Raw genomic sequence first — 121,896 nt, 5'->3', positions numbered from 1 at the left:
ATTAGTTCACAATGATAGAGAGGCAGCAGTAGCTCACATAGCACTGATGGTTATGTGAGCCGATGGTCTGATGGCTAATTTCACCAGAATTAAGCACAATGTCACAAAGTTCAGATAATCTCAAACTAGTTTCTTGAACATGACAATGTCTCCGCAGTCACCAGATCTCAATCCAACAGAGCCCCTTTGGGATGTGGTGAAACTGGAGATTCCCATCATGGATGTGCAGCAGACAAACCTGCAGCAGCTGGGTGATGTTATCATGTCAGCCTGCACCAAAATATTTGAGGAATCTTTCTGGCACCTTGTTGAATGTATGCTAACAAACATTAAGGCAATTCTGAAGGAAAAGTGGGATCCAATCCACCAGTAGTAGGGTGTACCTAATAAAGTGAGCCTTTTGTCTGGGCTAAGTCATTGAAATACAGAGCTCCATCTTTAGAATCCACTTTATTACTAACAGTCAATAATACAGCTGCAAATTAAAATCAAGCAAGTCATTCTGATCAGAAATTATTTTTAAAAAGTGGAACGTAATATCATTTACATTCAGCAGAGGAACACAAATGCACAAAAGCCAAACTGTATGACAAACAAATGATCTACATACAGTACTCAAAGGTAGATCCAGCAGGCGACGGATTCTTTTTTGTCTCAAGCTTGGAGATACGTTATCAATACAAACTTATTTTTACTATCACATCTAGAATTTACCTATTTACTGATGAACTAAACACAGTCAAATTCCTGTTTGTATCACAGTTTCTTTTTCAAAAATTAAAAGAAAGTTGTAGCTGTTGAGCAGCTTTTTTTTTTTTTTTGCCATTTCCATCTTCTTTCTCTGACTGACTTTTTCCTGGCCTCCTGTTTTGTCACAGGATTTGCCCACACAGCATCCGTTTGGCACAGGTCGGAGATTAAGGATTAGGAAAAACAAAAGAGCACAAAGAAGTAATGCCCCATTAGACTAAAATCTAGAGTCCAAAAAGTTGACTGCAGATACTCTTTTATTGAAGTATCTACATAAAATTACCAACACAAGACACTCGTAAAAATGTCCACACCACTTCAAGTCTTGTAAATAAAGAAAAAAAAAACAATGCAGTATTTATCAAATAATGAGGACACAGTGAGAAAAAAAACTTGTACATTGAAGAGTATCTGTGTATTTTTATCATGCTAGTTCATCATTGTAAAAAGGAGGATTAGTATGCATTTTCATGGTCCTTCTCTTTTGGTTAAGAGAGTTAAATGGAATAAGGAGACAGACCAGAAACAACTCTTTGGATACGAATGTGAGGATTTTAGCTCAAAATTAGACCCAAAGAATAAAACATATGCATAGAAAAATGAAAAATTCAAGCTTCTATTAAATCTTCGCCTCTCCTCAAAAGGTTTTGAAATACTGACAAACAGGCGTTCTCGGAAAGCAGAAAATTTAAAGGGTAATTCAGGTTGATTTCAACCAGGCTCTGCTTGTCCCAAGAATCTCTAACAGAAACCAAAGATATTGATTTTTCTTTTTTTCTCAGTAAATCTATTTCTAATGGATTGACTAACATGTAATCCCCACAGATGTTGGTATCCACCAGAGCAATCCCCACATACTGTATTCAGAAATCCACACAAATTAAGTTACGTGTCATAAAGCGAAATGACAGTGAATAACAACTGAGCACGGGCGTCGTTGGTAGCAAAGTTGCCAGAAGGTCCTGGGTTCCAATCCCAACCTGGGGTCTTTCTGCATGGAGTTTGCTTGTTATCTCTGTGCATGCGTGTTCTCTCACCCACAGTCCAAAAACATGACTATCTTTGCTTTCATCGCATTATCGTTTCACTAAGTTTAGAAACATTTTTGTGGACCGGTTAGCTTCCACTATATTGGGTATCAATACTAATAAGTACACTAACATTTACAAGATAATCACCCGCCATTTATGTCACTGTCCTGGCTCTCACTACACATCCACGCAGACCTCTGCAGCAGTAGCAGTCACGGCTCCACAAAAAACATTGTTAACAGCTGTGCTGCTTCCTTGTTACCTTTCTTCTTCTTGTTATGATGTGGTCTTAATATCATCTGCTCCCATTGCTCAACAGCTTCATAACAACACGGTGGTATCTGCTGTTCTGTGACGTCTTCTTCTGTTATGTGTGCATGCAGGTCGCTTTGGGGTCTTGAAACGTTTGGACATAACTCTGATGGTGGTAGCATTTAATTTGTAGAATAACTGAGCTTTCTGGGTTAGTTACCGGCACTGCATGAGCCAAGCTGTTTGGTCGCTGCATGGCTCAGCGCAATTCTTATTTTTCCAAAAATTCCATAAAAAGCCCCGGCACTTCATTTTTACAGTTTACAAGCGGCCCCTGTATTACAGTGTGTGTGTGTGGGTGTGGGGTGGGGGCCTAATGGGCTTAACTGTTTTCATAGAGCCGATTGCTTGTTTGTCTTGCGGGAACTGGCAACACTAGCTTCCAGCCCACACTTGCATTGCTTTTGTAAATGAATATTGTTCTTAAATGCTTCCACTACCATATAAACATTACAATTTTAAATTAATTTATCCTGAACTAAAACAAGTATTCCCTCAAACATGCAGAGCTGTTTGAGGGAATACTTGTTTGTCATGTGTCGTGTGTGTGCAGCATGTTTTGTCTGAAGATGTGTGACACAGACTGACTGCCGTTGGTTTTTGGTTTAGCAGCCAGTGTTAGCTTCCTGAAATTTCCTTATTTATCATCTGTTTAACGGTAGTGAATTTAGTATTTCCGTTTGCTGAATATGAGTTTGTAAAGATTTTTAGTTAGCTGTGCGCCCACCACTGGGCGTTTGTGTGGACAGGGTGGTCCACTCCAATGCATTAGAGGAGCAAAATGTGTAGGTCTAAAATCCACAATAAGTTGAATATTGTCTGAAACACAACTGCAACTCTGAAGTCCATCATGGTTGTTGTCTGTGTAAGAGCATGCATGTTAAAAGGGCCTAGGCATATATTATTACTAGAAGAATCCCCCCAAAACAACAGATATCAGTCTTCCAATTAAACCATACACGGCAAGTGTTCATCCTGATGGTATGTACTTAGTCCTTTTTGAGCCTGAAAAGAACACCGGGCTCGCTCAAAGACATAAACATTGTTTTGCTAGATCTGCCGGGAGTACCGCAGAGCTATCAGAAAACAAGGTGGCAACAACTGATGCAGCTACTGTAAGAGCCAGTAGACCATCCTGCAATGCCTTGCAGTGAAGCGACAGCTCCGCGTGGTCTAAGACTAATCTGATCTATTCGCTCGGCTCTGTTGCTTCTCCTTGTTTACTCATTGCACACATGTGCAATATTGTAACGCTAGTCACATGGTGTATGGTAAATATACAATAAAGCGCTTTGTTTACTAAATAGGGAAAAAACAAAGTGTAAAACAGAAAAAAAATATAAGCCAACGTAGGCCTTTTCTACATGGAGACGAAGACAACTGAAAAGGCTGTAGTAGGTATGCTGGGTCCATTGGTGGCGCTGTGACACTTCCAAAGAAACATGCAGAAAAACACTGGGCATACACAGACAACTCCATCTATCCATTCATTTTCCGTCACGCTTATCCCTTGTTGGGGTCACAAGGGGTGCTGGTGCCTATCTCCAGTATTCAATGGGCGAGAGGCGGGGTACACCCTGGACAGGTCGCGAATCTGTCACAGGCACAGACAACTCATGTGAAGTAAACACAGCACCATGCCAGGGGATCAGACACAAACATTTCCACATGTTCAACTGTGCGTTGGCGGGGGACACGCTATGTAGAGCGGGCACATTAGAAAGAAAGAGTCCAACTAACAGCCATACCAAAGCTGCATCACTGGACAGAACCATCTTTGTTACCATTTGTGAGAATGAGGTGCATGTGGGTACCGAGAGAGGCAAAGCAACGTTTAAGAATCCTCGTTTGAAAATAGATGAGGCTTGCATACACATGGAAAAATGAAACTGGCATTTTGAAATGTATCCACTCTGGGACCCGGTTCAAAAACGTAAAACACCGGCATCCATGTGGAACCACAGCCTAAACGACAAAATACCTTTCTCATCTCCGTGTGCACGGGGCCATAATTCAGTTGGAAAGCCTTTGTATGCAACCAGAATGAACTACTGGCGTAGAAATTCGTAAAGTCATAGTATGTGGCTAGGTGGTGGTGTGGTCTACGTTGCTTGCATGCGCAAACATAAAAGTGTGTCGCCAGTTATGCGGGTAACGTTGTCCAGACGGAGCAGCCGTGGAGGGCGGCTTCAAATTTTCCCACTCTCAGATGTTGCTGGTTTCGTGGCCACTTTGTCTGGATTGGACCCCCTTTCCAACCAAGAAGTTTGTCGGATACAGCCAAAACCGTCTTCATGTGGATGAAGCCTTTGTCTTCACAGATGGCCTCAAGGAACAACCTACCAGGTCCAGTTATTTCTAGGAAAGCAATTCGTAACACGCTCAAACACCAAGGCTGCTATGCGCGCTTACTGCAGAAGACTCCACTGCTGAAGAAAAAGCTGATGGCAGCTCATTTTAAGTTTGCTGCATGCCATTCAGACAGGTCAATGTAATACTAGGGAACGTAGCCTGGTCAGATGGTCATTGCACACAAAATTGTTTGAGTGGCGCTGGAACTTTGTAAGAATACAGTACTGGTGAACTTGATGAAATTCTTGATATGAACCTAAAGATAAAATTACAGTGGATTTTTCAGCGAGACAAAGAACCCATACACAGAGCCAAAGAAACTCGCAGCTGGTATCAGAAGAGGAAAACTGAAGCAGCGAGGATGAATCACCTTGAGTCCTGAAAATCAAAGAGCATAAAGAAGGGCCCCCAAGACCTTCAGGATTTGAAGACACTTTTTGTACAAGACGTGTTTAAAATGACATCTGAATAATAAATGTCACAAGCTATTCTTGAAGCTGTCATTACAAAAGAAAGTGTTCCTGCTTTAACTGTTTTCAGGAAAGTGCCGCAACCCTTTTCCCTTTGTCATTCCACTTTATAACACATAACATAGTTTACTGATTAATTTGCTTTGGTTTCTTTGTGTGGGCTCACTGGGTCGTTCCAGGCATCTGGTGAAAATCTCCCGGCAACAGCCCAATAGAAATATATTCCCAGAGAAAAACATTGATGTTGTGTACCATGCATATTTTCCCCTGCTGCACTTCTAAATATCGCATCATTGGGAAATATGCTGGGTGAAAATAAACTGAATCCATCAACCTGGCTAAGTTAACGTCTGGTCTCAGGCAAATTTTATTTTAAATGTCAGTGGAAACAATCAAACCCGCCATCACTAATTGCAGCTGTAGGATCTTTACACCGACTCTACTTCTTGCTCTACCACCTGTGGACCCTGACGATAAAACACAGCGCCTCAGCATCAGCCTCCGCTCTGACTGCGCTCAGCTGACAGAGAAACGCCTCCCTGGCGGCAGAAGGCCGCTCTGTTTCTGGTTGGTGCTAAAGAGTTTGGTCCCTGTTCTGATGTCAAGTCTTTGAATCAAGAAAAACCTTCTGGTGTTGTCAGTCAGTCCTTGAATTATTAAATTGCTTTGTAAACCGAGTTATTTCTAGGATTTGCGTCTTGAAAACCCGTTTAAAGCTCGTAAGGGCTGTGAAACCTTCTCCTCTACCTGCTTCACGGGAAAATTAAACAGGACAGATTTTTCACAGTCTCAGGAATCGAGCAAAGAGCGGCTGAGAGAGAAAGGGGGGATGGATAATGGAGCGGATGAGGTGGCCGTTGGCTTGTCTTGTTACTGGGGATTGATAGGTTAGAACAGAGGCTTCAGCGCCTACTTTAAGCCCAAGGCTCGGATTTGGACGGGACCAGCACCAACCGGAGCTCATTTCTCTCTGTAGTACAACAGGTACATCTTCAGAGGCTCGGGCAACGGCAAGCCCAGGATCCTCTCTCTCAGGAGGTTTACAGCTGGCTGGGGTCGGAGCAGCTCACCGGTTTCCTTTTCCTCCTCTTCTTCGTCCCGTTCCTCCGCTTCCTCCTCCTCCTCCACCGTCTCCTCCTCCTCCACCAGCCTCCCTCTCCCAGCCCTTCTGCTCCCTCTCATCGGACGCCTCGCCGGCCGCTCCCCGGCCGCCTCCTCGTCCTCCACCCGTCCCTCTTGGTTGTTGTTGCTGTCCAGGGAGGCGGGGGCGATCCCGCTGCTGGCCACCACTTGTCGGGTGGCGAGCATGAGAGCGTTGCAGTGGCGCCGGTGAACCCGACGGCGCTTAAAACGAGGGCCGTACTTATGGAGGCCCGCTGCCGCCAGCCCTCGGCCCACGCTGAAGGAGGAGCCTCGGCCACGTGACTGGCTGTCCGCTCCGTCTGTGGTCACTCGCAGGGTGTGGCGGATGCAGATGCGGGACAGTTCCTGTAACGTCCGCACCTCGTACTTGGCTAAAAGGTTGGGAAACACAAAACAGAGGTGGGAGAATCAATGAACTGTAAAAGGAACTGAGGAGAGAAAGATGACCAGGGTTATACTGCTGCTGAATGGCACCAGAATATCTTTGTTCTGCACATTTGAAAGTCTGTATTTGAGTGAAACATCTATGAGAGCCTGTATAGAAAGCCACGCTTGGGTCTGGATCAGGACCACGGTCATAGTGGGGAATTTGGGTGAAATCTGACTTATAACTCGCGGAGCATCATAGAATTTGGTGATTGGCATTTGATAAAACAAAGCGTCCTGTAGGAGCACCCGTACATTGACGCTCACAGTGAACAGCAGTAAAGCAGAGCAGGATTTCTGCTGCTCTCTCTCTACCTCAGACCAACAGCCGTCCCATAGACCTGACTGCAGCATGACGCTGTTCATTACTCAAAACAACTAGCAAAGTGCTTAGGTTATGAAGCAGGAAAATAGCTCTATTGGGGAATTTTGTTTGCGCACCCTCAATCAGAACGGCAAAGAGAAGATGTTCGGATCCGAATGACCAACTAGAACATGTCAGAGAGAGGAAACAAGCCAGGGTTGGCCTGCCGTTTCTGTAAACTCCGCCCTCACACAGATCCTGAGCGGAGTGAGATGCACGTTTCCTGACTCTCTGTAGCCGGCTGGGCCCAGTTTGGTTGTCAAGTAGAAATAAGAGATAAAGCTACGCCTGTTTTAGGTGACATGTTGTTGGAACGTTTCAGCAACTTTGGAAAACCAAGGTAGACATGAGTTGGAGCAAAGAACGCTGTTCATCTCTCATTGCCCTATACATAGAATCACTGTATCATTAGTCATTAAACTTTGCAGTTCTTGGAGACATGATGAGGGAACTCTAAAAATGAAAGAGTTCTCCTGTCTGATGTTTTGACTGAATTGTCCTGGAATGCAAACACAAAGTTTATCTTGCTTTGTTACAAATGCTGCTGGAAGGAGGTGTGGTGTCATAGTGGCTGGGCAGGACGCTTGGATCCTGGGAACTCTTAAATTCCCTGGTTTGAATCCCACCCACTGGGTGGCAGCCCACTGCTCCATAATGGATGGGTTGAACGCAGAGGACACATCTCATTGGAATGTACAAGAAGTTGCAATGATAAATGAAGATGCTTAACAAGACACAGCGTCCACTTTAGATCCATCAGTGGAAACTGGAAAGTGGCATATTTTGTCTACAACCAGCTCACAGTACTGATTTCAGTGAAACTTTGTCTTGTGGTTCAAATCCTTAAGAAATCTGGGAGTTTGAGATTTTTATTGACGATGGTAATTCTGTGGAAGGTTTCCTTCTCTTGTAAGCAGTTAGCTTAATTATCTGGTAGGTTGACATCTTCATGGTCATTTCTTCGTGGTTCTCAGTCTGACTGCTGCAGGCAACACGGTGGCCTCTTTCAGAACAGCTCCACTCGAAACCGGCAAAGACGAGGTCCCTGTCGAGCTGCCGCTGTCCGTTCATGAACAAACGCCTGAAGAAGGTGTGGAGGGGGACCCAACAGTGTTGTGCATAAAGTAATTGAGAGACAAGTGTTTTTAACAACCACTGGCAGCTGTGAAGCACGTTCAGTGTTGCTCCAATTTCTGGCATAACAACTACTGAAGAACTGGCTAAAGTTCAGAGACGAGGTCCGTCTCACCACACTTCAGCGTGATCAGTCCAATCTGTCCTAGGAATGAGCGCTCTACTCATCCTGCCTGAGCTCCGCTCTACAGTACTGGTTTTAGTTTTCAACAGAACACCTCCGTTTTGTTCCCTGCTGTTAGTAAGCACTGTGAAGTAATATATCTGAAGAAATATAGCAAGAAACGGTAGGATAAAACATAGATCAGGCTCTGACGTGTGTGTGAGAGAGAGAGAGAAATGTAGGGCTTTTTATTTTTATAGGCTGGATATTGGGTATTTGTGTTGCGCTGCTCTGATTTGGTGAGGTCTTCTTTTGGTTAGATCCATAAAGAGAGAAGCGGGCTCCACACGCAGCGACTGCAGAGAGAGTAGCCGCGGCGCCGGGACTTCTATCACGCTGCCTCTTCAGCCTCCTCTCTCCCACAGAAGCCTTCTGCCGCACACAACACTAGGTAGATCAGCGGCCGTGAAGAACCACTTTTTGAACCACACAGTCTTCATTGACCAAACTTCACAGCTTTCAGTGAAGTGAATCCAGTGTTTCCTTCTCCGTAGTACTGAGTCGGCAAATCGTGGTTGACTTGCAGACTGTCAGCTGGCTGGCCACACCTACGGCCAATCAGTGACTAGCAGTCGACTCCCCTAAGAGCTCCAATCTACTTGATAACCATTGTACTATCTCTAGAGAAGGTGCGAAAAAAATCAGCCAGGTAGTGGAAAAAAAGCCTGTCGAAACCCCCCCGAAGCGCACGTTGTGGAGTAAAGGTGGAAATGGCCTATAATAAGTCAGCTGACACCGGGTGTGACTATCTGGCTCGGTGTCAGTCTTCTTCTAGAGAACGCACAATGATGAAGTCCTGTCTCACGTTCTCTGAAAGAGGCTGATGGCTACTCAACGGAAGTGTTTGGAGGGGCCGATTAAGGTACATTATGATGATCACCTTACTAACTTTGTAACTAACTTTTTGAAGTTGCGTGTGGACAGATGTGGACATACAGAGTGGAATACTACGGCCTTTAAGACTGAATGCCAAAGCCCTTCACAAGCAGGAGCAACATATGGGAAAACCAGAAAACATAAATACATAGTGGGAGGTATTACTGGGGGATATTTAGCCTTTAGCTGTTAAAATGATTGGCAGTTTTATGCGTGAGCAACTGAAGAGTCATAGCAATCGTGACACGGTGCATTATATCAATGTGTATTATTGTGGGGGCTTTACCAAATAGCGCCACAGACCTGAAGCCAGGTAAAGAGGGAAAAGCTTTAAATAAGACTTACGCAATGGGACCATTTTGGGTTTGCTCTTGGGGCTGTGTTTAGGCAGGACCAGAGGAGCAAAAGACACTGAGATGATCTTCTTTGTCTCCCAGCTGTTCACTCCAGTGCGGATAATCTTGGTCAACTGCAGAAACACAACAGAATGAAGTCATTTATTTCTCCTCTTCTTCACATCGCTTCCTACAGTCAAGACACATTTAAACTGTGCTGTAAGTATTCAGGCAGAACTTTTATTTAGACTTAAATTTTAGTGCAAACAGCAAGAATTAACTTCCATGCTTATCTTCCCACGTTCATTCAGTAATAAACATCAATGTTTGTAAATCAGGGCGCAACAGATGTTCAAATAAAGTTGGGACACATGTTATTTAGCGACAGCGTTGGAACAAGGCCTGTCCAGCAGAGGATTGCAAAAAGAAACCTGGTACCAAACTGTACGGGCAAAAAGGCTGAAGTATGGCGAGAAGCAAGGCTATACAGAGGTTTGTAGTTTGGCAACAAATGTAAGGGAACAATAATGAAACAAAAAGGGCAGAAATGCAGAAATATGTTTAGAAATTTGACACAATTTCAGTTTGTAAGGGAAAAGGGAGTAAGCCCAAACTGGACAGCCAAGATCTGCCCTGCTTTAAAGAACCATCAACGCTAAACAAACCTACAACAGATTAGTTTGGGGAAAAACGGCGTGACTTTTTGATCTTTCGACGTCAGTTCCTCCAACCATTTTGAAGCAGAATCCAACAAACGTTGAATTTTTCTCCCCATTCAAACTGGATTGTGTTACATTAACTTCGTCCAGACTTGGTATCGGCATCTCTGGGTTCAGAGGTATCTGGGGTGAACGACCGAGCAACCCAAATATGGATAGTCATTAAATGGCTATCCACATCCATATCAGCAATCAAGCGCCTTTTTGGAAGAAATGGATACCGTCTGCTCTGGACCGCAGGAACAGAAGACAATCCTCCAGACACATTGGTTAAAAGGGTTCCTACCTAGGGGAGCCCAGCAGTTTGCATCCAGTCATTGACATGCAGCATTGATTCCTCCTGGATGACCGTGGAGCTACAGTGGACAGTCGCTGACTTTGCAGCAATACCTCATAATGAGCATGCATGTAGCAACAGTGGAGAGGAAAACTCCGCATTATCAGGAACCTCCAGCAGAACCAGGCTCAGTTTGAACGGCCATCTGACTGGGGTTTAGAGAGGAGAGAGCAGAGACCCAAAGAACACAGAAGCACTGATCCAGGAGTCCTTTCTATGCAAGAGAAAAGTATAAAGGTAATATCAGCAGTAGCTTCTTTAGTGGCTTCATCTAGGAAAGGAACACAGCTAAGCAGATCAGATGCAGTTTTCACGTCTAGATGAAAGAGAGCACAGACAGTTAGGTGCTGTAAAAGCTCATCCAACAGCTATGTCTAGGAGACAAACAGGGTTAAACACTCAATGACTGGGCTAGCTGTACCATGAATTATTATTTTTTTGGCAGATATGTTCCTACTGGGAACACGTTTTGCAAGGCTGTCCGAATATTTTTCACCAACAACAAAGAAAAACTACATTCTGCACCAATTCCAACCACGTGGCATTACATCTCTGGTAGACTGCGTTTCTGAAAATATCCTCCCTTCTCTCCTTTTTTTTTTTAACTTCTCCTCATGTTCAGAACTCAGGCTGTTGCCAATTTGGAGTTTTGAGCTCTGATTGGATGGAGAAATTGTAAGGACCAACCAGGACTCAGGACTGTCGTATAAAGGAAGCCCACCTGTGTGTGCTTGGTCTCCTCCTCTTAAGTGGAGACTGTTTGGCACACCTATGTCACTGCTCTGGAGCTTTTTCTTTTGTTTAGAGGTTTGTGCTGGGAGTTAGAAGAAGAAGGATTCTGTTAACTTGTGATTGTCGTGTTACCATCACCGTAATGACCCCACTATTCTCCTTGAGCTTTAGCCTCTCTGTCAATTTAATCTATAACAGATTTAGGCATAATGGGATTTATGCCTTATGAATATGCGCCACACTATCTAGATTTGCTGAAAAAGTTCCACTTAACCAATGATGCATGTGTTAGTTTATTACATAAACACCCAGTAAACTAATGTAGGTTGAGGTTTGTGATGTAAAGTGACATAATTGACATGGAGCAATAGATGCTTCTTGCAAGGCATTGAATTTTGGTATTTACAGTTTCATGTTTGGGATTGTACTATGACAGATTAAGAATGAAAATGTGACTTTGGAGTCGGTCCCTTTGCTGGAATGTATTAGAGACTTTTAGCTCTGTGTGATTTAAAGGATGAGGACTAACCTTCTCCTCCAGAGGCATCACCAGGATCCCCCCGACCTTGAGCAGGTTCTTCATGTACTCCTCGTGCTCCTTCTGGACCCCGGCCCCACAGTAGACCCTGTCATAGTGCCGGCTCTCTGGAGGTATCTCCAGGCAGTTACCAACCACAAAAGATGGCTCGCAAAACTCAAATCTGAAGAAAAATGAACAAAAACCATAAAAAAAAAACCACACAACTATTTATTTCAGGAAAACAATTCCGACAACCTCTTTGAATTTGCAGGCTTTGGATTTCAGAGCCTAATTTTTCAAAGGAATGACTCCAATCCTTGCCTGTTCATATCATTAGGCAAATATGACTTGCAACGCAGCACCTGGCTACTCCGTTCCCAGTGAAGGCAGAAAGTAAGGATGTTTGTTCCTCAGGCACTGCCTCCTGTTAGGCAGGATATCAACACCGCACACCAACTGTCAAGCATTACAGTGAAGGATTCATGATTCTGGGCTGCTGTGCTGCCATGGCACCAGAGCAGCTTACATTGGTTGGGTTGACCACAAACTGTCTAGGCAAGTATCAGTCAGAATGTGAGGCCATCTGGCCGACGGCTGAAGCTTGACAGAAACTGGGTCCTCAGCGGAACAATGATCCCGAGCACAGCTAAAAACATCCTACGTTGTTCTGGGGTTAAACTTCCCCAGTTCTGAGACCCGTCCAACATCAACTGATCCCTTTAAAACCATCCCTCTCATAATTACACACAGTCAGCTTATTTTCTTCCACTTGATCACTAAGAGAGAAGGTGAAGGTCACACATCCGTCCGGACCTACTTGTCGAAACTGTCACTGGTTTTGATGAAGGAGTCCAACTTCTGGTAGGCATACTCGATCACATCCGCATGAAGCTCTATCCCATGATTGACTCCGAATGGTCCTGGAAGAGCCAGAAGAGAACAACCGGGAGATCAACAGCGCGAAGCTCGGGGCAAACGGGAACAGCACACGCTTTGCGGAGGCGTCCAAATGTAGACGCACATCTGCTCATTCATATTGACGGTGAGCTCACAACCCTGAAATTATTACATGGTTCGCTAAACAAAGGTGAAACGCAAACACTGAGAAATCACACAACAGGACTTATTAGGAAATAAGGTAGACTTGAGTCTGTGTTCACTCACCCAGGATGAGTCCCACCATGGTGCTCAGGTACCCGGTCCCACTTCCCAGGTTGAGGAAGGAGAGGCCCGGGTGAAGCTCCAACGCCTCCATCACCTCAGAGTAGATGCAGGGAGCCGACAGGTGGATGTTCCCATGGCGCCAAGCAAGGTCCTGCCCACAACAGAAGCAGACGCTGAGCCACCACATTTCTTTGGCGTGACGCCGGCTGATGGCAGGGTCTATGCTCACCTTGTAGGCATTGTCCCGGTATTCATCCAGGTAGTAGTCCGCCCGGTCGATGGCTCGGAAAGCTCGCTCCACCAGGTCTGTGCGGATGTAGTACGCCTCCTTCAGGTTGTCGATGAGGTCGTCGTTGTCCTCACCGGCGCTAACAGCTCCGCCCATTCTGACTGGAGGACAAACACCACCATAAAGCCAGCGTGTCTTCAGGAAGCTCTTAAATTAAATGAACATTCACGGTAGATTTGAATGAAAAAAAGACAAGGATTCCACCACTAACTAATAAGAGACGGGAATTTATAGAGACTATTGGGGCAGATTTTGGTTGGCATATGCTGAAGTTTAAATGCTTTCCGGGAAAGTAGAAAAAAACAAACATTATCCTGATAAGCAGATTCTAATAAGAGAGGCCCTTAGGGATAGACGTGAGAAGACTGCAGACTTCTAACAGGGACATCTAATCTGAGAATAAATGGATGCTTCCCCCGTTTCAGCCATCCACTTGGCTCATTGTTCAGGTCAAGAGAAATCCTCCATGTTTCTCATCTAATTCTACTCTGTTGTTTCTGGTCCTTTGTGTTCCCGTTTGTGTGCGTCATGGTTGGTTAGCGTTGTTTCAGATCTTTTGTGTCGTGTTCAAGTCAGTTTAATCTGACTCTCCAAGAGCATATCAATTCATCAACTCAAAGTTGTGTCGTTTGGGAGGAGCCCGTCCACTTAGCAAAACTTTTCCTTCCATTCTGGAAGATCCCAAGGTGTTCCCAGGCTGGATGCAACATACAGTCTCTCTGGCGTTTCCTCTGGTCTCCTTCTAATGACCATAACTGATGCCTAGAACATATACCAATAAATCAAGAGCTTTTTTTCCCCCTCCAGCTCAGTCCTGAGCTGGCCAACACAGAGACATCAAAGTCATCCACACTGTGCACCCCCTCGTTCCTGGAAGATCTAGTTAACCCAACGAGCATCTTTTCAAACTGTGGGAGGGGACCGGGTTACCTGGAGAAAACCATGGAATGCATGGAGAGAAAAGCTAAACCCACATCCCTTAAGATCTGAGCCCAGGAGTGAGCTGTGAGGCAACGGCACCATCCGCTGATCCACGGCGCCACCCATAGAAAATGGCAAAGATAAGGCGAAAAGGAATCAAATGCAACACAGCAAAACAACTACTAGAGGCCAGAGGATCACGGAAATCCAGTTATTTTCACTTAACTGGGCTAATTTTACATCCCATGTCCATAGTTCTGCATTTCTATTTAGATACATCTCAGCTGCACACTACAGCGCTTGCTCGCACTGTTGCAGCAAGAAGGTCCTGAGTTTGAATCCCAGCCTGCAGTCTTGCTGAAAAGACTTTCCTTGCTCTCCCTGTGCACCTTAAGTTCATTTTAAAAATCTCAAACCAGTGCTTCCTTACAGCTACAGTACCATGTAACTGGAGGACTGGATAACCCCTGATTGACAGCGTGATCAGGTCTAACACGAGGCTGGCTGGGCCACAGCTGCGACCCCGAAAGGCAGCGATCAGATGAGGCAGGGGCCAGGGGGCAAACGCGGAGCCCCACCAGGAGGCTGGGAAACAGCAGGGCAGCTGTAGTCTCCAGGTTACCACTGCTGCTGCGCGTCGGTCTCGTCACTTTGAGTGGACTTGAAAGGGAAGGGATGTCGTTAATCCAGAAACAAACAAGGGCTCCCCCATCACAAGCAGGAGGACCCGGCGCAAACTGGCCGGAGGACGGCGCTCTAAAGCGCTGCTTATTGTTTTATTACACATTCCCATGAATGCCACGCATCAGAGCTCGCCGATTCCCGGACAGACGAGCTGTTTTAGTGTAAAAAGGCATTAGGTGTTTTTTTTTTTTTTTATGTGGAGTTTCTCTGGCGGGGAGCCGCAGGTTAAACTCGCCCAAGCCGCTGCCGCTTCGGCCATTAGCGCCACCCTGATCCCCCAGTTCTAACAACACTCCTCTAGGAGTGCGTTTCTGTACGATTGTCATCACCGAGACGGCAACGAAACGGCGACAACACCTCTACATGGAGGCACTATTTCCTCTTAAGAAAAGAGGACGAATCGGAGAGGAAGCGCCGATGTTGGCTGGCCGCTGCGGGACCAGCGCCCTGCCCGCAGCTAGCCGCTACCTGCTGGGAAAGCCTGCCGCTCCCCGCCGCTCACCTTCTCTGCGGCCTTTTCTTCTGCTTCTTCTCGTTGTTGGTGGTGGTGGGGGATCCAGTCAACGCACCACTGCTGGATGTAAACATTCGGCCATCTGACGCGATGACGTCACACGCAGAGCACGTAAAAAAAAGATGGCCTAGTTTCACAGGGCAGCGCTGTATTGGTTCAAATCAGGTCGGAAAAGACGTTTGGCGATGAGTTCCGGCTTCTTGTTTTTTTTCTTTTAAGAGGAAGAGTTCTGTTTGGGAGCTCTGTCAGTTCCCACAGCCGGCTTTAGTAGGATGTTATTTATGATTAGCCTTTATTTTGACACACTTTACAAACATTTCCCCCCTAAAATCGACAGTGGAGTCTAGCAGAAGACATATTAGCGGACTTTGACCGGCTCTGTGCACCTTTGTGTTCAGCCATGACACAGCCAATCAGCTGCTGACCTGACCGGGGTAGAGCTTAGGATCTGGGCTCTGATTGGCGGGGAAAGTCATTTGATGGAATCAATTACATACCCGGATAACTAGCTGCTGTAATGTGGGTCAAAATCCATCTAACTGATTTTCTCCATTCAAGAATGGCTTTTTCTGACCATGACACATTCTCCCGCAAGGTTTTAGTAGATTAAAGCCATGCTTTATTCTACTAAAGCGCAAAGACGTTTTCTGGAAGAAAAGTATCACTCTTTGTCCAGAAATACAGAAAAGGACAGATTTGTCAAATGTTCAACACAACCTGTTTGCCAGAAATTCCTGCACCTACTTCAGTCTTTCTGTCAACTTACCAGTAGGCGACCCATTTCTGTTTTGTCTCCTCAACCATGTCTATGAAACCTCCAGTTTTTCTAATGCCATGGTTGTCCCATGTGTTGATAAATTATTGATAACAGTTTTTTTTTTTTACTGTGCCAAGGCATATTTAATTTCTCTTTTGGATTAATAAAAGTGTCTTCTAAGTGAATTGAAATGGATGTCTGCATAATGCTGTAGGCTTTGTTTTTTACTTTTTTCGGAATCATAATGCTGTAGGTATTTGTAACTTATCCTGACTGAAACTTTTGTACAACCAGATCCTTTGGAGACTTTTAAACTCTCTTCAAACTAGAGCTTTAGCTGAAAGGATGCAGAGAAGCAAAGGTAGGGAACTCAAAAAGACAGAATCCTGAAAAGAAATCAAAAGGTGATTTACAAAAAGTGCGCATTTCTGCAACCAGCTTATTGTCGCTCTTTGTTTCTTAATTTTTTCTTTTTTTTTGGCTAACAAACTTGCTTGCCTTATAATCTTATATCTATGTCACATTATAGTTGGAAAACCTTTGAAATCATTAATCATTGTCCTGCCCCCAAAATCCAATATGGCTGCCGCATATCTCAGTCAAGTGCAAGACGCATGAATAGTGTCTAGTGGAACTTTTTCTAGTTAGTTTATTTCTAAATGAGTCTTACACTTAGACGTGGCACATAGATATACCACGTCTGTAACATGTTTCTTTAGTATCTGAGAGCATTAAGTGTCCATAAATACATTGTTATCTTCCTGATAATTAATAGAACTTGAACTGTTTCCAGTTGTAAGTTGGATAATCAGCTGGATTTGGTAGATGCTGCACTCAGTGGGCAAACTAACTACTATTAGCAGTACAAGCAACAAACTGCATATTTCTCAGAATGTTATGCATTCAGTCCTAAAGAGCATGTTTCTGAGCACATGTTGTACAGTACATGCGTGACACATGATTTACAGACTGAAAATAAACATTTTATTGGTGTGACATTCACTGTATGTTGTACAGGTAGAACTCATTTTGGGTTTCAAGGTCAGAGTTACTTGGGGACCTCGGACTTTCCAAGCAGGAATTTCAAATTTAAAATAAAATTTATAAATAAACCCAGGGTGGCCAGAAGTAGAGCAACGTACTTTCTGATTGGGACATTCTTTACTTCAAAAGTCTTCCGCTCTGGGAGAGAGAACGCATTTTTCCGCTCTAGTGGAGGTTGTATGGGCCTTAGGAAGGCCTTCCAGTTGATATTTGAAACTTGGAAACGTTGACTTCTTCGAACAAATGGGACAAACGATGCACAAATCCCACTGTTTTCATGACTTACAACTGTGTTAAGTTGGCTGTGAAGTCATTACCAGATCTGAGGTCTGACTTTAATAGTAAATCTAAAGCAGCACAATTTTTTGTAAAAATATCAAGGATGAAATATGCAATCCCCTAAGGGGGAAAATAATGAAAATACGATAATTCTATGCAAAAAGGAGTTGACCTAGATCAGGATGAAATACATTAAACAACATGAAAATAGAATAGAAATATGCCCTTAAAATATCATAATAAAGTCTAGTTCAGTTTGTTGCCTTATTTTGGTAGTTTTTCTTTTGATGCCGTGAATTTTGCTCATGTGTCATTCATGACATTGTCGCATTTGTCTCAGTTCTTTGTGTTTTTAATGAGTTCGATATAGTTATGTAGTGATTTAAAATTCTTGGCCTTTTAAAAGAGGAAGGACAATATAACACCTAGGTCATATATTTAGTCAGTATTTGTAATTTTTTAAACAGCAGTCCCCAGGTGATTCAGTTTAAAGCTAAATAACCTAGTACAGCTAAATAATATTGAAACGTTAAACTGTACATTATAATGGTATTTAGCCCTTTCCCCAGAGCACGATCAGTTCATGAGCATCCAAATCTTTTATTTAGTTAAACACAACCATTTCTTACTCGCCAACAGGTGGGTGTTGTCCTGTTGTCCCTAAAAGCTGGTTCCAGGTGAATAAATTAGAAGTTATATAAATAAATTGATCAAACTTATCAAAGCCTAATTAAGCTTACAAATGTTAAAAAGTGCTTTTAATGTTAAAAAACTATGTTAAATCTTATCCTACTTTCCTGTTTATTTCTCGCTTGTGTTGAATTGAAGATGCACAGAAACTCACGTAACAGGAATAACTGTAAGGTTTTATAAAGGTTTTAACAAAAATGAACCAAGAACATAGATACATAGGTTACAAAAACTTATATTTGATTAGCGCTTTAGAGAGAATGAAAGTGCACAGTTTGTCCAGCAGATGTCAGTAGTGATCAACATTGCTGCTGCATACGATTTGAAAAAAGTAAGGTTTTCCATTTTGTTTGTACTTCGGAAAGCCATAGTGTGTATTATGCCAAAACAGAGGCAACACAAGAAAAGTGAGCATACCCCTCACGTGGAACAATACTGCATATATGACAGATACAATGTACATTCATCAGTATAAACTTAGATAACTGTAAGTTTGCTGTCCCCTCAAAATAACAACACACTTTTTAATGTCTTGACCTCCAACAACAAAGTGGGTACTAGCACCTATGTTGGGATGCTTTTTGTAGACTTCAGCTCAGCTTTCAACACTGTCCTTCCAGACATGCTGGCCCTGAAACACCATAACTGGGGTTTTCTGCTTCGCTTTGCTCCTGGACCAGTGACTTCCTCACCGACAGGCTCCTGGTGGTGAGGATAGGGAAACTTAAATCTGCTCCACTGATCCTCAACACTAACACACCACAGGGTTGTGTCCTCAGTCCTGCTCTCTTCACCCTCTTCATACATGACTGCTCTGCTATCCACACAACAAACATGGTTTTGAAGTTTGCAGACAACACCACTGTGGTGGGTCTCATATCTAACAATGATGAGACCCACTACAGAGATGAGGTCTGTAATCTGACACTGTGGTGCTCCAGGAACAACCTCACTCTGAACAACAGCAAGACCAAGGAAGTCATAGTGGACTACAGGAGGTCCAGGAAGACTGAACACGCTCTTTTCTGCATACAGGGGTAGTACTTAGCCTGGGTGGTGAGGACAGCACAGGGGATGCCGTCCATCAGATCTGGACTTGTGCAACACGAGTTAGCAAAAGGACCAGACACGTTGCCACAGTTCCCACCCACCCATACAACACAGTGTACGTCACAATCCATCATTAAAATAATGCAGGAACGTTCAATCCAATATTTTCTAAAGCTGTGAAGGCAATCGTCTGTAATTAGAAACTCACATCCCGACTCACCTTCTCACTTGTCAACAAATGGCCCATCTCATTCCGCGCAAGCTGCACTTTATGTAAATACTAAACTCTACACTTCCATGTACGTATATACTTTTCTCCCAAGGATGTTGATGTCTTCTACAAATGTTTCTTTTTCTTTAGCCTAAAGAGTGTTTAGTATTTAATATTTTCTGTTTTTCACTGAGAAAAACAAAATATGAAAAAAAGACAACCTCGGGATATGATGCAGAACACATTTACTAAACTTCTTTGGCCAACCACGGCGAAGTCTGTGCTGAGAGGCATTTGTCGTGTTAAACTGCTGTATGGTCTGGGCCACCATGCTTGGGGGAGTGCAGGAACAGCATTACCGTTTGTTTGTTTTTTGTCCAAAAAATGCAAGTGTTATACTTAAAAAGGTTAGTGGGGACATTATAGATAAATCCTGCTAGATGTGACAACAGCACCATCTGTTCTTTGGTCTGTACCTGTACTCAGTAACATGAGAATGAAGAGATTCTCTGTAATCCTCAGAGCAACGACTTCACTGCGTTGAGATATAACATAGCTACAAATGTCTGTGAACAAATAATATTCATAAACTCCTGAAAGAAAATAAAACCTTTTGTAATGGTAGTTTGTCTTTATTATTAATGGATATTGTTTTTGCCATGTTTTCACCATCTAGTCGATTTTAGGTTTCTGTATTTTATTGATGAGGAGGTTCATGGAAGTAAGGTGCTGTCTTTCCAGAGAGAATGTGCTGTTTCTAGTTTCATCTCTTTTTTTGACTGTAGGGATGTGTTAGGCTAAAAACCTTTTAGACTGTGCTATAACAGTCGTTATAGAATGTATTTAATTGTTATATGTAAAAAGGATTCTGGGTAATCTTCAAAGCAACAGCTTCAATGCATTAGGAGAGAAAACAACAAAAGTTATTTTTTTTTCATCCTTTAAAGCAACAGTTCTCTTTTTTCAGCTCCTCAGAGAGTTCTTTGCCATGAGTTGCCATGTTAAACCTTTAGTGAGCAGTTTGAGAGCGTGTGAGAGCAATAACACCAAATGTAACACTCCAGCTCTCCATTCACTGCTGAGACCTTGTAACACCAACGAGTCACATGACACCGGGGAGGGAAGCTGGGTTTAGACATTAATGGCTGCGTGTCGAGTTCTTTAGAGAGGGCAGCAGATTTACACTGTTACACAAGCTGTACACTGGTTATTTCACATTGAGTTGAAGTGTCATAGCTTCAGTGTTGGCCTGTGAAAAGATCTAAATTTTTTTATATATCCATTACCAGTCAAACGTTTGGACTCACCTTCTCATTCAGTAGTTTGACTTTATTTTTATTAGTACCTCTGGCAAGTCCTTCAAGACAGTTGGAGAACCGTTTCAGCTGACTAACCTCATGAAGCTCCCATTTATCCATGCAGGGTCATGGAGGTAAACCCTGGACAGATCTATCTATGTTAATATTTCTTTCAAATAGTTATTATCATTATTACCTCCAACAACCAGAGGAAGGTTTTCAGTCCACGGTAGAAGCTCAGCTTAGCTGTTGCATTTGACATGGGTGTCATCTTTGATGCACAAACTGGTATAATAATAATAATAATAATAATAATAATAATAATAATAATAATAATAATAATAATAATAATAATAATAATAATAAGAATAATAATAAGAATAATAATAAGAATAATAATAAGAATAATAATAAAACAGCAGTGATTTCATTGTAATTTTCCTATGTAAATCTGATTTGTCAACTGTAATATGTGCTTTTTAAACTCACAAATGTAGAAATAAAATAAAAGCTCTGCTGTTTGGTCGTGATGTAGTTGAACAGTTATCGCAAAACTGTTGCTGACATACATTTTTTCCCCCTTTAATGTTAATAATAGTTACTAATAATGTCTTTAATGAAGGAAAAAATTAAATAGCAGAAGTTCTGTTTATTAAAAACAGTTTTGTGGGTCCTGGGCGTCTGGAGAGATAATGTGTTGGTTGTTTCTGACTGGCTCGCATTCAGGAACTGACACGTTGCTCACAAAGTCATCTTTCTTTGACAGCAGCTCCCAAACTGCCAGTAGAACACACAATTTATTCCTTTAAATAGGGTGAACCATACTGGTTTTGCACGTCTTATCCGTTGCTGACGCAGTCTTTGAAAATAACCTGGAACCAATGGATGTCCTTAAAGCTAATTTGACCTCATTCCAAGTTCCTGAAAGCAAAACCCTGGTTCCTCAAGTACACATTCACACTGAACCATGAGCTCACCGCATCATTTTATTGGTCATTGGTTTCAGTTTTGTTATCTCTTCCTTTGTTTCGTAGCTCATGCATTTACACAAGTCATACAGAAACACAAACGCTCTGGTCTATGAGTCTTTATTTGGATTTTTTTAATAGAGAACATTTAAAATGGTTCATACCCTCACAATAACTGACGTCACTTCTCTGCTTTATAACACTGACACAGAAACAGGGAACATGTTTACAAGTACACAAACACACATCCACAAACTTGGCCGATCTACCGTGTTATACACCCCCACCCTCCAAAAAAAAAAAGGTTAAACATAAACAAGATTCCCTAAGAACGCACAGCCAAGGCCTGTCCCACTTTAGAAAACGGTGCAGTAGCAAAGGAACGACCACATCTACAAAAGTAACTAAACTGATCACACATTCTATAGTAATGGAAGTGCTTGTACTTCTGGAAGTTTTGTACTATTTTTTTTTCAAAAGGATTTCAACATGTCTAGAAAATCACCAGTAAAAATAGCTCATCTCTGTAAAAATGTGCTAGCAGGACAACCCTTGGCTGTGGACTTTTTTTTTTTTTTTCCTCGCTGTCACAAACTATTCTTTATTTTTTTTTATCATCGTTATTATTTCTGAAACAATTTTCAACTTCATTACAACAACAATAACACTGTTTCCTCAGAATACAAATATGTACAGAGACTTTCCACTTTTGTCAAAATAATGCCCTGCCCTCTGGTGCAGTATCTAGAGACGACTGCCGATCTTGGGATCCCTTCACAGAAACTGTCCGTGCAGTTTTGGTACCTGAATCGACAGAATGAGATCACAGTTTCTTTAGACGGACAAAAGCTTTGAGTTCCCCTCTGTTGAACAGTATGCTCTCTGTCTGCAGAGGACAGAAGGAGACACGCTTGCTCCGCAGAGAACCCCCCCCCCCCCCCCCCCCCCCCGCCCCACCCATTTCCCCTGAAAGTCAGACATCTGGATCAGGACCGAGTATTTTCAGCAGTATTTGAACGGGTGTAAACATACCATATGTTGACATGAGTGGAGGGAGAAAGGCACACATGATAAGACCACACATATCTGAGAACTACGGCAGGGAGGTGGGAAAAGATAGGGTTTCTTTTGGTTCTGTTATATTTTGGACAGCCTGATGAAAAAGTGCCACTCAGTTATTATTATCTTTTTTCTCTCTTTATATCAACCCTTCACGCTCACGTTTGGATTTTGGTGCGGACTGAATTCCCTGAAAAGCGTTGTCACATCAAATAACATTGATTCCCGGGCGCTTTGTGGGGGGTAACAAACTGAGCCCCGTCCAGTTAAATGTTCCTCTTCGGATCAGAATAATAAAACCGACTCCATCACTCGGTACTTTTATGTAAATAGGAAAACATACAGTGCGTGGGTGGAGGACCGACCGTGGGCTGAGGTTGCTTTCTTAGCAGAAACGTTCTTTTCTTTTCCTTAAAACGCTCTGCTTTCATGGCCTCAGTGTTATTCATTTACATACCTCGGTAGACAATTTCATCAAGCAGTTTAAAAGGGGTCATGCCATATCAAATAGGTTAGGAGAATATTCACAGTCTTAACACTCCCGGGGTAGTATTCTTGTGCATTTCAAGAGGGGGAGTACACTACTTTGTTAACCAAATGCATCCAAACCCTCTTTCCTAAGGAAAGGCTGCACAAGCCGTGAAGAAGACGGATGGAGGAATGGAGCGACCGGGATTTGGGAGGAGGGCCAAAAAGTCAGAAAAAGCTTTGACATCCTTTTGAGTGACGTCCACATATTTATGCAACAAACGCCTCCTCCGACAACAAAGGGGAGGTTGTGCAGCCCGGCGAATCAATTTTCCACTCCCACACACTCGTCTCATTTCACACGAGGCCTTGATCCAGCCGCTGCTACCGCCTCTGGCCTCAGCTGACTGCTCAACCTGTGGCCATGCTCTGCTCTGCCCCAGGTCACCTGAGAACCAAACACTTCTTCCCATCAATCTCTTTTGGTCTCCCGGTTTGGAAAAGAATTAGAAACTCCTTTGACTTCATGAAACTCTCAGAGAACGTGGTCAAGGAAACAGGAGCACACAGGAGGGGGGGGGGGAGATCCGTCCTCCTCTCCGACTCCAATGCTGGCATCCTCAACAGCTATTCAGAAAGTGCACATTCTACGCTGGCTAAGAGCACATTTACAACATGCCGTGGACATCAGAGTTACACACGGGAATGGTTTCAGCCAAAGGCAGCTCACACAAACACCTGCTGCTTTGCTTCAACGTGAAGGAGCACAGCGCGAGCAGGCCTTTTACCGTGGACAACACACACCAAGAATCAGATTAAGAAACTGCACGACGTCGCTGAACACAAGGTGCAGAACATTATTCAGAGGCATCTTTTTTTTTTTTTTTTTCTCAATATACACGAACTCACATGACACTCGGGGACGACGAGCCTTCCAGCTAGTCTCAGAGTCAGCCGTGAACACGCGGCCGACTTTCAGGCTAAAGACAGACAGGTGGACGGAAAAGAAGAACCGGGGAGGACGACGGGATCCAAAGTACTGTCACACTACCACCAACGACTTCAGCTAGACTGAATGTTTAAAGCCACAGTAGAGCAGGTCTAAGTGATATTAAAGAAGGAGCAACCGCCTCCTCACAATGACGCGCCCTCACGTCTCGCCTGAACAGCTTCTGATAAGACAAGAGAAGACGAAGTCAACAATTACACTGGAAAAATATATGTATGTTTATATTCATATATATAGCATCTTTAAAATCTATTTGTACAGAATGTATATATAGTGTACTTATGGCCATCTTGGCAGAGAAATAAAGGCATTTGAAACAATCCGCACTCTCTCGATGCCGTGGTCGTCCCGGGACCAGGCATCCTTACATTGCAGAGATGCAAAGAATCAGGAAAAAAGTAAACTCTCCTTTTTGCTCTTATCCTATTTTTTCTTCTTCTTCTTTTTTTTTTGTTAAATCAGTGGCACTTTGTGCATCAAAAAATTAAAATCTAGAGTAAGGCTACAAGGGTGTGTATGTTAGAAGTTAGTCAAAGATAGAAAGGACCTCATCGTATTCTCAAGGGTTTTTGGATATGTCACTGTGTATTTTCAACTCATGCATCCAGGCTAAAACGCGGCTGGAAAAGCTCTCCATGTGGAACATTTTACAGATGATCAGAGAATACTCCCCAAGCAGCCGCGGTGCATCGTAGAGGTTCTGGGTGAGCCAGTGCTGGCCGCTACAAAGAGCTTGGGAGAGGTACAAAACGTCTTTTTTTTTTTTTTTTTACTCTTTTAAAATCGTTTTCTTCGGCTGACAAAAAGCAAAAGAGCACACAGAGATGTGACAGTAACAGAGAAGTGAGTGCTTCTGTTGGGTTTACAATCAGCTGCTGGCTGGTCTAAGTACACGCCTAAGCAGTCAAACAGTACTGGTATCCATGGTGTTTATTTAAATATTAGCAGTGGATTTTCTTTTACTACTCAGACTCAACCGTCACATCAAGCACATAAATAAAAGCAAAATAAATACACATCAGTCCACATCTTTCTTATTAAATAAATAATAAATACATCATTTTTCATGTTTCCTCTCACCTGCGGGGTTTGTAGCAGTAACAGAAAAAGCACAAACAAAACAAAAGAAAGCAAGAAAAACATAAAAAACAAAAATTTTCTTGTAAAATTATCAAAAGAATTTAGATTTCTGTTGTGTTGTTTCTTTTTATAAAACATCTGCACGTAAAAAGGTTTTTAAAAACCAAAAGCACGCCTCGTCTGGCGTTGTAGCCAGGTTCCTAAGACATCTGCAGATGGGTTAACAGTAAAGTTGCATTTTTTTTTTGTTTGTTTTACAAAACAAAGTTAATAATAAATAGATTGCTTCAAATAAATAAACCTCAATAACATAAAAGGCAATAAGTTACAATTTAAAAGTTCACAAGTTTAAATAATTCATATATAACAATAATTATTGTACCACAAAACTATTCATTGAAATGAAGTGCAATTCCTATGTAGATAAATACTATTGATATGACTAACTGAATCTGAGATGTGTGCCCACTACTATCATCCTTTCAGTTAAAAACAAAGAGGGTTGGTCTGCTGAGCATTCAGAATGTTCTGAGATCTGCCTCACCGCCCGGGCTGCAGAGCGCTTCCGTTTCAAACACCCACATTCAGGTGAGCGCAGGTCTCATATTGCTGGGATGGGTGTGTGTGTGTGTGTGTGTGTGTGTGTGTGTGTGTGTGTGTGTGTGTGTGTGTGTGTGTGTGGGGACGTGGATCAGACAGCTGGTGAGCGCATGTCAGCGCCCCAGGCAAATGCTACAGGACAGCGGTGAAAGTCCGATCATCCGGCTCGTCCTTCCCAGGAGCGGATCCCGCCTCCGCGCCTCCTTCCAGATCAGCAGAAGCACGGGAGCCGGTCGGGTCGGCCTCTAGAAGCAGACTCAGCAGGTAAACATTCAGCGTATCAAAGCCCCTCAGGTGTAGTTCTTAGAAACGTTATTCCTCCTTCCCGTCCACTCTGACTGAAGGTTTCCTCCGCTGACTCCCAGCGGCAGCATGGGGTGGATTTTGGTCGCTTTTCTTCAACAGAGTGCTCCCTGGGTTGACTTTATTTGAAATTTGCCATTTATTTAAGTAACCTGAATTCCCTTTTTGTTTCTGAAACATATTTAAATACATTGTTGAGCATTTCAGCATCCCTCCTTCATCGCTCCAATTCCTCCTGCATCCAGCTCTCCAGCTTCAGTAGCCGGCTCAGATTTCTCGCTGCGCCGCCAGTCGGACCTCACACTTTGATGCCCTTCACAGCCTTGTTGATGCTCTCCAGCAAGGCCTTGTTCTCCGGGCTCTGGAAGCACTCCTTGTTGGTGTACATGTCGGTCAGGGTGCTGACGTAGTTGTCAAAGTTCTGCTCCGTGATTGGCTCCTGCTGCAGGGGGAAAAGAAAAGGAGATGAGCGGGACAAACACGGGGGGCAGCTAACACCCAGAAGCAGAACGAGTGAAATCAGTGAAACGGGGGAAGCGGCGGCCTCACCATGTGCGGCAGGTGGATGTTGGCCAGGCTGCGGATGAGGGCCCGGCTCAGACCGGACAGCTCCATGAAGAGAGCCTCGTTCTGCTCTTCGATCATCTTGTTCTCGTGCTCGATGCTCTTCAGGTTTTTTTCCATGGAGGAGATCTGCAGCACAACGTTCTCAGATTACAAAAACGATCAGTGAGCGTTTAAACAGAACAAGGCCGGTTTTATCAGAGACCGTGTTCACTCCAGTCTAATGCCCACGCCATCCAGTCCGGACTCCCGCTGTGCCGGGGAGACGCTGAGGGATCACCCAGTCCCCTGATGGGCCTGCCCTCCAGCTGCACTCTCATTACCTGGATGTCTCCAACAGTCAATGACCTAGCAGCTACTTAAGGGAACGTTAATAATCAGGGAGAGGATTTCTGGTTAAAAGTCTTGTTCCCTGCTAGCTGGAATCCTACTGAACGGAACAGACATGCTGTGACAACTCTGGATTAATAGATGCATCCTGAAATAACCTGTCAGTAACATAACAAGAATAGGAGCTGTGGGTTAAACCTGTGTGGGTTGTTCTCCATTCCTTCGCTCGTAGCGCTTCTTAAGCCACACGATTATGCTCTTTAAAACTTTTGTAGCAAATATCTCCACAAGAAACACCTCATGGGGCTAGGAACCATGTTAACGTCTGCATAAGGTAGTTTAACTAAATATAACCGATGTTACAGAAACATCAGCAGAACTGTTGGTGTTTCTGTCCGTTGCTCAGCATTAAACAACGAAAAAAGAGTGAGAAAACATTTTTTATATTTCTGGTCTAAAAGGCATTACAGATTCATTTTCAACAACAACTACAAAATGACTGCTTTGTTTCTTTAAATAAACTATTACATGATTTATTTATTGTGGAACAAGACAAAAATTTATAAAAATTGTAGTAAAACGAGTTATGGTATTTTTATATATATATATATATATATTATTATTTTTATATATGCTCCAGAAATAATTTCAAAATGGCAATTTGTCAAGTGGTGAAAAGTTTTGACACCAGGTTATTAGGGATTGGTGATAAGTAGCTATCCGTTATATTCTTTTGGTATTTATTGTCCTAACGATAAAGGGCATAAAAAATAATTCAAAATGCATCAGCCAACGCCTTGAAAAACAGATACAACACAGAAAACTCAAGCCTTCCCAGTACTGAATAGGTTATTCCAGTACACCATGTACATTAAGCAGTACACTTATATCACTAAACAGCTCAAAATAAGTGCATTCAGTCATTTATTGACATATATTGATATCTATTGATGACCTCATGAAAGCAAATAGTTCTAATAACAAAAGTACCAATCTCAATCATACTGAGGGTTTTCTTGGGTTTGCAAACATAACCAATTAGGGTTTATTATTATCACAATAAGTCACTGAGAATGCATGGCAATCTGCACACCCCAGACAGATGATACTACCACATGGCCTCACGTCAACCCATGATGCCATATAATCATAAACTGGTCAGGATTTGTACACAGACTAATACACTACCGGTAAGAAGAGAAGTTTTCATTTTCTTTAAATATAGAACTTGGTATGTTTCAATATGTGCATGAGTTTACCTGAAAAAGGAACAGTAAAACAATGTAGTATGTGAATTTGCTCCCAGACAGACTGCTTGAAGGACTGATGAATTAATCACTTACTGTAAATGTAATATATAACACTCACCTGTAAACAACTGTATTAACGTAACAAAAACAGCAACACCCACCTGAGTTTGCAGGTTGACCATGTCTGCCTCCATTTCGTTGTTGGATTCGTTGAGGTCGTTTATCTCTCTGTTGAGCTGCTTGATCTCCTCATCGTTGTCCAGAACTAAAACAGAAGCACAGACACGTCAGAGAAGTGGAAAACCTGAAGCCTGTAAGCAGGAAGACAGCGTACACCCATTCATTTTAGCCTGCTACTAAAGCACCAATCATTCACCATAACCTATTCTAGTGGGTAATATTTTCCTTATAACAGTGAAATGTGGGCGTTAAGGCCAACCATCATACCGTCAGTGGCTCTGAACTTGGTGCTCATGTAGTCCTCTGAGGGGAACTTGGCCTTCTTCTTTGCGAACAAGGCTCTTGGGCATCCTGAGAGGCTGGGGACACAGACAGACAGCGTCTTTACTGTTGTCTCAACTGAGCTATCCAATATTAAACGTAGGATGGACGCTTTGTGTATGAAATACAGTGACAGGCAGTGTCATGCATGACATCGAATAGATACGCAAACAACCCAAACTATAGCATTTAGTCTGGTTATAGTCCAGATGTGTATAGGCAGGGCAGATGTTCGTAGCGCTGGCCACAGTAATTGGTACCATTGGTTAGGATGTGTAAAATGACTTAATAAAAATTTATTTTTCCCTCCATTAACATAAACCTAGACTAGAATATTTAGAAAAATGCTGTCTTAATTTAAGTAAAAGTAAAAACCTCATGTTCAGATATAATTGTTCTCAACTAAGTGATGCAAGAGTTATCGGTTCCCATAGCAACCCCCTCAAAATAGATGTAACTGAAGCATTTGTTAGTTTCTATTTAACTTTTTTTTTATATTGATCAGAGTTTCTATAAACCTCAAATCAATAAATAACCTACTGCTTAATGTTTCACAGGGGTGTATCAATGCCATGAGAGAGAAGCCCATTTCTTTTGCCTCTTTTTCAAAATGGGGAAGACAAGATAACATGTCGTTCGACTTTGTTGATCTCTCTGTCCCTCTGTCTGTCTGTATGCTCTAACCAGAGGAAATTCTGTGTGCTGTTCAATCAGTAAAAGACCTGCAATGAATAACTGTGGCACCAGCATATTCGTTTAATAACAATTATTTCAGAACATTTTTTCTGATATAAGTGCTCAGACTCAAGTTTGGATTATTCTGTTTTTTTTTTCTCCTCCTGAGGTTATGCTGTTTTAACAAAAGCCGGATCTCATAGTTAGGTAATGCCTCTGGGTCATGATTTTCACATCTAGCATTTTTTAATAAAAGGCTGCATCTTCAAAATCAAATGTTGGGTTTTTGCTGTAGGGACAGAACTATATATATATATATATATATATATAAAAAAAAAGTGTGACCCAGTTTGTTTGGTTCTAGAAGAAACAAGAAGAAGCCTGACCAGTCTTCAGAGGCAGCCATTTTAATGCAGACTTCACCAAATATCTACAGGATAAAATTAGAAACATTAAGATAGCACAATTATGCTCTAAAATAATGTTAGGAGCTCCTTTAAATGATTGGTCTATAGTTGACACTAAAGAACTCATTTAAGATAACAGCCTTCTACCTGCTAAGTAGACAGTGTGAGCTAGTGTTAACTATGCTTCACAACAAACTTTGGCCAAAGAATATGTCAAAATATCAGCATTTTCTCATTCAGATTGAAGTTTTTGTCAAAGAGGGTATTTTTTAAGAATTAAGGATTCTTTTGTTTTTATTCCACTTATTGTGTCTGTTTAACTGCTAAGTAAACTAAAAGTATCATTGATTTTAACCCTGACATTATCTATTTAGTAATGTAGCAATTTTGAAAAATTGGGTTATTTTCTGGCCACTCCTCGATCGTTTTAACATTATTAGTCACTTTAGCCCAATTTTGTCTTTAAACCTGACTCAGTACACTTGGTGGAACCCATAGCCAAACTCTGTAGGGTTTAAATCCATCCAGGCCTGGGTCAGTCCACATTTCATCCAGGATGGTGAGCAATCGGGTCGGTTTTTGGAACTCTGCGGGTTGAAGATTGCTCAGACAGAGACAGAAAGCTAAGCTCAATCTGTGCTGCAAACCAACGCGGCTCCGCTGTGCGGCTCACCTTCGGTGCGTGAGGAAGCTCCCGTTGGCGTGTCCGGAGCCGTCACACCCGGGGGTGGGGCAGGTGGGCCCCTCTGTCTTGAAGGCCTTCCAGTTGAAGGGCATCCCGTTCAGGAGACCCTCCTTCTGCCTGCGGGCTGCCAGGGGACACCCGTAGGCGCTGCGGTGCGTGGCGTACTTGCCGCTGATGTGGCCGAGGCTGTCGCAGCCCGGCACGGGGCATCTGCTGGGAGTGATGGAAACAAGGGCATGAGGGGCGTCCAGGAGGGCAGAAAGAAGATGAAGGAGTGTTTAGGCAAGTAATGAGGAGGACTCACAAATACAAAGTGTAGAGAAAGTTATTACTCAGATTGTGTAAAAGATAATCATTTTTTTCTGTTTTTGGGTCTTATATATTTTTCATGTGTTCTTGCTGTAGTTTTATTACTGGTACATGTTATCGACATGCTTGTAGGTTTAAGGTTTTAGGTGGAAATACACCTTGTATTTCCCATGCACTGCTCTACATTAGTCTAACATGAGCTCAACTAGGAGTCAGTATTTGCAGTTGGAGTGTTTTCCCATCAGTGGGGGGGGGCTTATTGTTCGATTCATTTAAAGGGCAAGGTCTGTACCTCCACATATGATTCACAGTGACTGTCCTCTCTGTGCTTCTCTATCTCTGTCCTTTATTGCATTTTACTCTTTACCGTCAGTCATGCTAAAAGCAGACATTATGGCTTTCTGAGCGGTACGAACTTTAAAAGCTCCGAGTCCTCCTGGTTGTCCTTGGTAGGAGTTTTAATTCCACTTTTCTTGGCACGCGGGCACCCAGAGAGACTGAAAACAGAAAGTATGGAGTTGATAACAGAGGGTTGAAAAACGTTACGGTAAGGTGACTGCTTCATAAAGGGAGAGCACATGAGAAGGAAGAATTTTTTTTTTTTAAATAAAAAGAGGTTCTCCAACCAAATGAAAAAGCAAATCAAATCAAAAACGCCTAAAATGTGGGAAAATGTGTATGTGGTCCCTTTCTAACTCTACCATGAGCTGTCTCTAGGCCTCTCTGTCTGACTGACTGTGTGTTTTGTTGAAGGAGCACTTTGCTCGGTGCATTTGTTACCTTCGGTGAGAGGCGTAGTTTCCTGTGATGTGACCTGAGCCATCGCATCCTGGCGTGGGGCATCTGAGAAAAGGAAGAGCTTCTTTAGTGTCATGAATGCAGAAATAAACCCTAAATATTAATAATAAACCCGCTTGAACAACCAGGGAAGATGGTTTATTACTGAGCCTTGCAAATGTTGTTGTATCCCTTTTTCATATTTTATTAAATAACAAATTTCTATGTATTTTCTAGCATTTATTTGCTAGACAGGCACAGAGTGGTGAATATTTTTGAAGTGGAAGAAGACAAAGATGCATGTTTTCAAACTTTTCTACATAAAAATCAAAAAAATTGTGCCATATTTATGTTTTTAACCCACTTTTAGAACCACCCTTCACTCTAATTATTGGGGCAGGTCTTTTGGTCTCTGCCAGCTTTATACATCTAGAGACAGAAATCTTTGCCCATTCTTCTCAGGAACAAGAAGAAGTGCAAGTTCAGTGGGATTGAATGCAGACTATCTATAAACAGCAGTTTTTAAGTCTTGCCAACGATTCTCAACTGGATTTAGGTCTGGACATTCTAAAGGTGTGTTCACACACCGAACACGAACAAGGCGAATTTTTCACGTTAATCGCCTGCCATTGGTCACGTAACATTTCGCCTCTATCACAGCATCACACAAGTTTTAGCCAACTCGTCTTTAAATTGGAGGAGCGTCTATCCACTTCCCTGTTCATCTCACCTTGGCGGAGCTCATATTCACCAAGTGATTCACGGTGCTGTATGTAATGTGGAAAGCCGAACAACGGTGTCAGCATTGGTGTCCCTCCCTACAGGCGTCTTCGGCCAGCCTAATTATTGTCTAAATATGCAACACATAAAACATTTTCACGCTTTAATAAATGGGCAAGGAGGACCGTTAATGAGACGTGAATTGACTTCAGACTCTTGAAATTTCACTTTGTCAAAGTTATGCCTCCACCACGTTTATTCGCAGTTTCACTTCGCTCTAGTTTCACATCCACCATGCTGTTTCTGGCCTAGTGGGTAGAGCATTGTGCTTGTGTCCCGGAGGTTCTGAGTTCAACTCCCACAGACTGCCACTCTGGTTCCCTGAGCAAGACCCTTAAGCCCACATTGCTCCCTGAGTGCCGCACGGTGGCAGCCCACTGCTTCCCAAGGGGATGGGTTATATGCAGAGAACAAATTTCACTGTCATCTTTGATGCAATAACAATAGAGATGATGATTATTCGCTCTAGCCACGCCCACCATGCTTTGGCAGTTGCATTTTGCTCTAGTCGCACGCCCAACATGATATTTGTAGTTGCACTTTGCTCTCTAGTCGTTCATCTCCAATGCTGTTTGGAGTTTCGCTTCGCTCCAGTCGCCCAATTTGTGCATTTTGTATCACTCAAAACGTGTTATTCGTGTCGCCGATGGTTAATACGCTCCTTTACATCGTGATAACGTAAAACACTCACTTCATTCGCCTTGTCCGTGTCGGGTGTGAACCCACCTTTACACATGAGAATACTTGATCTAAACCATTCCATTGCAGCTCTGCTTCTATGTTCAGTGTCCTTGTTGTTCTGGAGAATTAACCTCCTTGTTCACTAATGTTCTCCACCAAACCTCTGAGTCCAGAAACAGAACAGATTTATACTTCTGAACTGGGTTAGTTGATCATAGGTATCAACGTAAATGGACTGGAATACAAATGCCAGCTTTACTTCTCCGAGTTTTACCCAAACAATTTATAAAACCATGAATCATTTTCTTTCAACCTCACAATTATGCAATCAAATAAAATCCCAACAAAATACATTGAAGTGTGTGACAACATGTCATGTTACATATCAAAATGTGAAAAGGTCAAGGGTTATTAATACATTTCCAAGGCACTGTACGTGTATGGATTTAAGTCCTGTACTAAATGTTTAATTTATATATTTTTATAATTGACACATTTCTGACTTGACTTTTGTTTTGATTTACTTGAATTGACAGATGTTAAAGCAAGCAGAAACCAATCTATCTGCAGAGAGAAACACGATGACAGATGCAGCAGCAGCAGCAGCAGCAGCAGCAGAGACAGCAGCCAGTAACAACAGCTGAGTTAACGTCAGCAGAGTGACACACTGGGCAGTGTCAGTAGCAGTGTGCTGAAATGGCAGTGAAAAGGCAAACCAAGGTGCAGAGCAGACATACTTGAGTTCAGGGGTGTGGGCCGCCATGAGGGACCGGAGGCTCTTATCAGCGAGAGGACACCCAGACAGACTGAGAGGAAAAAGGAGAAAGAGCGAAGGAGAGGACGAGGAAAGCGAGAGGGGAGAAAGACGTGAGTAAAGAGAAATCGAGGATGCAAGGCATACCAAGGTCATTTAGGAGGAGAGCAGACAGAAAGGAGTAAATTACTGATGGATATCAAAGTCAATGACTGTCTTTGCTTTTAGGCTCACACTACGTTAATGCCTCTGGCATGTCAGGATCAAATCAAATGTTTGATTTATTCTTTAGCTGGACTCAGGCTCAGAGTGGGCAGCAGAGTCTCAGCAGTGCTAGCACGTCACTTTAGAGCTTTTAAACTGTCGGCTAATAAGCATCAGACTGGGCATACCTGCGGTGGGATGCGTAGTTTCCAGTGATGTGGCCACTGCCATCACAGCCAGGTGTGGGGCACCTGCAGAGAGGAAGGAGGTGCAAGGAGGAGCAAAGGGAGGCAGGGACCGAGGTTAGAACAGCCAAGCACAAGAAGAACGTCCCTTATGAAAACTGAGATCTAGGTTCCAGGAGGGAAATAAAAAGCCGTCCTCACACAGCTGATAACGAAAATATACAATTTAACTGGAGGTTTGTCCAACAAAACCCCTGCAAGGTTAAAGGAAATCTGGAGGGTGGTCAAAACTATCCATTCAAATTCTTTACATTTTAATTTAGCATATTAGTTTCTAAATGTAATGTCCAATAATGCTTGAATTCTACCAGCATTAACTATCAAATCATTTTAATTAGAATTTAATTGAAGGTCTTGGATATGTCAGCTGTTACACTCAGTCATCGTATGGAGTTTCCAGCAAGGCTGATGTGTTTATATAGGCTGTATCAGGAAATAAAAATGAAGAATTTAAAATCTGAGCTTGGGATAATGTGAGCTTGTACCTAGTAAGAACAAGCATAGCTACAGCTTTAGCAGGCCCAGCTTCTCTGAGGCAGTCAATTACAGGCACGTCTTAGCTGTAGCTGTCAGAAAAATGTTTACAGGCGGCTTCATAACATGTTAAATTTGATCACAATTTATGGTTCATTTTCTCATAACAAAACAAGTCTTAGTTTTTTTTTTTTTTAACAGAGAGCAAAAACCAGATGAAACAAAGAGTGAAGGTGCTTGTTTGGCAGGATTCTGCTGTACTCAGCAGAGGTGTCTGCTTCGATAGAGCAAATCCTCTGCATCCATGAAAATTGTTGGTGCTCATTACCGAGTACAGCTATGAGTAAGTTGAGTTAATTTGGTATCAATCAATCTGAGCTCGTGCGTTTTAAATGTATGCTATTACGGACTGAGAATTACGTGAAACTGCAGTCGAGTTCTTAGATTGAAATCATTTTCACTCAGAAAGCATTGATCAAAATCGACTCAAATAAAATCTTAAATTAAAAATTAAATTGCGTTAATGATTAAAACGTGTCATAAGTGTAAATCTTGTAAGCTGCAATTTCATTTGGCATCTGAAAGTTACTTTTAGTTGGATTGTGCACAAGTGTTTGAATCACACTCAAAGTCAAAGTTGCCTAAAAGGCAAGTTTGAGTTGCTCTACTCTTATCTTTAGAATGGCCTAGCAGTAATGAGTAGTTACCACAGTTAACTGGCTCCACATCCATTCTACCATTTGCCTGGCCGTTACTTACGAGAGCAGTTCTTTCTTGCTGTCCTTGGGCTGAAACTTGACTTTAAAGCTGGGGGTTGTGACCTCTCCGGGGTACTTCCTGTCCTCCAGGCAGTCCTGCATCATGTCACAGTCCTCCTGGTCAGATGAGACATACGACTGGCCTGTGTGTTCCATCTAAAAATACCACACCAACAGATACATTGTTTTTTAACAATTGTTTCCGTACATCACTGCGTACCGCTGTAAACAAGCAGTAATGAAGTGCCAAAAAAAAAGCAAACACAAAACTTTGCAAAACTCCACGCTCGCTCGGCACTATTTTATTCTTTTGTAGACTGGTTGTTTCCAAATGCAAAGTGTCCTCATAAAAAATTAACATCCAAGGCCCTTTATATTTCTTTTGAAAAAGTTCAAAGCAGTGAAAATTAGCATATGCCAAATCCTGGATGGTGCAATGCACCTGACACACCACCTCTGTTACACCGTGCAATGTTTTAACCTCGTGGTAACTCTTGCATTTCGCTGAAATAAATGAATAATAGAAAGAGGAAAAGCGGCACAGGATATAAGAAAAGGCGATTAGACAAAGAAAGTGATGTAAACAAGAACTTTTCATTCAAAAGGCTTGAGGGAAGTTTCGTCTATTGTTATTTATGCTGCAATAGTTCCTCTGTGACTAATGGAGCAGGAAATACAGTGTGTTTGAAAGCTCCTGACTAATTGTACTGACCTCGTCTGTTTCCTCCTCCCTTTGGCGGTTGGGTTTGGTGAAATCCAGAGGTCCCTCCCAGTCTTCCTGCTTGTACGTATGAAGGTTTGGGGATGTCATCCCACTGTTTCCACTAGGATGAAACGAAGAGGAGGAGGACGAAGAAGGATCAGGAGACCGAACCCCAGGGCTGGTGCCAGACACACTGCCCTCTCGTTTAATAGGCTTCTTCATGCTCAGGTCCAAAGTGCCATTCTCATCCACCTCAATGTCCATTTCCTGAGTGGAAAGCAAAGAAACGCCGCTAAATAAGAAAAAAAAACAAGTCACTTCTGAATTGTTTTGTTCTACACTGTAAATTATGGTAGACAGGACCATGCAAAACACTTCAGCTGAATTTTAATAGTTTGCTTTCAAACAGTCAGACTTTTTGATTTATGTACAGCGGTCTAGGGTAATATTTATCATGTCTAATCTTTGGGCTTAAACATCTGTAATAACTAGAGATGCAACCAGAAAGTGGCTGGTGACCAAATGAATTCAATTTTAAGCTTGACCGGCCAAAGTAAAATCTTCTAGAAAGAGACTGTTTATTTTTTAATAGAAGCTAAGTTAAAGTTGCAGCAAATTGATTAATATAAATATCAAATTCATATTACACATTCAGAGCTTTTTCCTATCATAATTTAGGATTTTTTTTTTCCGGAAGAAACAAGAAACCAATATCTAGTGATATGATGCAGTTCTATTTCATTTGGGTAAAAAGAGATGTAGCCATTATCTGTCTCATAAAATATTAAATGAGATATGCTGTAATTCTTTTACTTGGCCTTTATCTACATACACTTCTGTTTGATAGCCTGGAGGATTTCAGTGTATTTATAGATTTTCTGTGATGCAGGGAGAGACGACTCTGTAGATTTCAGCTGTTTTTGAGAAATGCTTGTAATCCTTAACTATAATCATTTTATTACTAAGACCACTGACTTTTAAATGTACCCAGAAAGTGGGGAATAATATTCTATATGTTGTTGTTAATCATAATTCTTAAGGAGAAATGAGAAGATAATCACTGTTGACAGGTATACTTAAAAAACAACAACTGTAAAAGATGGTAAATCACTCTAATCTCTAATCTAAATTCCTTTGGTCCGTTTGTTTGGTCCGGACCAAAAGCCGGCTTTATTTCTTTGGTTTGGTAAGGTTTGCTTTCACAATGCACTTCTTGCCAGTGATCTGTAACTTTTACGCGTGACTTTGTCGTGCCGTGTGAGGACCGTTGTTCTCATTGGGAAGAAAAGAAAGGGGTGGGATGTAGCACAGACCCAGAAATGGAGGAACGCCACCATCGGCATCCTGCCCGCAGCACCTCTGTTTGGCATATTTCTGCTGGTATTACAGCTGATAAATTATTATGAGTGGCAAGAGAGGCTCATTCATATTTTATTTCTAAGTTTTGTTTTTATTTATCTGGGCGTTCACAAATACCGTGAGAATTGAGCTTGCAGACTAGGTTATGGTCCATACGTTCTAGAGATAAACTGTTGTTTCATCACACATAATGGCTAGCTAAAGAACCAAATAGCTTTTTTATTACGCTAACCCCCTGCTAGCTAATTAGCTATTTTGGAGCAAAAATAATGTTATATCTTTATTTCTCAGCACTGCGTCTAGAGTGAATGAATATTTTAATGACAGTTACAACAACAACAAAAATTTGCTTCAATGTTGTTTTAATATTGTTTTTTTTTTTTTTACTTCATACGCAATCCAACCTCAGCATGTTCGCAGGATACATAATTAGCACGTATTATGCTGCTTTGCTCAGCTCTGTGACTTAATTTCCTTATGCTAACATGTAACAGTTTATGTAGTATCACCAGGTTAGATTTTCTGATAATTAAAAAGGATTAGGATTGTTTAAATTCCCAAATTACGTTTGGCTACAAAAGGCCTTACAGAGACATATTTTTATTACCCTAGATAAAATAATCCTTCTAGGTCTTACTGGATAAACATGATAGCAGCTTCTGAAAACTATTTGAAATTAGTAAGGAAAAAAAAAATGTTAGATTTGGTAAATTCATAAATTGTTCAGAATTTACGAATCCAGATTTGTTCATGTTTTCTAAAGCTTGTCTTTTAACCTGCTACCAAAGAAGCACTAAGTTCTACAGCAATGTTTGGTTCAACTGCTTAGGAATGGCAGCTCTGATGTCTGAGACACTTTGGAGCTAGTAGCGCTGACATGGTGCTTGAAAACTCCACATTTCATTTTGATGCTGGCAGGTGAACAGAAACAGAGGGTTGAACTGAGCTGTGTTTTCAGTAGGCATGCTCAGAGAGCCCGGTCAAGATCTAAAAATATCAAAGCATTGTAAGAGGAAGAAAGCGAGCTGGAACGGTTCCCAGACTCGTCCCAGGTTGATGAGCACAGTGTTCCGGTGTTTTAGTATTGGATTTCAACTGACTCCAACTCTGATTCCAGATCAGTTCCCAGCTGATTTGTGTAGCTAGGTCTGAAACAGTGCCTTGCTGAATAATGCCTTGGTTTGCTTAGGAACATAGATTTTTATTGTATCACCCTAAAACCATAAAACACAGGTTAGAAAATAGGAACAAAATGATGAAGCAGTCTCTTTCTCTCCTCAGAAAAGCAAAAAGACTATCAAAAATCACAATATGGGGGAAAGTGATATTGAAATAAGAATGTCCCCTGTGCAAAGTGAGGGAAATGAGTGAGTGGAAAAATAAAGACATATAGGCACACATGAAAAATATAAACCTTGGATAGGGAGAAAATGATGAAGATAAAATAGCAAAAAGGGATGCTAAGAGAAAATTAAAGGAAGAGTGTTGGGGGTGGAGAAGCAGAGTGGGAGATCCGTCCAGCAGATAATGAAAAAAAGGCTACCTGGTGGAAAAGTAATCCAGGGAACTGGCAGTCAGCCAAATTCAATAACAACATGAAAAGTGTGTGGGATGGAGGGATGAAACGATGAAAGAGGATAAGAGAGGTGATGCAACTGAATCTCAACACAGTCCTGTTGCTGTAAGCCAATGTCTCCTGATGACATATTCATGCGGAGATGATGGAGAAAGAAAAAAAATGATGGAGATGGAAGGCACACCCACTGCTATCCCTTCCAATCTCACCAGCTGTGGCCTGAAATGTTTTATCTGAACTAGTCAGCTAATGATCCTTCTGCAAATGCACTAGAAAGAAGACCAGGGCAGCGCTTCAAATGTTTAAATAAGCTTAGAGTGCTCATAGGTACATATGTGGTTTTCATTATCTACTTTGCTTGATAACTGTTTTAAAACGTGGTGTACCTTGTTTTGTGGTTTAATGCTGAGGTTCTCAGGCTTCTCCCAGCAACGAGTGGACAGGTTAAGGATGGCGGTGGCAGCCATGTGAGCAGCTTCGGCATCATGGGAGTAGTCGTATGGGAGGGTGGAGTTCTTCCCGTAAGCTTGGAGGCTCAGGCTTGGAGAGGGTGACTTGGGGAATGAGGGCTTGGCTGCAGGAGGAGAGACAGGTAACTGACAATGAACCTCAAATAAAGTGACATTTAACTCATGAGACCAATCTTAGTGAAAATAAAAGAATTAAAATGATTTTATAAAATAAAATAACTTTGTACACTTTTTTAAAACACAAACTAAATTATAGTAGTAATATTTTTGTAATAGCTGATTCTAAGAAATGTTTTAGACCCATATTTTAGCTAATATGCGCTCACTAGCCACTTTAGGAGTTAAATTTAGTTGTATAGTTTACACGATTTGTTAGGAGCCATTGTGTCCGCGTTGCCATGTGGTGGACTGGCTACCTGTGCTTGATGAGCCCCGCCTTGTACCCAGTGACTGCTGGAGACAGGAACAACACCCCCTGCCTGCCCCTGTGACATCTAGATGTGAGGGTTTGAACAGTGGATGGAAGGAGTGGATGGATGGATAGTATCCGATTAGACCCACCTTTTCCTTCTGAGCTGCATTAATTCTTGTCACAGATTTAACAAATCAACGCATATATGTTCATCCATAATGTGAATCTCCCATTCCACCACACCCCACAGATGCTCTGTTGGATTGAGGTCTGCTGACCGTGGAGTCAGATATCCCTCACACCATTACAGCAGCAGCAGCAGCAGCAAAGCAGGACTTTCATGTTGTTTGCACCACATATGACCCTATCATGTTGATGTCGTAGCTGAAATCAGGACTCACAGGACCAAGCAACGTTTAAGCCTGTGTGAAACATCCTCCGTTTTCAGTTCCTAGGTGACAGGAGTGGCACCTGGGGTTGTCTTCTGCGGCTCCACATGGGGTGTAAAGGGTGGTTATTTGAGCTGTTGTTGGCTTTCTATTATCTTGAACGAGTGTAGCCATTTTCCTTTGACCTCAGCAAGATATTTTTGCTCAAATAACCGCTGTTGACTGGATATTTTCTCTTTTTCAGACCATTCTCAATAACCCTGAAAGAAGGCTGTGTGTGAAAATCAGAGGAGATCAACTGTGTATGATACACTGAATTCCTGAATGCACTGAGGTTCTGGCGCGCGCTTGGACAATTCACTATGTTTGGTAACAAGCACCTAAAAAGGTGTACCAAATAAAGTGGCCAGAGGAGAAAATTACACATCTAAAATGAGACTCATTTGGAGGATTTATATCATCGGATAATATACATGTTGATAAAAAAGGACAAAAATATGAAACAGCAGAAGGAGAATGAAGAGGAAAAGAAAGAAAATATGAATTCATTAAAAAAAACTTTGTAAGAGTTTAAATTCATTTTTACTGGATCTGTTGAATGAGAATGTAAAACGTACTAATTTAAAGAAAAAAATATTTTCCATCAAAACAACACCTTTAACTGCCAAATGTTTTTTAGCAGGAATAGAAGGGGAAAAAACAATCTCAGTAAAGATTTAGCTATTGGCAGTAAATGGGTTTTAGTCTCTGCTCTAACCAGCTGTGATGGACAATTTTTTTCCCCCAAAACTTTCTAATCAAAGATACTTATAGCTGCAATAGGTATGAATGAAAGCCTTTTTACATATTTGTTAAAACTATCCTGACAGTGAAATATGACAAGAAAAATCTGTGGGGAAAAAATCAAGCTCCTACACCGCTCCTGGTCAGCAGCAACCAACCAGAACCAGGAGGAATGTCTGGCTCTGATTGGTTGCTACCAGTGTCAGTCACTCTTGTGTACGTGCTGTTCATACCCCTCCCCCACACAGTGCTACCGTCATTCCAATTAAAGATTACCAGTAGGTTGCTGCTGTAAAACTGCCTAAACAGGAAAACTGCTCATTTCTGGAGTGGCAGCTGCTCAGAAAACAAAGACAGTTAAACATTGGGGCAACGCGGCAGGCTCCATTGTGGGGAAGGAGCTGTGGCAGGAGGGCTGTAGCACAGCAGAAAGCCAGGGGGAAGGACCTAGAAGGTGTGCTTGTTCACAGTTTTTTTAGAACTCCCTCGTACAGCTTTAAACTTCTTTTGAAAAAAAATGGCAAACAAGCATTACCACCTAATTGGTGTAGTTATGCCACCTTTGTTTTCTTCCTGCTTCTAGGCGAAGGCGGACACTTTTCTTTTCTCTCCTCTCCTTTTCTCTCTCCCTTCCGTTTCCCTGCCTGCTTCTATCAATCTTTTTTGATGTCTCTATTTACATATCTTGCGAACTATAAATTATGGATCTGGTCAGCTAGCTCTCAACGCAATTGATCAAATTTTCCCAACAAGAAGACTGGGAGAAGGAGTGCCCCCCTGTACCCGACCGGAAATGTGCATCTGGACACACGGTGGGAGGAGGATCATGTGTTTGTCCAGTCGAGGATGTTGAAAATGTGTTCAAAATTGGATTTATGATAAATGGATCTCTGCTTTTTGGAGCTGGCGGTTACCTGGAGTATCAAGAAATTGTGATAACGTCGGCAGCTGTTTCGGCCCATGTCAAGGCTCCCTAAACTATGTAAGGAATATGTCCGCTACCAGCATTCGGACTGAAATGCTGTGTAAGCAGAACTGCAGGCCAGCTGCGATTTCTGAACTTGCTGGCAGGATGGGAACGATCTTGGAGAAAACTGGTAGCTGGACCCTGGCAGAATGACCAGCATTTTGGCTTTTTTGAAATCACCATTGAGAAGTACCAGTGAGACTTTAAGGCAGACAGAAAAACAAGAGTCTGCCTGCCCAAACCAAATGCTACTATCCAAACTGGATCCCCTGCAGTCTTAATTTATCGTGGATGCTATGTAAACAAGAAGATCTCTTTGACCTAGAACAAGAGCGCACTAAACTGCCTGATAATGTCATCACTATCAGACTGCAAGAGCTATCTGCGACCTATCAGAGACCTCAAGCTGCAGCTTTATTTATAAACAATTAATCATTGAATTTTTAGCGAAGCTCATTCCAGTGAAACAATTAAACAGAAGTTATTCTTTTTGTAACTTTGGAAAGGTTGGACAAAATTACTTTGGTTCAGAAATCCCCAAGGATATACTTAGCTAATTTCTTATTAATAATAGAAACAATTAAGTCTTTCTGTATGTTTCATGCAGTACTTTGAATTGTCTTGTTTTATAAATATATATATATATATATATATATATATATATATATATATATATATATATATATATATATATATATATATATATATATTTTTTTTTTTTTTTTTATTTATTTATTTTTTTTTTTTATTTACATAATTAACTTAAATAATAATCGTAAAATAAAAAGAACAAAGAACAGAAGCCAGCAGTCCACTCTTACTTTTGAAGGCTTTGGGTGAAGTTTCGCTGGTGGTCATCTTTGGAGCAAGCGTGCGCTTCCCGAACACTTGGGCGTCGAAGCTTGCATAATCGAAGGAGACCTTGGAGTACTTCTCCAGCTCCTTGGCCAGGTTGGCGCGAGGTGTGGAGGGTGCCATATTGGCCCTGTAGTTGCCATACTGGGGCACCTCGAGCTGCTTCACAAAGCACATAGGCCTGCAGAGTGAAGGTTGAAAAAGGACATCAGACCACAGAGGCTCGGAAAAAGGGAATAAACGTGGCACAAAGTAGAAGGAAGACAAAAATAAAAAAGTATTGATGTTAAAAGGAGACAGAAAAATCTAATGATTGTATAAAAAAGAACAAGAATGAGTGAAGAGAAGTAGAATGAAATAGAATGAGTAAAGATAGGAGCACCGGTGTACTTAGCAGGAGTGCTGCAGGATTAAAAGCTCTCTTATCAGCAGAGGGCACATTTGCATGTTGTATAGCATGGAATTTATGAGCCTTAAGCCCTCTCGTTTTCCTGGAGAGCCTGGGCTATTGTCAAACCTGTTGGCGTAAATCCACTGATAGACCAGGGAGAGGAGGAGATGGAAAAAAGGAAAAAAAAGGATTGCTCCTCTTTTCTTCTTTTCTTGTGATTCTTCTCTGCAACTGCGATATGGCCACAGAATGCCCCGCCTCTGGCCTCTAACCATATGCTCATTAATAAGCTCCATGACCTGGCCTACAGCGTGATGGAGGACCCTCATAACAGGGGGAAAAAAACTTTATACCAGTGATCACAGAGGATTTTCTTTTGTCTTTGTGTCAAATCAACATGAATGCCATTAGAACGAGGACTACACTAGGAATTCAGCGTACATATAACAGACAAGCACGCTCATTTACATAACAATCTGAAGACAGAAAACAAAGGCAGCCTTATTATGTTTTAATCCGTTGCTTTGTCCATCTAGTGAGGTTTTCCTCTAGGAAAGCAATTATTTTTTCCCATCCTCCTGCAATGCCCCTATAACTTTCATAATTAGCATATCAGCTGCATTATTAATTAAAATACCAGTGAGGGAGTGCGTGGACTTAGCATAATACCAGTGTCTGGTTTGTGTTAATTATCATTCTTTCTGCTGTGATCATGGTGCCTAGCTGGTTTGAGGAGATGGGTGAAGATATAGAGATCTTAACATTTAAAGTGACAGGATTGATTCGCCTGTTAGGACTTTGTTAATACTGTGCTATTCACGCCCTTCTTCTCTGCATGTGGTTACTAAGGTCAGCAGAGGAGCAGCGAACCTTGAAAAAGGCTCAGTAGACAAGCCTCACCTAGCCTATCCTCAGCTATTTTACCTTAGAGTTAAAGCTATTTGCCAAGATAATGGCAAAAAGGTACAGAAAGCTTTAAAAGGTGACTCGATAACTAAGTTACTAATGTAGTTAAATAGAGAAAACAAACAAGACAAAGATTGTTAAATTTGCTTGATTATTTATTTAAATTTACCATTTACCATTTGAATCTGATTAGGACAGGAACTTTAGTTAGTAAATGTCTTTGCTTAATAAAACAAATAAAAACAATGTAATTGTTTTTTTTTACAGCGAATTTAACAATACACCTACATCAATGATTAGTAAGTAGCTCAGTTTTGGAGTCATGGTTTTGTACGTGTTTAATATAGGAGAAAAGAAAAAAGGCCAAAATGTAGGTTACCTTTCTGTCATTTAGGCAGAAAGTAACCCAGATAAAAACAGAGGCAGCCAAAAAACATAAAATTTCTTCACTTTCCAAGTGAAGCAACTATACAACATTAGCAGCCACATTGTAAAGAATAATTTGAAGGTCAAGACTGAAGTGTATCTTCTTAGAAAATAGCATGAAATAAATAAAGAACATTTGTTTTAACTGTTTTAGTTCTATTTTATATTCTTGCAAAATAAATAGTTGTGAGAAGTAAACTTATTCTGATAGGAAATTGAATGACAACCTGACAGGTTGTGACAGAGTTTGAGCACCAGGTGGCGCTTGTCTCAGCTCCTGCTGGTGTGTTCTTAGCATTTCTATGGGCCACCATTAAATACAATGTGGCATATTTACCAGAATTCATTAGATGTCCTTAAGCTTTTGAAATGTTGGTATTTATACTTCACATATATATCAACCACATTGTGTCTGCAGTAGATCACTAGGGAACTTTGTTAGGCTGTATGCTCATGCATTACCCCCATACTTGCAGTGCTTTGGTGTGGAGTGCTTTAGATAAACTAGTCAAGTTCTTATTTTTGTCATTTAGGAAAATGCTTGAACAAAAAAAAAAAAAAAACATAAATCATTTGTCTGACTATATGACTATTGTCTGCAGCATTACGTTTCAGTATGAATACAAGCTCACTTTCTACTTTGCATTTTCTTTGAATAACAAGATTATTCGAAAATGCAACCTGTTTTGTAACCCCACCTCCCGCTGTTGAAGAAACATTTTGCATTACAAATCACGGAACAGCTCATATTTCAGAATCCATACAATGTGCTTGGAAGTTCTACCTGCCTGCTCGCGCCTTAAAGTCTACACTCTGGATGACCCACCTCAGGACTCTGTCGTTGGGGCTTCCTTTAAGGTGCTCGCTGCCCAGCTGAGGGAGATGCTGCTTATCGTGGGTCTTGGAAAGCTTCTCTGCTGCAGCGATCGGGCATCCGGAAAGACTGGAAGGATGAAGTCAGTGAATTTTAAAGCAACACCAAGCTGCTGACAGCATAAATCGACATCACACTGATGCTGGCTGACACATTTGCTGTCCTGCATGCAAGTGCTTGCAAATACTCAAAGGGAAATGCAAAAGCCTGTCCTGCAGAAATTCTCACAAACAACACAGATTATCAGCGGCACAGATGGGATACCTGCGGTGTGTGTTGCGGTTGCTGTTTACGTGGCCCTGGCCAGTGCAGCCAGGAGTTGGACACTTCAGCACATTTTCATGCATGGCCAGAACTGAGCAGAAAAATCACAGATTCAGGAAAAAAAAACAACACACAATCTAAACAACTGCAAGCCCTCAACCTACGCACGGGTTCATCGTCAGACCAATACTTGTAAACTGCCTTTCTTTATCTTAAAAACCTTATTTCCCAAGTCCAGCTCTTTTAAAGCAGCTTGGTTCTAGCCACAGAGGTGCCCTCCTTCACTGTTCACAATGTTTAATGCTGCAAGTGTGAAGTCAAATTCTAATAAAAGGCTCTTGTGCACATACGTGAGATCAAAATCAAAATGTGACAGCCAGACAACCTTTTAAAACAACAAAAAGGCTGCTATTATGCTTCTGTCATTGTGAAATTTCCTCTCCTCAGAAATGGCTTTGTATTCAGAGCAAAGACAAAATCCAAACCCACTCTCTGGAGGGATCCTGTCCTTGTGCGGACAACCTGACAGGCTACGGTGGTGGGGGTAAAGACCAGTCACATGGCCTGTCCCGTCACACCCCGGTGTGGGACACTTGTTCTCTCTCTTCTCTGGCCTCTCTGGAAAAAGGACCCAAAGAAAGAGATAGAGGGGCGAGAAGGAGGTAGGGGGAGTGGAAAGTGGGATGAGAAAGGAGGACAAGAGTGAGTGGTTAAGGCCATCAGACCGTCTGCTTGGCTGAGCATGAAATCTAGACATATTTCAGACAACCGTACCACAGCAACACCATCTGTATTCCTTCGTGTCTAGTACGTCTGTCTAAACCTACAAGGTGTCTTCTGGATTAGCCTAAATGTAATGGATTATTGGGTCCTTCTAAAAGAGGAGGCTTATATCCCAGCAGTTCATGTCCATGGCTAAAATTGGACTACATTTGAAAGGTAAATATCCGTATGTACTGTAGCTGAAACTTGGATGAGTAATTAAATATTGACAGGACGAGGGGCTGAACTTGCCAGCTTTCAAGACCGGTATTTTTATCTCAGTGAGTTGGCTACGCAACACATTGATCTATTACTGCGTAAGTCTATGAACAGTCAATTACGTCTGTTTAAAAATAAAATTATTGAAACTAATGTTAATGCTGCTGAGAATGGTCCCTTAAATTTTAAAGGGACCATTCTCAGGCCACTTTTATTCAAGATATAAATGCTCTCCCCAGCAAATGATTACAGAGAATTGCAACATCCACGTTACCTAGGCTGATGATACACACTTTCTGTGTTTCTGTCAACACAGAACCACAGTCTGTTACAGCCTCTGAGTGAGTGTTTCCAAAATAGTAGTCCAGGGATAGGACAGAATTTTTAAAAGTTTAATACATAAGTCATTATTCTTGGTCCCAAAAATATAAAAACACTTGAAAGTGAGCGGAGCGGTGCCATGCGTGGCCAATAAGAACCGGTGCAACGGCGCCTTTAGAGATCAGTACCCAGCTAGACTAAATGAACTTAAAAACCACAGCGTATCCCTAATACATATGTGGAGCTAGAAGTTTTAACAACCACTTAAAGTCTAATATTAGATCAGCCTACTGCCACCCTAAACTTGCTCTGGAACTGTATGCCTTCTTATTATCAAAAGTAGTAACAATAGAAAGTAAAAAGTGACAAATGTAGCATTCCAGTAAAGGCCAAGCACAGTTTTTAAACTGAATTGTTTCTTTCTACTTATGTAATGCCAAAACATTACTATTATCCTTTCAAAGTACTATCTCCCTAATGTAATTTGCCTCTAACTATTACCTGTTTTTGCTTCTCGTTTAAAGCACTTTAAAAACTGTATATTTCACAAATAAACTTTTTTTGCCGAACATTGTAATCTTTCTTTAACTGACACCTTTTGATTGATAGGTACTCAATTAGCTTCAATGAGTTATATATTTATTGATGTTGTGATCAGGTACAAAAAGGAGAAAAGACTTGATTTCTAAAGCTTTTCATAGCACTTTATTACTGATGCTTAATAGTAATGTTTGACCTCTTGTTTCATATTTCTATTGTTTGTATAATTAATAAATATATATAAATAAAAAATCTGTGGATCTCCCAACTGATTTTGGAGGTAGGCCAGCAGTATTTGTACCACAAGAGAGAGGAAATAGGAGCAAGAGGATGGCGTGATGCTCTGTTGGCCTTCAAATTGAATGTTAACGAGACATGCATCTCCTAATTAGCAACGAGGAGAACATGAACGCCACCACAGGAGGGAGCTGGGGCCAAGGAGAGGGCAGCACTACCAGGCATGTAATCACACACTGCTGCTTCACCGTGAGCATGACAAGCGGGCAGCGTGCCAGCAGTAAAACACGAGGCCCGAGCACACGTAAACAAACACTCCACACGCGCTAACAGCGGAGCAACCCGCACCACGCCGCTCCTTCTCCATTCCCTCTCTTGACATGCCGTCTCCTCGGACTCTCTTCTTCTTCACACTTGGATGTTGTCTGTTCAGCTGCAGCCTCTTAATCCAGGGAGATGGAGATGGGCGGATCCAGAGAGCACTCTGTGACTCATCGCTGTTTTTTACTGCGTTTATCTGTGCACTTTGCTTTCATCATTAAGGTTTGGATGTGGATCTTCACGCTGATTTACTGCAGAGTTTCCCCGTACTTTCAAGGGGTTGTTTGCTTTCACCATAAATATTTCAATTTATGACAAATATAGCACATGATATTGTTCTATTAGAACCCCTTAAATCCAGAAGGGTTTAGGAGCGATTTCCGCCTAAAATCACATACCTGATATAAATCAAGTACAGCTCCACTGCTATAAAGTGTAAATGCAACCGTTTGGTATCTGAGTGAAGGTAAGGCATTAAACAATATTTTTTTCGGGGGGAACCACTATTGTAAATGTTGCCATGTGATTAAACAAAGAATTTCCAATTTCCATGAACAATCCATAAAAAAATCTTTCTCTAACAATCTACAAGTTTTCTGATTTACAAGGACATTGGCGGTGAGTGAGAGAATGCACTAGCTGCTACAGACCGCAGCTGAAACAACAGACGTGAAATTTTAGAATTTAAGAAATGTACAAAGTTTATGAAGCAGTCTTTTCTGTATATTTAGTCCCTATACAATTTACTGGAACTGCATTGAAATATGTAACAAGATGAATTATTAAGAAGTCACATGAAATATACTTCCATCCAACGAATAAAAAAAATAGATAATGATGATTGTTTAAATTATTTCAAGCTTCACTTAATACAAAATAGAAGGCAATGCAGAAGTAGAAAACCTCATCCTTAATTCTGAAACTTTTAACACTAGGCATAAGATTCTTAAGGTATAATAACTTTGGGTAGAAAGACCACGATCTTCAGCGTACCTGCACAAATTCATAAAATTGTCTTTTTGCTTTTGTTTAAATCACAAAACAGCATTTATTGAAATTGCTGTGAAAATCGTAATCAACATGTTTATTATTACTGTTTTAATATTTTTTGCAGCATTCTTGTAATTTTGGTTTTGATACATAGACTTAAGCAAAAACATGGAGAAAAAAAAAAGAAAACACAAATTTGATGTGTTTATTGCAACCACAGCTTATGGCAAGTGATTTGCAGACTTGCTTGCAGCTTGCCAACTCTAGCTTTAAAACAGAGCAAAGCAAAAGCTGAGCCACAATGCGCAGAAACAGGTGGAGGAGGGGCAGCACTGCATTGCTCTGTGACATATGACCAAAAAGTTTTAACAAAACATGGCGGAACATTTTAGTGGTTTTAAAACCGTAGGCTTTTTTAACATCAACATGTGGCCTTTAATGCAGCGCCTGCTTCCGAGGATTATTAAATCCCTGGTGGCATCAGGCATCACAAGGGCAAAAATATATGACCCAATGCATTGCCATATCCAACCCACATGCTATTATTTTATATTAATTCCAGTAGTGTTTTTATGTGGACATTATAAAGTATCTTAGTCCACCCAACACAATAACGATAACAGCAGAGATTGCCTGTGGCTGATGTATTCTCATCTGACCATATCTGTGTGTGATGTCTGCAACATGAAGGGTTGGTATTAGTTGACTGGAGTCCTGATTGTCTACACACCTAAGCAGAAGATGGCAAAACAACATTTTTGTTGTCGAGCTAAAATATTTTGGTGATAAATACATGAGAGGATGAGCCAACCTTTGCTGAAGTAGGTCTTCCGGATGATGTCCAGGTGCTTGGGTCTGTCCTCTATGGTGAAGTATCTCTGGTGGTGGAGATCTGGAGCACGGAGCAGCTCTCTGGGCCCAGCCGGCTTCACCTGCTCGGCCTTCAGAGCGATGGCCTGCTCCAGGAGACCCAGGTTCCCTCTGGTCATGTCAAACATCTCCGACTCGTCTGTCACCGTGGAGCGCTGCGACAGGCTGTCTTCATCATCTCGCTCATCGTCTCCGTCTAGGTCATCGAAGTCTTTCTCCTCCGACTTATCAGATCGCACTTCAATGATGTCGGGAGAGGCTGAGGACGGGGCCTTGTGAATTTTGTAGCTCTCCACTCTGGGAATGGAGAAGAAGTCCTCCAGGGGACTGGCCGTGTGGGAGCCGTAGCTTAAAGGAGGGCTGGCTTTGAAGTTCTGAAGGGAGTCGTATTTGCTGCTGCTGTAGTCCTCCTGAAGTATGTGGTTTTCCGTCTTGATGTGTGTTCCCTGAGCTGCTGCTGTGCTGGTGATGGTTCGGACGGCAGTTGGCACATCAGATATGGAGAGGAACGGGCTCCTTGGCTCCTCTTCATCTTTCTCATCATCATCATCATCATCATCATCATCCTCCTCATCTTCTGCTAGAGTCTCCTGCGTCTGCTGCACTGATACCACCATCTCCTCCTCCTCTTCACCTTTGATCTGTTGGTTGTGGCTCACATGGTTGCTCATGTTAACCCGCTCCCCTTGTTCTTCCTCCACCTCGCTCCCCTCATTCTGCAGAACAGATGACTCCTCCAGAGCTCTTTGTGCCTCCTCCTCTTCCTCTTCGCCCTCGCGCATGGCCCCCTCCTGCTCATACTTTACTTCTTCACCCCTCTCAGCTGCCACGCTGACATCCTCAATCTGCTGCACGATCACAGCGTGGCCGTTAGAGACTCGGCCCAGGTGGAGCAGCGAGTCGGCCACCTCCTCGGCGCTCTGAGAAGGAGGCCGGCACACCTTGGCTGCAGGTGACGTGGCTCGTGGCTCCGGCTCCGGCTCCGGCTCCACGATCACACACTCCTGCTCTGTGGAGGCAAAGATGAAGAGGTTACAGCAGTGACACGGAGGAAAGTCTGAGTCATGCAGAGAGCTCAAGCTGTTGTCAGCAACGTCTCTGTCATCGCTTGCATCAACTCGCTGCCTGTGAAGTGACAGTGCAGCAAAACAACCTGCTGTGACAAATCTCCACATGTTAACGCAGCCTGTAGACGCAGAAAGAGAATTGATCCAGTTGTAATCAAGAGGTATTGCAACATGTTTCGTTTTACTTTATGTATGCGCTTTGTAAAAGATGGAGAAACAGAACACTCGCACAGCTTGCTTATTATGTGTTTGCTTTAAACCATCCAAACTTTCCGCTAACTTTTTAAAGGGTTCTCAACCAATGCCTTTGTGGATTTTATAAGGACTATGGTTGCTTCTTCCCATAGTTTTTTTTTTTTTTGGTTGTTCAGTTACTAATCAACACCGCCTGATTAAGTCTGCAGCCTTCAGGCCACAAGTATAAATTAGAAGTATATATTTTTTTGAAACTTAAAGTGTAACTCACCCTACAATCAAAAAAAAATTTTTTTTTTGCAGATAAACTGTATAAATTGGGCCCAAGGGTGCTACTTTAATGTTAGGGTGCAATTTTTTTTTACATTTTGTACAACTCGTTTAGTTCTGCGATATTTTTCTTAAAACCATCTTAGTGCTGCCCTCTTATGGTTGAATGGTGGCTATTGCAGCTGAATTTTCCTATTGGTTCAAATGTTCCATGCATTCCTAACCATATCAATGCGTTCGGGGGGTTGAAAATCCTCCAGCTAAAAACCCCCACGCTTAAGACCCCCATACTTGCCGTGTCTCTTAGAACCGACCACTTTGGTGGCATTTTTTAAAATGTGTCTGTGGGCGGGGTTACGCTTTTACATCGGGGTGAGTTATACTTTAAGTGTGACTCCAGTCCCCATCTCTGGTTTGTGGTGTGCATGTTATCCTGTTAACAGATTTTTCCATCACTCACATATCTGCAGACCAACCGCCTGTCAATTTAAGTACATGGGCACGTTTTGATGAATTTACAATTGTGTTATACTTTTTCCTTTTTCTTCACAGAACAGCAGGATTTTTGCTGAGATTGGGCACTATTCACCCATTACATGACTTCTGAAGGCAATTGCTTGCAGTTTTATTTAGGGTTGTCAGACTGAAAGGGGGCTAAGTACAAATACATGCCACACTTCTCAGAATTAATCTTTTTCTTTCCTCTTGACTGTTATGCACTGGTTTGTGCTGATCTATCACATACAATACAGTGATAAAGATGTTGATTTGTGGGGATAACCTGACAAAATGTGAAATGCTTAAGGGGTATCAATACTTTTGCAATGCAGTTAAAAAACTGTTTCAGGAAAGGTCCTTAATGCACCAGTGATTAAGAATCAGCCAATCAATGCACTCGATCAGTTCTGACAAGGGACCGGCAAGTTAAAGAGAGAAAATCTGATCTATTTCTCTGTTGAATAAATTCATCAATACAAATAACTCCTTTTGTTTTTAGCTCGTAAGCATGCTAACAAACAGCTTGTATGTTGTTGCACTTTAAGTTCTGTAAGGAGCCGATGCAGGTTGGAAACACATGGGAAAGATGCTGAGATGCTTCATACCAGGGAACCTGCAGTAACATTTGTGTGCAGTGATTGTTACGTTCAACTGCTGGACAAAAACCTTTACGCAAATCAATTACTACATGTTACAGTTCTGAAAAAGGAAATCAGAAGCCGTAGACCTCAACAGAAACAGCAAATTAGCCAAAAAAAGAGTCTCAACACAGTGCTACGATGATTTTGGGAGGTTCAGTTTATGTTGCTATTATCCAACACTGTTACCAGAAACCCGTCAATGAACGTCCAGTGCTTTATTTGCAGGGACAGTCTGAGGTATAAGTGAACTCTGCATGTGTTTAGGGTCCCATGTTGACCCGGTGGGGGGGGGGGGGGTCATTTCCCAAGAGAACAGGCCAAGTTAACAAATAGTTAGTTAGGTTTACTCCACATGCAGTTTGCTTTATAAGAAATGCAAAGTGTGGGTCATGCAAAACACCTTTGGTCATAAAGAAAATGTATTTCACCGTTGGCTCTCTAGTTAATTGTAAAACAAGTTGTGTTGAGTGCAGAGCACAAAACGACAATATAAAAGGAGGAGAATGGTGCTGTGGCACCTGGTGGCTTCAATGGAGGTGGGCCCCGAAATAAAATTCTGCTTAAGGTTACATACAGTCATATTCAATAAATTAGAATATCATAAAAAAATTTCAGTAAATCAATTAACTAAGGTAAAGACATTATATAGATTAAATACTCACAGACTGCTGTCTTAAAGAAGCAAAAAATACTTTTTTGTGATGAATTCAGATTTCTGTTAATTAACTCTTCCAACATATTTTAAAAGACATGTTAATCTTAACTCACACACTCTCACATGTGATATGTTCTGTTGGACCTTCAGTTTGAGAAGCCTTACCTTCATCACTTGCTGATGTCTTCTCCTCCTCCTCCTCCTCCTCCTCCTGCTGTCCGTTCATCACTCCATCGGTGTCCTGCTTGGGGGGCTCGGTTGCTATCTCCTCCACACCTGCATCCATCTCTTCCTCCCCTCTTGCCTCCATGGCCTCCTTTTCCACCCTCCCTCCATCCCTCTCGGCCTCGTCCTCTGCCTCGCTGCTGGCGTCACTCTCGGCGCTGAAGCCCTCATCCAGGGCAAGTTTCAGGGGGTGGGACTTTCTTTTGGAGGCGGGCCTCCCTGCTTCCTGTTCCTGTTCCTGCTCCTGCTCAGCTTCCTCTAGACGGCGCTTTCTGGCAATGGGGCAAGCCAGAAGGCTTATGGGAGGGAAGGGGATGAAGAACAATCAGAACCATGAGGACCAGCATCAACGGAACCTTTAATATAGTCGGTGAAAGCTCATGCAGCATCAGCAGAAAAAAGGGAAAAGTTTAGAGACAAAAAAAGCATGGTGCTGCTCTTGCAGTATGATATGTGGCCTGAGGGGGGCGCCCTGCTCGCTCCCTTAGACGTCTAAACCAATCTCAGCCAATTGAGTGGAACGTTTAATGAACAACTTGTATGGAGAGGCGGGCTGGCGGGCGAGGCAGCAGAGGGTGAAATCCAATAAACTCCCTCTTATTCGCACCTGGAAGATGCTGAGGGACGATCTATAAACAAAGTGCATCTGAAATTGCCTGCTGAACGAATACACATGTAAACAGATAGCTAATATCTTCCCTTCAATAAAGAGGAGTCACAAACCGGCGAACCGCCACCCTCCCACCCCTCTGTGTCACAGGGTCTCTGAGGGCGACAACACGTGTGGAATGGAAGGAAGGAAAATGAGGCTGGAGTGAAAAAGCTGGGCAAAATCACATCTCACTGCTGTTTGGCTTCAGATTCCAAAGACCTGGGAAACATTGGCAAAAAATGGCCTCTTCTGATCAGTTATTAAGTTCTTCAGATCCCCCCGATCTTAAGAGACTTCTTACAGCAGGTGTGATGTATGCAGATTTATTGAAGCTAGAAGCTTAACTCAGCATATCTGAGTAATGTTGAGACTTGCTCTAAACAATTTACTGAGTAAACGCTCAATTTCGGGGTTTTTTTTAAGCAGACACAATTTTGCCTCCACATACTCTTAGTTTAACAAGTACAGCGATTTCATGTCCTTTTGAACATTAGTTTGTCAAATGATATCCCCACTGTTCATAGCTCAGTCTAACCACAGCCAAATGGCTCAATTCAAATTTGAAACTCATTGCACCTAAAATTAAACCTTTTTTTTTACAGTGCCTTTGTTCCCATTTTGAAATATTTTGTCACATTATTGCGATTTTATGTTAAAGTCCACCACACAGTAGTGTCTATGTGTGTGGCGTGGGAGGGAAATGATACGGTTTTTCAAATTTGTTACAAATCTAAATCTAAAAAGTGTAGAGTACATTTGAGTTCAACGCTGTCTAGTTTAATACCACACAAAAAATGTCCAGCCAACTAATTTAAGAAGTCTCCTGTTTGACAAATATTACATTCTTAGTACCTTCAACGAATGGTATAATTCAAGTTCACGCTATGTTTAACAGAATCTAGAGAAGGTAATGGTTGTAACAGGAAAGAAATTGCTCAGTTACGTTTAATTTTTTTCATGTTTTCCTATCGCTGGCATTGATTATTCCCGCTGAGATCACTGCATTGTCTAGTTTGTCACATCAAACCAGACTGCAAGAGTCTTAGCTTTTCCCTGCTATGTCCCCTTTTAGGAAGAGGAGCTCTGTGCATGTGTTTTCACTTTTACACAGGGCCTGTGCACACAGCCCACTGGCTGCCCATCAGGTTTGAAGCTGTTTAATTAAAATGTTATGGATCATTTGTTTTTCATCTGTAATCCACATTGGGACTAAAGTGTTTCTTAGCTTTGAGCAGAAACCCAGTCTTTGGTCTGTTCTTGCATGCCTGGTATATCAATCTGAAGAAACACTGGAGTTACTTTAAAAAAATAAAAAAATGTTTTTTCGCAGTGAAAAGTTTTTCATTAATTAATTAATAATAAATTCCTAAAATAACACAAGCAGTTTCAGAGGAAAAGAGAAAGAAAGGACCAAGACATTGAGAATTAAGAGGTTGAAAAAGCCACCCCCACAAAAAAACCTCATAGGACAACTTTCTTAGATTTGGGTCTAGAGTTTAGAAATGCTGGCATATTTCTTCCGGGTTTTTACGTGTTTCATCTGTATAAATATGCTTTAGGCCATTTTTACCCGACAATGATCTATTAAAAACGAGATTTTGTTCCATTTCTGTTAACACATTTACATGACGTTTATTTTACAATCTCCGTTTGCACAACAGCAGAGACCTGATAAGTGTGTAATTCCCTCAACACGCCACTAGTTTGCTCAAAGTGCACAAGCGTCCAAAAACTTTCTGCCTAAAAACCGCCACAACTAATAAACGTTTGAGATGACAGAGAATGAGGTTTTACTATAGACAGATGACGAGGTTCAACTATTGCTTAAGTGGAATTTGAATTACAAAACCACCAAATTTGGTTATCTTCAGAAGAGTCAGCTGCACAAACACTACTCCGCTATCCACCTTTTTTGATATGTTCTTCTTTATAGGTTTTTAAAATTATAGACAGTCATTAACTTGTGCATCATATGACATATGAGCCAGGGATTCCCTATAGAATATGTCAGTTTTTCCTGTTTACATGTCAACCGACACCTGGATGTTTTCGAACCATTCCAGTCTGGAATCCGTTTTCAAATTGTGTCATTGTCAGAGAAAACATGTGCCGTTAAACATTTCACACCCAACCAAACTTTTTCATCAGAAAATGTCATGAAAACAGGGCCTAAATTTTCTAGTTCAGAATCAGAAATGTTGTAATGTTGACTTGAATATTCAAAAGTAAAAAAAAAAAAAGAAGGGAAAATTGCAAAAATAAACTTATTCTTTGTACTCCTAATGTATTGTTTCTCCTTAAATTGGACATATTACTTTTGTTATGTAAAATGTATCTTTAGAGTTTGAAAGACTAATATTATTTATATTTAGGACAATAATTTGCAAAGACAATTAGATACTGGGTTGATTACCATTCTCAATAAAAAACATTAAGGAGATCTGAAAACCTATGGTTTGTTAAACTATTAATATTTTCTGTATAACTTTTCCAGTTTACAGTGTTTTTTAATAAATACCAGTTGAATGTTTTGAAGAGAACAAATTACAATAGCACCACTTTCATAATTCAGGCCTATCGGCTGTTTATAAGCTAAAAAAAAGGCACTAAAGGAGTGTCACTCATTTCTCAGACTAAGGAAATTATTTTTAGAAGTAACTTTGGCAAGCTAACAGACTAAATTGGCCTGTGTGCTAAACATGCTTGCTAGCTAACCAAGCCAATAGCCGGGCTAGTTAGAAAGGTAAATTTAGCTTCTTAAACTCTCACTTTCTCTAGCAGAATGACTAAAAGAGATCATATTCTGCATAATGAATATGTTTACTGAAAGAAATACTAATCATTTCAGTGGGTGACTTTGTGATAATTTGCTTTGATCTTTTACTACTGCGTTCATCTGCTATTTTTTAAATAATGTACTAGCTGACAATGACCTAAATTTGATTCACAAATTTTGTCTGAAGTGAAATGAAAATCTTGATTTTTCCAAATATCTTTAGATGAAAAAAACATATTGGTAAATCATTGTCATGAGTACAAAGAAAGAAAAATCATTTTTTAGAATTTACTTTGGAATTAAAGTCACTGTTCAGTATCTCTTTCATACACTGCAGTCAAGAGAATAAAATAAAAACGTAATAATTATTTTGTGTCTTATTTAACAATAAATGTAAAAATGTGTATCAATATGTTCTAGCAATTCAAAATTTGTCAAGTAGAGAACTTATTGGAGATTCAGTTTTATGTTGTAAGTTAATAAAGTTCTAGATAACAAGGTATTAACAGTATATGGATGAATTACACAATAAAACTAGTTGAAAATGACCAATGTCTTTGAACATTTGAATAAGACAATGCAGACAACAGGTCTCAAAAAAAGTTGTTTGGATACAGACAATCCAGTGTACGAGTTGTACTTGAATGCATCATAGAAGCAGAGCTGGTGAGAAAGCTCTCTTTGGATGGACAAAGTAGGTGTGTGTGGTCCCATGTCTACTGCTATAAAGCCTCCCATGGTGAGAGTAATGTTTACATTCACTAGACCTTGTGTTGGGTGAGTAATTAAGTTAAGTGACTTTCGTGATAGCTGACTCATTCCCTGCTTTGTTTTGGTCTCCCTTTTCAACGTTGCGAAGACTAACGTAGAATTCCACATTTTAGTTTGCGCACATAAATCTTCTTCATGTGTTCAGGTTTAAAACAATGCTATAATACAAGTATCTTTTCACTGCGAGTAATTATCAAAGTTTTAGAAGCAGCCGTGTTATAATTGTTGCTTTTCAGTTTCACATAAAAGCAATCAACTCATGTTATTATTATTATTTTATTATTATATATTTTTTTTTTTGTTAATACCAAAAAAACTGGGGGATTCTTAGTCATTTTAACATACCCTGAAGAGGGTAATTAAAATATGATATTCAATATTTAGAAATGGTGACAATATTCCAAAATCTGTGTTTCTGACTCCTGAGGCAAATAGAAAGCAGTCTTACATCTTTCCAAAAGTAAGATTCCAGCAATATTCAGTGTGAATTACAAAGTTTTTGTGACCTTTTACTGTGGAGAAAAAATACCATCAACATGAAATTAAATGTTGATTTTAATTTCTTGCTCCATGAAATCAGATATTTTAATTTAAAGAAGCAAGCTTTTGCTTTGACAAATTAATTCAGCTTATAATGTTTTTAATCTTTCAAAACTGAAATTTACTATAAAAAGGACTGCAAACATAGTTTCCCTTCCAACACCGGGCATCCATAAATATGGTTTTAAGGCAGTATGCACAGTCCTAATTTAAATCCATAAAAACCAAATGAACATTTTCAGCCAGGCTGTCTTGTCTAAATGTTGCTTTAATAAAAAGGTTGAAAGCCAGGCTTTGTTAACCCGTTTCATGATCCCAAACCAGTTTACAGCTAGATTTGCATGTTGTTAACATAAATTGCATTTATTTAGCCGTTTTAATAAATTTTCTTTCAAAACTCTTGCCCTTTTCAAACTTTGATAACAATGATTTTTAATTAGCCATACAACCTCTATTGTCAAAATACTACTATCTAATCTAAACCATACCACTGGTTCTTGAAGCATTCTAATTCACTGTTTGGGGCTCTGATCTTCTCATCTAATTCTCAGCAGAAATGTGTTTCCCCTGATTGTCTCCAAAGGCAAACAGCAGGTGGAGGAGGACAGACAAAGGAAGGGGACAGACAGAGGGTGGGTTTAATCTGCCCTACCTTCTGTGTCGTGAGTATCTCCCACTGATATGGCCGGAGCCATTGCATCCGGGGGTGGGGCAGCTGGATGGGATGGATGGAGGTTAGAGATATGTTTAAGACACAAGTGCATTTTAGTCCTTGTGCAGTAGCAGCAGTAGCAGTGATAAACACAGGCAGTAAAAAGAAAATTAAGATAAAGGAAACAAAGCAAAGAGATGCAAACAGGGCAAACGTGTCACACAAATGCACATGTACAAAGGGAGATATGCAGCCCGGCCCATCCAGCCAACACACATGATGCATGAATGCAGGTGGCATCCAGCCAGGGGAAGCAGAATATTATGTGTCGTACATCAACCCTGGCCTATATCCTGTTACTACGAGCGATAAAGATCAGCCGAGACCTGCTGTAATTTCCCCTGTTCGCCTCTCTTCACCAGTCATCATCATCATCATCACCATCATCATCACCATCTTCTTCGGTGCTCACTCTTTCTATTCTCTCTGCTTTTGATTCAGGTTGCCATGACCCCTCAGGATGGCTCATTTTAATTCTCATTAACTTCCCCCAGCAATTGCCCTTTATTACTCCAATTATCCCTATTATTAATTTTACTTATTAAAAATTGCAGCATTAGCATTTTAAATGAGACACTCGCTGGCCTTCCCTACTGTTTTCTTTTTTTCTCTCTCCGTTAATCCCAAAAAGTGAACCTTTTTTTTTTTTTGAAGCGCTGAATACAGATCAATGCTCTGAGGTGAAGTGTGACAAAATGAAGAAGGGGGATGAGGAGAATCATTTAGAACAGGGGAGGACAATTATTTTTCCCAAAGAGCCACATAAGCAAATGTGACTGTTGTTGAGAACCAAAACCACTGGAAACCAATATTTTCCAAGCATATATCTTATAATAAACTGAACATAAAATTTGTCCTCCTACAGAAACAGTACAAATTGCAACTGACTGAGACTTTAGATCTGTAACATAAATCGTATTGGTCCCCTTAATTTATGCTCCTTATTGATCCCTTGGACAGAGAACATTATTTTCAAGACTTTCATAAAAATATTTTAATATTAAAATATTAAGATGCATAGCAAATAGTCATTTCATTTTTCTATCTTAACTTTTAACCCCAACATTTATAAAAAAAAAAAAAAAAAAAACAACACAAAAAGTATCATTTTTTTCCCCCTTGTCCCATTAATGTAAATTTTCAGTTTCATTTTTTTTGGGGGGGATCATGTTAGCTGAGTTCAAAAAAAAAAAAAAAAAAAAACTGGCAGCAATGTTGATTCTAAATATCGCTTTTTTGCAATAATAAAAAGTTGTCCAAAACGTGATTTTTTTTTTCTGTCCCATACATGGAAATTTGCCAGCTTCAGCCAATGAAAAAAACATCTTCTACAAGTGGAAACAAAATAAAACTTGATGTTTTTAAATCGGGAATTTAAAACAGATGAAAAATGACAAAGACATTGCATTGAAAAATGTATCCTGAATGGGTGCACGGGTCGCTCTATTTCATTTAAAAAGGCCTTAAAGGCCAACTGTTGTTTTTCTGAAACAATTGTGAAAAATGAGTAAGGTCTCATACAGAAAAAGAAAAACAATGTTGGAAAACATTATGTTTTATTGTGTCTGTGTGTTGTGTGTAAACTGTGTGCATTGTGAGCTGGTGTCTCAGCAAAATGTCATTATGGTAACACATAATGAGAATAAAGACTCTTCATTCCAGATGTTTAATCTGATAATTTAATTCCCTGAAAACAGTTTGAACTTAACCCGAGAACATCACTTTAACTTCTCTAAATTATAACTCATCTCCATGTAGTATTAAAACTGTACGCGTGGTGTCAGTTTTTCTTTTTTTAGCTTTAACTGAAAGCTCTTTAAGTAATTTCCTTCTCTCTCTGTTGGTCGGTACGGAGCCTGCCTACAGTGCTGCACTGCTGGAGGACTTGGAGAAGGACAGGTGCATCCCTGGTCTCAAAAGGTATTGGCTTGGTTAGGAATCTACAGGAAGGTGAGGCCAAAAGACAAAACTACATAATCAGCCCTCACTATCTTCTCTGCTGGAGCTTCGATCTGAGAGCCAAATGATCACACAGCTCTTTCATCGCATCTACTGTATGTGCTCATAGCAGGAAACAGTAAAAGGCTGCGAGAAATCAATAGCAGCATGTTGGAGGCACTGACCACGAGCTGAAAAGTGCTGATAATAAGGAATAAAAAACTAGCATTATGCAGCATTGTCTAAAGGAGCACCGCTGGTCTATGAGTGCTGAGGGGCTGCTGCACGGCGGCGCACATAAAAGAACTTTATGAAAGGCTTCAGTACAAAGATGAAGGTGTTTCCTTACCTCAGCTCTTGTCCTACGAGCTCAATAGGAACTGAAGGAGAAAAAAAGGAAGGAGAGAAGGGGGAGGGGGGATACAGGGAGGGAGAACAAAGGTGAATGACTGCTCAGAACGCAGCGCTGCTAAAAGAAACTCAGATCAATAAATCACAAATGCATACGAACCCCATGAGGATTTTCTCATAGAGGCTTACACGCTGCTGACAGTGTGATCAGTAAAAAAAAACACACCTCCCGAGTTTACTCAAACACACACACACACACACACACACACACACACACACACACACACACACACACACACATCAGCATACATGCAAAACCAAGCACAGAGCAAACAATGCAAAATCTGGCAGTTGGTAACATACTGAATGAATAACACATCCAGCCAAGGCCTAAACGACCCAACTGTATGCTGCTGCTAAGAAAAAGGGCAAATTATGTGCAGACTTCAGCAAGAAAACAAGATTAATTGTTGCACTTTAGTTATCATAATTGAGAAAATGAAATTAAAAGCCCAAACTGCCTTCATCAGTAGAAAACAGCACTTCTTTCAGGGACAACTTATAGTAATTGCCTTGAAAACATAAATCAAGCTCTGCTCACGCACAGCAGCTCGCTCTCAGCTGGCCGTGGGCATCGATTGGCGAGTTGAGCGATAGAATGAGTTGGCAGAAATATCCTATTTTCATTTGGAGCAAAATAAGAAAACAATAGCATCCTGGAGAGCTCGGTTTGGGCTCTGATATCGCATGCATCAATCACACATCAGAAACAGCCTGCGTTTCTGGATACTCCAAGAGCATAGAAAATAAACACTCACGCACAGAAGCATCTTAGTGTGCGTGCATGTGTGTGTGTGTGTGTGTGTGTGTGTGTGTGTGTGTGTGTGTGTGTGTGTGTGTGTGTGTGTGTGTGTGTGTGTGAGTGTGCACGACATTTCAGTTTCTCAGTCTTTCATCATGCGGGTGGAATGACTGGACGCCTTCTTGCGCTCTGAATGCTTCATGAACTGACGCTCTGCTGTCTCTCTTTGAAGCATGAAACACACACACACACACACACACACACACACACACACACACACACACTTGTGCACCAACACACTGAGAAAGAAAGTTTTATGAATATGGTCATATCAGAGACTCATTCAAGGATACGCCACACATAAAGTCCCACAGCCACATATTGTGTTCAAAGTAAGCGCAGGACTTTTTCCAAACATCTGAACTGTAGCAGAGCTGATTAGAAGACAGCTTGTTTTTCTATGGCAGTTGTTTTCCTACATCATTTCCCATCATCCTTAAAGAAAGATGAAATGTTTGCGTTAAGCCGCAAAGTTAAGGCGCAGACAAAAATTTAGATCTAGTTTCCATGTCCTCAATTTTTTTTTTTTACATTTACAAATTTATTTTAGCACTTGTTTGTAAAAAGCAAAAATTATACTTTTAATTTACAGAGAAACTAGGTCTATTAAATCCAGCTTTGTTCAACTAAAGTCAGTCAGATTAGTTATGCCATACAGTATTTATATTTGCAATATAAATGTATAAAAATTTGCTTTTTATGTCCATATTATACTTTTAAAGCTCTGTTTTATTCAAAGAGGCTTAAAAATAACCTCTTCTTGCAGCTTTTTAGCTCTTTTGAACTCTGGACATGTCCAATGCTGAGCTAATCTAATTAGGTTTAGCTGGATGATTTAGCTTTTTTAACCAACTGTTTTTTCCACATGCTTTAACGTGCTTTTACTGCAGTACTTTACAGTACATGAAAGGTATTTTTGAGTGTATTATTCACTAAGGTGTCAAGTCACAAAGTACAAGCTTTGTTACCTTACTCTGGTAGAAATGTTGGGTATCTAAACCAACTTTTTACTTCTACTCCTTACATTATTATGCAATTATCTGTACTTTCCACTCTTTACATTTTGAAAATAGCCTTGTTACATCTATTTTATTTCAGCTCGTTTTCATTCTGGTTTATCATTGTTAAAAAACAACAAAAACAACAACATCCAGACAAATTGTGCCTCCCGTGCAGAATCAATTTAATCGTGGTTGGAGGTGGTACTGCACAAACTTGTTCCCAACTTAAGAAGAAGAAAGCGAATAGGAAGATTGCAGCTGTATGCAGCTTTATTCAATATTATTCAAGGCTTGAGTGAAACATACCAACTATGCCCCAGTGAGGAGGTTGGTAGCCAAGAAGGACAGACTCCTGTACCTCCCTGCCCAGATGTGGAAGAACTTTCCAAAATGGTTTATAGTTGGATGCAAAGTTAATTTTGACAGTGCTGCCATTAGCTATAGAATTGAGCAAAATACATATCTGGAAGGTATTGGTCAGGATAATTAGCTACTTCTTATTTTTTGATTAATCAAAAGGGCAATTGTTGCTAAGCCTGCTCTGGACCCTGACCAGTTTATTTTCTTGTTTAGCTATCCAACATCTGCTGCCCTCATAGATTCCTGCAGCCGAGCTTGGATGTAAATTTACATTCCAACAAAGGTTATTGATAACATGCCTCTGCAGTTTGACGTTTTGCACCATTACAATACTTCTAGGCAACCAGTCATCATATCTTCTGCTCCGTGAAACCCATGGTGATGCACAGTAGTTTTAAAGAACAATATTGTTCTTTAAAACACTTGCATTGTACTAAAGTGCCTTATTTTCACTGGACATAAATGTGGGTGAAACAGGTAGCAAAGAGTTTTTGGAGTGCATTGCAAAGTTTTCAACATTAACATCTTAATATAACGTTATGGTCATTATGGCCTGTAGAACAATGTCCTTTGTGGGGCTGGGGGTAGTGCACTACAGGCCCCCTTGGTGCCACCTAACCTTTTGTCCTAAATGGTATTTTTTGTCTTACATTATTTTTACTTTCACACTTTAATTTGTTTTGAAACCAGTACTTGTATATTTCTACTTGAAAAATAAGGTCAGTAGAGTTGATACTTCAGCTTCTACAGAAATGTTTTTAAACCGCAGTATCTCTACTTCCACCTGAGTAATAACAGTATATTTTTGAAACTTTATTAAGTGAATAATCAATGGCTTTTTTAAGGTTGAAAAATAAAATAAGAAATGATAACTCTTTAATATATCGTGATGATGCTTGCTGTCAGATGAGCTTTGGTATGCTAACACACTTTAGGTTTGAAAACAGGAACCATTGCTTGTAGAAGACTGAGCAGACTGGAACAAATTATTTTCAATCGGTTATCAGCGGCGGTACCAAATGTCCCCCTGATAGGAAGGAATGGGCCCATGGCTAGTGTGGAATATCCACAGCACACAGCTCCATTTAATAATTGAAAAAGCCTGCTACAAAATGAGCAACACAACAAATATGAAATGGCAATGGAGTAAAATGGCCGGCCACCTTGTTGCTCACTGGGTCTTAATTTAAAAAACTGACATTGCAACAGGCAAAATAATTTAAACCAAAAATCTCTAGGCCAAGCCAATGGTGATTTTGTCTTTAACTGGAAATTAGACTAAACTTTTTCTTCTATGGGTTATCATACATAATCCAACTTTGGGTTATGGCTATAGTATGAGGAAGGAAAGGAAGGAAGGAAGGAAGGAAGGAAGGAAGGAAGGAAGGAAGGAAGGAAGGAAGGAAGGAAGGAAGGAAGGAAGGAAGGAAGGAAGGAAGGAAGGAAGGAAGGAAGGAAGGAAGGAAGGAAGGAAGGAAGTAATATTTAGGCAGTGGAACAGGGAATATTATTTGGAAAAAAACAACGTTTCTATATGCTCTTATTATCTTGTTTAATCCCTTATTCTGACCTGGAAAATACAGAAATCCAATTCAAAACAATCTAACCTGATTCTGGCACATTTTAGGATGTCAACTGGAAGGAGATCATAAATGCTTGTTAACGTAGCTTGAGATCAACAGTTTTGCTTGAAAATATGCCACAAAGAAAACAATAAGATTAGGCATGTATTAGAACATGACCTAGAAATAGACATTTTCTAGACATCTATACATATTCCTAGAATTAACACTTCTGCATAATACAATGCACACAAACATAAGCCAAGCAATGATGTTTGCAGGTGAATAAGGATGTCTGAATGTGTATTTAACAACTGCAAAAGCCTGACAAGGTGGAGATATGTTTCCAACACTCACCTCTGATTCCCTTTGACCGAGTGCGAGTCCGCTTGTCGTCACCCTCCACACTCATCTGGGATGAAAGGAATAGGAAAGGAAAGAGTAAAGCGAACAAGGGAAGAAACAGGGGAAAACAAAGAGAGAAAGACGCAGTCAGTGGTTATTTCTCGAAACAAGCGGAAAGAGTGCATTGTCTTTGTGTGCTTCAAAACAGCTGCTATAAAAAGATTTGTTCAAAATGTTCCCATTCAAACACTCTCGAAGTGTGGCGCTGACGCACAGAGACGACCACATCTAGACATCTCTGTTCACACACACACACACACACACAGCAACGCTGCTCTGTCACCGCAGAAAAACAAAAACACACTTAAAACATACTAACATCATGTTCACTTCATCACAAATGAGGGTTACATGGAAAACAAACTATGTTCCCCACCCCACCCACCCAGCCCCATCACTCCCCCTGTAATTTCCTGCATCTGAGTGCTACTCATGATTGTGGTCTGCACAGAGGCAACAGGCGGCGCCGGCGCAGGGGGCCGCGGCCCTTGCAAGCGGAGGGGCCGACAATCATAACTACGCTGAATATAATAATAAAGCGAAAATACACAGGCCGCAGTAATAACCCTTTTAAGAAGAGGAGTGTGTGTGTGTGTGTGTGTGTGTGTGTGCGTGCGCGCGCGTCGGCTTTTAAAGCCACAAAGGAGCAGGTGTTAACCCTCGCATGCACACACACACACACACACACACACACACACACACACACACACACACACATTTGCCTGCGCACTGACCATGGACCACACCTCCTCATTGCTACCTCTCCACGCTTAGAGCTCCTCTATAAAGCTATCAGATGCTTTCTAGACACAATGGAGCCATTAGCTTTGATTACTGGACTCTGTGTTTTTAGATTTCTGCTCTCCCTTCTTTCTGTCCCACACTTCCTTCTGTACGCTCCCCGTCTACAGCCCTTTTATCCCCCTACAGTCACCCTGGCTTGCCCATCCACTTAGCTGCTTTGTAGCTTCTCTTTAGTCAAGTTGGCACAACCACAGTTGGATTCAAATATAGGGTCTTGGTTTCTCTGAGTCTTTTTTTTCCCTCTTTTTCACCCTATTTGGCAGAACCCCTTTCCTGCTAATAGACTACTTATGAAAAGAAGGAGCGAACGAAGGATGCGAGGACGATGAAACACACTGTTGTTCTTGTCGAGGGCTTTTCTTCGCCCCTTACTCCCATCGAGGGTACATTCATTAGCAGTTGGCTGGAGGTACAGGTGCAACGCCGAGCCCCTCCTTTCAGTCCACAGCCTCAGCCCGCTCCTCACGGGCCTCGACACTTTTGATGACGCTCTGTTAACGTAGAAGTCCTACTACAAGCAACAGCTTTCTGTCCAGCCTGTATTGAGTGGTTAATATTTGTCAGTTCTTCCTGATGTTTATTCTTGCGCACAGCCAATATTTCTCCTAGTCTAAATGTGCAAAGATTGCAAAGAGACACAAATTGAGGTGGTTATGATTCAATTAAGAGTTTTACTTTGTATGCAATCTTCTATTACATACAGACTCATACTCAATTTTCCACATATGACAAGTAGTTGCCTGCCTCTGGATGTTTCCTAGTAAATCTAAGATCATTTTCAACAATCTATTTATAGTCTAAAGAGTGACCCAGCAGGAGCCCACTGTGACCGGGGTTCATGATCTGTCATATTTCACAGGACTGGGATGCCCCAACCAGGATCAGGATTGTTATCAATTACAGCAGGGTGAAATACAAAATCTTTAACTGAATAAAAGTTAAATTCAATTTTCAATTCTAATTCATCTATAAAGCGCCAATTCACAACACATGTCATCTCAAAGCACTTTACAAAGTCAAATTCAATCAAATCATTCAGATTGGTCAAAAAGTTTCCTACCTAAGGAAACCTACCAGGTTGCATCAAGTCTTGACAAGCAGCATTCACTCCTTGTTAAAGAGCGTAGAGCCACAGTGACAGTTGATGGCTGTGCAGCAATCCCTCATGCATATAGCACCAGTGGTTTACAAGTAAATTACAAGGGAGATTAAAGCATATAACATAATTCCAGTACAGCTATTTTAACAGGTACAAAGTAAGATTGAGAAGACACGAAATGACAAAGGGTCTGTACAAAATGGGAACATAGTGACCCAAAGTTGTTCCCACCGGGTGAGCTTTCTTCTGATGAAAAAGAGATCTAGATTGTCCATTTATTGGGCAAATGTTTGAAAAACCAACAGTTTTTTTTAAACTCAGCCAATGGAAGAAGTTACCTTTCATATCAGAGGTAAGCATTCACACTGAGATTATTTGGGGACCTTTAATTAGCTGTGTAGAGAGAGTCGATATCACCCAAATGTTGGGAATTTATGATGATTAAACCATGCGATGAACTATAAAGAACCTACTGCCTGTGAATTTAATGGGGTGCATCAAATATCTTGAGTGGCTTTATATGGAATGATCCTCAGTTACCCTTATGCTTCATTTATTATGTTTGTGTGTCTTTTGTTTTTGCTGTTTTGAACTTGCTATAACTCTAGGGCAATCACTTGCACTTAATGTATGTTTTCCTTTTCTTCAAAAAAGACATTTGTAGCAAAAAAAGCTTCTAATGGGTTAATTCACAACACCTGAGCTAAATACATAAATGCTTATTTTAAAATTAGCCACGTGGCTCAGTGGAGGTTTTAGTCTTCAACATAACTGATAGTGCAGCAGATCTGTCACTTGGTGATAGAAGCACTAAATTTCATACACATGCACTCCTGGACCTCCAAGAAAAGTAAGATGGCTGCCATCTGAAGTGCTTTAATTTATTAGGATCTGATTTCTGAACTGATTCCTAAAATCCATTTGCTGCATGTCTTTCTCTCTGTGAGAGTGTCATTACCCACAGTGGAATGAGTCTTGTACACACACTGAAAGGCCACTCAGCAAGATGGACGCCATTAAAACAAAAGCAACGTAATAAGACAGATTACAGTTTGCAAATACAGTCAAGAACAAGACGTTGATCTCTGGAGACATGTCTGGTCTGATAAAACTGAAATTTCAAGTCAATGTTTTGGAAAGTCATCCTAAAGCCCTGGCCTCAATCTCATAGAAAACCTGTTACGAAACTGTTTAAACACTGGAAAGGGTGAAATAATTTTGTTTGTGAATTTTTTTAAACTTTTTAAAAAAATGTATAATGCTACACACTTTGCACTCAGTTGCTGACCTTTTTAAGCTCCAAGTTGGAAAAATGAACTGAAGATGAAATTCTGAGTGTGGAAGTTTGTAATAGTTACATAATTCACATTTCTGTCTGCATGCTGTTTAGTCTACACTATGCAGTTTCTGTTAACTATACTATTATTCGTTATTCCCTCATGCTCCTTAGAGTTGGTTACCCGCTCATTTGAGGGTTAAAACAGGAGCATGGCTTCTAACTAAAAAATGGCTAAAAACCACCCCACCCACATTAGAAGACTGGATGGACGTGATTTATAATATATATGTAATGGAGAAAATTACTTTTATTTTAAGTAGTGGACAAGAAGTGGACAATTTTTTTCTCCTTTGGAAACCCTGGACCCAATGCATTGCACCTTCTAGATCTGATTTCCTTTAGGCCTATGCTCTCCAGTATGTACATTATTGTTAAGCAAACTGGTTAATATACTGCTACTCCATGTTCTTATTGTTTAATATTATTGTTGACATCTCTCTTTTTCTTTTCTTCTCTCACTGCAAACTGGCAAGAAAACTGTGAATATTCCTTTTTCCATTGTATTTCTGTTGTATTGTATTGTATTGGGTTATACAATAGATAGTAGAGAATTTAGTTATGAACTCTCCATTTTGATATTTTCTTTTTTATGCAGGATCAGACAGGAGGCCCGAAATTCAGGCGCAACACAGTATTCCGTTTAAAATGTTTATTAATAAAGACACAAATCCTCTGTAGGAGCGAGCTAGAATCTGCCGATGCTGAGAGGTGGCTACTCACTGCAGAGGTGCCAGGCAGGACGGCTGAGGCTAGATCAGAGTCCAGAGAACAGGCTTGGGTCATGCAACGGTGGTCAGAAACAGGGGCTGCCAAGGCTAGTGGTTTGTGGTACAAATCCAGGGCAAAGACCAGAGCAAGAAGCTTAGTAGAAGTCAGACAAGGGCAAGGCAAAGCAGGGAAATCCAAGAAATTTTAAACGTGATTTTGACGAGGCAATCAGGCGTGAAGGAACACTGGACATCTACTGAATCGAAGCTTTCAATAATCTGGCACTGTCTTGCTGTCTGTGGAGAGCTTATGAAGAGCAGGAAACAGATGTGTGGCAATAGCTTGATTGCAGAACAGTAGAGAGGCAGGCTCTCCGTTCTATTTCTATTTCTTTGTGTGGATTTAAATCATAAAAGCTAAAACGCATGAAAAAACACTCGGCTTCATGCTCCTTGAGTTAAATAAAACTGAATGGAGTTAATTTCTAGTGTATTTGGGTGAGTTTTTGAGATTTGTGGTTTATTGTTGATGAAAAAATTTGCTTTGCTGCTGCACATTTTCAAGGCAGGTCAAATGCTTGGGTGGATAACCACACTCTTTCACATGATTTTTGAACATGCTGAGTTGTGGGCATAAAATTATTGTTTTGTACGTATGCATTCGTCATACATGAGGCCACAGATCATAACATTCTTGAGCTAAAGCTCATCATATTTAAGCTGTAGACTGACAATTGATACCTTATTTGTCAAGAGGTGGATCTGATTTTGGATGTTACAAACTACAAGAGGAATACTTAATGTATTGATGAGAATATAATGAAAAACACAATTTCTAATCAGATATGGACAGAGAACATGGCTGGGACCATGTTTAGAGCTTGATCCAAACCACCAGGTCACAATAACAGTCTTCAGTGTTACTAAGGGAAGAAGAGTCAAGCTGCCTAGTTTCAGTGACGTTTTTAAAAGGAGGTCAGAAATGTACACCCGGTGTAAGATGATATTAAAAAAGACACCACACTTTCTAAAGAGGCAAATCTGCTGTACATTCAGGCTACTTTTAAACAGTTAGGGCGACTTCAGCAGGTAACAGTAAGGCTGAGTATTCTTTCAAAGCTCTTTGTCTAACATTAAACATGCTGGATTTGGAAATGTTGGCAGCCTTTGGCAATCTCAAAGCTAAGATAAGGGCCTGTTGTAACAAAAGTTTCTAATGTTAACCTCTAACATAAAATGCTAAAGGTTGTGTAACGTTCAACTCTGTAATCATTTTCTCTTTGTTTTAAAATAACACTAAAACCCTGTTTAATACTGATGGCTGTCAAACACATGTTGGTGATTTTGTTTCTAATACACAAAATTAAGACTCAATCATGTCAGGAAAGCTAAAAAAAACTATTTTGAATGTTGTCTTTGAATCATTTTAAATACGATCTGAAATGGCTACATTCTATTTTACAAGTTTGGTCCATCCATCCATCCATCCATCCATCCATCCATCCATCCATCCATCCATCCATCCATCCATCCATCCATCCATCCATCCATCCATCCATCCATCCATCCATCCATCCATTTTCTCCCGCTTATCCGGGGTCGGGTCGCGGGGGTAGCAGCTTCAGTAGGGAGGCCCAGACGTCCCTCTCTCCAGCCACTTGGGCCAGCTCCTCAGGAGGAATCCCAAGGCGTTCCCAGGCCAGCCGGGAGACATAGTCCCTCCAGGGTGTCCTGGGTCTTCCCCTGGGCCTCCTCCCGGTGGGTCGTGCCTGGAACACCTCACCAGGGAGGCGTCCAGGAGGCATCCTGACCAGATGCCCGAGCCACCTCAACTGGCTCCTCTAGATGTGGAGGAGCAGGTTGGTGTGGCTTCAGAGTTTGGTACGTGATTTAAATCACGTACCAAACTCTGAGCGGTGTATCTCCATTTTCAACTTGGTATTTTACAGAGCAAGTTTTTTCTTACTCTTTTACTACTGGAAGTGTTTTTAAGAGCCTCTAGTGGCCCAGAAAGACATAATATTTAGTTTTATTAAGCTCAGAATAAGTTTTTGTAGCAAAGTTTTAATTACAGCATTTGTGCTTTGAAAACCTTTCCATACTGATAGTTCTGCCTATTTTTTCACAGGTTGATAATGTTGACATTATGTTATGTTAACATTTCCAAAACTAGCCACCCCCCTTAAACGTTTCTTAAAAAAAGTCTCAACATGTCCAACAAAATGATTTTTTGTGTAGAATAATCGGCTTTCGTGTCATCCATTCTATAAAACCTCTTTAATTAATTTGTACGCATCATATATCTGTGTGGCTAGCAGCACTGCTGACGGTAACACAGTTCAGTTGTATTCAATTTATTCATACAGCACCAGTTCCCAACAAAAAAAAAAAGTCTTACACAGGTTAACTAGAAGGACCAAATATGCTTCTAAACCATTCAAACTGGCTGAATGGAACCACGGGCTAAAAAGAGCACGTGTTTATGAGAGAGAGAAATTCCTGTTTCATAATAAAATATATTGTACTGTTGAGCTTCTTTTCCCTTCCTTTGCATCCTCCTTACATTGAGAGTCAGCGGGTGAATCAAAACCTGGTCTGAAAAGGGCTCCTGTTGCTTTCATGTTTGTGTAACCATAGTTACGTACATTCAAATAGGTAAGCATATCAGAGTTCTCTTCTTTTTCCTGTCCTTTTTCCGAGTTCCAGCTCATTAAATTTGCATCAACACAAATTCACAGCAAATAAATCCCAACGCAGACAGGCGGGCATTCACCGGATCCCTTTCAAAGGGCTCTGTATGTTCAGAACTTGTCCTTTACAGTCGTTTAATTAGAGCACGTCAACAATGTCTGCATATGGAAGCACAGCCGGCGTGGTCAGTACAGAAAGGGAGAGAAAAGGAGTTTGTGTGCAGAACCTGCTGTAGGTCCATGCATGTCATGTGCTTTAACGAGTGTGAAATGTGCGGAGCAGCTGCCGGGAAGGAGAAAAAGAAATAGGAGGAGGAAGAAGACGCAGCTCATCCCTTCAGGCTGCGTTGTACGTTATCAATTACGTCCTTCTTTGTGTGCAGCGGCCGGAGCAGGAGGGCCTCAGCTCTGCTCGGAATTCTGACAGCCCCATGTAAATGTCTGGCTGGGGGCAACGACTTCACAGAGAAGGTCACCCTTCGTCCCCTGGTGCACATAAATGACTCTTTTATCCATTTTCAGGTTTACAACAGCTGATGAGGAGAGGAGGGGGGTTAAGGTGGAGTGGCGACACAGAGAGAGGAGTCGGAGGAGGAGGCTGACATCTTCAAAAATGAGCCGTGGACAGCAGCTGCCAATTAGAGCATTGCTTCCCCTGACAGGCAGGCCGAGCTGCGCAGCCTCCATGTTTGCGAGCCTCTCTGCACTTTCACCTTAACAATTCATACAAGGCACAGCAGACAGGGCGGAGGGGAGGGCGGAGGGGAGGGCGGTGGGGGGGCAGATGTCATGTTTCCCGACTTGTATGTGAAAAAGACTGAGCATGTGTGATCACATAATGGGTCATATGTGTGTCTGCCGTCAGAGCTTTGCCATTTACAGCCTGAGTCATCCTGATGTGATTCAGGCATCTTTCAGCTCTGGTCCAGAGTTAGTTTCTTCTGCTCCTATTGTAAAATTAGGTGGAAGGACGAGCAGTGGGGATTGTGTGTTGATCTTTAACTGCATCTCATTCAGGATGGCTAATTATAAAACCTAGTAACAGCAAGGTGAGCAGGTCAGACTACAGTTTACACTTCCCCTGTTGGATCCTGTTTATATAATGTTCTGCTTTCCAGCTATCTTTTCCTGTGCTAACAGGCCCTGCTAATGAAGCAGTTTAAACATCGCTAGAACATAAGCACAAAAACCTAAACATTTTTGTTGCAGGTTCTTCACTCACGTACATTATAACATCAGATGTATGTTTATGTACATTTACAGGGCATTGTATTTAGACACTGCCTGGGATTCAGGCTTAGAAAACCGAAGGTTTAATAAAGCCTGCACACCTTGAATGTAAACTATATTCTACAGGATTGGTGGTTTAGCAGATCACTCAAAAAAAGCCAAATTGTGTCAAGCCAAACGTTCTTTAATGGAGTTGAAAGCCTGGGACATAAAAGCATAAGGACTCTATGACCATGCTGAGGTGTTACTGTCATATGTTATCTCTGACGGCACATGACTGACCACACAGACTGAGGTTGAAAATATGGTTTGGTTTAAGGTAGAAAGCTCTAAAATAATTTATAACAAACCATAAATCTAAATATTGATTCTTGCAATCCGAAAGTTGTGGGATTAATTCCAGCTTCCTCCTGCAGCATGCTGGTGTGCTGGTGGTCAAGGCACTTAACCCCGAGTTGCCTATAAATCTGCGTATCCGGGTAGGAATTTGTGTACATTAGTGAGCGCCATTGGGTGGATGTAGCTAAGGTGTTAAACGCTTTAAGTGGTCAGTGAGACTAGAAATAGCGCAATACAAATTCAGTACATTTACCATTGGGTCAAACTTTCAGTGTGAAAAGTATGTGAAATTTTTTCTGCTGGTCCACATCTGGGTTTAGTTGATTTTGATTAAGTTTTTTTTTTCTGAAATTATTCTGAGATTAAATCTTTTTTTCCCCATCCATCATGGAGGCCGCTCAAAACGGTTCATTTAAGTCACGTTCCCTGGCATATTATTATTGCTAATGACTATTTGCACACTTAAACTTCTCTGGGAATGTATGTCTAATACGTTCATGCAATTGCACAGCGTTTCCTACATCATCCTGTAAACTGACTGCTACCTGTCTTTTTGACTTGAACATTAATTAACGTGAACATTTGCATTTTTGCTGATGACTATTTGCACACTTTTAGCTCTTCAGGAAGTGGTGTCAGTGAATTCAACAATTCAGCACAGAAGAAATCGAAGCAGTAAGGCCCTCTATTCATTTTCCTGTGGTAGCTGTCTGGTGCCACCCACATTAGCTAATCACAAATTCCCCTTTCCTTTCTCATCTCAGATCAGAGAGAGGAAGCAGAAGTCATGATAGGTCCGTAAACTCCTTTTCATTTCAGCTTCTGAGAGGCTCCTAGAAATCATAACATTTCAAATCAGTTTTAGTTGTAACTTCAGTTCTTTGCTTTAATAAGTAGAAGTCTCTGAGTTGTTTATGTTAACTAATTTTTCTAGTTATTCAGCAGTGCATGGACATAGGTTGACTGTAAATAAACGCGTTTTTACAAGTCTTACAATTGTAATTTAAATGTTAAACTTGGTGATGATTTAAATAAACTCAGCATTCTGAGGAATATACTGCACATAGATACTTATAACAGGAGGTCACAAAAGAAGCCAAAACAACATCTCAAGGAACTGCACGCCTCACTTGCCTTATTTAAGGTCATAGTAAGAAAGAAACTGGACACAAACAACGTCCAGTGGCAGAGTTTTTAGGCCGTTGTTGGACGAAAATATAAAAAAGGAACACCTAACAGGCCTAAGAGTTTTAGGGAAAATATGGGAGTGGAATGACAAACGAAAATCTAACTTCTTGAGGATGTGCTTCCCAGTACATCAGGTGTAAAACTAACAAAGCATTTCAGAAGAAGAACTTCACAGCTACAGTTAAACATGATGGTGGTAGCATGATGGTCTGGGGCTGTTTGGCTTCTTCAGGATTGTGGTGTAATTGATAGCGACATTTATCCTGTTTTCTAGCAGGTAACAGTGATGGGGACAATTTAGCCAGCAGTTTCTGAACTTCTGGTTATGTGCCAGGAAATTGATGTGAAGCACTCCGGCATATCCACCTCTGAATGACTCAAAAGAAAAAACAGAAACTTAAATTCAGTTCAGATGCCGTGGCGTGACCTTCAACATGCCTTTCATGCTTGATGACCGTCTAATGTGATGGAGCTAAAACAATTCCTCAAAGAAAGAGTGGTCCAGATTTAACCACAGTGATGCAAAAGCCCCATTGCTGGTTATCAACCACACTCGACGGCTGTCAAGGGGGACACCGCTGATTATTAGGTTTACTTTGTGACATATAGGGGCCAAACCGGACTGCATTTGATCATCTATTATCATCAAATTGAAATGGATCAACAGATCCAATTGGACCAGACAATTATACACTACACAACAGTGATTTTGCAAAATATTCCACAGAAAAATTTAGTGAATTTTGCAGATTATTCTGTTATTTTTCACAGATATGCACATCTCTGCAGAGAATCAAGACAAGCCCTACGATGAAAGTCTTCGCTGCCTTTGGTTCCACGTTTATCAAATATCACAAACGTCTATTGTGCTAAAGTTTAACACTAGACACACAGTAAATGCTGTTTATGTTTGACAACACAAGTTAAAAACTAAAAAAGAACACACACACTTTGAGGCCAAGGTAAGCGGAAACAGCACTACTCCAAAGGCTGGCCCCTGCTCTCTCTGACTCTTTAGCTAATTTTTTTTGTGTGACCCCTGATGAAGCGTTTAAAAGCAGCACCTCTCACTCCTGAGTTGTGGCAGAAATCAAACCCAATCAATAAAAGTCATCTCTTCAGATGAACCCGAGCCGTCGGGAGGAAGCAAAACTACTTTTACTGAGCCCAGGGGAAAACAGCCCCCACTCCCCTCCTTCAATCCCCCTCTGCCTCCACCCCACCCCAGTCCCTCCATCTCTTTGTTGGATGCCTCTCTCAGTTGCACGGATCTGGGAAAAAAGGGGGATCAGGTGTTTTGAGAATCCTTGAAATGGTGGCAGCAGGGGTCAGAAGTTTCTCTGCTCTGCTGATAACATGGAATATCATTGACAGTAAAAAAAAAAAAAAAAAAAGTATGAGCAGCTCAAGGACATCCTTTTGAGTTTCTTTTTTTATTGTGAATGCTGTGAAGTGAACTCAGCAGCGGGAAAAAGCTGAGCTGTGCTGTGCTGAGCTTAACTAAACTGAGGCGAGGAATGGGCAGGGCCGGGAGCCGGCTGAGAGATTTGATGTGCTGCTTGATTCATGTTTTTCCCCCTCATGCTGCCCCAACCCCCACGCTGCAAAATAACAACGCACACAAACACACAGCCTCCCTCCCTCCCTCCCCTCCGACCACCCCTTCCCCCTTATTTCTCCATCCCATCCAACTTTCCCTGCTGAGTTAGGGATCAGGGAAATGCCCAGGAAGCAGAATCAGCTCTGGAAAAGAGGGTGTTGAGGGGCATGGTGAGTGAGGAAAACAGGGGAGGGGGGGGTGTCACTCACCATGATTGGTCGACGGCTCTGCGGTCTCTGGGAGGCCTGACAGCGGCTGCTATTCCTCTCGCCTCGTGTCCACCGCTGGTTCACCAGCTCACCCCGAAACTCATTTTCTAAAAGAGGGGACAAGGAAGGAGGCGGGACAGGAGGGTGAGGAGGGTGGGGGGGTGGGGGAGAGAAGGAGAAAGGGGAAAAAATATGTGAAATCATCAGCATCAGCACCGGTGGACGGGGTTTGGGTGATGGTAGAGTGGGGGGAGGTTAGACCACTCAAGCGTGGTGCAGACACTGGTTTATTAACTGAAAAGAAGAAGACGTATGCCGCTCACATCGCACACAAAGCCATACCTAAGTGCCACAGCTGGAGTCCCTGTCACTTTGCTATTAGAATCAATCAAATCTGTGCATTTTTATCGAGCTTTTTGGGGCTCATGTATGATTAGAGGGGGTGAGGAGTAGGGAGTAAATAATGAATCATACATAAATCAAACCTCCACTTTTCCTTTTCCCCCCCACATCCCCTGTTTTTTTTTTTTTTTCCATCAAGGTAATAGCATATGATCGCATCTTTCTGACGATGTCCCAGGAGAAACAGACTCTTACGGATCCCTCTGTAGTTTTAAAGATGCCACAGACGGAGGTGACAAATCTAACAGCCAAGCTGCGGTTTCAAGTTCAGCCAGAGTGCAGTACGTTACAGTACGAACGCCCAAGGCTGAACTTTTCAACTAATGCAGCTTTAAGACACCTCACACTCTCTCTCTTGCTGTTGTCAGGCCCAGCTGGTGCCGTGAAATCCGACTCCTTTTGGGATACGGATACATCCCCACCCTTAGATTTCACCTTTCTGGGGCTAATGCACCTCTGCAGGAAGGTGTGCGCCATTGTGAAAGAGGAAGTGCCCTTGAGTTTCCAGTGACTCCTCTGACTGCACAAGGCTGCCTTTTTGTCTGTCCACGAGAACATCTCAGAGCCGACAAAAAATCGAGCAGAGCAAGGTTTGGGTCACTTTATTGAAGAAGTTAATTAAAGCGGCTCAGTGTTTATGGCGCATTATTCTAGATGCAGACATTCTTCCACGTTTTAACTTTAAAAGGAATGCAGAGATGTTGCTTTTTGAAATGCTTTGCAGGAGTAATAAGAAGGTAGGGTGCAAATCCCTGACCTGTCCCCTCATCGCTGTCGCTTTTCTCTTTTATTCTCACGCGCCTGTCCTGTGCGTGAACCCAAACTGAAAGAAGATAAAAAAAAAAGAAGTGGAATGTGATTCTGTGGGCACTCTTCTCCCTGCTTCACCTCACCAAAGCTCAGCCAGCACTCTTCAGAAAATGCTTGTTTATCAACTTTCATCTGCCAGCAGAAAAAAGTGATTACAGCAGCAATACTGTTGGTCTGCATCTCTATCTCAGCTATCTCTGTCTCCGCAGACACACAAACCGCTTTATTACAGAGGAAAGTGAGCATCCATCCGGCCGCTCTGTGTTAGCTCAGAGGCCGGGAAGGTGAAAGCTGATTTTCAGGGCAAGTAGCCCCCGGCTGTGTCCCAGCGTCCTGATCCGCCCCTCCTCAGGTCGCACAAACATGTGGACATCTTAGAACTCTTAAAAGCACAGAAACGGGGGATCAAAAATGATCAAACTGACCCTCTGTTGTTTTTATCTCTTGTTTTATGCCACCTCTGTGCAGAAAGGGAGACTAATCAGAGCTCCTGCTTCCTCTTTGATCACACACTGCTTATCCTCACCTAAAAACGTACAAAGCTCATTATTTTGCAGAGAAAATTGGAGGACCACGAGACAATTAGCCATTCACTGGGGAGGCCCTGCGCGGGAGGTGGGAACAGTTGGGAACGCATACCAAATGAAGGAATAGTCACTGCCAGGAGTTTTTTAATCAAATTCAATTTTCTGAAATGACATAACGTATAAAAAGAATACATTTAGGCTTTATTGTTGATCCAACAACAACAACAACAACAAAAAAGCTTTGTGAACTTCAGGATCAAGTAATACTATTACAGGAGAGGGGCTTACTCTGCTGGGACAATGGAGCAAAGAGGCCTAAATCCAGAGTTAGATTAAACACCGGGGTGTTCCATCAGTAACAGTATTACTGCGGGCCCAGATGTACAGCCCTGCTCCTGTAAAGTAGGATTTAGAGACAACTTAGTGTGATTACAGCGATCCCCGCAGCAGAGATGGAGGAGGCAGAAGTTGGCCAGTGGGATGGCCTCATCTCCATCAAAAAGATTGAAAGGAAATAAAAGAGGTGTTCGTCAAGAGGTCAGAAATGAGTTTGTGAAACTGAGATGAGGCCCCGAGGATGAGTCACCTGAGCTTTAGACATCGTTGTCTGAAGGTGGAATAAGACAAACCGTAGCAGATGTCTGTTTTTATCAGTTTTAGGATGATGGGCATGGGAGGGGGTGGGGGGGGGGGCATTTAAGAAGCTTTTGGAGGGACTCCCCTGCTCCCCTGGGGGCCATCATGACCTCTGCTTCAAATGTGTCACCAGACCACAAACTGCAGGGATGAGTTGCACAACTCAAACACCACACATTTTCTATAAGACTAAAATTAATCTCATTTGGCCTTTTTTTCCATCAACTTGAGCAATTTGAAATCAAGGCATGAATTTCACTCTTCCAGTTCCCTAGATGTGGATGCCTCCTCTGCATTGAGAGTACCCGGGACGACCCTGACCTCTGCTCGTGTTGCTTAGATTCCTGATACAGGCTCTGTGAGGGAGGGTGCAATTTAGCCCCAGCTGCTCTTTCAACATGTTTACGGCCCTCCCTCCTCCGACACCTGGTGTCCTCACCATCGGCTGCTTTTCAGGCCCCTTACAAATACGAGAGGTCTCCTCTTATCACGCACAAAAATAAAATGAAAAAAGGATGCAGAGGGAGACAGAGGAGCACCTTCTTGTCTGTACTCCACTGTTTTGGCCTCATCTGGCAGCACAAGGCACCAATAACCTAATTCTGTAATCCCTCCAAAAGAGGCTACGCTATAAAAAGCAAATTTGGAGGATATTAAATATTGGCTGCTAAAATTATTTCTATTTTTGTGATGCAAAAATAGAACAACAAGTATGTATTTAAGGAAAAGATTCCAACAAAAACATTTTTAATAGAATTTAACTGAATTTGCTGGTTCAGTCAGCCATTATGCTCATTTATTTCGTGAAGTCCAGCAGAGATCGCTAAGGCTGATATGTGTGTATCACTGAATATGAACTAATATATCATTTCTATAAAGTTAAGTCAGTCGTCAGAATTGTGGTGGGAAACGTTTTTATGGTGCAGTAATAATTTAAATTTCACTGAGCTTGAAATAGTTTTTTTAAGTGTGAATTTTAAAGTCAAACATGCTCAGCTTCTTCATCTCTCTGGACTTGGGAGTGAGGTTGCTGAGCAGCCCTCAGCTTTCTATCCAGCTTTGTGGCTCCTGTATACATAGAATGCAATGAAAGTTGCGGCTATAAACTATTTATTTGCACTTGTGGCCATTTGTCTCTAGTTAAAACCGATTCTCACGCAGGACTCTGCGACTTCTATGGGTGAACATGCTTCTTTGGAGCTGGAACAAATAGAAAAGCATCGTGAGCTGGGCTGATATCGCTAGTAGCACCACAACAACTTGGGTGTGACGTCATTCCCAGATTGCAGTTTTTACCAGTTTATTACTATAGTTGTACCGTTTTATGATCTAATGACAAATTTAAAAAAAAAAACATTTTAATTTAGTTGAGTAAGCATATTTTATCTACGTTAATATGAATATTGTATTAAATGTACTTCACCTTCTAAAGTTAAACAAGTTCTACTCTATGCCAATAAAATGTATGCACACCTTTGTATGTATTTTTTTTATCAGTCAGGACTTACAGGAAAAGTAAAGAAAAGGTGCCAACTCAGCACACCTAAAGCTGAGGAGGTTTATTTTAAACTCATTTTTTAAACTTTGTAACATTTTGAAGCGAGCGAAAGGGAGAAATCTGCCTGACATGTTGTCCATTAGTAGAAAACACATCACAGCACAAAATAAATAAACAAATACATAAACAAAAAAACTACTAAATATTCCCCAAAACTGTTCTGTCTCTGGAAACTTTTTAAAACGCAAAAGTTCAGATTTTTTTTTTGTTGTTGTTTTTTTTTACCTGGTCGGGATTTCTAAGACACGCAGCTGAAGTTTCTCTGTCGGGATGGACGGGAAAGTTACAGAGCACGGTGACATAACGCGCCGCGCATCCTCCTCATCCTCATCCTTCATCTCCTTCCTCCATCTTAGGACGCAGGTGCTTTGACAAACCGCGAGGCGCGCACGGAGCACATTAAGCGGTCATGTAAGCAAAGCAAGAAGGTGGGAGGAGGAGGAGGGGATATAAATTAAAAATAAAAGATCCCAATCTGCACCGAGCCGCTGAATCACTTCGAGAATTGCGCTGAAACGAGGCTGCGCTTATTTCTGAGGACTTTCTATTTTCTCTTTGAATCTGCGCACTATGAAAGGCGGCTGACATTTGAAGAGAGCATCTGTTTTTTTTTTCCTGCTGCAGAGGATCAAATGGCAGACCCCTCCCTCCATCCTTCCTTCATTCCATCCTTCCCTCCATCCATCTATCCATCCCTCTGGCCGTGCATCTTAACGCTCAGTATCCTCACATCTCCTATAATCGGACGCGTCTCACTGCAAACAGCGGAGAGGTCAGTCGGTCGGGGGAGAAAAGAGAGGGTGATCTATTCCCGGAGATCCGGAAGGTGAAACTAGAGGACGGGTCGCACTTCAGTTGCGACCCGGTCTGATAAGTTGGCGTTCAGTAGAGCGAAAATACGCTCCGTTTATTAGAGGACGCTTCAGCTGGCAAACTGTGCGGAATAAGCAGGCAGTATCGCCGAGCATCTGGAAAAGCAGCGCCATGCTTCCTCTGATTACTAAACATTTGAAGCGCAAATCTGTTTCCAGCTTAAGGGAGCACAACCAACGCACAGTTAAAAAAATGAAGAAAAATAAAAAAAAAAGATCAAGTTTGTTTTCCTGTAAGTTTTAATCCTCAAACAGAAATGTGAAAAAAACAACAACAAAACAATCAATCAAACATTAATCGGGAGAAAAACCAACGTTCACAGAAAACGATGCGGACAAACGTCAAACTTGTGCAAAAAGAGCCTTTTTAACACTTAATCATTAAACAGACATTTATTTCTGGTTACCTGCATCCAATCAGATCTGTTATGTTTAGGTCCTCGTTGGGCTCTGAGAGTTACGGCGCGGCTCAAGTTGTTCGCTTTAAAACATATCCCAAGTAAAAAATTAAAAACCATCTATCCCGTTTCCAAAGATGTGAGGAATCAGGGGGGAGCGGGCGGAAGGTCGCAGCGGCCTCTCCTTATGCAGCGCATCGGCGCATGGCTCCGCATCCACGCGTTAAGATGTTTGTAAGCAAAAACATGGCTTCATTTGCCTTTGTCAGCGAGGAGGAAGGAAAAAAAACGTAATATTGACTTACCTTTCCCTCATGAGCCATTGTACCACCCCCCACCTCCCTCCCTCCATCCCGGCCCCTCTCCACCCCTCCGTACCCCCCTTCAACTCCTCCCTCCGCCCTTTGCCATGACATCACGGAAGCTGTAGTAAAACCTCCAGCATCACATGGGCAGGGCTTAGGACCCCCTCCCCTTTTACTACACACACTCACCCCCTCACCCACCTCTTTAGACTTTCTCCCTCGCTCTCTCTCTCTGACTTCAAACCAGATTTCCACCCCACATCATTTCCCAGACATGAAAATAAGTCGCCCCTCCACCTGCTTCCAACCAATTCAAACAGCATCCTGCCAACACACTATTCACACCAGACTGAGCTCAGATTTTACACATTTCAAGTTCTGCAACTGAAGGGACCAGCTGAGCTATAAACAGATTTTGCCGTTTCACTAATACACGAGAAAGTTATTTAAAATGCAGAACAAAATGGGCCTAAGCTCCTCTTTTGGGTCTGCAGATTTAACGCCTATTGTTTTGGTTTCGTTTGGCCGAGAAAAAAACTATTTGCATACATTTTACAAGAAAGTTTTAAAAATTATGTAAGTGTGACCAAAACACAATTAAAGAAATTAGTAAAATTTCAACTATTTCTTAAAAAGCACTTACTCAAATTAATTAGTTAAATTCTAACAAAGGATTAAGATCATTTTGCACATCTGGTAAACCTTTTTCCTGACAACCACAGCTAACATCTGCCCTTCATTGGCAGTGACCACCTTGGAAGCTGCAAAATTTTTTTTATTTTAACATCAGTTTTGTTACACTACACCAGTAGGATACATACTTAAGCTTTCGCTCCGTCGCTGAATCTTTCTCCACCATATGACTTATAATGGTCCTTAACGTGCTCCAGGTCGATATATTTTATGTCTATTCCTAACACAACTGATGTAAACATAATAACCTTAGCAATCTCTGAAGGACACTATACCAACAAATGAGAGTGGCGTCTGAATGAGCTGAGCTTTCCACATTTGAAGGGCAGGGCCAGGTTTGGGAAAATGGCAATTTTGAAACTGCTCTGGGCCCCCAAGAAAACTTGAATCTAAACATGACCGGCTAACCGATACACCAGTTTTAACACACACTGAGGAAAACTTTCATAATTTTAGCATGATGTCAACAGAGGCCATTTCTGACACTTCATCCCATGTGCTATGTTTTGTAATGAATGAATGTGAAATGCTTGAAACACATTTATCATTTAGACAATTTTAGTTATTTTTGGATCGCGAGGTAATTATAAAGCAATGAGCTGGTGAATTCAGAATAAAAAAATAAAATAGCAGGTCATGGGCATTGTGGTGAAATTCTGATTAGGGCCCCATGAATCCCTGAATAAGCTCAGATTTTTTTTTTTTTTGTTTGTTTTTTGTTTTTTACAAAGCTTTAAACTCACATGTCTTCCCTTACTCATCAGTTGTGGTGGTACTATCCAATACTTCATTCAGAGGGGATTTTTTTTTTTTTTGCCCCACATGGAAAATGAATGTGGTAGTTGTGTGGAGAGTTTGTATATGACAGCATCTGATAACTCCTCTGAATTGAAAGTGGGGGGTTTAACGACTTATATGCAAAGAAGCAGGTCTCTGAAGGAACTCTGGTGGAAATTATTTATGCAATGTGGAAGCAGAGGATATCAGTTGGAATTATCAGAGTAGGAAAGCTGCTAAAAGACTGATCAGAGTGGGAAACTGACTTTTTTGATCATCTTTGTATGCAACAAACACAAAATCTTAACGGTGCAACTTGAACACAGTCCCAAAATGTTGCTCAAACCATGGTTTTGAGACCATTAGAGGAAATGACAACCATTCATTACAAGCCATTTGAGAATAGTCACCACAAATGCCATCCTTTATCTGCTGTCTCCACGCCACGCACACAGGGAATATTCAAAAAGCCCAACCTTCAGCTTTCTGAAATTCTATTAAATTCTTATCTCTTTGCAGCAGGCTCTTTTTGTGCAATCCCATTGTTATGCATTGGAGCTGAAATCAATCACCGGGCCGTGCACGCCGCCATCAGTATGATTTCAGACTGTGGCTGCAGAGAGAGGGAGAAAGGATTCACAACTGCAGCAACAACAGCATCGACAATCAAATAAACAAAGGAGGTGGGGATGAGAGGGAAAATATCCCTGAACCAAAAGGAGGGAGGAAATTTGATCCCAGACAGGTTAGTTTGCAAAGTTTGCTCGTATCACCAAGGAGAGAGGACAAAAAGCTGTGGAATAAACTCCACCGGATGCTGCTCTTGCAGCTTGTGGAGATTTCAGGACTGTGGACAGCTCTAGCATGCTCAGCTGAGGTGAGGGTCTGATTTCAGAACTCCGGAGAGCTCATGAGCACAATAACTCCTGAAAGTCATTGTAGAGGAAACAAAGAGCTTTGTTTGAGGGCTCCTCCAGCCATCTGAGAAAAATCAAGTTTAATCGCCTCCCCTCCAAAAAAGGAATCCGAAAATCATTCGTTTGAAAGTAATTTTAATTTAACTTATAATCATCATCTGGATCAACTTTATCCCTCTAATCAGCCCGCCTAAGAGCATAGTTGGACTTTAACTGAAATTAATTACTGGCTCATTATAAACTAAAGTAAGAAAAGTTTTAAAAGCAGCATTTGTGCTTCTCTTTTTCAAATTGATTTTAATAATCCGAGTTTATTCTTAGAGTCCAAAACAAAAACTGTAAAATGGAGAGACTCATACTTTATTGTAATTTTTTTTAACATTTATGTGTCTCAGACGAGATAAGATTTGTTTTATGAATAATAAAAACTAAAAAAAAAATCTAAGCGCTAATAGCACCAGCTTAAGCTGAATTTGTTTCTCCACCCTATAAACTGAAATAAACAAAACCAAAGTGTTAATAAACCCCATTGTTCACTAATAAGTTTAATGATGTGCCTTTAATAATTTTAGACAAATATTTTCGTTTGTTCTTCCGAAGTGAAAACAAAGCTCATTAAAAGTTTCAAAAGTTTGCCCAGTAAAATCAACTAAACAACCACCTAAGTTTGCATCCTGAACTAAAAGAGGATCAGAATTCCCAGGATAAGCTGGAGTTGCTCTGAGGGGATCAGAGCCAAACTTGAATAATTAAAGGCAGCTTTCATTGGAGGGATCAGGCTGCAGCCGCTCTATCAGCTGGGAAAACTTTTCCTCTGTTGTTCAGAAGTCTGTCTGTGGATGCAGATGGCACCAAGGCCTCGCAGCTCTTATGGATATATTGTGCGGAGCTGAGCTGCCAGTATAAATATTACATGGGGGCAGCAGCTGACTGGGCGCTGAGGTTGGGACCGGGGGAGGCCCCTATAGTCCCTCGACAGATGGAACAAGCCGACAGACTAATGCAACAAAAAAAGTTTTTAATAAGCCCGCAGCCTGGCATTGTCCCCGTGGTACCAGGGCCACACGGTCCCCTAGGGGACCAACTGTCTTTTGTCTGGACAGCTTTTTCTTTCATTTTAGTTTTTCGCATAAAGAAACTTAAAGTTCAGTTTCTGTTTTAGTGTAAAACTTGGAGTTCATCAGTCTTGCTGCAAAGGAGTGTTAAAGTAATTAGATGGATATAAGCGTATTTTAATCCTGCAGCAACGGTTCGATCATCTGCACCAGACTTTTGATTGGTCCTGCAGAAGACTAAAATTCATAAAATAAGAAGCATACGCTGTGCTGAGTTTATGATTTTTTGCTGAATTCAAACACATTTTAACGATGAAAAGAAATTCGCACTTGCCGCCCCTGAGACGCAGATGCCGGAGCACAAAGTTGATCTCTAAAAGTTGCGCACAGTACGATACAAATGAGAGCTACGAACCCAGAAAAGAGCGGCACAGCTTCATGTTTGCGCTCTTCCGCCTCCTCTGCGTCTCTCTTCAGTCCCGCTGCCACCACCGAGTCCCGCAGGCAAGTTCAACTTCTGAGCAACAAAGTTTGAAGAACTTTAGTCCAACTCTTGCCCACTCCACCCCCACCACAACCGGAGTTCAGCAGGTCCACGGGGGGCGGGGCCAAGCACCTGATTGACATTCAGGGACAGCCAGTTGGAAGAGAGGCTGGAGCCAATCCAGCGCTACGAGTGTCAGCTTTCAACAACAATAACTGCGCGCCGCAACAAAGAGCATCTGCTTCGGCCAAAACTTCTCCCACTCACCCTGAGCAGTAAGCTGCCCTGAAGCCTGAACTCTGTCTGCCACCTTCATCTTATAGGGTTCATTCTCCTCATCTGAGAGGACAAAGCCTCCAAAAAAAAAAAAAAAAACATATTCTAAACACCAGAACATAAAACCCTCATCATGTATTCAGTTGTTTTACTGGGTTGAATGGTGGATCTATGCAGGTTCTGGTGTGAACACAAGGAGCAGATGCACCGCTAATTTCGGCAACTTACAGGAACATTTTCACCGCAAGTGCAGGTCTATTCACAGTGTCTGTGTCTGGGACGGACAGACAGGTCCTCCCTCCCCACAGCAGATGGTCTGCCAGATAATGAGCTCTCCCATTGCTTGCTCCCATTATCCATCCCCCTCCCCCCCAGAATACTCATTTTTCCAAGATGGAATAAAGGGGGTTAAAGCAACCTCAACACACTCTTCATTTCATTTTATTATAGAAATGATTGTTTTGTAGCTGTGTTTTGTTTTGGTGGCTTTTAGTCTGATATCAGAGACTGCTTTTTAAACAATTCAACTACAAGCTCACTCAGCATCTCTCACATAATCTATACAAAACAAATCACACGAGAGATCATCTATTATGTTAAAAAAAAACTAGAAAAACAGAAAAAATATTAAAAGATGTCACAATATACAATCTGTTTTAACTCTAAACTACTGAAACCTTATTGTTTGTGTGTAAAACCTTAAAACAGAAAACCTTTTACAGTAAAATAAAAAATGAACAAGTTAAAGTAACAAAATAAACCAGACAAAATAAGACAAAGTAAAATATAATTTAGTAATTAACTATTAAAAACACCCACTAAAGACCCCACCCCCTGTTGTGCAGTCTGTAAATTGTTGAGCAGTTTACAGACTGCACAACAAACAATTTTTTTTCTACTGAAGTTTGAATATTTTGTGCTTCAAAAACAATGAAAAACCAAAGTCCTCCAGAAAGCAGAAGGAAGATGGCATTTATGTGAGATAGGCCCCTCCGCTCATAGTTTGGAAATCAGATTGAGTCCTAAAAACTAAACCCATATTTTTGAACACATAATGCTTTGCCAAGCTTTTAAATCATTCAGAATGTCTTCATACCTAACTGGTGGGCAGCCAGAGCTTTGACTGATCTGGGAAAGTGGCCATGGTTAATCTTTCTCTGGACTTTTGAATATCTTTTGGAATTGGACTTGGCCGCTGACTTGACCAACCAGTATGAAGTCATGTGCTTCAAGAAAGTGAAAAAACTGAAGGATGGCGTATTTTTTTAGTCCTGTGTCAGGTCTCAAGAGGTGTACCATAGGGTTGATATTTCCTTCATTTTCCCTCATGTTGTCCAATTTCTTTACATGTCTTACACAACACAGTGGCCACCCTCCACTGACATGTCAGCTTCTCAACTAAAAGCTCTCTGTGAATCAGTGTGTCTAGCTGTCTTTATGAGCTTTAGGATTTTATTTATATTTATCTTTAGAAATATGAACAAAAAGTATCTTTGTGGCAGGCAAGTAGTCTTTTACCAAACAACAGTAAAAAAAAAAAAAAAACATAACAAAAAAGGAACAAGATTTGTCTGAAAGTAGTCTGATCCTGGGCCAGGATGAGTGAAAATGCAGACAAAGTCTAAAGAAAAACTTTTTTTTAAAAACTACACAAAGTCCTAAGGACTGTTGATTAGGAACAGTTTAAAAGATCCAAAGAAGATCTGGCTGCTTGGAGACAAATAAACTTAAAGTGATTCAAAGCTTAAAACCTCCCAGATATTTTATTCAACTAATTTAAACTCATTCTGTCCTGAAGCTGAAGAAAGGAAAGATTAAACCAAAACAATACCAAGCTCAATGCAATTGTCCATGGTATTTTTTTAATTCATCAACCGTTCTCTTTTACATATTAGTTAGCTCTGTGTCCTGTTACATTCTTTCAGACATCACCTCAATTTCTCAGTTTGCAACCACAAACGTTGGTATTTCATTGGTATTTTATATAACAATGCAGCAGAAGTAAAAAAAAAAAGACATGCATGGTAGAATCAAACCGTGTTCAATTTAATCTCAACATACTTCCATCTTTTCCATTTCCATGGTTTGTTGGGGACATTAGAGACCAAAATGTTGAAGACAAAAGAAAAAAGCAGACAGATTAGAGATGAAGTTGTGGAGAAAGGGGCGGCAGCATCATGCTGTGGGGATGTTTTTCTCCTGCTGAGACAGAGAAATAGCTGATCACAGCTAATGGGAAGATGGATGGACCAAATCCTGGAAAGAAATCTGTTTGATACAGGAAAGGATTTCAAGGTGCAGCAGATGTTGGCCTTCCAACAGGAGAACAACCCTAAACACAGTACTAGCTACAATCTACAATCCCGATGAATCCAATCAGTTACTTTGACTGCAGTCATGTCTTGATGACATCAAAAGCTGGATGACTTTAAATTTCCTGCTTTTAAATTCTGACAAGACAGAAGTTGTAATCTTTGGACCACAGTCCTCAAAAAATTAACTTCTTAATCAATCACTTAATCTGGATGTCATCAACTTGGCCTCTGGTTATAAAGTAAAAAATCTTGGTGTTATTTTTGACCAAGACATGCCGTTTTAATCCCATATTATACAGGTTTCTAGAGTTTCCTTTTTTCACCATTTCAATTTTTAACTTTTTGTTCTCTGTAATATTTTTCTTCATAGTAGGTACATAGTAGGCGTGGTCTGGCTTTTGGTTAACTGTGACATTATCCAGGGGAGGCAGATCATCCACTACTACCATTTAACATAGAAGGGATTCCTGATCAATGTGTGCTTTTCTGCTTTTTGTGTCTCTGCTCTTCTCTAGCCCCCAGTCGTTCGAAGCAGATGACCGTTAACACTGATCCTTAGATAGGAAACCTTTTGACCAATCTGTCTGTTTGATTTGATTGATTTCAACTTTGTAAAGTGCATTAGAATGACATGTGTTGTGAATTGGCACTATATAAATAAAATTTAATTGAATCTAATTTTTCTAATCAAAGCATAATAAATGTACTAGAATGTCCCAGTCTAATTCCAGACCTAAATCTAACCTAAACTCTGTAGCAGGACTTCCGATGTTCCCAGACTCTATCCTGAAAGCAAAATGGGAGAAAGATTTCACTCTGAAGATGTGCCAAGTGGTAAAACACATAGAACAGAAAACCTGTAGCTGGAATTGATTCTGCAGAGGACCTGTGAGTCAAATGAACATCACACTTCTCAGATGTTTATATGCAAACGGTTTTGAGAAGCATGTATCATTTTTCCTCCACTTCTGTTATATTCTACCTTGTGTAATGCTGTCACATAAGAGCCCAATAAATTACATAGAGGTTTGTGGTTGCAATGTGGCAAAATATGAAAATGTTCAGGGGAATAAATACTTTTGCAAGAGATGATTTGTTCAGTTTTTGGATTTTCAGCCAAAAGTTAGGTTATATTTTAAATTTGGTAAATATAAGTTTTTTTCTTCCACCATACTTTATGACAATAAAACTATTTTCTGCACATGACGTTATCTGTCTAAACTGCATAGCTCACCAGGCTGCTGGGAGTAAAAGGTGAAAAGTGACAATGACCTGGTTTTAGACTGAAATCCTTTTTTTTAAGTTGGACAATTCTTATTAAGTCTGAAGAGTTTAAACTGTACTAAACTTTATCTGTTCACAGTGTTTACCGATATTCATTTTAAGTTGAACTAATCACAAAATACAGTTTATTTATTTTATAGTGTGTTCGTAAAACAACAAAAGAAGTAGAGTTTTAAAGAGAGATTCGGAATGAGCTTTAATGAAGCTTGGACACTTGAAACACTGAATCAGTGAGATCGTCACAGCCTGCAGCAAAGATGTTTCCTGTGAGACGGAGCGTCTGGACGAACACGTGTTCGCAGGTGGACGGGAACAGATGTCAGATAAGTCGAGCTAAGTTCTTGAGAATGAAGAAAACAAAAGGTTCTGGCCTGCTGCTCCCAGAATTCTGACCTAAAGATCACTGGCAATCTCTGCAAAGACCTCAAATGAGCTTTGCTCTTTCAATGCCATTTTCCTGAAGCAGGGAACATCTGAGAGCCTCAGAACATCCCTCAACTGACGAAATGTTCAGATTAACACTACCTCACTGAAATTAATTTACCAATGCAGTCTATTTAAACAATTCCCGGGTAGTAGGAGTAACAAGGCATTTATTTTGAAGGAAGTTTCTTAGAGTTCTAACAGCAACCTGAGAAATGTGTTTCCATCTCAGTTTCAGCACCACACAGCATCATATTTCTGTTTCAGCCTCCATCTGGGGCCGGTTAACTCTCAAAACTGTAGAGAGATTAAACTTTGGCTTCACCCACCGCTGTCCTCAAACACAGCAAACTACAAGCCTTCGATGGGTCGATGCCAAGAGGTCCGAACAAAGCGTCTCAGTGTGGCACATCAGGGGTGAGAAAACAACATATGGGCATGTTAATGAAGGGCGGCGTCTTTAACCCAGGATTTAGGCTGAACTCTTTCTGCTGAACAGAAGACAAGCAGATCCAACTAAAGTCTGCTGAACCCGAAGATCTTTGACGTACACCTTATCACATTATTCTTGACTTGAGAAAAACAGCTAAAACCTGCTCAACTAATTCTACTTTCATGGTTTCAAAACACGAACTGAAGGAAAAACAAGAAAAATATGGCTCACTGAAAACAAAACCTTTTGTTAACAATCATAATGACTTCTTATACACAATAAACCATCAAAAAGACAAACAGAACTAAAGCTTTTTTCTTTTTTTATAATGGCATATAATAGATAAAACCTAAATAAAGCAAACAGCATAACATAATTGGGCCCCCAATGTGTTCCCCTGAAAATTCAACCTTTCCTGTACTTCTGAATTTATTCTGTAATTTTACTTTTTTATTATAGATAATTACTAAAGCTTATAGTTGTCTTGACGGAAGGAATCCGGCTCACAGATATCAAAGCAGACTTCAATCCAACATCTGCCAGAATACCACAAATGGATTCTAATTCCTTTATATTGTTCTTTATTTTATTTTTTGTAGTGCCAACCTATTTGACATTGTTCTCCTAACACTGAAAATAAATATATATTTTATTCTATTCTATCTAAATTGAAGTCATATAACCAAAAACAACGTTTCAAACAATCCATGGTTTTCACTTATTTATGATGCCAAGTACCACAGTTACCTTGTTTCACTGAGATCATGATTTTCTTCTTGAGATCTTTGATTGAACACCTTTGTGGATCATTTCAGATGATACTTTTGACCCTTTGTACCATCTGTTACAATGGAGGGGGGTGTGGTCAAGACCAACAAAATAATGTGCGTAGTCATGTTAAAATAAAATCTTGGGTTTATATGGTGTTTGTTCCGCTACCTTATACTCACCCAGGAATGATTCTGGCATAAACACAAGGGATGGACAAGTGCTGTAAAGTAACAGAAAACTCAGGAAAGAAGCAGCTGTAGCTGAATATTCCTGGCAGTGACACGGTTTTATGAGGTAAATACGCATTTACTTCAACTTGAAGGTTTTTTTAAATTAAGTCCTAGCTGAAAGCTTTATCAAGGTTTCCAGCGTGTCTGCAACACCTCCTGGGAAACAGCTATCTCCAGCAGATGACCAATACCTGAAAGCATCTGAAAATATCTGAAATGTTTTTGGGAAAAAGGAAAAAGAAGCCTTCAAACTCCTGACCTGAGAGGACCAGAGAGGTACATCATCCTTCTGACGACCCAAGAATTTGAACAAGTTTAAAGAAGCAGCCGAAGTCCAAAGCAAAACCAAGAATGACCTGTGGCTCAGTACCAGTTTAAATGTAGCTTAGTTAGGAATATCTTAAGATGGCCAGCTGAGTCTATGAAACACCTCAGGGTCATAAGGTTTCATGTGACCAACTGCGTCTTTATAGCAGAGAAACAGCAAGAGGAGCTGTCATATCTGAAAGATGCCGGGTCGCATTGTGCTCGCTTGGCATACGCGACCTTACCTCTGTGGCTGTGAGTGAGCCTGAGCAGGTGCTGGTCACGTCGTTGCTCCCATACAAAACAGCGGTAAGAAGGAACCAAATGGAAAATGTGTGCTCACTGGAGGTATGAATGGCCGACTGACCTGGACCCAGATACAATAGATACCAGTGATCATTTTGTTGATGAAAAAGTGTCACCATAGTTTTTGTTTTTCTAGACAAAAACTAAAAAGAAATATATGAATTTAAAACAGTGAGAGTCTGTCCAATCTTAATCTGTGTTTGTGCTTTGCAAAATAAAACCACAACATCGCTCCAACTTATACACTGTAAATCACACGTCACCCCAAACTGACAGTGAATGACATTATCCGTCCGTCCGTCCGTTGTCTTCCGCTTATCCGGGGTCGGGTCGCGGGGGTAGCAGCTTCAGTAGGGAGGCCCAGACGTCCCTCTCCCCAGCCACTTGGGCCAGCTCCTCAGGAGGAATCCCAAGGCGTTCCCAGGCCAGCCGGGAGACATAGTCCCTCCAGCGTGTCCTGGGTCTTCCCCTGGGTCTCCTCCCGGTGGGACGTGCCCGGAACACCTCACCGGGGAGGCGTCCAGGAGGCATCCTGACCAGATGCCCGAGCCACCTCAACTGGCTCCTCTCGACGTGGAGGAGCAGCGGCTCTACTCTGAGTCCTCCCCGGATGACTGAGCTCCTCACTCTATCTCTAAGGGAGAGCCCAGACACACTACGGAGAAAACTCATTTCAGCCGCTTGTATCCGGGATCTCGTTCTTTCGGTCACGACCCAAAGCTCGTGACCATAGATGAGGGTAGGAACGTAGATCGACCGGTAAATCGAGAGCTTCGCCTTTTGGCTCAGCTCTCTCTTCACCACAACGGATCGGTACAGCGCCCGCTTCACAGCAGACGCTGCACCAATCCGCCTGTCGATCTCCCGCTCCATCTTCCCCTCATTCGTGAACAAGACCCCAAGATACTTAAACTCCTCCACTAGGGGCAGCACATTCTCCCCAACCCGGAGAAGGCACTCTACCCTTTTCCGGTTCAAGACCATGGTCTCGGATTTGGAGGCACTGATTTTCATCCCGGCCGCTTCGCACTCGGCTGCGAACCGCTCCAGTGAGAGCTGTAGGTCACAGCCTGATGAAGCCAATAGGACCACGTCATCCGCGAATAGCAGAGACACAATCCTAAGGTCACCAAAACGGATCCCCTCAACACCTTGGCTGCGCCTAGAAATTCTGTCCATAAAAGTTATGAACAGAATCGGTGACAAAGGGCAACCTTGGCGGAGTCCAACTCTCACCGGAAACGAGTCAGACTTACTGCCGGCAATGCGGACCAGACTCTGACACCGGTCGTACAGAGACCTGACAGCCCTTATTAAAGGGCCCGGTACTCCATACTCCCGGAGTACCCCCCACAGGATCCCCCGGGGGACACGGTCGAATGCCTTCTCCAGATCCACAAAGCACATGTAGACTGGTTGGGCAAACTCCCATGCCCCCTCCAGAATCCTGCTGAGGGTATAGAGCTGGTCCAGTGTTCCACGGCCAGGACGAAAACCACACTGCTTATCCTGAATCCGAGATTCGACTATCCGATGGACCCTCCTTTCCAGAACCCCTGAATAGACCTTACCAGGGAGGCTTAAGAGTGTGATTCCCCTGTAGTTTGAACACACTCTCCGGTCCCCCTTTTTAAATAGGGGGACCACCACCCCAGTCTGCCAATCCAGGGGAACTGCCCCCGATGTCCACGCAATGTTGCAGAGCCGCGTTAACCAACACAGCCCCACAACATCCAGAGCCTTAAGGTACTCAGGGCGAATCTCATCCACCCCCGGGGCCTTGCCACCGAGGAGCTTTTTAACAACCTCTGCAACCTCAGCACCAGAGATGGGAGAACCCGACCCAGAGTCCTCAGGCTCTGCTTCCTCAATGGAAGACGTGTTGGTGGGATTAAGGAGGTCTTCGAAGTATTCCGCCCACCGACGCACAACGTCCCGAGTCGAGGTCAGCAGCACACCACCCCCACTATAAACAGTGTTGGTACTGCACTGCTTCCCCCTCCTGAGACGCCGGATAGTGGACCAGAATCGCTTCGAAGCCGTACGGAAGTCTTTCTCCATGGCCTCTCCGAACTCTTCCCACGCCCGAGTTTTTGCCTCGGCGACCAGCCGAGCCGCCTGCTGCTTTGACTGCCGGTACACATCAGCTGCTTCCGGAGTCCCACAGGCCAAAAAAGCCCGGTAGGACTCCTTCTTCAGCTTGACGGCTTCCCTCACCGCTGGTGTCCACCAGCGTGTTCGAGGGTTGCCGCCGCGACATGCACCGACAACCTTGCGACCGCAGCTCCGACTAGCCGCCTCAACAATAGAGGCGTGGAACATGGTCCATTCAGACTCAATGTCCCCCGCCTCCCTCGGGATGACATTATTTAAAATATAATAAAATTCAGAAGACCAAATCTAGATTGAAACTAAAATTACTTCAGATGACTAAACTTTAACTAAAACTAAATCACATTTCATTCAAAAACTGTGACTGACCCAAAATAAAAATGTGCTGTTCCATATAAACCGTGCTCATTCCATGGATGTTGGTGCATAGACTGGTATAAAACCTGTATATCTGTCAACCTTTCATTAAAAACACTCTAAATTCTAATCACTCCCACATATTCTGGGCCGGTCCAATGTTGGAACCATTCTGGGACAGTGTCTGTCAAACTATTGAGAGAGTAATAGGCTATGTCATCCGTACGGATCCCAAAATCTTCTGGTGGGGATGACTAACTGGTTAGGAGATAAAAGGAAAAGACATTTACCTCTTTGTAACTGCATCAGTTTTAATTAAAAAGGCTATAACACGGGCTTAAGAAGGACCAGCCCCAGAAATCATGGAGAAGACACACTCTGTGGAGAAGATGCCATATTTTCTACGGATCAAAGGTCACAGGTTCAATAAATGCTGGAGAAAAAATGGTTTATATAGAAACGCAAAATAGTAAAGTCAACTTTAACACTTTAAAAAAAAGATTTCCCCAACATAACAGCACAGAACTCTGTGTGATGTGTTGTTATAAGGAAAAAATGTTAAATAGGGCTTTGAGAAATAAATCTTATCCATCTAACTGACATCATGCTATTTAAATCTGGCAGGTTTACACTCACACACCTTCTCATCTTCATCTCCTGACCCTTCCACAATGCAAAAAATAAATAAAGAGAAAAACAGTGATGGAGCGACACAAATCTGCAAAGAATTCAATGCTGATTAAAGTCACTCGTGGGATGTGAAGACAAAGGAAATGTCGCTGCTAAGGAGCACTGCTGGGTCTAAACACACACACACACACACACACACACACACACACACACACACACACACACACACACACACACACACACACACACACACACGGACACCCCCCACTGGAACTTTTTTCTGCATAACAAGAAGCTGAACAGAGCCTCCAGCTGTCCGGGAGACAGTGGGGACAAATAAAGTTTAAGCAAGTACCCGCATGCATCAAAAGGAGGGAAACGGAACCTTGTTGGTAAAATGACCCAAGTGACATAATCTATCTTCATCTTTATCATTCTTATTCAAACGTTCACTCCTGTATGAGTCATTATTGTCCACCATCTGGAGTATTATTTGTGTTTCAGGTGACAAAGAGAGAAGAAGGTTCTTTATGAAGCCCTTCCACCTTTTTTCTGGTGTCATTTGAGCTCCAGACAGGAAAGCTGTGGGTTTATTCACATATGGACATTAGGCAGCAGAGTCCTGCTCCCGGCCTGATAGTAACAATCAGGATCATAACACCACGACTTTATTGTTCCGCACACGCTCCCGTTCCATCTTGTCCACTTTCACACCCCCGACCTCCCTCGCTCTTTCTCTCCAACATCCATGACAGCGTGATCATACCCATATCTGTCAACTCCCATTAGACACGGATAAGTGCATCATCCACAAGCCGACACAGATGGGATTTGTGGAAAAGCACTTTCAACTTCCGTCTGATTGTACAGTACTGCACCAGAGTCTGGATCCAGTCCTCATTTCTTTATCCTTTGCCTCTCAGCAGACAGACTTTTATTCAAAAAGAAAAATATTTTAAATGTTTCTTCAGAGTTCTTTCAGTGTTTTTCTTCAGACTTTGGCTGCTTGTCAGTCACTTAGTCCAGCATCTGACTATTTTCAGAGGAAATTAATTATTTTGTTCAAGAAAAAGCTTAACAAAGTAATCATCCAAACCTTAAAGACCCATTCAATCTTTACAGGTCTAAACAGACTCTATAGAAAGAACCCTATTTAAAATGTTGTTTTCCATTTATTTTACTGTAAAACAAAACTAACCAAAAATGAGTTTAATGACATTGAAAAAATGTTCTATCTAACACCCTGTTTCCATCTATGAAACAATTCCAATACGCATTAAAAACATCTATGACCATGATGTCTGTGATGTGACAGAACCATCAGCGGACCTGCTGACGGTCCTGCCTGCTCCTTTGGCACCCACCCACCCATGTCGGCCCTCTTCCTTCTCCCCGCGGCTTCCAGCAGTGCGCTGGGGTAGGTCACTTTTCTGACTTCGAAAGAAAACTTTTGAAATCCGCGAGACAACTGAACCTAAAGGCTGTGAGAGAAACGTCCTGGTTTGGGTGCGTTGGCACTTTACTGGGTCAGTCTCTGTGTGTCCTTGACACAGAAAGCTAATATTTGGGGGAACAAATGGCTGCTTGTCTGAAATACAGACATCATGTGGGACATAGTTCATTTATTCAATTTTAACCAGTTTGCTTAGCATGTTTCTAATCTTTGAGCCTCGTTTGGATGAATCCCGTCGGCATGCATGGTGTCTTTTGGAAAAGTCTTTGTTACCACAAAGCTCAGCAAATTTTATCAAAAGACTAAAATAAACAAGCATGTTTTTCACTCCATGGTGTCACTGCCTAAATAGATTTAGGATAAAGGTTTTGAACATCAAGATCACAATGTGATTAGAAACACAAGAAGGACAAAATCTAAATACTGATCCCTGATCAACTTCTGAAATTTCAGATTTATGATCATTTCAACGTTTTTGGTCATTTGCTTTGTTGTTTAAAAAATCCACTGGGTGACGAGTGGATATTCCGGGTGCCACTGGCCCTTCATGGCTCCTGGATTATGTTTCTCCTTCCTCTTCTTCTTTGTAGGACTTGTGCTTTTTTTTTTTGTTACAAGCACAATCAAACTCACTCAAAGTGAAAGGAAAAGGCCAGAAGACAGACAAAGTTTGGTCTGGGTGCCAGTGTGGATGACCATCACCTCTGGAGACTCCTCCCCCCCCGCTCGCACAGCCCCATCCACTGTTTGGTCCTCCCCTGTGCAGAGGAGGGGTGACACCGGGAACGGGGTCACCCTGCCAAAAAGCATCACATCGCTTGTTTCCTCTGCATCGTCTGCCCCACTGTCTGTCTGCTGTACCTCTCTGTCACTTGGACTGTCAGTTTCCCTGATCCTGACCAACTCTGGGTGTGTTTTTTTTTTTCTCCCCCTCTTTTTTAGCGCAATGTGGGTATCCTCATGAGAGCCGAAAAGCCTGCAGCCACGAGACAGCTTCTGGGGGGATGTAAATTAGCCCACCCCTCAGTCCAGACCAACATCCCAGCAGTTACCCCTCCCTGTAGAGGTCCCCTTCCTGACCCTGTGTCATCCAGCAAAGTCACTGAGTCAGATTCTTTGCCGATCTCCTCACTTCAACTTCTCTGTCAGGGCTCGCCACAAATTGTGTCCCCTGGTTCCCCCTCCCTCCTCTCCTTTCTCCTCTCCTGCTCTCAGTAGTCTCTATCTTTTAGCTCCTCACCCTCTCCACCGCAGCAGCAGGCCGGGCAAATATGCACCCCGAGCAGCGGTAAATACAGGCAGCACTTCACAAACAAGGCCTGATTACAATGACAAAGGCTGCCACACTTTGGGGAGGAGCTTGGAGCAATTTGGAGGCTGCGGGGGCCATTGAGCGAGTGGCATACTTAATGGGCTTTGTGTGCCAGAAGAAAAGGGTCTGAGCTTCTGGGCCCAGCTGTCACCGCAGAAAATATCAGACTGACACAGCACCCGACGCTCTTTGGCTTGCTCTCTTTTCTTCTTTCAGCCCCCTCTTTTTCTCCCTCTTCTCTTTCACTTTTTTTTTCTCTAGTTAGTGCACACGGAAAAAAGTGAAAGCTGAAGAAAAAAAAAGCTAAAAGAGAACTCCCTCTCTTGATCTTGCACACAAGCAAACATGGTCTCTCTCTCTCCCTCTCTCTCTCTTTCACTATCACACACACACACACACACACACACACACACACACACACACAAACGCACAGATGCACAGTAGGCTGACTCTGCAGCGATTATTCAAACCCTAAACCCAGAGGGATAAATGACATTATTACATTTCACTACTTAATTACGTATGTGGATAGTTACTAAGCGTTAGCCATCATGCATGCATAATGCAGTAAGATATAGTTTTTTTTGCTTCATAAAGCACCCTTTCATAACCAAATATATGGCAGCATAAAAACAAATTAACGCATGTGATGGGCTTAAAAAAGTGCAACTATATGATTGCAGATCCTCACAAAGAAAAAAAAAAATGAAACATTTAGCGGATTTCCAGCGGTGCCAAACAAGAGTTTATTTTCTGGAAATGATTTTGCTCCAGTGATAATGGGCTTGGCTCAAAAACAAAGACTTTGCGAGATCCTCTGAAGCAGCTCTCTTGGTTCCGCTTTTCTGAATCCTCGTACGCAGAGAAGCGCTCACACTCCAGATCCGACTGTATTACACCAGCTCTGTGACTTATGGCACTGTAACCCCGAGCATAATATACACACCCACGCACATGCACGGAGGAGAAAAAAAAAAAAAAAAGTTAAAAAGCTCGCAAGCCAAGCGAGCACACACTGGAGGCGAACAGGCATAAACACATGTGTGCACGGTTGCACGATGATGCATTATTGAAACACAGCACAAAGCCAGAGTTGGATGTTGTTTCACCTAATCTCTTTGATACCACTGTGGTGCTGCTAAGCTCCAGAAAATCAGCTTAGCAGATGTCCTAAAGTGTAGGTGGCTTGTTTCATAAGGCAAGAGAGGATGCACGAAGAAGAGGGGAACGAAAGGAGCGCGGGGGCAGGGCAAAAGATTTGGAACTGGTCCCTGAGTTCAACTCAATCGCCTTTTTACTTGTGTCTGCCAGGCACAGTTGTTATAACGAACTAAAAGATTTTTTTTTTTTACCCCCCCCTCGCTATTCACCCTCCATCTTGAACGTCCCCCGTGGGCCCTCGTTTCTGAGTGTTCCCTCTAATGCGTGAGTGTGTGCGTTGTTTTTATTCAGCCAAACAAGTTGTCTTATTTCTGATAATGACGGTGATAATGACTGTAATGAGGACTTTTTTTGTTGTTGTTTTTGTTGTTCTTTTTTGTTCTCTGCACATGCTGCTTTCACTTCAAGCTGCAACCTGTCCTCCGATGTCAGCTGATTACATTCACAACCTATACAAGCTGTCGCCTGCACACTCATGCGGTTGCATGCATTATCACCACAAGTGAGACATCTGTATGCAAATGCTATTATGTGAGGGGGCTCGACGTGGGCTGGCTGTGAGTGATGTTATGATAGTGAAGGAGGGACTGAAGAAGGTTGACCTATAAAGGAGCCTGCGTGTCAACAGCGTATATGCACGGCATATATTAGTGTTCAGTTTAATCATTTATTCCTCCTCCTGTTTTACTGACAGACCTAATGTTGGCTTGTAGGTTGATGAGAGTACAGCAGAATCACACATGAAGACTCTTTTAGCCAGATTAATAAAAGACGTAATCTTCTGAGGTATTTCACTGTGGACATGACAAATGTCTATCACCTGTTGTGCTGCAACTTATTCTGCTGTTTAATTCTGTCCCTTAATCATATGCATAACATGAGCATATCAGTGACATTACACTGTGGAACAATATTTAGTGTCTTAGGTATTTCACTGGTTGGCACGAATATTTCAGACATTCTAACCACTGCAATACAAGCCATTTTACTAAATAGCATTTTTCCAACATCTAGATGCTAAATTATCTTACGGATAAGTCAGTTAAATTACATAATACACAATTTAAGGCCTGGCACCTTCCTGACTTTGACTATTCCACACCAAAACCTGTTTTGAGCCATTCAGAAGGAGCCTGCTGGCGTGCTTTGAATCATTGTTCAAAGCACACAATTCTGCATTCCATGCAGAGATTGGGCCAAGGCGTACCCTGTGAAAGTGACCTGAAAAAATGTGACTCATCAAAGTTAATTGATGATTTAATAAGCGGGGGGATAGACATGATCACACAGGGCCCGGATGATTTGGATAACCTTTTTTGCCTTTTTTTTCCCTTAACAACCAAACTCATTCTTTGTAAACTTCATTTTTTACTTACTCTGGTTATCTTTGTCTGATATTACAACTAGTTTGGTTACATGAAACACTGAAGTGTGTCTGAAAGGGAAAAAAACTGAAAATAAATCTGTAAGGTGTCAAATACTGCTGCAGCTCGTTGTTAATGGCAGCTGTGATGCAAACAGAAAGAGGAGATCCATTTTCTCCCGTGTTATTTCCATTTCTGGTCTCTTCTACACCGCTGCTACAGATCAAAACTTTTTCCTACGTTCTGTTGCTTTATTTGTGAGTGTAAAGTGCAAAACTGCTGTTATGTTGCTATGTCGCTCATAATGAATGTTCTTTAAGACTGTGGTCTGAATCTAACAGGTTAACGTGCAATGTGGATCAACAAGAAAGAAAACTAGTTAGGCTGTGATCCACATTAATTTATCCAGATCTTATTTGGCAGAACCTAGTGTCTTAAAAACTAACCCTCAATAACCCTGATCATACTAAAGTATCAAATATAAAACAGTGATGGCAAAAAGTTTTACAACAATCTTTTCTTGAAAAATCTCCATATTGGAGTATCTGGTGAATGATGGTCACACCAAATTAATTTGATTTAGTGTTTTCCTGTTTACTGCACTTTGCGTAAAGTGAGAAATAAAAAGTGCTCATGAAATTAGTTTTGAAAGCATTCTTTCTACTTGCATTGCCTAATCCAAAAGCTCTCATCTATATACATAGTTCATTTACGAGTGGACAAAGGCAGTGCAAAGACTCAATTCATTTGGAAGCTTTCTAAAATAATTGCATGTTTTCTGCAAAATATAACCCTTGCTTATTTTCAAACACACACACACACACGCACGCATGCACACACACACACACACACACACACACACACACACACTCACGCACGCACGCACACACACAGGAGACAGGAAAGTAGGAGGAAACAATCCAAGCTTTGCCAACTGGCTAAAGTGGAACATTAATAATCCATCAGGTAACAAAACAGTGACGGTGGAGTCGGAAATATCAAAGTTACAGGTTAAAAATGTCCTGCAGGCCTGAAAAAGTACAGGGAAGATGACTGAAAGACATCAGAAAACCCCGAGAGCAGAGCTGAAGCTGGTCGTTTAAAATACCGCTGTGGGTTATTGGAAAAGTGGATCCAGGAGCGCTAAATGTGGAACCGAGTGGGCGGTAAAGACTGTACACCGGGGAAGTGTTAGGGATGGAAGGGCTCCAGCTTTGACCCCAATCCTTCAGGTGTCTGTTAGAAAGCTGAAGATGAAGAGGGATTTCATTTTTCAGCACCACTATGAGTCTAAGCACATGTGCAAATCCACAAAAGGATAACTTCAGGAGGAAAATTAAAGTTGTGGAGTGGATGACCCAGAGTCCAGAAGTAACTGGCAGAACGGGCAGAAATATAAAACATATCTGTTTCACAATATGACACCTTGTGTGATATGACATGTTATTTTATTAAACAGCATTACCTCCTCTGTTTATTATGCCTTGGATTCCTTTCAGAGAAAGTTGCCTGCTTGTTTCTCCTTGTTGACACCAAAAGGAAAGTTGGGGTTTGAGCCACCAACTGATTGAGATAGAAACATAGCTGATTATCACTTTCTAATAGAGGTCAGCATTAGGTTTATACTAAGCTTAGATAAAATGTAGTAGGTTTGGATGTAGTTAAATACTAAACAAAAATACAATCATAAGAACCATAAACTGTTAGAGTTTGTAAACGTGTTCCAGAATGTGAACATCTGAACAGTTTCAGTCTCTAGCACCACTTTATTACCATCACAAGGACCATTAGTGCAAAAGCCCGAACTGGATTGGGAAACAAAGTTCTGTTGACAGTCAGCATGGACCTACAACTTAATCAAATCGTTCAATAGATACAAGTGATACTCATTTAAAAGTGGTCACTTCCAAAGAAAAACCAAAGAGTTCATGTCCCTATCATACCAAAACCCACAGAACACAAATTGGGCTCAAAATAGAAAAATGTTTTTGATTGTCTTTTGTGGCTGAAAAGATGGAAAATGTACCTTTTCCTTTCTGAGTTGTGTAATAGAGGCAGCAAACAAAACACATTTGGGAGGGAAATTAGCTTGATGATAATTATATGTGGTGTGTGTGTGTGTGTGTGTGTGTGTGTGTGTGTGTGTGTGTGTGTGTGTGTGTGTGTGTGTGTGTGTGTGTGTGTGTGTTGTTTTTTTGTTGGAAAAGCATAATAATGTATCAGAAAACAGTTTTTGGAAGAAAGAAAATACGAGCGCTGAATTTTTTTTTGATTGTGGTTGTCCGTGAGGGTTTATAAAACAAAACAAAGTAAATCCCATATTAACACAGTTTCTTAGGATTTAAGCTTCATCACTTTACTCTGCACAGAGTAATGAAGCCAAACAGCACAAGTGTTCAGAGTGAGAAAATCTATATGCTCTTAATTTGAGTTGAAAGTCGATGGGACAGCATGGTTCCTTCCTGATTGCAATGTAACCTGGAGCTCAACTATGGTCATATTTTATAAAACCTGAAGTTGTTACAATCATAAAAAAAAACAAAATCACATATGGGTTTTAAAGCAGAGAACTATATATCTAAAATGCACTTTTAATTAAAAAAGACTTGCCATATTTTTATGATAACTCCCTATAGAAGGAGACTGCCTATTGCTGTAGCCAGAAAAGAAATTGTAATCTTTACAATTGGGAATTCAATGGATCATCTATGCAAGAAATGTGAGTGAGATTCATAAAAACAAATAGGTGAAGAGGATTGTTTCCACTCTCTGCTTCATTTCCTTTTGGGATTAAAAGAATAATTTTGAACTCAATTGGGGAAAAAAATTGTTACCCAAGGATTAAAAAAACAACCGAAAGCGTTTGTGGCATGGCTGTGATTGTTGATGATGGGGGAGTCAGCAGCCAGACCGCTGAGGTGGCCCTGATCAATACTAAGGTGCAGCAAGGAAGCCAATTTTCATAGCGTTAAAGCAAAATTAATAACAAATTGTGTGTGGTACTTCAGTTTGCAGCTTCCAAATGTCCACATGAGCAGCATTTGTTTCAAGTTTGTATTGAAGGCCACACGGTTGTGAGAAAACTGAGTCTGTGTGGCATGATAGACACCGTTCTTAGAAAAATGCTTTGAGAGCTGCATTACTGTTGTGGAGTTCAACTCCTAGGAGCATTATGTGTAGAAAAGTTAGACTTCCCAGCTGGTGACCCATTTTATAAAAGACCTAGCCCTGCAGGCACATGCATGCCTGTTTGCATCAAAGTAACAATGCTGGTCAGAACTGGAGCAGATATTATGTGTACCTGACTGTTGCCAGTATTGCAGTTTTGAATCCCTGGATATAATTGCTTCTTTTAACCTATTGCTCTTACAAAACATTCTCCTGACATTCTCCTTCTCACTGGAAAATTCACCAAAAACTCACAGCTGGTGGTGGCTGTTTGCTATCATTGGGTAAACGTTGTTTCAGGCATTGATAGCCGAGGTTGGTGTTTGTACGTACCGTCATTCTTCAGCAGCTTTCATTTCCTTGGTGGCTTTGTGCTCTTTCTTCTTGCAAATATTTATCAATTCTGGACTTAGTAATGATGATAACTAGTATGCGCTAAAAGCTTAAACACAGCTGAGAAAGAGTGATTGTCTCTTTAATGCTAACCCTATTGGTTTTAAGTTGGCATCTGATCTCAATGCTGTCCATGTGTTGTTCTGTTCAAAATACCTGCATAAAGAGTAAATATTATACTGTACTGCTGTGCTGTCAATGTTTATGATGCTTAATGTCTTCCAACCTGCAAAGTTGTTTTCTGATATAGTTCAATATAGTTAACAAGAATTTATGTTGGTTTAAAGAACAAGCAAACAGCAGGGCTTTCATTAAATTATCTGGAAATTGTAATTATCGTGTCACACAATTGTAGATGTAATTAAAATCGTATCAATGCGTTCACAAGTTCTTGTGAAACAGCAAATGCTGATTTATCATTTTCTGTAGTGGAGTAAAGCCACCAAACTAACCGCCTCCCTTCGAGTGCTCCCTAGTGAATAGTGTCAACAATTATTTTAAAAACTTGGTTTTCACAAATTGTTTAAAAAAGACATCACATAAGCTATGATTTATTTGTGCAAATTAAGTTAAAAATGGTCATTTATATGTTGGAACCCATGAACTGGCAGAGGGTGACTTTGTTTTTGTGTGATTTTCAATGAGCCAATTTCTAATGTCAGGGTAAAAAAAAGGTTATATCGGGATTTTGTTTAAAAAAAATCCTGGCCAATACCGGCATAAAATAATAAATTGCTTGCCATAATCATGAAAAGTGATATATCCTATTTATTTGTTCTTGGCTCAAAATAAGCCCCTAAAATGATAGCAAATATGGATGAAAACAATATTTTCAGTTGTGTCACTTTGGCAATCCATTTCTGGCTCCATCCCTGTGACAGCAGACAAAATGAAAGCAACAGAAGTTGGTGGTTTGCAATGCAATATAAATAACTGTCATCTTGCTGCTTTCTTATATATATAATATTGTAAAAAAAAACAAAAAAAACAAAAAAACTATCAGATCCATGATTTTGAAATATTATCAAACTTTAAAATATGGAAGTATTGTGTTGGCCCAGAGCAGAGACTACTTTTATCAGATTGCAACAAATTCTTGTTGCCTGTGTGGGGGGTAAATAAAATGACTGAGAGGATTTACAGACTTCATTAACATTTTGCTGTGTTTGCTCTGTTAATCTTAGATTGAAGAACAGCTTAATATGTCTATTTGGAATGAGAAAAGAACAATTAGAGGTAACTGTAGGTGAAAATTACTTTTCAGTGAAATCTTTAAGGTAAAGTCAGAGTTTTTACAGGTCTGCAGAACTCACAGAAATACATTTTTTTACCTCTTTCTTTCTGAATACATTATGTATTGACTACTGTCAGGATGGAAGGACCCAATATAACAAAGTGTTTCTGAACAGGATAACCAACTACAGCTTTAAAGTAAAATGTCTATGACTTAGACATGAAAACTGTTTAAAGTCTTAAACTGTTATTTCTATATTTCTATCTTATTTTTTTTTCCAAAGAAATCTCAGGAAAACCTGTGCAGAGAATAGATTTTAATGTACACTCAGTTAGGCTGCTAATTAAACTAATGTTCTTTTCATGTCTGTCTTGTTGCTTGGATTATCTGCCTGTTTTACTGTTTGATCAGGAAAGCAAACTGTGTTGTTTAAACAATGTTTATTATGACCCTGCGTGCCATATGCATATCAGTTATTCTTAATATGTGAACCGTGGGTGTAGACTTTATTTGCATTTGGAAGAATGCTTGAATATCTTGGCAGCACTTTATAGCAAAAATTTGATTATGGATATTTAAAACTGAATGTATAAAATGCTTTTGTTGCATCTCGCTAACAGGATTTCCATTGTTGTTCACTTTTGGGTACCTTTCCTGGTCTATACAATCTTTTTTACTAGATTGAGTTTAAAAAAAGCACCTTGTGTGTTTTCATTCTCCCTTCCACACTCATAACATTTACTTCAGAAAATACATTTGCGTCATTGCAGATTTCTTATTATTTGCTCATTCTTCAAATTCCAGAGAGTCAGATCATCAAACAAGCTTCTACATCAGACAACGATAACCTGAGTGACTGTAAAAAGCAGTTTGAATGATAATTTCATCAGTATGGGGAGAAACCATCCAAACTAGCCTAGTCCTGTGTGATAAAGTAATTGCACCCTAAACATAATAACTGATTCCGCCTCCATTGGGAGCAACAAATGCCACCAATATGCTGGTGAAGATTCTCAGTCATCCAGGTCATGGTCATTTCTGGAAAGGAAGCGAAACGTCTTCACCTACGGAAAACAAGTCCAGTTGCTTTGTTTTTTTACCTTTTTTTGAAATGCCACCAAGCATTTACAATAACTGCCAATTAGTGTTTTAAAGTTTTTGGAGGAATGTTGGGCCACTTTTCCCTAAAGAATTGTGTTACTTCAGTGACATTGGAGACCTAGCATGAACTGCCTCTTCATTATTACACCACAACACCTCAATAGGGATTAAGCAAAGACACTACAGTCAATTATCTGGCTTTAATAGTCATTCAAGTTGAACTTGCTGGTGTGATGTGGATCTTTTTTCATCTGCAGCTTAAGATCATGGAAATATGTTTACATTTTCCTACATTATTTTCTGCTAGAGAGCAGAATTCAAAGTTTGTTTGACTTAAATTGGGATTGTAAAGAGATGGACATCCACTTTAGTCTCGTAAATTGACAGAATATTGTCGTGTTTTACCTTCCGGTGACATGGAGGTGCGTGGATGTTCGCACGAAGCACACAACAAGGAATCTTCTTTAACTGAACTTTACTTGCTCCGCCAACAGGTTAGCTACAGACACAGCTGACGGTGGATACACTGCGTTGTTTCGGCCTCTAGCTCTGGCACAGACAGCGTTTTAGCAGTGAGCCTTGAGTGCCTTTACAACTTTAAAATAATAACAACAACCCAAAACTCTCGCGATGATATAAGGTTATCTAGATGACTGCGTTGCATTTACTGGCTTAACACTAGGCTCGGAGAAATCAAAACAAAATACAAAAAACATTATTTTATGCTCATAACAGCTTAAACTGCCTTACAATATTTCCCCAAAGGTCTGGATGATCACATTTTCGGTAAATCTAAGCAGGCGTTTGTGTTCTTTTAAGTTACCAGTGGTTTTTAGCTCTTTGGTTTGGTTTTGGTTTCTTTGGTTTTTCTTCTTGTACTCAACTTTATAGGTAAGAAGAATAACCTGGAAAATACTTTTAGAGACTATCAAGGAAGCCTGTAAAAACCTTGATATCTCTGAACATGGTTCATAATGAATATGACATATTTTCTTCAGTTACCAACCAAGTACAACCATTGTCATCAACTGGGGTTTATCGTCAGTGTGACCGAAACCTTTTAAACGCATTCGACACAGAAGGTTCGCTGTGTGACAGGCGGCCTTGGATTAAAATAGCAAGAAAATGGCAAACAAGAGGAAAAGTGCACACTCCAAATAAAAATAGAAACCCAGAACTGAGAAAACACTAGTTTGTAGGAGAAATAATCCCTTGTTCCTGTTTAGATTTCCACTCATTCTACCTCTCCGTCAGGCTGATGGGTAATTGAGGCAGTCACAACACAGATCGGGATGCAGTGTCATGCTGGGCCCATGGTCTGGCTGGTTGCCCCGGCCCTCTGGCAGCATGCTGGGACACGCTCTGGAGCGAGCGAGCGAACACACACACTGACACCCACATAACACATGCTCGCTGGGCCTGTGCACTTACAGGGACATGCAAAGAATTCACAGACACGCACTCCACACAAACTCATTACCAACATATAGAAACGCTAACAGGCTGTCGTTGCCCAAGTGTGCACGGTCACACAGGCTGATGTAGACAGAGATGAAGGCCACAGCAGTGCAACCAGTTACACTGATCAAGCATTAGCTGAAAGTTGTACTAAAAAACAGAAGGACCCAAGCTGTCTCGTTTAAAAAGTGGGTGATTGCTGTGTTGCTGCACACTTGCCTGATGCTGCTCTGGCAACTTTTCATTGGAGGTCTTTCCATGCCGCACTCACATCATATAGATGTTAAAAACTCGTATTTCCCATTTGACTCTTGTTCTTCTCCACCAAAATGTGGATCGTAGCACATGGTCAGACGTATAAAACACTTCAGAACTCCAGTTGTTATACACATGATTTAGGAAGATATTTTTACAAAAATATTTTTTTCCAGCCACTCTTAGTGTACGCAGCCCGGTTAAAATTAGAAGAAAGAGAGAAACTGAAGTGTGTGAGTCCATTACAATTTACTATAAAACTTTGCCCACATGTAGTGGGACTTTTATCCTGTGCAAATCACTGGAAAAAAAATGTTTTAAGAGGGAAAATGATCCACACATCCTGGTCGTATAAGTGTATGCAGTGTCACCCTCTTTGTTAAAGCACATTTTGATTAATTTTCAGCACTCACTCTTCTTTGTATTACCGGCTCAGTAATATTTGTCCACTCTACCTTGCAAAGGTTCTCCAAATCAATCAACTTGTGAGGACACCTCTTGTGCACAGCCCTGTCCAGATAAATCACAGGATTTTCTGTTTAATTTAGCTCAAGGATGGGACACCCACTCATGAATATATTTTCTGTTGATTTAGGTGTCTGCTTGGACTCACAGTGACGCTGAAAAATGGAATCATTTTCCATCTTCTGTTTTCTAGCAGACAACTGAAAGTTTAGAGCCAAAACATCCTCCTAGAATAATAACACATTTTCATTGAAGAAAGCTAACACTGGGGCATTATGCTGCCACCACCATGCTTCACTGTATATTGAGTTCCTTTTTGTAATGCTCACTGCTGCGTTTGCGTCAAACATGCCTCACTGTGAAATGAATGAGCATTCACACAGCAGCGGTGGTTTCACACTTCAAAGTCACCTGAAGCCACAGTTTAACCTCATTGCCCGGATAAACAGCTGAGTACCTCCCACTCTGAAGGTTTATTTAGTGGCACAGCTTCACTCTCATTGTTTTTAGAGAAACATCCAGGTGGTGTAACTAGGGCTGGATGATATAGAGAAAAAAAGTATAGATAAAATTGAAATAATATGATTCAATATTGATAATTATTAACAAATTGAAAACACATATATTTTAAGTGCAGCGGTGGCTATTTTATGCAGTTGCTTGGTGATCTATTTGGAGATAAAGAACACACAAACACTGAATTTACACTCAACCCTTTGTTCAACCAACTTTTTACCAAAACTGCACGTTTTTAAAAAAGAATCTGTGCTCTCTGAACTCTTTCTATCCCAAAAATTCCTTTAACCAGTTGTTGTTCAACATTTTCTCCAGATGGGAATATTCCCCGCTCATCAGCTTGTCACGGATCCCCGTAGGATGCTCTAAAAACACTTGAAGACACACTTCTTTTAATCACTAACTAGAACATGCCCCAACAAAGTTGAGTGTTCTTCAATTGTTTATTTTCTGCTTCTTTTTCCCATAAGGGGCTTTCTGCAAAATGCCATCATGTCTGTATACTGTCCTCAATGATACGTATGAATATCAACTAGACAGTAAGCTAAACTGCGATTCACTGGTAAAAAAAAAAAAAAGTGTCCTTGTTGTAGTTTTGTGGATTTATTACATGTTCTTGACATTGCTTGTATACAGAGTCAAAAAAGGTGTTGCTTCTCCTGGAGTAACTCAAAAGTTTATCAGCTTTCATGCATTAAGGTGTACTTTATCCCTCATGTCCACGTGTGTTGGTTTGTGAGTCACACACCCAGAGTTTCCTGTTTTACCGTAGTTTCCAAAGAGAAAACAAAAGCATGCCTGACTAAGAAAACTCATTCTAACATAGAATAAACTAAAACGCCAGAAAGGCAGAAAAGCCTGTATAAGGTTGATACAGGACAACTTGGTGTAAAAAGGTGGACCCATCTCAATCTGAACTGACGTTCTCTACCATCTGAGACCCAAATAAGACCTACAATTTAGTAGGCCTGAGTAGGCTCGGTTCAAAAAAGGTTTTTGCGGGCCCGGGCCCTCTCAGTACCCATTCAGCTTCAGCGCCATCTTTATGTGGCCCCCATAGACATGTTGGCTGGCCGACGTCCGACCACAGAGTAAGGCCCAGCAATTTAGCACTGCTTTGAACATACTGCCCACAGACAAGTCCAAAGGTCTGTGTTATCTCTGTGTAATAATGGCAGAATTAGTGCACGGCAAAAAACATGCATTTCCCCGAATGTGTTTTGCCTTTGTAATGTCCCCTACCTGTTTTATTCCCTCTGTGTGAATTTCTTTATTTTCCCATTTCCTCCAGCTCTACAGCTCTGTCCAAAAGCGTTCTATGTTTTTCACCACAGTTTCTCATGTCTTATAGCCATCTTTGTCATCTGTTTTCTAGCTTTCTCAAGGTCTTTTTTTGGAGTCTGGCTGCTCTTTCACTCATTCCAAGTCCAGTACCAGTATCTTCCTATTTAGAGAAATATGGCCTTTTTATATTTGTTAAATAAGAATAAGAAAGGTTGTAAAACATGCAACTTAAAAAGTATTTCTGATCAACAGAAGGATGATGAACCTCCCAGATCCTGTCTCATGTCTTCGCTGGATTCTCAATGAAAAAGTATTATTTCTCTTCCAGAGTGTGCTATGTTTGCCAGCTTTGAAAAAGTCAAATAAAGAAACCGTCTTCTTGAAGGGCCGTTTCAACCTGACACTGGTCCAGCCGCTAAGTCTACCCTTTTTATGTCTGAAGGATTTATAGATCAGAAATAAGTGGCGTGACACTCTCAGAAAATGAATGGCCTGAAACAAAGTGAAAAATCAACCAAAGCATACAGGAAAACTTTCAAAGACCCCATTAAAGGTTGGAGAAATATTTATCAAGATCGTTTAAAAGTGCAGCAGTCTTGAGGAGATAAGCAACAGTTCTACACTTCTGGACAGACTCAACACTCCTCCACTCTAAACGTCTTATTTTTCTATATTCTCTTATTTCCTTGCCTGTGTGTCTTTTCCTTTCTCTCACCTCTAACATTTTCTACATTCTCTTCTTCTTTCCCTCTCCTACCTTTCTGCCCTCCTATCCTTATAGTCCTCCCTCTTCCTAATCTCCCTCTATGCCAGACTCCGCCCCTCTTCCTCTCTTTCCTCCTCTTGTTTGTCAGACCTGAGGCAAACAAGGCTTGGCCCTCAGCACGCTCCTCTTCACTCTGCTCCCTTCCTCTCCATCCCTCACTCCTGGCCATCCTCCAGTTTAAACAGAAGGCTGTACTGGGGGAGAGATTGGGGAAACAGGGAAGGAGATGGAGGCCAGTTGCTTGTGTGAGTGCTGCATGATTCATGCCGCCCTGTAATGAAGCTGGGCCGGTCTTTTAAGTGTTTGGTGTGTAATGGAGTTTCAGGGACAGGCCTATCATTTTCTCCTAATAGTGCTTTCTCCGCCGCACGCCGTGACCCCTCTCTCCACGCCCCCCCGCCCCACACACCCCCTTTGCCGCCGCAGTAACTGCACATTACCGTGGCGCGTGAACAAACACACACCAACAGACGCACGCAGCGATTACCGACAGCTGGGGGAATTTCTGAGCAGCAAAAGTGGCCAATTTTCTCTCCCTTCCATTTAAACAACAAACAGGGTGGTGTGTTAAAATGGCCAAAGGGAAGAGAGAAGGGAAATTGGGCTGATAAGGGTTATTGTGAATCAGTAGAGACTGAGTTGCAGTATTGGGCAGAAACTTATGATTTTAATATTTCGGGGGGGGGGGGGGGGGGGGTTCTTTTGACAAACGAGTCAGAAGAAATGAGATCAATTGAGTTCAGCTTCGTATAAAATTTAATCCAAAAGACAAGTGTGTTTATCTGCTGTTTAAACTCAAAACCGCCCGCCAAAGCGAATCTGCCTTCTATGACGTTAAATTTCAATGAAAGCTTAGATTAGAAGTTGGCGAATAACAAATGGAGTCAATATATGGTCTTCATGTGGGCTGATTTGACAAGAGCGACAGTGTGTTTGTGTGCCAGGACCAGTTTTACCAGAGCAGATTGTGCAGTGTGTGCTCAGACCAGACCTGAGATTACTGAACAGATTGCACAGCTGGCAAGCAGCCCTCTCTCCACACTCAAACAGCCACTCACACACACACACACACACACACACACACGCACGCACGCACACACACGCACACACACACACACAGAAGCAGACTAATGCAGAACGCGAAAAACAAATATTGACAAAGTATTGATCTGGGCTGTTTTGGCTCTTATTGACAAGACACTAATGCCACAAATCTCATTCAGCTCCATGTTTTAATTCGCTACCGGTCGGATTTTCAGTTTTGGAAACAAGGAGTTTTGATATTACCGTAGGAGCAAAAATGATCTCAAGTGACATCATGGTAAAAGGTAAATAATCTTTACTTGTAAAGCGCTTTATCAAGTCCCAAGGAACCCAAAGCAATTTACACTACATGGGTATATTGTGGTTTTTGCAAAAGCATTAAACCACATCTTTTTCTTTTTTCTTTTCATTTCAGCAGCTGGACGTTCTTGTGATCTCTTAAAGCGATCACTATCAAAAGTTGTCACGGCATTCAGAACTTCAGCCAAAGTGTTGTTATAGCCAAGCCAACTTTATTTATAAGCACTTTAAAACAGCACAACTGACCAAAGTGCTGAACAGATATTATGACCAAGCATCAAGCAGAAATACAAGAAAGCACATTAAAGATGCCATAAACAGTTTAAAGGAGCCATCACTCGGAAATCTGACTTTTCATGTTAAACGTTTGTGTTGGAGTTGGACCTCAGTTAAAACCTTGCAGAAAATCAGGAGGTTAAAAGTGACTTGGCTTTTTTTTTGTGTGTTGGCCCTTTCTACAAACCAGAAAAACCCACAAGAGTGGCTCTCCACAGAGCGAGATTTTGGTGCTCCTCCTTGATTTACATCACTCATGAAATGTCTTGTGGAGGGACGCCAACGTAAGCCACGCCCGCTTCTCGTCAACCACGTGGTTGAATCGTTGCCACTACCGGCTTGATGTCCAAACGTCGTGCTCACGTCAACTACTCTGTTGTTGGTCGCCAAAATAAACATTCAAATGTTTTCAGTTTTCCTGCATCTGTGGACTAAACTACCAGGGAGCAGTAGATTAAGTTTGTCTTTGATAACAATTTTCCGGTAACTCTTCCTGTACTCTTTATGTATGCGCTTCATATTTTGCACCTGAGTGTTTCGTTAACTTGGGACAATACCAGGCAAAGATGGCATCCAGCCTGGGTTTGGAGAGAGGGGCGATTCCAACAATCAGAGATTCATATGCAGTGCAGTCAGTAAGTGCTGTTCCTGGTGTAACTTTTTGCCTATTGTGTAAGCGACTGGGAAACGATCTGCTAATGTTGCTAACGCCATATCTCCATGTAAGATACACATTCCTAACGTTTGTGGTTTAAAAACTCCTCATTTCATTGTTTTGCTCTTTGCATGTTTGTAAACTGCTCCACGTGTTGCCTGAGCAAAGGACCGCTATCACATAAAGTGCTAACGTCACGCTGCTAACCAGTAAGTTCTCCATGGGAACACATGACCATGTATATAATATATGTATATGTATATATATGTACAGGCAAATTCCTGCACGCACCCTCGCGAGAAAGAAAGGGGGTATGAAAAAGGGTCAGAATGAACTCTATTTAAGACATTTTCCTCCTAAAAATCACTAAATAAGAATTTAAAGACATTTTCAGAAGGATTGTATATGTAAAATACCAGGTTATGACTACTTTGAATAAACAAAACGAGCAGTCTCATGCTGAGTCAAAAGTCAAGATTTAAATATAGACAGTGATGAGTCCTGCCTGATGTGTAACGGCAGAAAATTCCAAAACCTTGGAGCAGCCACAGAACAAGCTCTGTCCCCTCTGAGCTTCCGTCCAGGAGTAGCTGGTCTGGTCACCTGAGTGAACAGGTAGGGGTAAATGCTTAGAGAGGTAAGGCGGGATCTAAAGATCTAAAAGCAAATAAAAGAGTCTTAAAATGAACTTGTTCGTGTTCCAGGTAAGGGAGGCAGCTGCATTCTCTAGCAGCTGGAGACAAGACTGGGATGTCTGTGAGACACCAGAGTATGAGGAGTTGCAGTAATTGAGACGTGTTGTGATAAAAGCATGGATTCATGTTGCAAAGTCATCTTTTTTTTTTTTGTAAGCTGCTGATGTATACTTCAGAGGCTCAATGGAAGAACCAGTGTGGAGTCTACATGTAACCACAGGTTAGCAAAATGTGCTTTTTGACCTTTGTTATCAGCAGCATGTCACAAAGACAGCTGTCGTACCTATAGTTTAGTCCGATAAACATATAATCAGGAGCTATTAAATTCATCATGTTGATTTAGCTGTCTGTCCATTAACTCTCTCATTATCTATTAAAGCATATAAAGGCTACTCCTCTGAGCTGACTGGCTCCATCCTTCATCAGCTGGGGAAGAAAAACAATGGATGAAGAAAAGTTGGCTTCCTGTTTCGCAATCCATGGAACACCTGCCATTTCACACCATGCCATCCGTGACATGTGTATCTTTGCTCGCTCCTTGCCAGTGTGCCCGGACAGGCTCGTCTTTGTGTGTGTCCTGTCTTTGTTTTCCCCCCAGTGCTGACGTAGAGGGACTTTTCTTGAAGAGTTGAACAATTAAAACGAGACAAAGGCAGGGAGGGAGCACCTGCCGAGGCCTTTGTGTTGCTTAATATGTGACACTACTGCACTACTGACAGTGAGTTCACAACCCCCCCCCCCCCCCCCCAACACACACACACACACACACACACACTAAACAGATCTGCAGATATGCAAAGGGACACACACGCACACACGCACGCACACGCACACACACACACACACACACATATACACACATATATACAGTGCATATATATATATATATATATATATATATATATATATATATATATATATATATATATATATATATTTAGCGAGGATAACTGCTCTATGGTAAAACTTTTAAAGATTACACCAGGACTTACCCCTTGGAACTAAGATATAGAGAAGACATGGATGATTCACAGCTTTCACACCGAAGACTATGAGACCATTTCCTAGTGAAACCTTTTACAGAATAGGAGGGCAGGTTCAGTACAACACCTGTCTAAGGTCAAAGTCATCAAGACACTCAACAAGCTGTGATGTTAAAGTGGGTTGTTTGTCCCCAAAGTGACATCAACACAAATGGCCTAAATTAGCATCAGTATATGTCGTCATTAAACACTCTATAACACCAGCCATTGGTGGGTCCAAAAGCCCAGAGATTGTCAAGTGTTCATAAATTTAATGAAGTCACAGAGGGTAAGCAAGTGGTTTATGACTCTGCAAAGAAGATAAAATTAAGACCAGTGGCCAGTGAGCAGAGGCTTCTAGCTGCAGAATGTTGAGCTCAATCAAAAAGCATCCCTGCTATTTTTTTCTAGTTTTCTAGATCACACCCCTGTAACATCACAGTGAAGCACAACCTGGTAATATTTGGAACACAGGTAGTGGGCAGAGTCATGTCCGGTTCCTGTGTTCAGACTCTGTGCATTTTGGGATGGTGGTGGCAAGGAAATTTGTCTTGTTGAACTGGATCTCTGCTGCCCAAGTTAGTGTTGTCTGTTTTACAAATGGAAAAAGTTTGATTGGCACTCAAGACAAATTTGGAAAAGATGTAAGGGCATTGAGGTCTTCTATGTCGCCTTTATGCTGCAACTCAGTAGATGAGCTGGTAGATAACTTCCATTGTAAAGTTTCAGACATCATTAATTCCATTGCTCCAATTAAAGTGAAGGTTGTCTGTGGGAAGAGGGAACCTCCATGGAGAACTGCTCCACGAAACTAAAAAAGGGAGTGTTGAAAAGCAGAACAGAGGTGACAAAAGACTGGACTCCACGTTTACTGTGACATCTATGTGTAAAGAGAAACTTTATGGATATTACTTAGAATGGAAAAATGCAAGGAAACTTTTCTTCTCTGAGATCATCAGCAGAAACATTAAAGATTATTATGCCTTATTTACCACCGTCAACAGGTTAATTCCTGACTGTGGCATCTAAACGTCACTCTACCAGGACCTGCAACACATTTGCTAACTTCTTTACTGACAAAACCCCCAAAAGATTAGAGGGGCAGTCTGTCAGTCAGTCTCCATAAGTTCAGTACCAATATTATCTCCTGTAGGGCTTTTAATGAATGACATCAAATTGCTAAATTTAAACCAGCACAGTGTGCATATGCCACAGCCATATCAGATTTGGACAAAGGTTGAGCCGTAAAGCTTGAATAGTTTACTTGTTTGAGTCAAATAGTGAACAGATCTGTCCTGAAGTAATCATTTTTGGACCGATAGACGAACAATCAAGTTAGTGCCCAAAATCTGGGTGTAGTGATGGACTCAGACCTGAACCTCCAAAAGCATCTAAAGATAATTACAAGGTTGGCCTTCTATCACCTGAAGAACATTTCCAGGATTAAAGGACTGATGTCTCAGTAGGATCTTGAAAAAATATTCCATGCTTTTATTTTTAGTTTAATCGATTACTGCAATGGTGTCATCACAGGTCTGCCAAAAAATTTGATCAGACAGCTGCAGCTGATCCAGAATGCTGCTGCTTAGTGAGTGTCCTCACTAAGACTAAGAAAGTAGAGAACATCACCCCAGTTCTAAAGTCCTTCCACTGGCTCCCTGGATCTTAGAGAGTAGACTTTAAAATATTCTGACAAATAGCTGGGTTTCATCAGTTAAATACCTTCTTAACAATGACCAGCCGCAAACCCCAAAACCACAGAACTATCAAATTTCTGTCCATAAATCCCTGAATGGCTTAGCACCTAAATACATCACAGACTTGTTATCAGTGTATCAACCCTCCAGACCACTAAGGTCTTCAGGCTCCAGCCTACTCTGCAAACCTAAAACCAGAACCACACATGAAGAAGCAACATTTAGTTTTTATGGTCCACTTATCTGGAACAAACTCCCAGAAGACTGGAGAAGTGCTGAAACCCAGAGTTCCTTCAAATCAAGGTTAAAAATCTATTTGTTTAGAGTTTCCTTTGAACGTTAACATTCTTAACAATATAAATTTAAACTATGAACTGAAACATCATTAGTTAAAGTTTGTAGAACGACTTTTCTTTACCTGCCTTTATTATGCTACTGCAATGTACTTTCCCCCCAGTGGTTCTATTCATGTAAAACTGTGAATTGTCCTGTTACTGAAATGTTCTATATTAATCAACTTGCCTTGCCTTTTTTGACCTATTGTAATATCAACCCACACTCACTACTGTAAACTATAATTCTTGTTTATTTTCTTCTTTTTTCTCTTATGGTTATGTGGTTATTATTGCTTCCTGTTTTTGTATTAAATTGCAAAATAGAATATATAAAAATATCCCTGCTAACTGATGGTGTGTAATGAGGAGCTGACCACTTTGTATCAGCCATGGCAACAGCTGGCATTGGCAGACTGAGATTAGCAACCCATTAGAGGACAGAAGAGTCATTTGATTTACATTTATTTTTCGATAGGAACACTTACAGCAAGTAATAAAGTTTGGTAGCATTAAGAAATGCACAACAACTTACCTTGAACATACTCATTTTTACACAAATTTTAATCCTTTACTAATATGATCAAGGCTGTTAAAAAAATACAAACATTAAACTGAACTAAGTGATTTAGCAACTCCGCACACTGTGCTATTGATATTTTTGAAAATGCAATGAATAAATTGTCATAGTAAAATGCTTTAAATATTGTATCAAAACTGGAATGTGAATTCATGTCAAATGTAATTCTCTTGAAGTACAGCGCCCATACTGACAAAGATTCTCAGAGTCCTCTCAGAGAGCTCCTATCTTAGTCTAAAAATTCCTAGGAGTCTTAGTGTCAGAGGGATTCAGATAGCTGCTGAGAGCGAGTAAGGAGACAACAGAAATGTGTATCTTAGTGAGAAGTGGTTGACACCATTGCTAGGTGCGACGCTGTCTTATAAGAGCTGTGATTGGTTAATAAAAGAAACCAACAAAAACAACACAAATGCACTCCTAGTAATCGATGGAGATAAATTAGGCAATTAGACTGGATTAAGAGTAGTGTTATGATGATAAAACTTAGTAAAATGAAATAATTCTCACATGGGATCAAAATGTTTGAAAGCACCTTATTTACATACCCATCATTATTTACATTTGCTTGTTATGTTTTCTTGCCTTTCTGGTCATTTTACTACTTCATCAATTTGATATTACTGTGCTCTCACCTGTCAGCATTTTACTGGGATTGCCTGCTTTGTATAAAGTGGATATATTTGGCATAACAACCGACATAAATGGAGAAAAAAGGCACAGAAAACAGAACTGGACAGAGGGGCAGTCCCTCTATCCCACCGCCCTGGGAGGAGGATTGAGGAGTCTTCTCCCTATGTATATAGCATGAATATTATTTTACTTCTAGAGTGTGAAATATGCATAGATTTTTTTTGCAGCATTTTCCAATTATTCTAAAATGTTGAGAGCATTTAACAGTCAGTAAATATTATAAAATTCCTCTGTACAATATTCTTTGTACATTTTCCTACTGTTTATTCATGATTATTTAATATTTTTCCTATTAATTCATCTTTCCTGTTTAAGATACTGTTAGGCTCACTAACTGTCCTCCTGACTACCTCTAACCTTTTTTCCACTTTAGAAGCTATCTTAAGACCTAAGATGCTTTGTCAATAACTTTTTTCTTACTGTGGTAAAATTCTAAGAGAAATTCTGTAATTTTTCCTAAAATGACGTCACTAAGAGCTACCTTTAGTCTTAGGATTCTTTGTGAACACAGGCACTGATCTTTTGCTAAGGTTAAAACTCCATCTGTAGAATGTAACCTTGTTCCTCCTTTACAGAGAATATATCAGTGCAGGTCTCAGACCTTGAAATAGAAATACATAAATATTTTTAATCTAGCATGTCCTGAATTACCCATCTCCTGGAAAGGACTGAAAAGGCTTTCGAGAAGATGGCAGGAATTGATTTTTCTAACTCCTAATATAGCTATTTGCAAGCTATCTAATGTAGATGTGACAAAAACACAAGCTGTTGTGTGTGTGTGTGTCTGAGAGCTGAATCAGTGATGTAGTGTGCAACGGAGCAAGAAAGAGATGGCACTATCCGTGCCCAGTCAGACTAATCAAACCATGATCACCTTGGTTAAAGTTTGGTTGCCTTATTTTTATTCACCGGATAAACCTAATCATTTCTCTGATCTAATCTAATCTTTCAGTAAAACAGTTTTAGATTGTAAACAGTCTGGAAAACTATCTTGATCCTCCATCACCTATACGGAGATGAAAATAACCAGTCCTAGGGTCTGTCTCAATTCAGAGGCTGCATCCTTTGAAGGACCCGGTCTATGCAGGCCGGGTCCTTCGTGGACCGCAAAAAAGAGAAGACAGGAAGAGATCAGCTTTTGAAATGGGACGGTCTCCACCGGCTGTCCCCGCCGTTACCTTAAGGTTACTCATGTTGCCGAGCAACCGAGACAGTGCGAAGCAGCTGTGAAGCCAAACAAACAGACCCCGAAGGTTAATCCCCTTTGTCTCCTCTGTAAATAACTGTACTCCGTTTTTAGTTTCCCCTTTACATATTCCTTATGGCCCACAGTCTTTTATCGAAAATGCTGCTTTATTATATTTTGTTGTGTTCTAATTCATTAATCAGCCAAATGTTTAATTTTATGTTGAAATATACCACTAAATAAAATTAATTGATGACAAATACCATTTGGGTAATTTAGTAAAACATTTTCCAACTTAAACACTAACCCTAGCTAACTTTTTGAGCAAAGCTTAAATCAGTTTATTAGTAGAGAATAACAATAACAGGTTAACCAAATCTTGACATTAAATATCTAAAATTATTGCTGATAGCGGAAAACCAGCAGGAGGTGGAAAGCAATGTGCTGGAAGAAAGGCGTTCTCTCTCATGATACTGAGCCCAGACTCAGTAAGCTGGTAGCCTTCAGGAATCTGAAAGCATTGAGCCGGGAGAAAGGCATTCTCTCTCAGCACAGCCAACCAGCTGGAAGCCAACAAGGCAACCCAACTGTAGTCCAAGCACGTCCAAGCATTTTTAAATCAAGTGATACGCCAACAAACCAATCAGATATTCCAGTTTAACATAGCTAACTTATTGCCTAAAAACCTTTTTAAAGTTAGTTTTATGTCACAGAAAACATAATAAATCCAACTTTATTCACAGCTTTTCACTCTCCTCCATCATTACTGTTTCCAGTTAAAAAGTGCTGTTCAACCCGCAATGAATCGTCGGATAGGATTAGCAATGCTTTTTTTTTATAAGCATGTAATGTGGCTATATACCTTTAAGATCATATTTACCAGACAATTTTCTATTTTATTTAGGTTAATGGTAATCTTCACACTCCAGGGTTACTTGTGGAGTACCACAGGGTTCAGTGTTTAGCCCAATTCTATTTACCATACATATTTTTCAACTTGGTAAAGTTATTCAAATAGAATGAGATAAATGCTCTGATGATATCCAGCTTTTATGAAAACAGAAAAGCATAGATGGCCATTTTACATGGTCATGCTTGGGTCATATTTTTCAAGCTGTTTAGTTTTCTCTATTCTCTATTTTTTTTTAACAATTTCGTCACAGTATTTGCGTGAAATAGAAACTTGGTTCAAAGACTGCTGAAAGGACACCAAGTACAACTGAGATTGGTAATAAAATCAAGACTGGGGAGAAAAATAAATAGTTTAATCAAATAATTGTATCATTAAATGAAAACATGTTTCCATGAACATTTTTATCTATTCAGTTTATTAAAGGTGCATTACACAAGTTCCATAAGTTTGCCCCCTCTGGCGACAAGTTGAAATGACACCAGTGTTATGCACTTGCATGGGGGAGGAGAACAAACATCTGGCGCTGCGACTGCACAGGTCTTTTTTTTAGGGGTGTAATGTCTTCTGAGGTAAGAAAGCTATAAATATAAATATATAAATAAGTTAGCCCATGTTCTCTTGATAATCAAGGGGTTTGGGACTGTCAACAGTCCCAAACCCCTTGAGCGGCAAATTTGCAAAGAGCGCTTTTCTGCTCTGTCAAGCCTTGCATGGTCCAATTTAAGTACGCATCCGGTGTCGACAATCCGAGAGAGCATATTTGTGTGCATATTTTAGAGTAAAGCCGCAGTAGCCTGACACCAGAGTCTCTCAGCAATACGGTCATTCTGAATAGTTATGTCAATTAAGATAGATATCTCAGTTTCATTAAATTGTCAAATATTTATTTATATGTCCTGAGCAATTGTTTTGAATTAATGGTCAGCAATTCT

General features: G+C 41.2%; 2 protein-coding genes across 15 annotated transcripts; both read right to left on the bottom strand.

Annotated features, from left to right (window-relative positions):
• Nucleotides 1-431: 431 nt before the first annotated feature.
• On the bottom strand, nt 432-15,379 carry LOC105936635 (protein-L-isoaspartate O-methyltransferase domain-containing protein 2). The gene is made up of 7 exons (XM_012877567.3): nt 15,225-15,379; nt 13,058-13,218; nt 12,829-12,979; nt 12,482-12,584; nt 11,674-11,845; nt 9,367-9,490; nt 432-6,429 (listed from the first exon to the last, which is right to left on the bottom strand). Exons 2-7 carry the CDS (start codon nt 13,211-13,213, stop codon nt 5,876-5,878), a joined length of 1,260 nt encoding a protein of 419 aa, XP_012733021.1. The 5' UTR covers nt 13,214-13,218; nt 15,225-15,379; the 3' UTR covers nt 432-5,875.
• Nucleotides 15,380-21,637: 6,258 nt separating this feature from the next.
• myt1b (myelin transcription factor 1b) lies at nt 21,638-86,283 on the bottom strand. Of its 14 annotated transcripts, none has more exons than XM_021324065.2 (23): nt 86,133-86,283; nt 76,768-76,874; nt 65,515-65,569; nt 61,371-61,401; nt 59,024-59,086; nt 53,573-53,928; nt 50,023-51,090; nt 46,311-46,439; nt 45,822-45,912; nt 45,510-45,626; nt 42,927-43,141; nt 39,471-39,658; nt 36,159-36,416; nt 35,448-35,602; nt 34,158-34,220; nt 33,749-33,817; nt 31,554-31,616; nt 31,190-31,270; nt 30,453-30,677; nt 28,644-28,735; nt 28,358-28,461; nt 26,602-26,745; nt 21,638-26,491 (listed from the first exon to the last, which is right to left on the bottom strand). In XM_021324065.2, the coding sequence occupies exons 1-23, from the start codon at nt 86,155-86,157 to the stop codon at nt 26,351-26,353; spliced, it is 3,840 nt and encodes a 1,279-aa protein (XP_021179740.2). In that variant the 5' UTR covers nt 86,158-86,283; the 3' UTR covers nt 21,638-26,350. The 14 variants fall into 14 exon arrangements, with proteins under 14 accessions (XP_021179740.2, XP_021179741.2, XP_021179738.2 ...); XM_021324066.2 differs by having other exon boundaries at nt 30,453-30,674; nt 86,133-86,282; XM_021324063.2 differs by having other exon boundaries at nt 21,638-26,494; nt 86,133-86,281.
• Between the last annotated feature and the right edge of the window lie 35,613 nt (nt 86,284-121,896).

This window comes from Fundulus heteroclitus, chromosome 1, assembly GCF_011125445.2.
Source record: "Fundulus heteroclitus isolate FHET01 chromosome 1, MU-UCD_Fhet_4.1, whole genome shotgun sequence".
Lineage (NCBI taxonomy): Eukaryota > Metazoa > Chordata > Actinopteri > Cyprinodontiformes > Fundulidae > Fundulus > Fundulus heteroclitus.
This window is presented reverse-complemented; position numbering and strand designations above follow the sequence as displayed.

Bases quoted from the DNA above. Each gene is read 5' to 3' on its own strand.
- myt1b (XM_021324063.2), bottom strand. From the start codon at position 86,157: ATGAAGCTGTGCCGCTCTTTTCTGG. The intron at 61,402-65,514 runs GTGAGTGTTGGA...TTTCTCCTTCAG, and splicing joins TCGGTCAAAGGGAATCAGAG to TTCCTATTGAGCTCGTAGGA. The intron at 39,659-42,926 runs GTAAGAGTGGAC...CTCCTCCTGCAG, and splicing joins TTCACCCAAAGCCTTCAAAA to CCAAGCCCTCATTCCCCAAG.
- LOC105936635 (XM_012877567.3), bottom strand. From the start codon at position 13,213: ATGGGCGGAGCTGTTAGCGCCGGTGAGGACAACGACGACCTCATCGAC. The intron at 11,846-12,481 runs GTAGGTCCGGAC...ATTTTTCTTCAG, and splicing joins ACCAGTGACAGTTTCGACAA to ATTTGAGTTTTGCGAGCCAT. The intron at 6,430-9,366 runs GTAAGTCTTATT...CCAACCTTTTAG, and splicing joins ACCCAAAATGGTCCCATTGC to CCAAGTACGAGGTGCGGACG.